Source organism: Glycine max, chromosome 18, assembly GCF_000004515.6.
Source record: "Glycine max cultivar Williams 82 chromosome 18, Glycine_max_v4.0, whole genome shotgun sequence".
Taxonomy (NCBI): Eukaryota; Viridiplantae; Streptophyta; class Magnoliopsida; order Fabales; family Fabaceae; genus Glycine; species Glycine max.
Window position 1 is genome coordinate 7,742,613 of NC_038254.2, and position 144,179 is coordinate 7,886,791.

Here is a 144,179-nt window from a genome sequence, read left to right on the forward strand (position 1 = left end):
TATTTCTGGAAATTATAAAGAATTCACTTGTACGTATATAGATGACGTACTTGTCTTTTCAAAAACTAAAGAAGAACATTATTTACATCTTAAACAAATTCTTCATTTATTTGAAAAATTTGGATTGATTATTTCAAAGTCAAAAATGGAAATTTGTAAAACCCATATTTCTTTTCTAGGAACAGAAATTGGAAATGGAAAAATAAGGCTACAGCCTCATATCTCCCAAAAAATTCTTGGTTTCCCAGATAAAATGGAAGATATAAAAACCTTGAGAACTTTTCTAGGCCTGCTTAATTATGCAAGAAATTTTATCAAAGACCTAGGAAAATATACAACTCCTCTTTACAACAAAACATCTTTGACTGGATAGAGAAAATTTAATACGGAAGATATAAAACTAGTCCAAAGGACTTGCCATATCTATCCTTACCATTAGATTCTTACTATCTAGTTATAGAATGCGATGGTTGTGAAAAAGGATGGGGAGCCATCCTAAAGAAAAAGAAAAACAAATATGAAAAAAATTCATGATGAAGAAATTTGTAGGTATGCTTCAGGAAAATACCATACAAAACCACAGGAGAAGTCCATTGTTCTATGTAATTTGGAAGTAGTTGGGGGTCTATACTTCCTATGTTTAACAAAAGAGATGACATATTGAATGTTGGTTCTATAGGAATCCTTTTTCCTTTTGATTTTATGTTTTCTCCTAGAGTTAAATCTACCAGAGTAATAACTTTTTCACAGGGGGGGAGATCCCATGTTATAGTGTTCTGTAATATAATCAAATTAGGGGTTAAAGTTTGAGCTAGAAGCATCATTCATAAGACCTTTGTGGGTTTCAGGAAACGAGAGTATTGATTCTGTTTCATCAATTCCAGAATTTGTATCTAACATTTTTTTAAGTTTATTTCATTTTCATAAAATTTATTTAAATCAATCTTTGTAAGCAAATCTTCAATGTTATATGTATCAGAATTTTCTTTATCTATTGATGAAAATAATCTTTGTCTGAAAACATATTCGTCTTCTTCATCGGTGTCATCGAAATCTGTTTCATTATTTACAAAACTTTGTCCTTGACACTTTTTATCTTCTTCCCATTTTTCAACTGCTTTAAGAAGCTTTTGGGAAAGGTGAGTTTTTTCTAAGAAAGATATTCTAGTTTGTTTATGTTCCTCGTAAGGAAGGTATGATTCGAAATATGAACAATGCCATAAATTCATCATGGACATTCTAGAGGGTTCCATTTCCTCCTGCTATGGAGGCATACATTAGGTAATCTTGGGTAAATTCTTGGTTTAGTCAAGTTGAGGTCTAAATCAAATGATTATATTAAATAAAAATCAAGTTAAGTATATAATAAGGATACCCCAAAATTCAATATAAAAATAATTTTAAATCAATAAACATTTTTTTGAAGTACTTTATTATAAATGTTGAATGCAAACCAAACAAATGGCGCGACATTAACTGTATGTTTAGGTTCCCGCAGGTTGGGGTAAAGGTGCAACGAAAGTTGGTGGAACTGATGTATGCTAAAGGTTTGACACTTTCATATCAATCAAAGGAGGTTTGTAGAACTGAGGAAATCATCAACTTGATGACTGTTGATGCAGAAAGGATTGGTGAATTTTGTTGGTACATGCATGATCCATGGATGCGTGTTTTGATATATATATATATATATATATATATATATATATATATATATATATAGGTATTAATCTAAACATGCAAATGAATTTAAATGTCATATTAAGATCAAACAGCGAAAGCTAAATAGCACAAGCGTACCTTCAGCCATTGCAAATCAAACACGAAACGACGCAAGCACGAACCTGTAGTCAACTTTGTTTTTCCAGACCTTTACTCACTCTAAATAGATGGTGTATTTTTTCTGAATAGAGAAATAGGCTTGGTGATCCAAAACTGATAACACCCTATCCTATTTATAAAGTTTACCCATCACAGAGCTCAACCAATTTGTATCAGAACGTGGGTTTGAGGATAGAGACGTGAGTTTGTTACTGAACGTGGCAAAGATAAGGGTTGAACGTGGGAGGAAAATGGACCAGATTCAGAAAACAAATTCCCGAAAAAACTGCAACGGGAAAAACAGTTGAAACAAAACATGGGCCATCTGAAAATTCCATCATTCTCCCACTTGGTCCATTTAACTCAACATCAACCGTAACAAGAAACATAGTATATGAGTCATGGCGATAGGTCATCTGATGATGAGTAATATCTTCCATGTACCACAATATATCAAGTCTCTTAACACTAGCTCTCAACTTAACGAATAAACCATATGTTTATTCTAGATCTAAACTGAATGATTTTTCTCGAAATAAATAAATGTGTGCACAAATCCATATGAGAAAATATCTAACTGAATAAGAGTTTCATTAAAAATAACAAATGTACGTACAATGAAATTACATCATGGAACCAAGTCCCATTCATACTACATGATCCTTAAAATTCTTTGGTGGCATGCCTTTAGTTAAAGGATCAACAATCATTAACTCAGTGCTGACGTGTTCAATGATCACTTTCTTTTCTTTAACACGTTCGCTTATGGTTAAGTACTTGATGTCGATGTGCTTACTTCGACTTCCACTTCTGTTGTTTTTGGCCATAAACGCTGCAGCAGAGTTGTCAAAATACAATTTTAATGGCCTGGAAATAGAGTCCACAACTCTAAGGCCTGACATGAAACTCTTCAACCATACATCATGCGAGGTAGCCTCAAAACAGGAAACGAACTCAGCCACCATAGTGGAAGTAGCAGTTAAGGTTTGCTTGGCACTTCTCCAAGATACAACTCCACCGGCTAACATAAAAATATAACCAGATGTTGATCTTCGTGAATCAACGCAACCAACAAAGTCTGAATCGGAGTAGCCAATCACTTCCAAACAATCAGTCCGTCTATACATGAGCATGTAATCCTTTGTCCCTTGAAGATATCTCATCACTTTCTTTGCAACTTTCCAGTGGTCAATGCCTGGATTACTCTGATATCTTCCCAAAACTCCAACAACATATGCCATATCAGGTCTGGTGCAAATCTGAGCATAAATAAGGCTTCCAACAACTTAAGCATATGGAGTATTCTTCATGTATTCCCGCTCAAAATCATTTTTCAGGCACTGACTCAAAGCGAGTTTTTCACCCTTCACAATGGGAGCTATACTTGGAAAACAATCTTTCATGTTAAATCTCTCTAAAACTTTATTAATATAAGTCTCTTGAGAGAAACCCAAAATGCCTCGAGATCTTTCCATATGGATCTTAATGCCAATGACATAATATGCCTCTCCCATATCCTTCATATCAAAGTTCTTCGAGAGAAATTGTTTCACCTCATATAGCAAACTCCTATCATTAGTTGCAAGCAAAATGTCATCTACGTATAGCACAAGAAAACAAATCTTACTCGCACTGACCTTTTGGTATATACATTGATCCATGATGTTTTCTTCAAAGCCAAATGAAGTGATGACATCATGAAACTTTAGATACCATTGGCAAGAGGCTTGTTTCAAGCCATAGATTGATTTATTAAGCTTGCAAACTAAGTGCTCACCTTTAGTAGAGGATAATCCTTCAGGTTGTTTCATGTAAACCTCTTCCTCTAGATGACCATTAAGGAATGTTGTTTTCACATCCATTTGATGTAACTCAAAGTCAAAATGAGCTACTAATGTCATAATTACTCATTAAGAATCTTTCTTAGATACAGGAGAGAAAGTCTCTGTGTAATCAATTCCTTCTCTTTGAGTGAACCCTTTGGCAACAAGTCTTGCCTTATGTCTCTCAATGTTGTCTTGTGAGTCTTTCTTGGTTTTAAAAACCCATCTACATCCAATGACTTTTACACCACTAGGCAACTGTACGAGATCCTAGACTTGGTTAAACGCCGTCGACTCCATCTCATCTTTCATGGCATTGTGCCACAAGTTTGATTCTTTAGAACTCATGGCCTGTGAAAACGTTTTAGGATCATTTGTAGCTCCAATGTTGTAGTCCGATTCTTGCAGATACACTACATAATCACTGGGAATTTCTGACCTTTTGACTCTAGTAGATCTTCTTAATGTTGCCTCATCACTTTCTTGAGGAACTTGTTGCTCAACCGGTTGTTCAACATTATCTTGATATTCCTCATCAATAACTTGATCTATATGATTGTTTCCAATAATTTGTGGATTTTCAATCATTGGTTGTCTAACACCTGTTTGCACTTGAGGGGTGTGAATGACAATCAATCTATCACTTGAGCTAGAGGGTTGAGCTTCATAGTGATCTTTTTCAAAAGCAATGTCCTGAAATTGATTACTCCCACTAATCAAGTCATTCTTAAGAAATTTTGCGTTTCTTGATTCCACAATCCTATTGCTATGTAATGGACAATAGAATCTATACCCTTTGGACTTTTCAACATATCCAATAAAATACCCACTAATAGTCCTTGGGTCTAGTTTCTTCTCTTGTGGGTTATAAACTCTCATTTCAAATGGGCATCCCCAAACGCGTATATGTCACAAACTCAGTTTCCAACCTTTGAATAACTCGAAAGGTGTCTTTAAGACATCCTTGGTTGGAACTCGGTTTAATATATACACAGTCGTCTTTAATTCTTCAATCCACAAGAATTGAGGAAGTTTTCTATTACTTCTCATACTTCTTACCATGTCCGTTAAAGTTTGATTTCTTCTTTCTGCCACACCATTCTGATCTGGAGAACCAGGCATAGTGTACTGGGCAACAATCCTATGTTCTTGAAGAAACTTTGCAAACAGACCAGGTGCTTGTCCATTCTCCGTGTATCTACCATAGTACTTTCTACCTCGATCAGATCTCACGATCTTAATTTGCTTTCCACATTGTTTCTCAACTTCAACCTTAAAAATTTTAAAGGCATCCAAAGCTTCATCCTTAGTACGAAGTAAGTAGAGATACATATATCGTGAATAATCGTCTATAAAGGTGATAAAATATTTTGGACTACTTGCATCCATATCTGGACAACAAATATTTGTATGTATGATTTCTAATAGGTTTGAGCTCTTCTTTGCACCCTTTTTAGACTTGTTAGTTTGTTTACTCTTAATGCAATCCACACAAGTCTCGAAATTAGCAAAATCCAAATTACTAAGTACTCCTTCATTTAAAAATCTCTTAATTCTCTCGATAGAGATGTGTCCTAATCTACGATGCCACAACATAGAGGATTCCTCATTCACCATATCGTTTAACCCCAGCGGTAACATGCATAGAATTATAAACAGCATCATTTTGCAATTCAATATAGTAAAGACCATCGAGTAATGCACCAGAACCAATAGTTCTAGATTTATTAATTAAAGTAAAACCAGAATCCAAAAAATTAAAAGAAAAACCCAATGGCGCAATTCTTGATACAGAAACCAAATTCTTAGAAAAACTTGGAACATAAAAAGTCTTTTCTAAACGTAAAATGAAACCGCTGCTTAAAACCAAATTGCATGTCCCAATGGACTCCACAAGTGAGCTCATCTTGCCTCCTGAATAGATGTGTTGCTCACTTTCCACTGGCCTCCTTAGGTTTTCCATACCCTGAAAGGTATTAGAAACATGGATTGTAGAACCAGAATCAATCTACCATGTGTTATGATTAATACTAACCATATTAGATTCATAACAAACAAAAGCAAATGGAGTACCTTTCTTGTCCATCCAACTTTTAAACTTTAAACAGTCTTTCTTCATGTGCCCTTTCTTCTTGCAAAAGAAATACTTGGACTCTTTCTTTATGAGTGGCTGAGCAGGAATCTTGCCCTTTTTTTTGGGCTGATCCCCTTTCTTCTTTCCATGAACAGTTAAGTTCACCCTTTCGCCCTCTTCCATAATTAACCTTTCCTCTTCTTGAACACACATGGTCATCAACTAATTAATTGACCATTTGTCTTTATTTGTGTTATAAAAGATTTTGAAAGGAGCATATTGCAAGGGTAGAGTACGCAAAATATAGTGTACTAGGAAAGAATCAGACATGGTAACCTCCAAGGCTTTTAGTTGAGCCATTATATCCCTCATGTGCATGATGTGATGACGTACATCCCTTATCCCTTAGAGCTTTAAGGATGAGAACTGCATTATAAAGGTGCTGGCAAGGGCCTTATCAAATGTAATAAACTAATTATCAATGGCCTTCAAAAGATCCTTGACCTTTTCATGCTGATCGATGGAACTACGGATACTAACAGATATATTAGTCTTTATGAACATTACGGACAAACATTAGATCTCTCCCACTTTTCATAAAGATCGACAGCGTCTGGAGCGCTAGTTTCAGTAATGCCTGGCGACTTGTCTTTCCTAATAGCATAGTCAATATTCATCCAGCCTAAATGAAGGAGAATTCTCTCCCTCCAAACCTTATAATTGCCCCCTTTCAATTCAGGAATGTCACACTTAATATCAGAAATGTTTGCAGATTGATTAACTGCAAAATTCAATAATACATTCTCATTATTCATAATTTGAGACTCAATAAATTGTCATGTTTTACCAATGTAAAATATGTATTAGTTCATGAACTAGTGACATACAACTTGCCTGTGGGCCAAAGTCCTACTCAATTAGATTCATACTTATGATAAAACTATCAAATTATGTTTCCTTTTCTCAATTCCTGAGGGTAAATTAAGAAATATAACCTGATATTTTGTCCTCATTAATCATACAAACATAACAAAATTTTTGTGGGTATATTTTATCATGTTAAATATGATTAATCACAACCAATGTTTTTAAAAGTGATTTTTTTATACTTAATATATAAACGTAATCAATTAAAGATGTGGTGGCTATTCTTTAATTAATTAAATCATATTAATCACTTAAAATTAATTCTTAGTAAGAGCTAAATATTTACATAATATTCCAAATAATGTAAATAAATTGAATAACATTGCATAAAAATATTCAAGATAACTTCGCATGTATAAAATCATAAAATCATACACAAAAAACTTCAAAAGTAAATAAATAATATATGCATATGATTATCCAATATTTGAAACCATATAAGCTCTTAACCATTAAATTTTAATGTGCATAAATTATTTAGCTTAATATTGCATGCTTAAATACCAAAATAAACATACAATTAATCTTAATAAATAATTCAAACACACTAAAAGCCATTGCAGATCAAACAAAAGAAGCTAAATAGCACAAGCATACCTCCAGCCATTGCAGATAACACGAAGCGGCGCAAGCACAAACCCTTAGTCAGCTTTATTTTTCCAGACCTTTACTCACTCTAAATAGATGGTGTATTTTTCTAAATAGAGAAGTAGGCTTGGTGATCCAAAACTGAGAACACCCTATTCTATTTATAGAGTCTGCTCATCACAGGGCTCTCAACCAATTTGTATTAGAAAGTGGGTTTAAGGATAGGGACGTGAGTTTGTTACTGGACATGACAAAGATAAGGGTTGAACGTGGGAGGAAAATAAACCAGATTCAGAAAACAAATTCCCCAAAAAACTGCAACTAAAAAAACAGTTGAAACACAACGTGGGCCATCCGAAAATTCCATCATGATTTGCAAGTTGCTTTGGCCTTGTTAATTCTATATAGAAGTGTAGGGGTTGCTTCAATAGCTTCTCTTGCTGCCATGCCACAGTAATTGTGATGTTACTAAACCTTCCTGTGTCGTCATTGCAAGAAAAGTTCCAAGGCAAGGTAATGGAGTTCAAAGATAAAAGAATGAAGGCTACGTTTGAGATTCTGAATAATATCAGGATTCTAAAACTGCAAGCGTGGGAGATGAAGTTCTTGTCAAAGATTATTCAGCTTAGGAAGACTGAGGAGATATGGCTAAAGAAATTTCTAGCTGGTACAGCAATTATTAAGTTTCTCTTCAATAACGCCCCGACTTTTATTACTGGTTACATTTGGTGCCTGTGCTCTTATTGGAATCCCACTTGAATCTGGGAAGGTCTTATCTGCACTTGCAACATTCAAAATTCTTCAAATGCCCATCTACGGTCTTCCTGACACAATTTCAATGATTGCACAAACTAAAGTTTCCCTTGAAAGGATTGCATCATTTCTTCGTCTAGAAGAGTTGCAGACTGATGTAGTAGAAAAGCTTCCATGGGGTAGTTCTGATAAGGCAATTGAATTAGTAGATGGATATTTCTCTTGGGACTTATCTTCCATTAATACAACAGTGAAAAACATAAATCTCGCAATTTTTCATGGTATGAGGGTTGCTGTATGTGCTACTGTTGGGTCAGACAAGTCTAGTTTACTTTCTTGTATAATAGGGGAAGTACCAAAGATATCGGGAACGCTGAAGATATGTGGAACCAAGGCTTATGTTTCTCAATCACCATGGACACAGGGTGGCAAGATAGAAGACAACATATTATTTGGTAAAGAGATGGACAGGGAAAAGCATAAGTTTTCAGATTGCAAGCAACTATTGGATGACTGTGGCAACACCTGTTTCATCAACTGCAGAACCTGATATGAGAAGTTTTACACTTATGGTTGTATATGCTGCTTTTGCAATTGGAAGTTCCATTTTCACCTTTACCAGATCATTTCTTGTTGTGATAGCTGGATAGAAGACAGCCACTGTGCTCTTCAATGAAATGCATTTGTGTTTTTTCGAGCACCAATATCATTTTTTGATGTCATCCCAAGTGGTCGAATCCTTAATAGAGTATGTTGTAGTATGTTGATAATTCTTTGTCGGTTTAATTTGAAGAGACAACTTCTTTACCTGATATATGGCTTAGTGCATTGTTTTTGAAAGTTATATTTCTCTTTTTATTTCCAAATTACCATATTGAATGTAATAATTGTCTTAATCTGAGTTTTGCTTATTTTTGCAGGCTTCAACAGACCAAAGCGCACTGGATATGAAAATTGCAAATATATTATGGGCAATTACCCTCAATCTAGTTCAACTCTTGGGAAATGTTGAGATGTCTCAAGCTGCATGGCAGGTGTTTATAGTATTGATTCCTGTCATGGCAGCATGCATATATATGGTACCAGGTAGTTTTATGGATAATGTCTAGCATATATTATTTGAAAACACTAACAGCAGATGTCAACAAATGTACGAAAAAGCTGAAATGCGCGAAAGCAATTTCGTAATATCCGCACGAAGGTACAAATGAATTTGACATTTTGACTGATATTGTGCTAACAATATCATCATTATATGGGCTAACAGTGTGATTCAATAAATGCAGCGATACTGTTCTGCATCAGCAAGAGAACTGGCTCGATTAGTTGGTACAAGCCAAGCTCCAGTTATACAACATTATTCTGAAACAATTTCCCGATCAACAACCATAAGAAGTTTTGAGCAAGAATCAAGATTTAATGACATAAATATGAAATTGATAGACAGATATTCCCAGCCCAAATTATACAGTGCTACTGCAATGGCATGACTGATTTTAAGATTGGATATTTTATCAACTCTAACATTTGCCTACTGTTTGGTTTTCTTGATATCTTTGCCAAATTCAATGACTGCTCCTGGTGAGAGTACTTCAAAGGACATACATTCACTACTCATAGTTTACTCCTTGTGACACCAAGCACAAAATTCATTTTTCATTCCAATTTTTTTCTTCTTCAAGGAATTGCAGGATTGGCTGTGACATATGGACTTAATCTAAATGCGGTACAAACTAAAGCAATCTTGTTTCTTTGCAATTTGGAGAACAAAATTATATCTGTTGAAAGAATGCTCCAGTACATGCACATCCCTCTCCTTGTAATAAAAGACAACCAACCGGATTATTCTTGGCCATCATTTGGAGAAGTTCATATCCAGGATTTAGAGGTACATTTCAAAGATTATTCATTTGTTGCATTATGAATTAAAGGTTACAGTTACATTTTCTTGTTACAAGTCTATCCTGGTTTTTATAGGGCATATATCCTTAATGAGGAAGTGTGTGATGCAGGTTCGATAAGCTCCTCACTTGCCTATTGTTTTACGAGTTACTTTTGCTGCTAGAGCGAAAACTGGTTCTTGTGCAAACACTTTTCCGACTTATTGAACCTGTTGCTGCACAAATATTGATAGTAACATTAACACTTTGTTATAAGTTAATCATTTATAAAAGATACAAAGTGATTTTAAATATTTTATTACTCTTTCTTTTCTTATTTATAAGACCCAATTAAAAAAAATAACATATAAGATAAAAAAAAATTACAGGATAAAAAATATAAGAAGCACAGTAAAAAGAAAAAGTTATAACACAAAGTAGGAAGAAAAACAACAATGAAAAAAAAAAACTTATGATCTTGTGGAAGCCAAAAAAGTATATCAAAAACTAAATATAATTGTCAAATAAAAGAAAGTAAAAAATGAATAGAATTTTGACTTTTAGAGAAAATATTGTTTATAAAAAATATTAAAATATTAAAGAGAACTTAGAATAAAAAAAGAGAAGACCATATATGGACCTTCTGGGGGATAGCCCCTATAGGTCCCCCAACTCCCTCTGCCTTTGCTTCTACCCGAGGGCTAATCTCTGTCTGATCCAAGGTAATCTTTCTACATGTCTCTTTCCTATGCCCTAGAGAAATTATCTACCTAATATCCTCCCTTGGCCTGTAGGTCTTGCCAAAGGTTAGAACTATGCATAATGCATGGTATTTCACTAATGGGTAATGGCTTCGGCCTTCCAAAAGGACCTCATTTGCCCTTCACCTAAGTTACTCAGGAAAAGCCCAAAGTCAATCCCAGAAAATAGTGAAACTTCATAGGAATTTTCATTGAGAGGTATATTAACTTTCTTAACACTAATTTGTCTCATTTCCTTCAGAGGTGCATTTCATACACTTCTATGCAACTAGCCAAAAAAATTGTCTTTCAATCATCTCAAACTACCCTTTTTTTTTATCTTTATATGTGTACTTGATTTTTTAACCACCTATTAGTCTCAATTTAAAAATAGAATTATATATTAATTTAATAATTTATTATAAATATAAAATAATTTTTATATTTAAAAATATTTCTACTATGAATTTTAATTATTATATATTATAACTTTTTAAAAAAATTACTTGTTATGAATTAAAAGTATATAGGCCATTCGTGATCATGTAAATGTAATTTTCAATACTTAAACATGACTTAATTAATTATTAGACTATTTTTTTTCTTAATAGCAGTTTTGGTCCCTCAAGTATGGTAATCGTACAATTTTAGTCCCTCAAATTTTAAGTGTGTCAATTGGGTTCCACAAATTTCCTAATCGTGTGATTTTATTCCCTAGGTTTTAATTGTGCCAATCAGATCCCTCAAGTATTGCAAATGAACACTTTTAGTCCCCCAAATATGGTAATTGTGCAATTTTTATCCCTAAAATATAGTTCCAATCATAAATTATAAAATTTAAGAGACTAAAATCATACAAATTAAGATACATAGGGAGCAATTGTCACAGTTGAAATCTAGGGAACTATAATGGCACATTTGCATTGAGGACCTAATTGACACAATTTGAACTTAAGGGACTAAAATCACATAATTATAATTCTTAAATATGTATATTAAAAATGTAATTTAGCCTGATTTTATTAGTTATTAAATTAAAAATAATTTTGAAAGTTTAAAAAATAATAAACTATTAAAATAAATTACTACTAAAAATATTAAAATGAACAACAAATCAATTTAGTTTAATTCAAATTTAATATTATACTCAATCAAATTCAAACACATTATCATTATAAATATAAAATTCAATGGTTATACACTAATAATATAAAACAACTTATCATATACAATCACAAATTATTATTAATATGACTTTTAAGTAATTATTATAAAAATTAACAAACTTATCATATATAATGAGTTATTATTAAATGATAATGTAAAATTATTTTACACAATGAATTTATAACCTAACCTATTTTTTCATAAATATATAGTCTCTTGAATAGTTCAAAAACAAAAGGTCCCTTCGATTTTGTGGGGTCCCTTAAATATAAAATGGACTCACATACAAAAACACAAATAAATCTAGTAGGATAGAAGGGAAGGACCCTTTCATCATGTGGATTGTGGCTGTTTGACATTGGATTTATACGACTTTAATTTTTAAGATATGATATTGTCCCATTAGGTGGTTTGTGTTCTCCTCTCCTAATCAAATTAAACTGTTCCACCACAAACCAACTTTTTGTGCCTTAGCCAACTTGCATGGTGCATGTTTCCATGGTCCCCAACCAACAAAATCTGAGTTTCAGAATCTCAAGGATCCAACAGTTATACAAATTCAACTGGGCCTCACTTCCTTATTTCAATTTTTCTCCCTAGAGGCACAACAAAAATCTACGTTTGTGCCATACACATGTTGCCGACCTGTGCATATGATCAAGTCCTAAATTTAGGACATTGGTGATTCCGAAATATTATCTATTTATTAATATATATAAAATTGTTTAACTTTTTTTAGAAAAATAAATAAATTGAAGGGTGTTTTGGTAACTGGGGTAGTTCAAGAAGCAGTTATGGACTACGAGAGTTAAGCAAAATAATTTGCCTGATATCTGTGATTTGTTAACAGCTGTTGTGTGACTTTCAAAAATGGGTATAAAGAAGGCCAAATATAGATAAGTCAGCACAGTGAATGAGTCACATAACTGAGAGTGTAAGTGTGCGAGTGTTGGTCACTGGCTTTAACTGCTCAGAGAGAGATAGTATAATCCATTGGGTGTTGGCCTCTATTTGGATTCTGGACTTTTTCAAAAGCATTCCCTAAGTTTATGATGATATGGCTCTCTGAATTTGATGTGAAGCTCTGGGATTTGTAGGAGAGAGAAAAAAGGTTTTGAAAAGATCTATGCCTTGAAGCACTTGCAGATTGTTAATCTCCTTCTGTTGTTTGATGGGTATGAACCTTGCTAGATTTTAATTATTAATTATTCATTATTCATATGCTTTCCTTCTTTTTCTTTTCGGGGGAGGGGTTGTTGTTGATCGGATGAGGATTCTCTGCATTGAGAGACAGGAGAATCTCAAACCTTAATTTTATTTTTTATCTTTTTACAAAATTAATATATATAAGAAAAAAAAAATTCAGCCTCTGTCATGACTTGTGACAAAACTCACTACAGGCAATCAAGGTCCTAAATCAAATTTGGAAACCTAGTATGATAGCACATGTTTTTACTTGCAAATGATATAGCTAGTTTTCAACTTTTAATAACTTTTTACCTTTTTGGGCATTTGATTGTTTCTCAAGCTATTTAATATTCATTTCCAAATTAGGAAAAAAAATCATTTATGCTCTGTATTGAAATACATTCTTTTTTTTTTGAAGAAAATCTAGAGTAGCATGAAGTTTGTCTTTCTTGTCTAAGAGGCTGCATCTATGTCATGATAGGCTGACAGTTGCTTATAACTGCATTCATGGACTAGCTAGGATAACTTTTGGTTGAAGAACATCACTATTGTTTTGTTTTATGGGATTTATTGAATCTTTGATCATCTGGTTCTTTTTTTTCATATACTTTTGCCATTTGTATCATTTATTAGATTGGATTTTTAATTTCTTCTTCTTACGTTATGACTTCTTTTATTTTTATTATTTTTAAATTATGCTCAATCTGCAATTGTGTATCTCTATGCCTATTTTCTCAACAGTGCTTGTTCATTTCTGTTAAGGTTGTTTTGACTTCTTGCAGTGACGAAAAGCTATGGATATTTCGGAGTACACGAGGATTGTTTTTGATAAACTTCAAAGATTTGAGCCTGAGCATACTACAAAGATCATAGGGTATCTCCTTCTCCAAGACCATGGTGAGCAAGAGATGGTGAAGTTGGCTTCACTGCCAGACCATTTAATTCGTGGCGTGGCTTACAAGGCGAGAACTGAGCTTCAAAGGCTGGCTGCTAGATCAGCCATTCAGCCAATTTCACTTCCCATCAACTCTCAACAATGTTTAAACCATTTGTCAGTAATCTCCCCTACTTCGGTAATCACCCCTGGCACTCCTACTTCACCAGCAAGCTTCCAGGTTCAATCTCCCTATTGGGATCCTCAATCTGCTAGCAATACTAATGCAGAATTCATGGCACTGGGTTATTTGGATTCTATCTCAGAATTTCAAAAGCAGACCCCTTTGTTCAGTTTAGATAATCATATGGATACTATGAATTCCGGGACTGCTGGGATTGCTAATGATTACTATGGCTTAGATGCTTCATCAGTTAGTAATTTGGGTGGCAAAAATGGTAGAAGGTTTGAATTTCCAGTCAAGACCTGTCACTATTTCAACAAAGGTTTTTGTAAGCATGGAAATAGTTGTAGATATTATCATGAACATGGCGTCCCTGATATGTTCTCTCACATGTATGGAAATGATACTTTTAATGATGATCCGGTGATTTCACCTGGGTCACTAGCACAATTAGAGTCAGAAATTGTTGAACTCCTGAAACTAAAAAAAGGCGGTTCAATATCAATTGCTTCCCTTCCAATGGCATACTATGAGAGGTACAAAAAAGTGCTGCAAGCAGAAGGCTACCTGACTGAGAGCCAGAGACATGGTAAGTCTGGCTACAGTTTGACAAAACTTCTTGCACGGTTGAAAAATAGTATTCGGCTAATTGACAGGTGAAGACTTTGAATTTTAATATGTATTCTTATGTTATAAATTTATTGAATATTTCTTAAATTTTCCTTTTGCAATGGTTGATTAGCAGGCCTCATGGGCAGCATTCAGTTGTTCTGGCAGAAGATGCTCCAAAGTTCAACGGAAAGGTAGATTATGGTAAATACATCAGTGCATCACGACAAATATACCTGACATTTCCGGCTGACAGCACTTTTAGCGAGGGTGATGTTTCATACTACTTTAGGTAAACGAATGTAACTATAAATGAATGACTCAAACTTCTTTGTAGTTAATTTTGAGATGAAATATTCAAATTGCTTTAACATGTTTTCCTGTGTAGCACTTTTGGGAAAGTTGAAGATGTAAGGATTCCGAGCCAAGAGAGAAGGATGTTTGGATTTGTGACATTAAATGATCCTGAAACTGTTAAAGTAATTTTGGATAAGGGAAATCCCCATTATGTTTGTGAATCTCGGGTTCTTGTGAAACCTTATAAGGAGAAGCCAAAATTTATGCCCAGGTGAATTCCTTGTCTGTTCTTCCTTTTGCCAATGAAACTTCATTGCTTGCACTGAAAGCTTGAAAAGGACTGTAAAATATCATTAGAGAAATGTTAGTTGCACAACAATTCATACAACATGTTTACAACCAAGAGAGAGAAAGAGATAGATGAGAGAGAAGAGTGAGATGTAATAAATGCTATGATGGAGAGAGATAGATACTAAATGTTGTTGTATGAGTTGTTGTATGAATAACACAACTCTTATAGTTAATCTTGACATGAAGATTTTCCATGTCTTGAGTTTAGCATCATAGTTCCTCAAAGATATTAGCCTCAAGCACAAAGCATGTGGAGTTGTGGTTAGTGGATGATTATTTGAAGTCTCACTCACCTATTCACTTTTACTGTCTATATCTTTTATGTCGTAAAATGAGACATTGACTAATGCTATTACCATGAATCAGTATTTACATCTTATGATCTTAGTAGCTGCTGAAGGCTGAAGCACCTTTTAACAAGACTCTGCCTTTACCATTAATGTTGTTTTCTTATATGATTTTCAATTCGGATGCAGGAAGCACTCAGATAGAATCGAGCACTCTGCTTATTATTCACCACACTATGTAGACATTGACACTGAACCCACCTCAAGTGAGCATGATATTCTTGGAACCTGGATTTTTCTTCTCCCAGTCATGTATCAGTTCTATGAATATGATATGCATATGCTCTTCTTTCAGTCTGTTTCCTTTTGTGTAAGAAGCCTTTGTACTAATACACAATTTTTATAGTTCCAAGAAGTTTCAGGAACCCTCGATTTCTTAGGAGGCTGCTCATTGAAAAGCAAGAGGAGGCAGCCTTTGAATTTCAGAGACGACGATTTGCAGAGCTGCAAATGGCCCAAAAATCATTGTCCACATCACCCCATTTAGGCTTCAACACAGACGGGTTTAAAGTTTCAGATGGTGGGTTGTAATATCATGGATTGCATTTTTGCATGACCAGTTTCATTACATTTGTTTGCCTATCCTCAGTTCCTCACTACTATAATCTTTTTCATCTTTCATGCAGAACATTTCAATGTCCAGTCTGCAGAATCTCACAGTCATGCACTGAATGACAAAGCAGGATATACAGATAACAATTGCACTGATGAGGACAGGTATGGATCATTATCTAATAGATTTCTCTTGAACCACAACAATCTCTAGCACACCTAATCTTCAATAAATAGATTAAATCTGATCGTTGTTACATACCTGCCACACATTCTGATATTCTTTTAATCCCTTGCTCAAACCTCCTTAAACATCTGTTCCTAAATATTATTAACTACAGAGAATTTCGTTAAACATGTCTTTCCTCTGATGATTTTGCCAAGAATTTCACATCATTCTTCTTTGTTTTACTCATTCATAGTGGATGATGTATAGTTTTCAAACAAGTCTGATGGTGGCTGCACTTTATCCCTCAACACAGTTCAATTTTTCTAACTAATCACTTCAAAAAAATATTGTATGCAGCAATCAAGGACTGAATCTCCCAGACAGCCCATTTGCATTTCCAGTAGATAGTGGATTTTGAGCAGTTATGTAGTTTCAGAAACACATAAGAAGACTAGAAGAGAAATATAGAGTTAAAAGTAGCTCCAGGCCAAAGGCAATAACTCTAGTTTCATACATAATGCACTTTCGTTGATCTCTTTTTTCAACTAGCTCACCAGTTTAGTCAAAGTGGCAAGTACATAAAAAAGCTGAAGACTACTCTTCGCAACTGAATTGGTGGAATTAACAATAACAACGTAGTGACACATGTAAGAAGTTTATAGTTTTTTTTTAATCACAGAAAGATGACGAGGTTTTGGTTTCTAGCATATGACAGTATGAGTAACCAATTACTCTCTAAGAACAATTAATAATTTATACATTACAAGTATTTGGTATTCTGTACCTGCTTTTGGATGGTTGATTCTATGTCACTGTCATGATTAAATGCTAGGAGTTCTCTAGATTTATTAAGCAGAACATTAATGCTATCCAAAAAGGACAAAACCACTTTACCTATTTTGTTCATTTCTTGATGCCCAAGAAAATATTTGTTTATTTTTATTAAGTTTATTTTGTTATATTCATAATTTAAGTAGGCAGAGCTTGTATATATTGCTGTAAGTTTGTAGTTTCAAACTTCGTTTCATCAAGGATACCTGTGTAAATTGACTGGGATCTTCCCATCAAAGGTGTTGATTTGATATACCCACCAAAAGTCATAATGAACCAAGTGACAGAGCAAAACGATGGTTAGATATGAAAGAATGATATTTTTGTTTAGACAAATACAAATATCACGACATGAATGATTATAATAAGAAATTGAAACGTGCAACTGAACTTAATTATTTAAGAATTGTAAGCATTTGTAAGAAGTGTGTACTAATATACCATGCCATGTGCTAGCTGTTACAATGTTATTACCTATTAATAGTATTATTAAAAATGGTTAAATTGAAGGGAACAAAAACTAGAAGTGTGATTTAGTGGTAGTAGAGAGTCCTTAAACCAAATCGTTTCTGCCAATCATCTTCAAGTGGTTGTAATCCTGTGCTTGAAGGAATTAACATTGAATATGATGGATATGTGTGGATTTAAAAGCAATGCACGGACAGATAGCAAATTTACGTTAAATGAAGGAATAAGTAACATAATAGTGCCAATGAATGAACAAGAATGAAGAATTTATCTAGTAATGTTACAATCTTATTGGAAAGCTGGGTGATGATTAATGAATTGTTCTAAGATACATGCTATATGGCTTGTAGTCCCAGAAACGATCAAATTAAAGCATATATTTTGTAAAATTACAAATGAAAAGGAAATAACAGATACAAGTTTACCTGCAGGGTTTTCTTGATTGATGGAATCATAGCATATATTAAATGATTGTATTGATTAGCAATCAATTATATAAGCATTTCTTGACAAATACTCCATCTCATTTTATTTGTCATTTAAGGTAATGCACGTCTTAAGAAAACAATTCATTATATCAATTCTCAGGATAAAATAATTATAGTAGACTATAATATCTTTCATAAATGAGCAACTACATTATACGGTTGTAGTTATATACTCATTTTGTTTCAAGCTATATGACGTTTTAGAAAAAAGAAATTATTCTAAAATAAATGTGGTTTTACAAATTTAAACTGCATTAAATACTTTTTTCAATATTAACTTTAATCAATACATAGTAGAGATAGTATATAGAAAAAATAAATGAGTCATTAATTAGAGAAATAAATAATATATTAAAAAATTACCAAATATTTTATATGTAAAAATCTTAAACCTCATATTTTGGAATGTCGGGAGTATCTATCGGGGCATTTATTTCTTGACACTGTTATTGGAAAGAAGTAATTAGTACTTTTTTATATTCTAAAGTCACAAATAATCTGAGACAGAAATATTCTAAAAGTGGTAAATAAAATGAGACCAAGGAAGTATTTTTAGGACCAGTCATCACTTGATAACATATAGAAGAAGGGGCAAGACTTTTAGGGCTTCATCTTCATATATCTAAGGAGATATACGTGAACCTTGAAGCATTTATCCACAGTGTGGTTCATCAAACCACAATGTGGTACAAGTAGGCCTGTCCTTTTTCTAGTTCTAGAGGCATGAATCTTTATCTGGTCTTGAATTGAAAGATTTCATAGCAAAGAAAAGTTATGATGCAGACTGAAGAAGAGGATCCTACCTCTCGGTTGTTTTCAGCATGTACTATTAGAAGAAGTGATGATTGAGAGAACTCCTTGTTCAGCTCCATTTAAGAGCATCTAACTTGGAGCATGTGAGAACTTGTTCAAGTCCATTAAAAATGCAAAAATTAGGAATGATAATAGGTAGGGTCCTATGATATTCATTTGTATTCCTGCCACGTTGGTAATAATTTTAATTTTCATTCCCATACCCGTTAGATATCTATATATTCATACTCACATCCGCTATCCGAAGTTTACTTATGCATAAGGTTAATAATAATACATTGATAAAAAAAAATAATAAAAAAATTACTACAATTAAAGTAAAAATTCATTCTTACTAATCCAAACATAACATTAAAAAGATACACACATAATATTAAAAGCAAGCAAATGTCCAAACTCGAGTCATAAATAAAAAAATTACAAAGATAATCATTCAACATAGTGATTTTTAAAGTTAATATTCTAATTGCTTAACAAAAATTCTAATTAAGGGGTTATGATTTTTTACTCTCTGACAGTGATATTGTTAGAGATTAGAGACTTAGAGAAATAATCATAAAAAATAAAATTATTTTTTAGGCTTAGGTTTATGAGTTTTTTTTTCACTTATATACTATTTAATTTTATCATTTCTATTCAATGCGAGACTCCACCCCCATTCATACTTCAATAATTATTGATAAAGGATTTGAGACAGGTGCACAGGTAATGAAATTTAACCAACTTTGTATAACTAAAAAGTTGTAACAACTAAAATTGTTAACATGTATATGACATGAATTTGTTAACATAATCTTCTCAAAACATCAAAATCCTACAAAAGATAGACTCAAAGTTATATCAAACTAGAAAGTCAAACTTGCATAAAACTAAAATAAGAGGACCAAAGAATGGAATTATTGAGTAACTATCACCTTAATTATTCCCTTTATTACAAAACTATTGAACACCAATTAAGAAACTATATGAGAGAGCTTCTCAATAAATTAAAATTAATTCTCATTAGTTGACCATTAGTTAATTTATAAATATCATCTCATCTTTTAGAGAAATTATATGAGAGAGCTTTAACAAATTAACTAATGTAAAACTTATTTTAGTTTATAAAAAAGTTCATTTAATTTTTTTTCTTATTATTTTCTCTTTTAAAAATACTTCTAAATGAACTTAGCAAAATAGAGTCTAATTATTCTTTCATTTAGTTTACGATTCAAGATTTAATTGTTAGTATTTTCATTAAGATATGAAGACGGGGTGTTGCTAGGTGCACCCAACATTATTACTGGTGCACCCAGCACTTAAGATGAAATGACAAAAATACCTTTGATCCGTAAGCCTTTTACGGATGAAGTTGATCCGTAAGGCTTCTACGGATGAAGTTGATCCGTGTTGTTCCGTAAAAAGCTTACGGATCAAGTTGATCTGTAAGTGTATGCTTAATATCAACATACGGATCAACTTGATCCGTAAGCGTATGCTTAATATCAACATACGGACCACCCTCATGCATATCTATCACAAATATGAAAAAAATACAGGGACAGTTTTGATATTTTAAAAAATTGCTGGATGCATCAGCAATAATACTAGGTGCACCTAAAATTTGATTGCATTAGCCCATGTAATAGTGGGTAGGGACCAAGCTGGGCCTCTTTGAACTGTTTGGTTTAACATAAAAGAGTGAAGATTTACTAAAAAACAATAATAACATTTTCTTGCCTACTTTATCCAATTTCATGCATAATGATCTGTGAAAGGCGTGTGGGGTTACGAATATGCTACTTATTCTAAATTGGTGTTGATGTTTTTTATAGTTGCTTTTAAAAATAAACCATAAAATTACAATTATTTACTTAACGCGATTATAATTTTAGTATAAAATTACGTTTGAGAGTATGACTTGTAGAAAAAGTTTATCTCATTTTTAATAAAGTAAAGTACGTATCAACGGATACAGTGTTTTTTTGGTTAAGAATTCGAGTATAGCAGAATAACGGGGACAAAGATAATAGTTAGGTTATCAAAGTTCAAAGATATAATTAAATAATTAATCACACACTATATAGTACAGGAACCCGTTCCAGTGGAAGTCACTGGACATATCGTAGTTGGAGCAGAAGTTATTATTATGTAATATAAAATTATAAATATCCATTGTCACCCACGTCACATCCTTTGATGATTTTCTCTTTAAATAGCTTTTTTCATTTAACTTTTATGTGACAATATTTAATATTCGTAATTATTGGAGCATCTGGGAAGGTTCTGATCAGTCAACATTTCAACGTTAAAAAAGTTTTTAAAGAATCAAAGTCTCAAGTTTGACATTTAAAAATCATTCAAATACGTATAAAATACTGAAGAGAATCTAGAAATATTAGTATTGGATTTTCGTATTTATTTTCATTGAAAAATAAAAATAATGTTAAAAATATATTTATTTGAATTTTAGAAAATATTTTCTTTAAAGATATTTTAAAAACAAGTACAAAATTAAAAACAAAATATTGATTTTCAATATTTTCTTGAAAATGGAAACGGGAATTGTTGACATGGGATGATTCATGAGTTTTTTATAATTGTCAATTTTATTTATCTTTTTTATGCTTTTTGAGGCAATTACTTACTCTTCCTTTGATTTAGAACGCTTGTTTAGTCTTTTTGATTGCAATTATTTTGATTAAGTCGGCTTAGATATAACTTACTTTTCTAAATTCTTAATAATTTATTAGCTTTTACATTTTTTTAATAGGGTAATAACTAGAAGAAGGAAGTGGCCTTTTGGGAAACCTTTTTTGAAGTCTTGCTTTTTTTTTTTTTTTGTTTATCAATAATTTAAGATGGGTTTTGTCACTGATCGCAGGTAACCCACAGAGAAATCTCCTCTATAGGAATTATGCTTCATGTTACTTAACACGTGCTTATTGTGATCAATCCAAAGAGTACCTTTTTATATATATATATATTACAAGCTAGATTGTGCTTAGCATGAGAATATTTGCGCTTAGCATGATAATGAAGACCTAACACTTAATGAGAGCAAGACAAAAGAATAATGAGCTATCGACAAGAAACATATTCTCTTAAGGTTATGAGTGGCAGCTAGAAGATCTCTCATGGCTCCTTCATCTTCCTTCTTCCTTTCATCGCCTTTTTTAGCTCTACACATGTTTATGGAGAGCTAAACTCACTATTGTTAGACTTGGATGTACTAAGCTAAATTTCTTGCACTTTTTATGAGTTATTAATCTCAGTTTATGCTTCATTAATGTTTATCTGCTATACTTAATGTTTGTTATGGTTTGGGATGGTCATCAAGTTAGTTTATATGAATTAAATTTATGAAAATAATATTAATAACACATTTTTTTGAATACATTTTCTATTATTTGTTAAAAATTATTGAAAAATATGAAATTTGGTATTCATATTTATTATTTAATAAGTCTCTCATAATCTTATAATTTTTAATAAATTTAAATCAATGATAAAATGTGTGCTAAAAAAGAATATTAAATAGTTTATTATTAACACTTATTATTTTATAATGACTCATGATATGATGAGTTATAGTAATCCAATCCACTCATTTTAGTAACTTTACTTAACTTCAAACAAAACTATAATTAGAAAGTCGAGAGACAATTGCTTGGATACTTCTACCAAAAGGAAGCGACACAACTGTGAAAACAACAATCTTTTGATCAAAAGGGAATATTTTTTTCTTCAAAATTACTAAATGGAAATAGTTTTTTTGAAAAATACACGAAAGGAGTAAATTGTAAAATCCACCATGACTTTACACCCAAAAGTCATAAAAGTCCATTGGCTACTACATTTAAATGGTCCGCTAAGAATAATTAAAAAAAATGCAAAAGTCGGAAAATATTTTACCACTTTTGGGTGTGAAGTCTATTTTTTTTTTTAACTTACACCCAATTGATCGAGTATTTTTTTTAAGAAAAAAAATTACTCATTTAGTAATTTAAAAAAAAAATTACCCCTTTAATCAAAAAGCCAAAAACAACATATCATAGTCCCAAGTTTTCATCTTGAGAATTAAATTAAAATATAAAAAAATAGACGATGAAATACAAATATATCTGAAGGATAAAACATTAGAAAATGCAAGCAAATACACCTTAACATGAAGATACATTGTAAATAAACTACTACTTTTCAGTTTTCACTTCCATATATCTGGTTTGTCCTCTTTTAAAATCTGCCGCATCATCAGTCACAATGATAAAACCAAAACCTATAACTTGACTTTGATTGAAGAGTAGAAGAGATTGAAGACTGCATATCCGGTCACTGTCTTTTAATTTGAATCTTTTGAAAACCCACTTCAATAGTAAGGCTCCATTCTAATAAGTAGAACAAATAGAATAGTTTTCATTCCCCCAACCCCTTTTTTTCCCTTAATTTTGCAGTCAAGAAGTTCCACAGTCGTGATCTAAGGGTTGATTTTTATTTTCTTAATATATTTTATTAATTAATTTTGTAAGCGATTAAAAAAAATTAAGGATACATATTATCCACTTGTCTTCGATCTGACTGGCAATCCACACATACCTTATTTTGCTATCTTCAGGTTATACTGTTCTCATCTAATAAGCATGATTAGAATTAGTCATTCTCTCATTATAATAATTTATAAATATTGAGTTACACTATATATCTGGTAGAGTAGGAAGCAAAAGACAAACTACATTGAGTTTTTATATATGTGTAAAAATTTAAAATTAATTGACACTAATTATTTTAATTCTTGATTTTAACATAATATGTTATTTAAAACGCATAAATATAAAATATTATCAAATAAGGAATGATTCAAGATATATAGTATTATAGATACCGAGAATTATATTAATAAAATATTAAAAATTATTAAATGGTGTAATTTACATATGATCATATTATTTATATTATCCTATGAATTCAATTGAAATGTAACCCTATTAATTAATACTTGTGTAATATTCTGATAGATTAAAACATAAAATAATAAGTAAAATCCATCATAATTAAGACTTAAATATTAATTTTAATTTTGTATATATATTTTTCTCTTATAACATGACATTAGGCATTTCTTGTTTATTAATTAACATCCAATTCAAAAGCATGAGAGGAATTCTCCACTTTCATGCTGAAAGGTGAACTAGTGACATCCACTATAAAAGTAATAAGGGTCTTTTTATTCTGGACCAAAACTCAAGTTTCATCGTGTAATAATCCAAGCACTCATAAGGAAAAACAGCTGTCATTTGTAAAATATCCATATAGATCAAATGCAGATTTTCAGTTCATTCTATACGTTGCAAGTTGGTGGGTACTTTTATTTATCATTTTGTGATTGACTCACGTATTGGTTACATAATTTCCCAGTGTTGAAGTCAACATCTGCTTTTCGTCAATATTTATTCTCTAGAAACCATCAATTCCTAGGACATGGACATTATAAAATACTAGTATTTTTTTTCCTATGAGTACACTCAATTAACATTTCAAATATATTTAATTTGTATTTAGTCAACTTTTAAACATTATATTAGCGTCAGAATTGCACGATTTTTTTTAACAGCAGAATAACATGATATTATAATTTTGAAGTTATAAGAATATTAAATACCAAACCCATTACACACGCAAACAAGTCAATTTGCTAAGCATAGATGATTCCTTATAAATCATGTCACTATATAATTAATGTCATATTTGAGAAACTCCATTAATTGCCATTCAACTTCAGTGCTCATCAAATCTGCATACTGAATCTGCAAACTTAAATTCTTAGTTGTTGTTTTTTCAGCTTGTTGGTGTAAGTCTTCTCATAATATTAATTGATCAGGACCCGCGCCATCACATGGAATATTTCATGTTTTTATATATGTCACTAATTAAGACAAAGTCCTTGTGAATCGAGCAGAAAAATTAGACTTTACAGACGAATTCCCATAATGATAGCGTTGTACCTATGATGGTCACTCATTGCAAATACAAAGGGATATTCATTTTTTGTTAGTTTTTAACATTATTATTTTCTTGACAATATTATCGAGAATGGGCTTATAGTTAATTTGTGATGCCTTGTTGCATTTAAGAATCCTTTGTCTTGGTATTGAATAAGTGAAAAACAGCCACAATTTTAGACTTGTACTGGTATGGAATTAAAGTATAACAAGTTTTATCACAAACATAAGGTGGAAATGGACTTATATTATCGAATATTAGAAAGAAAATTGAGACACAAATCAATCAATTAAACCATGGCACCATGCGTGACGCATGGTTGACGATAAATCAATGTCATTCTATATCAACAAATATGACATATAAATAATCATGGCGTGCATTTTGGTGTGTTGAAAACAAACAGAAAACAACAAATTGAAATTAACAAGGGAAAGTTTCAACTTTCAACTCATCTTCAACTAAACCATGTACTCTTTTTTGCATAAACTGTTTTTTTTTTCAAATCTAGGTACATGTTTTGGCCACATGGATGTGATCACAATCACATGAGTACCACACCCTTTGCCTTCATTGTCCTTTACACGACCTACTTAATTATTATTTAAGTTGCTGCGTCTTTTTCGCTCCTTTTACTTTGTAGCATGAATGGCAATACTCCTTAATGCATACTTTAGACTTTTGCCTTTGAATAAAATACAACTTTGAATTTTATGAGTCATATCAAGGGTTAATTAAATAAATCCATACATGAAATTTTGAAAAAGATAAACGTTATCTTTCCATTATGATCATCTAGGAAAATGCTGCCGTGTCTTGTACTTTAAAGTATAGTAAGGTTATTTAAAGCAATATATAAAATAACCACATGCATACTACCGAAATCTACCACTAGTTATTAAGCCGATTCTATTAAAAAAATTTCCATAATATTTAATATTATGTTGTCATATTATTTATTAATGCTTCATTGAATTACAGTTTAAAATTCAGTTTTGCATTCACTTATAAAATTGAATTCGTGTAAAATTGATCTTCTCCATTATTTTTATAATATACTCGTGCTTGTAAAATAAAAATATAAAAATATTTTAAAGTGTATATTTTACTTTATTATGAAAAAATAATATAAAATCTAAATCATTTTTCGAAGTGCATGTAAAAATTCACTAATTAAATTAATGCCTAGTTATGTCTACCAAACCAAACTGGCCAAACTAAGTTGCAAAATGATGCTTTCTGGTAACAGGAAATACTAAACAATTATCGTTCTCCCTACTTGTTTATAAACATTTTGTTTCCTTTTTATAAGATAGGATTTTTCACCTAAAACTGTACCTAAACAGGAGGCTTTACTACTATAGTCTCACTGAAGCAGGTTAAACAAATCAAAGGTTTGCTCATTTCAATCAACTTGGTAGAACTCTTGAGGCAATATATTGTTTAAAGGTACGTCATTAAAAGCATCGGAGATTGTGGGTCACATTTCAGAATAATATACAGTGTCATCGTAGGCAAATAGTGCCAGGAGAGAATGGAGTGTATCAACAGTTTCTTTTCTTTTTGATAGTTGGCGGATGAATGAAAAACAATACACATTTATATGCATGTAGTCTAGTGCAGGTATGATTGCTGAAAAAGTGGCTGATGAGAAAAAATTATTATTATTATCATTATGAAGTCAAGGGAAGTAATAATCTCTTCATATAAATAAGTTTGATATCACATTTTAACTCAAAAATCTTAAAACTTAAGTTTATGAGTTTTATACAATGGATCATGAGTAAATCACTTAGTAAAGTTGACATCATACCTTAACTCAAAACCTTAAGTAACACTCAAGTTTATGAGTTTTATTCGCACTTATATGGTATTTGAATTTCTCCTTTCTACTTGATGTGGGACTTCACCTTATACTTGTATTCCAACAATTATTATTATTATTATTATTTAGCTTTTATTTATCAATCTCAATTTTAACATTTTCTTTTCTTTTCATTTTTTAAGCATTGTAATTAGGGTCTTTGGTTTGTTGGCGGAACCTCGAGGCATCCCCACAAACTTTGACTTTTTGGACCGACTAAGACTAATTATCGACCTTAGATTTAATCATACTTAAAACTCATCATCCCTCCTCAATAGTATATATTGTGAGAATCAATCATAGGTCATCCTCCACAAATTCAATGTGTTGTCAACTGAGTTATATTCATTGCATTTTTTTCTTTTCATTTTTCTCCACATTAATTATCCATTCATAGCAAAGAATGATTGGGGGCTCTACACTTCACTCGTCTGAGGAGTTTGTGGTTCCACCATATGTAACTCTAGTTGTTTTCTTGTGCGACCTTGCCCATGATGGCTAGTTTTTTTTTATTTCGTTTTAGTTTCCTCGTTGTATAAAAAAACATTTATCTATTTCTCTTTCTTCTTTAACTTGCTATCTATATATACCATCTCTTTTCTTTATTTTATCCAAAGTTATGAATGCTAATAGATAAGGTTTGAATAAAGTATTAGAATATTTTTTTATATTTGTATTTATGAAAAAGTTTTATATTGGACTTGTATTGATGAAGTTGTATTACTAACCGTTAAAATGGTCCACCACATGGTTATTAAATTCGCAAGTTAACTCGTTTGAGTTTACGACTCTACAAGTGTGGCTTAGGTTAACTCGATAACAAATTTAGTTTTTAGCAAATGTGGGCAGACACGAGCAAACTCATGTTGAATCGGGTTAGCGAGTTTGTAGAAGTTCTACCATAGTGCAACCTTCACCATTGATGGACATGGTGTTGTGACTTTCGTTGTCGCTGGACATAGAGTTGCGACCTTTGTTGTCGCTGACAACCTTTGTCACGATGCTTGTCGACACTAACAACCTCTATTTGTGGCAGTGTTGCTAACGTAACAACACCAAATGGTGGTTAGGGTTTCAGGAAAGAAATCTCTTGTTTGGGGGCATAGAGATACTAAGGTAATAGGTAGGGTTTGAAGAAAAACACTTTCTTTTGAGTTATTGGGCATTTGTTTGAGACCAACAACTTTTTTTTTTACCTTTCTTCTATATAAAACATAACTTATAATGCTGGCATGTTTTTGTGTCTAATAACTTTTTAATGTAAAACATAACATACATTATATAATCAACTAAATAATAAAAATAAACTAAATAAACAAATATTATAGGTATTTTATATTTTTATTATTAATTTTTAATATGAAGTATATTTTTACGAGTCTATAAATTGAGTTTACGAGTTGAATTTATGGAACTCACACGAGTCTATGTAAACTCTCAAGTTTGATAACCTTAGTTTACGATGTGATATGATAAACATGCATCCATACTAAGAGGGTGAAGAATGTTACTAGGAGTCTTTAGAGACTAACTTAATAAATGTGTGGACTACACATGACCTTTGTAAAGCTTGTGGTGAGGTTTAGACAAGTATTTTATTTGCTATCAAAAATAAGATTCAAGGATGGTTTAACATTGTTGGATAATGATCAAGTCTGATGGTGAGGATGCGGGTGTAGATGATGGTATTGAAGCTAAAATTCTAATTAAATGAAAATGACAAGATTCCTAGTATGAATGCACATTTATTATATCACATCATGGATGTATCATTTTGTTTTTTAGTTATATTATTGGGACCATTTTAACATTGTTAAATATCAGGGATCATTTTGATAATTACCTGCAAACTTTAGTTTTTTTTTTGTTAACTAGTTTCATTCGAGTTTTTTTTTCATACCACCTCCATTGACAAAAACAAAAAAAGAATAAGAAGACTGAAAGAGAATCAGAGAAGAAAAAAGGATGAAGGAGATTAGAAGAAGAAGGATGAAGGATGATCAAATAACAACCTTTCTTAACGAAATGAAGAAGAAGCTTCTTCAAATTTTCTACTCAAATAATCATTACCTACATAACCTTAAAAAGCAATAGCATTTTTTCCCTAGCAATTTAATTCAAAAAATGGTACGCGCACATGGATATGGATGTTCAAAATTGATGCAAATCATTTGTAAACTATCAAACTGATCAAAAAAACTGAAAATCATTTAAACTGAATACCACAAAAACCAAAAATCTAAAAAATCACATACTTTTTTTAGTTTGGTTCAATTTTTGGATCTTGTTATAAAATTTGTACCAAAGCAAACCAAAGCACACATTATAATTATATTGATTTTATTTGATGGATGTTTAACATTATGCTTTTCTTTTGTTTTTGCACATATTTAACATTATGTAGCTAGTATTATTTTAATTTTTTAATGGTCATAGTATGTGATTTATATAATGTACTTCTTTCTATATAATATGTGATTTTTGTTTGATAATTAAAAATAAACATTAAATAATTTTACTTTATTTTATAATTAAGATACATATTTTATTTCATATGTTCAAAAATACTAATATTATTAAAGAACAATATTAAATATCAATGCATAAATTATCGATATATTACAAAAAGAGCTTATGATATTATTTTATAATAATGTTAAATAAAAATAAAAACAATAATTTTCCACTAAAATATGTTTTTGAAATTGTAAGACTGAATTGATGGTTTTGAAAATGTAGAAACTAAACTAAATTGATATTAGATAAATCTTTCAAAGATGTAAGTCCTATATATAATACCTCGTGCATTAACTACTGGTAGTAGAGAGATTGACTAATTTAGTTAAAAAAACTTTAAATTTATCTTAAATTTATAAAATTTCTAAAATTAGCCTTAACATTAATGAGGCATACTACGAATGATAAAGATCTAAGAAGTAATAAATTAATATATTTTTCTATATGTAGAAATTAAAGCCATATATTAAAAGATATTGAAAAGTTTATAATAATTTATACATTTTATTCAATTAATTTCCTTGTCTAATAAATTGATATTAATAACTGTAATTTAATTTTTATTAATAAATATGAGCATATACTAATATTCCTATACAGAAATATAAAAATATTTGATATGGTATAAATGTATTAGAAGAAGGATAATTGTAAATATATGTTATAAATATATATAATTTTTAGTGACAGAAGAAAAAAAATACTTTGTTGGTTTTTTTTAATCTTTATTTTAGGTTATATTTTGATTCTTTATTTTTTAAAAGTTAGAAAAATGATCCCTTATTTAATAGAAGTTTTAAAATGATCCTCGAGTAATTTTTATAGCATATTTATCCATGAAGTAATGTCTTTTTCAATTTATTGGGATAAACATGATATAAAAAAAAATTACTTAAGGGGTTATTTTTTAACTATTAATAAAGAAGGGAATATTTTCTAACTTTTAAGAAACTAAAGAATCAGATTACAATCTAAAATAAAGATAAGGGACCCTATCAATAATTTAGCCTAAAAGATTCTATAAAATTGTATAACATTTGTGTTTAGTGATTTGTAGGGAAAAAATTCAAATTATTATAGCCTATGCATAAAATAAAATTCAAAAGTATAAAAAAATAATTTAAATATAAAAAATATGTTAAAAATGTATTTCTTATTATTTATAGTTTATTATAGATAATATTTTGAGTATAATATGTGTATTTTTTTTATTAAGATCTATAAGACGAATTACTTTATTTTGTAGTGAACGTATAAATGAAATATATGAAAGATAATTACAATTAAGTATATCATTAAATAATTTATTATACACATTAAGGGTAAATTATTAATATGTTTTTAAGTTTTGATTAGAAAATGTAAAATTATTAAGATTAATTAAATTTTACATTAATTAAAACTTTTACTCGTGTTTGTTTTATTTATATATATTTTGGTGAATGTTATATATATATATATATATATATATATATATATATATATATATATATATAATTATTAAAAAAATGTCACCATAAATTAATTTGTTAGAACGATAATATTAAAATCAAAATGAAAGGATGCCAAAAAAAGTAATAAAAGCATATGAAAATGAAGAGTTTTAAGTCAAAAGATAAAGTGGATGCATATTGGGCATTGAATTTTTATCACTAAGGTTTAGGTGATTTAAATGCAAAGTAAAAGATTACATTTAATTAAATGAATCTTAGTTGAATGGATGCATTGGAAGTTGTTTTTTGTCTCAACTTCCAAGAGAACTTATTTATTAAGTTGGTCACAATCTTCACTATAAATAGAGAAGAGAAATAGTAGAGAAATAGAACACATAAAGAGAGTGTGTGAGAAAAAAGATTGTGAAACAAAGTCACTTTGTTGAGAGAAAAATGTTTTTGTGTGAGAGTGTTGTCATTTCTTGTAACTATTGAGTGGGATAGTCGGGTTTGTAAAGTGATACACTATATGGGGTGGGTTACAATTTTGTAATTATTCTTGTGATAGTGAAATATTTTTAAGACGATTTCGTGAACATAGGCAAGAGGTGCCGAATCACATTAAATTATTGTGTTTGTTATTATTTTTCCAATGGTATAAGTTTTGTATGTGTTCTCACGATCCTTTGTGGGTGTGGGTAATTTTATTTGTGAAAGCGTTGATTACCCAATAGTGGTATCAAAGCTATGGTCGGGAACACACAAATGAGATACCATTGTTTGATGAAAAAATAAATTTTATGATTTGACAAAGTACTATTCAAGACCTTTTGGTGCTATAAGATATTGATCAGGAGTTAAAAGATGAAAGACTGACTTCTATAAATGAAACCGAGTGGACTAAGATCCAAAGGAGGGCTGCGAGCACAATTCGGTTAACCCTTGCTCCTAAGATAAAACACAACGTGTTGAATAAGACAACACCGAAGGCCTTGTGGGAGAAGCTCGAGAATATCTATGCATCAAAGTTGTTAACCAATCACCTCTGTTTGAAGATGGAGTTGTATTAACATAAAATGGAGATGGGAGGAGATTTCCATGACCACATCAACAAGTTCAATCAATTAGTAAGCCAACTGTTGAATGCAAAAGATAAACTCTCTAATGAGGAGTAGACGTTGTTGTTGTTTGTCTCACTACCAAGGTCCTTCAAAGCTTTGGTTCAAACGTTGCTTGTGGGAAGATCAACTTTGAATTTGGATGAGCTGACTACCACTCTTAGAGAAAATGAGAGAATGATGAGAAGTGAAAATGTTGATGATGAACACATTCAATAGCTGTGGTGAACTCTGAGTGGGGGAGAAATTATTCAAGGAGACAAGATTGGCCAAGAGGAAGATCAAAATCGTCATTGCGTCCACAACGAGATATGAGTAACATACAATGTTACTATTACGGAGAGAAAGGTCATGTGCAAGTGAGGTACAAACAAATGAAGGAGGACTTGAAGAAATTAAGATATATGAACAAAGATGATGCCAACTCCCAAACTAATGTAGTAAAAAGTGTTAAAGATGAAGATGATGTGTTTTTGGCAACAAACGATGAGGTTGCTAAAACAAAATGGGTGATGAATTTTGCTACCTCAAAGCACATTTGTAGAGATCGAGAAATGTTTGATACTTTGAAAAATGATGGAGAATTCAGCCATTTCAAGTTAGGGAATGGTGGAAAAATGAAGGTTGTGTAGAAGCAAGCTTCATGATGAATCAAGATTGATTCAAAGAAGTTTTGATGATAACAAAGATGATGACAAAAAGCTCAAAAGTCAAGAACACTTCATGATAACAAAGATGATGACTTCAAGAATCAAAGTATGAGTTCAAGATTGAATCAAGAACACTTCAAGGTTCAAAGAGGAAATTTGATTTCAAGAATCAAGTTTCAAGATTCAAGTTCCAAGAATCAAGATCAAGATTCAAGACTCAAGATTCAAGAATCAAGAGAAAACTTAATCAAGATAAGTATTAAAAAGTTTTTTCAAAAACTGAGTAGCACATGAATTTTTCTCAAAACCTTTTACCAAAGAGTTTTTACTCTCTGGTAATCGATTACCAGATTATTGTAATCGATTACCAGTAGCAAAATGATTTTCAAAAAGCTTTCAACTGAATTTACAACGTTCCAATTGATTTCAAAATGTTGTAATCGATTACCAGTGTCTTTGAACGTTGAAATTCAAATTCAAATGTGAAGAGTCACATCCTTTCACAAAAAAACTTTGTGTAATCGATTACACTGATTTGGTAATCGATTACCAGTGATAGTTTCTGAACAAATCAAAAGATGTAACTCTTCAAATAGTTTTTGACTTTTTCAAATTGGTTTTAAGTTTTTCTAAAGGTCATAACTCTTCTAATGGTTCTCTTGACCAGACATGAAGAGTCTATAAAAGAAACGTTTTGTTTTGCATTTAAAACATCTATCTATCTTTTCCAATTCATTCTTTACACAAGAAATTTTTTCACATTGATTTCTGAGTCTCTTTGAACTTCTTATTCTTTTTCCTTTGTCAAAAGCTTTCTAAAGTTTTCTGGTTTTCTAAACCTTGCAAACTTGTGTTATTCATTCTTTTCATCTCTTCTCCCTTTACCAAGGACTAACCGCCTGAATTTTTTTTGTGTCTCTCTTCTCCCTTTTCCAAAAGAACAAAGGACTAACTGCCTAAATTCTTTTGTGTCTCCCTTCTCCCTTGTCAAAGAATTCAAAACGACATAGTCTGAGAATTCTTTTGATTTTTCCCTTTCCCATATACAAAAGATTTCAAAGGACTAACCGTCTGAGAATTCTTTTGTATCCCCATTCACAAAGTTTCAAAGGTTTAACCGCCTGAGAACTTTGTCTTAACACATTGAAGGGTACATCATTTGTAGTACAAGTAGAGGATACATCTACTTGGGTTTGACTGAGAACAAGAGAGGGTACATCTCTTGTGCATCAGTTCTAGTGGAGGGTACATCCACTACCCTCCACTAGGTTGTTCAAAGAGAATAGGGGAGGGTACATCCCTTGTGGATCTTTGCTTGTAAAAGGATTTTTACAAGGTTGGACAAGAAATCTCAAAGACCGCAGGTCGCTTGGGGACTGGATGTAGGCACGGGTTGTTGCCGAACCAATATAAAAACTCTTGTGTGTTTGTCTCCTTCTTCCCTATTCTTTTAATTTCCGCTGTGCATTTTAATTCCCACTTTTACTTTTGGTTAAGTTTCTTTTCTACTCTTTATTTACTTGACAACATAGTAAAAGCCTTAGAAGAGTAAATTTTTAATTAGTAAAGGATTAGAAATAATTAATTCAACCCCCCTTCTTAATTATTCCGAGGTCACTTGATCCAACAGGTTGAAGGCATATGGAGCGTGAGGATGAAGCTCCATGATGATGTTATTTGAACTTTCTCAAATGTGAGGTTTGTACCTTTTACTGTTGTCAATATGATTTCTATGGAAGAGATGATATCACAAGGGTACAAATATATTGGTTCAAATTGGAGATGCAAAGTGTACAAGAGGGGACACTTGGTGTTGCGAGGACAAAAAAATAAAGATAACATTTGCTATTTGGATGGTCAAGTCTTGAAGAGGAACCATGATAGTAAAGTGAAGAAGAAAGTGAAGTTTTCTAATATTGTGGAAGTGTTGGGAGATACTTCCGTTGGAGGGATAATTTGTTCACTCTTAAATTAATTGAATGATATTTCTCTTTTGACTTAAGGGGGAGAATTATAGAGTTCCAAGCCAAAAGATAAGGTGTATGCACATTGGGAATTGAATTTTTATCACTAAGGTTTAGGTGACTTAAATGTATAGTAGAAGATTGCATTTTACTATATGAACCTTAGTTGAGTGGAAGCATTAAAAGTTTTTTTTTTGTTTCAAGTTCCAATAGAGCTTATTTATTATAGTTGGTAACAATCTTCACTATAATTAGAGAAGAGAATTGGTAAAGAAACAAAACACATGAAGAGAGTGTCTCAGAAGAGAGATTGTGAAACAAAGTCACTTTAATTTGTTAAGAGAAAAATGTCTTTGTTTGAGAGTGTTATCATTTTTTGTAATCATTAAGTAAGGTACTCGGGTTTGTAGAATGATACACTATATGAGGTGTGCTACAATCTTGTTATCATTCTTGTGATAGTGAAATATTTTTTAGACGATTTCATGGACGTAGACAAAAGATGTCGAATCATGTCAAATTCTTGTTTTTGTTATTATTTTTTACAATGTAATTCTTATGTGTGTTCTCATAATTTTTGTGTGGATATAAATAATTTTATTTGTGAGAGTATTCGTTATTGTTATTGTATCTTCAAATAAGAAAATACAACAAACTACTTTTACACTAGTTTATATAACCCTCTCCCACTGCATGTAACTTAGATTTCAATATTTTTTTGTGCTTATAAATAAATTAGCTTTTACTTTTTGTTTTAATTTTTTTTGTGATTCATAAAACCGTTAAGTCATCCATTTTTTTCTTTCAGATTTCCATCCGTCTCTCTTTTACAATTTTTTTTTCAGATACAACTTTTACAAAAATACTCATGTGGCTGACAAAGCTTCATCTCGCATTACCACATATTCATTTGTATTTTTTAAAAAATAAAAATAAACATATTCATTCAGTGTTGAAGTTCTTACGCGTTTTCATTTTGAATGTTTTAAACGTCATAAAAATTATTGAAGAAAATCAGAAGAACTAGACAAGAAAATGATACATTTGCTTGAAAAAAACACATTTAAACTTTTTTTAGCATATAAAGTACTTATTTAATTATTTTTATTTTTTAGCAAAAATTGGAACTAAAACGAGTGAAAGAGGCTGAAACCGCGTGGAGCCCGTTCCATGGAGACGCCAGCACATGCATCATTACGATGTTTACCGTTCAATTCCATGACGTGTCCATGTCACCAATTCCATTTTTCGGTTTCTTGCCCTTGTAATTGTAAAGAAACAAATAAAATTGGAGTAAGTCCCAACTAAATTTTATTTGTGTTTCCCTAACCCCCTAACCTTGTCTTGTCTTCAGGGCATTAATTAGTTTTTGTAATTTAATTTAATATAAGTCTTGTTAATTAGTATTTTTAAGGTATTGATTAAAAATTTTAAAAAATATTTTATTAAAAATTATGTAAAATATATTTTAAAATCGTAAAAATTGTATTTTTCTGTATCTTAATAATAATATTTTTTTTTATTTTTTTTAATAGAATACTGATTAGTATTTGTCTTCTAATTATTTAAGAGTTTTATAGTAATTACTTTTAAATTATTACCCCTACACTTTTTTCCATCAAAGTAACAAGTTTTATTGTTTAAAATTAAGAAGATGCTTCATATAAATTGATTTTCCAGCTTATACACAATTCTTTAATTAAGGACTAAGGAGTTAATTTGTGTTAATAAAAACTTTCAAGAACTAAATCAATATACTTGTCATTTTTAAGGATTAAATATATCAATTCCTTGAAAATTGTCCCCCTTTACATTATTTTTAAATTCTTCTTTACATTTTTTTAAATGTATGTGATTAAATGATGAGCAACGAGTGAGAAGGAACAAAACTATAAAAGAATGTTTTCTTCTTAATAAAAAAGAAAGGAATTTAAAAAGAAAAACAAAAATTGGAAATAATCGGGATTGTGTATCCATTTAGAACCCATTAACTATGTTATGATCTGTTGTAGCAGTAACACGTTGATCTTGTTTATCGAACTCTCTGGCTGGGTTGAAAAAAACACTTTCTCATGACCATGAATTTGGAGACAAATTTGTTATTAGGTTATTCTATGCTTATATACTTTTTCATTGTAAAAGGAATTTAAGTAAAAATAACTTAATAAAAGTTATATACCAAAACGTTATACTTTAACGTGATAAATAGTAAATTGCATACTTTTTTTTTCATCTTTTGAAAAAAAAAAGTAAGAATTGAGAAATGTTTTTTCACCTTCTTATAGGGTACAATTTTTTTCTTTAAAAAAAATTACAAATGATAAAACTTATACTAAAAGCACTTAATATATGTATTTATATATTTAGTACGATAACTCTTAATTGCAGACTTTAATAGAGTTGTTATAACTCTATTAAAAAAACAAAAATAAAAAAACAAGAAAAAAATAAAGTTGATATAACTCTAATGACTTTTTTTTATTCGTATATAACTCCAATGATGCAGAAATATATTGCAAAATTAAAAATTAAATAAAATTTACGCATATGTTTCTTTCTTATCTTAAAAGATAGATCATCATAGCTTTCTTTAATTAATATATAAAATCTCAATGTAACGATGACCGTCTTCGTTACAAAACGTTTGAAAACGTTAATCAAGTAATTTAATATATAAATAAATATAAGATTACAAAGCCAAAGATATTTCAGAATAATTGAAGCGAATAAAAACAAATTGTCAGATCCGTAATGAAAAAGTTAACAAAGCTTAAATTAAGTGACAATGTAATCAAAGTCTATGTAAATTAAGTGCGATGGTAGAGTCAAAAAAGTAATTTCACACAAGAGGAGACTTTCTATGTTGGCGTCCATATAAAATGGCAAAAATGCAATTCACAAGGGACCAAAGCTCCCAACAACCTTTGTGACTTGCCATGTGTTCCAAGATATAATCTCCAACTCCAAACAAACCTCTTTACATGACACATGTGTATGTTTGTGCATGATAAATTCTCATTCATTTTTGGGCTGCAAATCCAACTGGGTCATTATTACTGGTTCTGAGTGGTCTTGCTTCAGATCAGGTTTTTTGCTAAGGTGAGAGCCTCAAACTTTTGAACTGCTCCCTTTTTCCTGATTTGTGTGATTGATTGATATCATGAGGTGTCTGTGCCTGCTAAGTTGATGATGGTACTCCATCTTTTTTCAAGTATCAGAGAAAAATAATATTATTTTCCTTTCTTTGGTTGTTCTGATTGAGTTTGTGAAAAAAGATTGCTATTGTAGTTGATAATCATGACATATTTAACTTTGAGAAGTTATTTTTACCTATTTCTGGTTTACATTTGCCTTTTTCTTTTTATGTTTTGCCTTTGATTTTCAATTGTTGTTGGGGGAAAAGATTATAATCTGTATTTTTCCAGTGTGTTTGAATGCATGCATACCTTCAAGTGGTAGTTTCTAACCAAGGGAAGTGATGGTTAAATGTTTAAGGTTTAGAACTGTTTCATATAAACTTTTTTCTTTGTGTTAATTGAGTTAAAGGTTTATAGTATGTTCTCAGAATTGAGTTCAACCCAGAATACTAATGGATTTTCCTAATTGCCAGTTTGATGCTTTACAGTATAGTTAATCCTTTGTATGTCCCTTTAATTGAAAGTTATGTATAGCATGTGGGAGCCATTTCTGAATAACTTCATATTTTTACTTTTTCCATTAAGGATAAATCAATAAAGAAGAAAAAGAAAAGGGTCTTGCTTCAAGTAGCAGTAGGTGTACCCAATTCATTATGTAGTCTAAAGTTTTATCTTATTAATTTTTTTTATTGCTTAAATTTGAAAGCACCGAAGCAGAAACTGGCTGGTGATTGCCTTGAGTAACCAAAGGGCTTGCTGACAAATTTAAATATTCTAATAGACTTTTAAAATTGCATTTGAGTGTGGAGCTTGAGAACTATTATATTCTGCTCATTTGGATACTGAAAATCATGCACTGTCTCTTTTGGTGTGCTGTTTATTTTAATAACATATTATGAATCTGGGAAATATAGACTGTGATGTCAAGAAGCTTACTCTTCTGGTTTTGAAATGCAACCAATCATTTAATAAAAACTTCATCTCAATTCTTACTATTTTTTTACCTTTATGTGAATAATACATCTCATACGCCTTTACACCTAACCTCAAGGAATAACACATTTGGGCAACAACCACTACATTACATTTTTCAATCAGTATCAATGGACTGTGTCTTTGTTTTCCTTTTTTACAGTTTCAGTTATCTTTGTTAACATTCATGTTTGCCTAAATTGTTTTCTTAACCTTCTGCAGAACAACTCAGATTTTCAGTACAGTGTTACTGCCAAGCAGAAGTTGAATTAACGTGGATAATGATTACCGCGCTTGAAGAGTAGAAGCAATAATTCAGCAGTGTTTGTGTGAAAATATTTTGCAGCTCGAGTATATCAAAGAACTGGCTAGTTCTCAATGCAAACATCTCAGAATCATAAAATTTCTTATGGCTCTGGCGGGTTCTATGTTGAGCCTGTGCAAAATTTGGAGTCATATTGCATGCCATCAAGTGAGAACATAGACAATTACTCTTCCTCTGATAACAGCAGCCAAACAACCTACCCTTCAGTCCAAACTTTAGAACAATATTGCACCCTTGAATCTGCTTCCACAGGCAACAGTTTCCCTAACCAAAATTCTCCACCTGCTCTCAGTTTCTCATCTAACAATAGTCCATTGTCAAAGCTAGAGTCAAACTCATATGTGTTAAGGCCACAGCATTCTCTTGAAATTGCTAGTGGCTCGCCTGAGGATGATTCTTATTTGACGCATGACCTTGATGACCTGACACATAAGATAAGAGAGCTGGAAACTGCTATGCTAGGACCTAATGCAGATATGCTAGATATCTATGGTACTGTAATTCCAGAACCTGATTCATTTTTGTTAGAGGCAGAGAAGTGGAAGAAATTGATGGAGATGTCATCTAGAGGGGATTTGAAAGAGATGCTTTATACTTGTGCAGAAGCAATGGCTAGGAATGATATGGAGACAACTGATTGGCTGGTGTCTGAGTTACGTAAGATGGTGTCCATTTCGGGCAATCCGATTCAGCGATTGGGAGCATACATATTGGAGTCATTTGTTGCAAGGATGGCTGCTTCAGGAAGCACAATCTACAAGTCCTTAAAATGTAGTGAGCCTACTGGTAATGAACTACTTTCATACATGCATGTGCTTTATGAAATTTGTCCATACTTCAAGTTTGGGTACATGTCGGCAAATGGAGCAATTGCTGAAGCTCTGAAGGAGGAAAGTGAAGTCCACATAGTTGACTTTCAGATTGGCCAGGGAACCCAGTGGGTGAGCTTGATTCAGGCTCTAGCTCACCGCCCTGGAGGGCCCCCGAAGATCCGAATATCCGGTGTTGATGACTCCTATTCGGCTTATGCCAGGGGAGGAGGGCTTGATATTGTTGGGAAAAGGTTATCTGCACATGCACAGTCATGTCATGTGCCTTTTGAGTTCAATGCTGTAAGAGTACCTGCTTCTCAGGTGCAACTTGAAGACCTTGAACTTCTCCCTTATGAAGCTGTGGCAGTGAACTTCGCCATAAGTCTGCACCATGTGCCAGATGAAAGTGTGAACAGTCACAATCATCGTGACCGATTGTTGAGATTGGCAAAGCGATTATCTCCTAAAGTGGTGACTCTGGTTGAGCAGGAATTTAACACCAACAATGCGCCATTCTTGCAGCGCTTTGATGAGACAATGAAGTACTACTTGGCTGTTTTTGAATCGATTGATACTGTTCTTCCAAGGGAGCACAAAGAGAGGATTAATGTGGAGCAGCATTGTTTGGCTCGCGAAGTTGTCAACTTAATAGCATGTGAAGGAGAAGAAAGAGTTGAACGCCACGAGCTTCTGAATAAGTGGAAAATGCGTTTCACAAAGGCTGGATTTACACCTTATCCATTGAGCTCCGTTATTAACTCTTCAATCAAGGATCTTCTGCAGAGCTACCATGGACACTACACTCTAGAAGAGAGAGATGGTGCACTATTTCTTGGTTGGATGAATCAAGTTCTTATTGCATCTTGTGCTTGGAGCTAACAGTTCATTTTTTGTTACTCCAGGCTTCTAGTTAGGTTATGTATCATCCTTAACTTCTTTATACAATTTCTCCTCACTTCATAGTCAAATTACTGTTTTGTAAGAGAGCTTCCTTAATCATTATGTCAGCAATGCAAGTAATATCAAGAAAGACTATATATCCTGAAATTTTCTGAGGTGTATTTTAGAACATGTAATGCTTGCCAAAGATCAGAATGATGCCAATTTATAACAGCAAAGTATGTAAGATGAAATCTATAGCAAAACAATGAGTATGAAACTGGCACTTCTTGGTTCTTACTACTATAGTTTCATTTTCTAAGCTTAATTGCATTTCTCCTAAACTTTGTTGGGTCAGAGCCTTCATATTCACCAGTACCACTGCAGCTCTAGGCCTCTAGCAAATATCCTACATACCCTCACTGTTCCTTATATTATTCACTCATTGTGGTGATTTTATACACTAATCTCCTTTCTACTTTAATTGAATTGAACGTGGGTATATTATATTCTAAGTTGAAAATGAATTGAATTATTTGGCACTGGCAACTACAAGATGGATCTCCACAGGATTTATAAGCTTTCTTCGTAGATTTCCTTTGGCAGCATCAATTTTTTCCATAGAACCATTTGATGTGGGGTCTCCAATACTGACCGCTGTCAAAGTTTTGCAATTACAAGGAACTAGTAAGCAACACAGATAGTGAAGACAAGGATAAAAACTGTTTCAAGGATGTGTACATGACCTGGACTTTCTGATTTAAGTTAAACTACCACACTCATGTTTCACAACTCACTCAATATCTTGAAACGTTGAGGTGTGTTGTTAGATAGCCTCATTAGTTAGCCTTATAGGATACTACACGTATAAGGAGATGTAGATCTTCGAAATTTTATAGTAGCCATGTTATTTTGTAAATGGGAGAAACCTACTATTTTCTAATAAAGATACATGGTATTCTTTAACTAACAGTCTGAGGGGTGTGATCACATACTTCCCATGGTCCTGCTTGTTTACGAGTCTCCAAGGTGAGTCTTTGAGCTCCATAACAATGAGGGTGTCACCTACAAGAATTCTTATGCTCAAGTCAGCAAGGGTATGAGTCAAAAGGTGAGGGATGAAGAGATGCATGATACTTTTTCTAGTGATGGGGAGTATTTTATTCTTCCAAAGCCATATCTAAATCAAGACACAGCATACCAACTCTTACCGTCTGCTGTGCACCGCTTGGTCTGAAAAGTTGCCCCACTAATCAAAGACACTGAAACATTGTTGTGACCTTTCTGACCTTAGGATAGGAGTTATGTCACTAAGCATTGTTTTTTACATTTACATATATTTGTAGCAAACGAAAAAATTCAAATAATCAAACAATTTTTTTAAGTAAAAGAAGAAAAGAAAAGTTGGAGTTGCAGTGGCTTTTCCGCAAATTGTGCTGTCTGAACCTGTAGATTCAAGTTTTATTTAATCTACTGTAACTTTTAAGCGTGTTTAGGCAAGCATTTATGAAATTCATTTTGCAAAATTAATTTTAAAGTAAATCAGAAGTGATTTGTGTTTGAATTCTTTATTTTAATAACAAATTAGCATGAAACTGAAAAGAAATTGTATCCAATATAAACCAAACTATCCTAAGTTACTTCAAGTACAAATCAATGTTAAATCTAAAAAATCAATTCATCAACATGAATTCATGAAACTAATCATGTAAACATTTATCTAAACTTACATTAACAGGATCCAAACATGTACTATACGCATGTTTTAATCTACATTTTCAAACAACCAATCCACTTCTGGCCAAAAGTTGGTGAGACTGAGAGAATAGCTTCTGCGTCTCTTTTGGATTTGACTTGAGTTCAAAACATCTATCCAAACATACTACAAGTATTTGTTTCACATTAAATAGTATGCACAAAATAGTCCGAGGAAATCAAACGTGTACAATTTCAGTTATAGCTCGTGCTTTCCATCGAATTTCACTAATATCAAACACAATAAATAACACCAACTTCTTTAGTCATGCGGGGTATATATGACCTTTTAACAAGGGCTGAGCAACTCTGGCTACCATGAATTTACAGTAATCCTATGGAATAAAATCCAAGAGTTCGAGAACAGGCTAGAAACTACTTATAAATAGTTGAATCCACCAAACACTTTTACAAGGTTTTTTGTTGAAGCAACTTTGGTATAAGCTTCATATTTGTACAGAAGAATCTGTATATAATTATACAAACAGCAATTAGAATTAAGAGTCAACCTGAAGGGGCACAGCTACAGCTAATTCTGCTAAAGAGCAGCTCTCATCATATAAGGATATGAACATAAAAGAACTATCAGCATTTCCAAAGAGAAAATGAGGAGCTATGCTTTTAAAGCTTTACCCGCCAAAAAAGAAAAAGCAAAATGGAACTCAGAATTTCATTTTATTTAGTTTTTTGTTGTACAAACAATTTTAAGGACCCATTAGTATTCTCCCTATGTTCTGAGGGCAAGGATAAGCAGAATGGTTTAAAGATGGACCATCACTTGGATTTTCTCTAGAACCATATGGGTTAGAGTTGTTATTTAGCACACCAAAGTACCCTGGCACTGTCGTAGTATGAACAAAATTGAAATTGGAATTGCTGGTGTGAGTTTGACTATCCCCAAATTCAGAAAGCATCATTCTCCCTTGACTGTTTGGTGTGTTTTCAGCAGCTGGGCTAATTCCCATCCCAAGGTCAAGGCTGATGGTATCACTTTCTTCGGGCCTAATTCTTGTCTGTCCACTTGCACTTGCTGGTCCTGCCATGTCATGGCAACTATTCCTTGCAGTTGGAACATCATGATTGTGCTTCCCCTCATATGTGGTAATCACAGCTTTTGGATCATGAGATGCCCTCTCCACATGTTTTCTAACAGGGCAACCAGTGTTCGTGCATTTGTAATAACTCCTGAATAATAAAGTTAGTGTTATATGAAACAAGCTTATTTAAAAATATGTAGCACCTCATTGTTGTCAAATATCAAAAATTCTCAGACCAGCCAACCTCATCAAGGTCCAAGGACACACATTTCATTTATATTCCATGTTTTGAAGTTTGCCCAAAAAACCAACATACGATTACATTAAAGTGGAAACACAAGATTATACACACTATAGTATTGACAGCCATATTAATTCTTCTCATAAAATAGAAGGTATGAGATTTGAGATGCACAAAAGGAGTAGCACTAGCACCCAGTTTGCAACTGCAATCTTACAGGTCATTCCTAAGACAAGTGTTACACCACCAAAACTGGCAGAACATAATATAGTTCAATATATAAATACTTCCTCCGAAGTGCTAGACAGCTTCAGAAAATTATATCAACATTAACAACAGACCTTATTGTAAAATTGGGGTCAACTATACCAATCCTTAATAAAAACTAACTGGAAGTCCAGACCGTTGGGTAGAGATAATCACTACTTGTTTTGCTGAGAAATGTTAACCTGGGAAACCATGTAGTGCACAAGTAAAATTGAAATTGACAGTAGACTACATCTCTAAAAGTCTAGTTGACTTGGTGCTTATGACAAGGGATTACAGGAAAAGTATAAATTTTCCTTGCCATTGAGGATCCGTTTGTGCTTTTCTCTAAAGGAAAAAAAAATCTAAAATTAAAAATGTTCATCGAATCACTTATTTTAAGCCTTAAGCAAATAATGAGATTCTTAGTTAGACTTGCATATTATTTTCGACTTATAATAGAGAATGTGAAGCATAACACATTACACCTAACAAAGTATTTCCAAGATATACATTTATAGATCAGCAGGCTTATAATCTATGATTTTGGAGCAACCCCAATTGTTTGAATCCTTGTGGAATACGAAAATATGATCAAATTGAGTTTTGTGTAAACAAGATCAAGCATCTTTCAGTTCAAACAGAAAGTTCTCTTAAGTCAAAATTCTGTTTGTATATCATAGTTTTGGGTCAGCAAAGGAACTAAACACTAGTGGGAAATCCTCAAGTGCAACGGGGGCACATGCTTATAAGGAATGCAGGTTTTCAGACAACAAAAAAACTACAGCTAATATTTCATTTCCAATAGCATGACCTAGAAAACAACTACAATATTTGGCAAACATGATGGCATACAGTGAAGGAAAAAACTCTATTAATGCATAAATCCTAAAATCTTGACAATCATTAATTAGTATAAAACCTTCAATTATGCAAACCAGGGGATATCATACCGCCTTTACTTTTTCGCAAAATCGCCTTATTACTATTAGTCTACAACCATGAGTTCATGACCATACTAACATTGGTATATTTTTCTCTGGGAGCATAGGAGCATAGTAATATTAGCCTTAGATAAAGAACATTTTTTCAAATTTAAAATGGATATCATCAATTTTCCTTATGCTGTATAGTCGTCAATGAGAGGACATACCTAGGGTTAGGATTGCCTCTCACCACCTTCTGCCCATACTTGCGCCAGCGGTAGCCATCATCCAAGATATCAACCTCACTCAGAGTTTGTACAACAACCCGTGGCTCCCGGATAGGCTTAACTACAGGAGTGATGTCAGCAATTCCAAGGTCCATTTTTCTGCTCAAAAAAACTTGTGATCATCAGCAATTATACATAAGCAGCAGAAAGAAACTTTGAGCTTTGGGAGAAATTGTCAAACCTTCGCTTTGAGAAGGGATCATCATCATCAACCTCATCATTATTCCGGTTTGACAAAACCCCCAAACCATCTAGATCACCATCATTTGTTGCTACAGGCGATAGCTCTGGTTGACTGTCAGGCTCAGCCAGGTGAGACCCCTGGCCACACATATAGGATCCATTGCCTACAATTCAAGAATTAGAAGAGAAAGAAAGCCATGTTATTTGGTTTACATTAAATAGGAACAAAATGGAATCAATAAGAAGCATCTAGCAGGTATTACCATCTCGGCTGGTCAAAGAAACTTTATCAGATCTCTCTTCTTGCACAGACATAATAGTTCCAGCAGAGTAACGGCGGTTTGGTTGAGGTTTAGGATGATCATGTGTTCCCTTGTAAATTATCTCAGTGATCTGCCCATCATGAGAGCGTTCAAATAGTTTCTTGACTTCACAATTAGGATGTGTACATTTGTAATAACTGCGTGGAAATTCACTTCCTTTAACATGTTTTTGCCCATATTTTCTCCAGTTGTATCCATCATCAGATACTCTATCAGCTGCAACGGAAAGTCCACTACCTCTATTGTCAACTTGTGATGCTTGAAGCCCAGTTGTTATGTTGCTTCTAGGGTTCAATTCATCCAAATCACCTTCAACACGGGCACTACCTCCTGAGCAATCCATTTGAACAGGTGATGATAGACTTAATTCATTTGAAGGGGATGCTGACTCATTTTTTACTAATGGTGATGAATCAAAAGCTTGAGCTTTTCCTTGACCATCTATTTGAGTAGATTTTTCACTTGCATGGTTGTCAAAGTCTGCGGGAACCTTAAATAAGTGAATAGCATTGAGTAAGTACCATGCAACCAGTAATCTTCAAAACAACATTAATCAAAGCATGAAACATGACAACCAAAATCTGTTTCCAGTTAACACTTTAAACCCCTGTGAACCCCCCAGCCCCAAAGTGAAAAGATTACTTAGGGACTGATTTAGTCTGGTATGACAATGACAAAGTGATGAGTAACAGCAATATATTTAACTACTTATCCTATCTTTTTGACATAGTACACAGGTTATGATAAGATATAATTAAGGAAAAAAACCATCAAAGCCAAGTTCATATGTCCACCTTACTTGAAGGTTTATATTCATCAGTTTTACTAGCTGTAACATCAAGTAATTCATTACCATATTTGATCTATTGTGTGGTTTAAACTCAAAGAAGCTAGGTTTTCTGTCATCAACAGTATTGGTATTGAAGCATACAGTGGTTACAGGAAATGTAGAAGATGCGGCAGAAGTCACGGAACCATGTGCTGTTTGATGAAGCAAAGAAAGGGATCCTGTAGTCGGTGAAGGTTCCACCTGCAGGGTATAGGAGAAAGTAATATATAATCTACAGCCCTCTAAAAATTGCTGAAGCAAAAGAACAATCATAAAATCAAATATATAAACATATACACTTAAAAAAAAATTCTCAGAGCAACAAAATGAAAAAAAAAGAAAAAATAACAGGAAGTTTCAGAAAAAAACAGTAGCCAATGGACCATGAATACTAGCAACAGACAGAAAGTACATACGCAAAAATGAGCAGATTTATCAGCTATTTGTGCAGAAAGACCCAATTACAGTTGAGCAAATTCGAAGTTCATGATTTTCTCTTCACAACAACATCACACGCTGTTCATTTAGAGTCTATTCAACATGATACCAGTGCATCTTGATGCATTTTTGTACTTTCATAAAAAAACAAATCTTGACCCACAATCTTTCTGACATTCCTCATACTATTCCCATGTCAAGCCGTACTAAAATAGATCCATTAATCCTTGGCAATGCATTTATTCTTTTGTTCCACACATATAAATAAGGAAAAGGAAACGTAATTTCCTGTAAAACCTGCAATGCAACACCGTTGAAAACAAAAAGGGAAAGCATCGACACAAAAGGAAGATTCAGTATGTGAAAAAACAACACTGACGCAAAAGAAAATGAGAATGTTGAGCGATCCTAAGAGAAAGCCATATTCCAACACAACACCGTATTGAGCATAAAGCAAAGAATACAGAATTCAATAAGAGCAAGAATCAGAATCTCACAGTCCCAACACAAACCAGTAACCACCCATATAATAAAATCCATAAAGTGAAAAAGATCAAACACAAAATATGGGCCAACCCTAATTACAAAAAATTAAATTAAACAACAAAAAAGAACAAAATTAGACTTAGCCACCAGATTAAATAATAAGCACATATACTCACTCTGTCACTCACTCGCATCGAATTTTCCATGAAACAAACAGCATCTTTAATTCATCAATATTTAAATCACGTCATTTAATATATATATATATATATATATATATATATATATATATATATATATATATATATATATATATATATATATATATATATATATATATATTCCTTCCAAAGCATTATACTGCCCCATATGCCCCATTTGGATGCCCTTGGCATTTACATCAAAATCACACCGAAAAGAACACATTTTTTATACGCCACTCACACTGGGTGGACTTCAACTCACTCGGGTCATGTAAAAACATTTAAACACACCTTTGACCAAGTTCAACCCTAAAAAACAAAACAAAAAAAACAAAAAGAAGATATAAAATTCACCAAAAACACAAAATCACATTTTGCCAACGAATTCGCTTACCCATTTCTCTCTTTATTCTTTTTCTGAGCAATTTAACGGATCAATCCCGAACATTGAACCTAGCCCCAAAAAATAAGAAGCCCTAGAAATTTAAAAAATTAAGGCATTCATTCACTACTAAGTACTAACCTTCATGTTGGAGAGCAGCACCGGCGACTCGAGAAACGACGTCGGACTGAGCCCCGGCGGAATCGTGACGCACGGAGAGCGCGAGATCGGGAGCTTGGCCGGTGACATGAGCTTGTACCTTGCTCCGGCGGTGGCCGGAGCTGCGTCGGCGGCGGAATTGGGCCGATTCGGATCGTCAGAGAGGGCTTCGCCGGCGTCCATTACGGTGTAGAGAGAGAAAGTGTCTCTCTGTGAGAGAGAGGGGGGGTTGTTGAGTCAAAGGAGAAGAAGATGGAGGCAAAGAGGGAAGAGCAAAAGGGTCATTTCATGGGGAAGGTGTGTGTGAAATGAATGTGGAGAGTGAGACTTAGTTGACTTGTAAGAGTGGATCTCTCTCTCTCTCTCTCTCTCTGAAACTGAATTGTGAATCTGTGTTGGGTCATTGGGTTTTCATTTTAAACGTTTTCTCTGCCATTCTCTCTTGTCTTCCTTTCTCTCTCTTTCAATCTCGTCGTGTGTGTGCTGCTATGTATACTACTCAACTCCACCCCCTAAGTTATACAAACTGTGATAGTAACATATTTCTTAGTAATATATTAAGGTTTAATAACATTTTTTAACTATATTTTTCTTTGTTTTTGACTAATCTTATCCTTCGCCGTTTGTTCATAATAAACACAAAAGTTATAGATAAAGTTTGTAAAAAAAATAAAAATAAAAATCACCAAAAAATTAAAAAAAGTTATATGTAAAATTTGTAAAAAAAAAAAAAGTTAGACTTAAAAATACAATTATACTAATAAAAGTAAAAGGATAAAGGATAAAATTTATAGATTTCTTAAAAGTTTAAGATAAAATGCATTAAATTATTTTATTGAAAATAAAAAGTACCGTGTTATCAAAAAAATTCCTTGTGATTCTTTCTGCAATTAAATCAATATATTTTTTTAGAACAATTAAGTCAATATATTACTACATGGAAAAGGATACACAGTTTGATGCATCTTATTTTTTATTTAATGAAACTCACGTGTGATTCGGTTAGTTTTAATGATTTTCAATTAATAAAAAAAACCTTTTGAAAGAGTATTTTTTATTACCAATTTGAAATAATATATTAGTAATGTTTTTCTTTTCACAATAGAGTTTATAATATTCCATTAATATATAATATTAACAAAAACTAATAAATTAACAATTAATATTTATCATGAGTTTAATTTTGCATATAGAAAAACATCTTTAGAGAACATCTTAGTATTTTACTTTCTTTTAAAGGTTTTTGCACAGTAAATTAATTATTATAAAATTAATAAATAATAAGTCATATTATAATACATGACAATTTATGATCTAACCATAATATAAAAAAACATTTATATTGTCAATGCGCATATATCATTTATTTAATAATAGAGTTTAATAAGTATATATTGGTAGTGTAGCATTTTTACAATCAATGAAAATTTATTCTTATTAGTTATTGTATCTTACTGTTAAAAAAAAATAATTAACTAAGCTCGATCTATCCATTAAAGTTGTTAAATTGGTTCATTTTAATTAATAATGTCCAAAATTTAAATCTTATTTTAAAAATATCCATATAATTAAAGAATTTAATAGTCATTCATCAATGATATAAAATTATTTTATTATTTAATTACAAATTATAATTGATATAACTGTTAACATAATTTTGTAAAAGTTAATAAATTTATTATATACGATAAGTTGTAATCAATGATAGTTACTAGGGTTGTGATCGGATATAATAATGTGAAATTATTTTATACCTAGTATATAATTTTTTTCTCATAATTAAATGGTGCAAGTGGTAATTATATTTAGTGATGTTTATTTTACTGCAAATTATATTTAATGATGTTACTCGTATTTTAGAAGATATTTTTTAAGAGTGTAATAAAATATATTAGCAATTAATATATTTAAAAAATAATCTATATTTCTAATATATTTGGATACAAAGATACACTCATTGTTTCGTATCAAAAGGGCATAAAGTAGAAATTAATGTGCATTAATTATACGATTTAGTTTATTGTAAAAATAAAAATGATGGAAGTAAATTTTGTCTCTCTTTTATTTGTCTATTTTGGAAGATAGAACATAAATTGATAAATATAATTAATGTTATTGTTTATATTAGGCATGTTAAAGATATAACTAACGTAATCTAATATATATATATATATATATATATATATATATATATATATATATATATATATATATATATATATATAATTACCTGAATATGATTTTTATAACTATTTTTTCATTTATTGGTATGTGTATGAAGTATTCAAGAATTATGAAATTAGAGTATAATTAAAATGATGATAATTAATATTGCTTGAACTTTTAAATGAACGGATAAATAGAAAAAATATTTTTCTTCCAAAAATAGACGAATAAAACTAAAAAGAAAATAGAAATTTAGATTTTTTTCCAAAATTTTTTTTTAAAAAAGATTGTGTGATTCATTAGTGCTTCGTACAAGTCATGCCTTATATTAATGAATAAAATATTTTAAACCAGAATTAATTTAAATTGAGTTGAACAATCTATTCAAGAAGATATATAAAGTTTTCTTCAGAAATTAAAACTTAATTTAAGAAAAATGAATTTCTTATTAGTCCATACTTAGTTCAAAGATATAGTTGCGGCGGAAAACTATATCTATACAATATTTTAAAAACATTATCCATACTTAATTGATAAAAAAAATCATAAAAGTTTAAATATGAAAATGTAGGACTTTTGTAATGATAGTTTGATATGAGAGAGAAGGGGAAATGGTTTGTGTGGATTGAACTTTTAGACTTTTTAAAAAGGCAATGTGGTAGATGATTTTGTCAAGGAATGGTTTCACTATTGGACAAAGATTTGATAACAAAATGATTCTTTATCTTTTCTTTTCTCTTTTGTTTTGTTGTTGTTAACTTGTTATTAGCTCTTCTTAATATCTGTCGAGAAATAAAAAATTGTTCTTTTGATTATCTGATTTTCTGGGGCTAGATAAGATTTGAAAGGGAAAAGTGGTGTGCCAAGCACCAACTCTATGTTACTCTTTACCACACAAAAAAGAGTTTGAGTGATTGGTGCAGAACAGCAAATCAAATCCCTTTCTGCAAGTTGGAAGTTATAAGGCCACACCAAAATTGGTTCCACAAAGGGATAGATTCAAATAATTTATCACCATGCGTAGGAGGGTCAAGCTCAAGCAATCAGATCTTAATGCATGATTGTTTTCTCTGTTATTTATTTATTCATTTTATATTCTTTTTTAATAAAACACCCTCAATTTCATCGCTAAAGTATTACTCTTCCTCCTTAATAGTTTCAAAAATAATATATATATAATCTTTCAAGTATTAAAAATAATGTTAAGTAATTCTTTAAATATTGAAATATCTTTTAAATCAGTCCCTGAACTTTAGTAAAATATATTAATTTAGGCACTAAACTAACGAATATTAAAATACTTCAAGGATTATTAATATAATTTGATTACTGCATGCAGGGACTATTAAGAAGATCAGAAAATATTATTTAAAGGATTGGTGGTTTGTTCATAATTTTTTTTTATATATATTTGTTGTCTATGTTATTTGAACTATGGTGTCTAGACTACAAATCAAATCAACCAAGCTATATTATCGTCGGCACTACCTTGTGTGATAAGTGTTACAAACAAGTGACCCAAGTTACAAGTTGATTAAATGAATTGAACCAAAACTAGTTCACTATTGTAATTCAGGAGGCTTTTGGTGGGGTTGAGAAAGAAACAATGAAGTTGCGACTGTGGACATTGACTATAATTTTTATTGCGTCTAAATGGGGTAATTTTTTAGTGTGTCATCATTTTCTCTTATTTTTTAACTCTTTTTATCACCATTTTAATTATTGATTAGTCTTAATTGTTAAATTAATTATGCAGTTTTATCATTTGGGCCTATTAGATTAAAATTATAAGGAATTGGGCTTGAATACGGAATTGAGCTTGGACTTAAAAAGAGAGCAAACAATTTTATTTTACCAAATCTCATCTTATTCAGATTTTATCTCATCTAGATATTATTTTATCTTATCTTATCTAGATTTTATTTCATCTAGATTTTATTTTATCAAATTTTATCTTATCTTGTTCACATCTTATTTTATTAATGAGCTTGTACTTAAAACAGATTTGTAAGTTTTGGGGCTGAGAACCTATATAACAACACAAGTTTTAGTTTTAGGAGCCCTTTTTTCGTTTTGGGAGAAAGAATAATTTTAGGTTTTGCAATTCCAATTTTTACTATTCACGTAGCAATAAAATTTCGTTTTCTGCTTCAATCTCCAATTTCGTTTTCTACTAATTAATGGAAGGCTAAGTCTCCAACGTTGTTTTCTCTTGAGGATCAAGTACAGCTCTCTTTCAGGTTTTATTATTACTATTGAATTCTGATCAGTTTTTCCTCTTCATAGATTACTTTGTATTTGTTGCTATTAATCCATCCATGCTTAGTGCTTGATTAATTGTCTCTGCGCTTAATTTACATTCATGTTTAATGATAGTTTCGTTCATGATTAATTGATGTATATGTTGCTTAATCACATAATGATTATGTTAAATTTCGCTTAGTAATTTAAGTTAGGATTGGATGAAGTGGTTGTACTGATAAAGGATAAATTCTCGTAACCTAGGATAAGAGACTTGCTTGTGAATCAAGGAAAAACAACGTGTTTTAATTCTAATATTTTTTAGTTAAAATTTGTTCGCTGTTTAATTTACAAAAATAAACAACCTCCAATTCGTTACTGTTTTATTACTATCTGTTGTGAAGATTTGGTTGATCATTGCTGGTTGTGAAACGACCTAGGATCACTCCTTAAATACTACATTTTTAATGTTTATTTAATTCGGTACGGCCTCGATCACCCCTCCTTTCAAATTTGGATATTACTTCGGTCACAATAAATGATGGATTGTTGTCAGTTTCCATGAACATGTCATAAAAAAAAATCGGAAAAAATAAGTTAATATGTGTGTCTTGGATTTAAGTTGGAAACATAATGTGCGTGATTCTATATAAATTCAACCGATAAATGTAAGTTAAAAGTAAAAATAATGGTGGTGATGCTTGTGGACATATACGTTTGCAATCTTCTACTCAAACAGATACGCCTCATTACCCTTTTGAATAACTTATTTATTATTGATCAGGAAGAAAATAGCAAGTTGTTAAAAAGTGGTTAAGAAGATAATTTTTGGTCCACATATATAATGGTTTGTAGGCTTTAATAAAACATGGTCTAGGAAAGGGTAAGCTAAGCTATGTATTACCTGAGAGAGAAAATGAAAAAGAAGGGTGTACTTATGCCTATGATTAGGCGAAGATAAAGGAAAACAACCGAAAATCAAGGCCTTTAACGGCTTGAGAAGTGGTTATTAGAGTATAGTTTTGCTTTCTTTTCTAATTCTTTACCATTTTTTTAATAGATTATGAGGGTATCTCTTTTCTTCCTTGGTTAATTGTACTAATATTAAAACATGTCACATTCAGTGCAATTGCATATGTATATTATTATTATTATTATTATTATTATTATTATTATATATCTCCAGAGTTGCCTCCATTCTCCCTCCGGTCTTCTCTATATTACTATTTAATTAACTTAAAGCAAAAATCACTCATGTATCATAATGTGCTAAAGTACCCGCAATTTGTCTTGTTATAAAAGCTTATGTGCACTGAATTATAGGATCAATAAAATTATCATATTAATGGATTTTTTATTGCAGGAATTTGATGTCAAATTATAAAGAAATGTTGTAACCAAAAAAATTATAAGGAAATGTGATCTGCTAAAAGCATTACATATTGCAATTCCATAGCGGTAAATTCAACCGTGACGTGATAGATAGAGAGCCTGACTCAAAATAAACATATGATATGAAATTATATCTCACTATAATTTGAAGTTTGAGCATACTGAAACCCAAATTATATATGATCAAATTGGATTTAACTCTTATAGTAAGAGATTTGTCGTAGATATAGTAAAGTAAAAAGTTATTGTCTAATTGTTAGGAGTTAAGTTAGTTTGCATGAGGTTGTAAAATCAAATTTCATTGTCATCATTATACACCAAAATAGAAAGTTATAGTCCTATATTATGAAATTGAGTTTCTATTTTTTCAACAAATGTATTTTAGGATTTATTTTCATTATTATTTAGTCATGTAGCTGATCCATCTAGTGGGATAAGGCATTGTTGTTGTATTATTTAGTCATGTAACTTCTTTTACCTCTTGAACAATTAATTTTATCTGAAATTTAATTAAAATACATTGACAATGTATAATTTTTTTAAACTATCATTTAATCGCATCTTATCATGTATAAAAAGTATCTAAAAAATGGAAGCGACTCAGGGTTTCTCTTTCTCCAGTGATTATTTGAATGGTTTAGGCTCAGGTAAAGATCCTTCGGACGACGGAGGTGGTGGTGGTCCACCAAATCAAAAATCCTTTCGAGATTTGGTGGTAAGTCAGAGACAACTTCTTAGTCCACATCCTAATGTGGATCTTATTCAGCAAAAACTGGCAAGGATTAAGTACGAGGGAGGCAATCCAATGAAACCAATGGTTTTCATTGATGATTCTATTTACGAAGGGTTGTGTGCTCCTTGGGAGGACACATTGCTCATCAAATTGTTAGGGAAAACTGTAGGGTATCATTTTTTGAAGGAGAAGCTTGTCAGGCTATGGAAATTGTCATCATATTTTGACATTTTCGACATTGGGAATGGTTATTACATGTTAAAGTTCAGCGATGAAGATGATAAGAAGAAGGTGATGGAAGAAAGGGACATGGACGATCTTCAATCACTACTTAATGGTGTGCACTTGGTCACAAGACTTCATTTCTCCAGATGCCAAGATAGACAAAACGTTGGTTTGGATAAGGTTCCTATGGTTGAATTCGTTGTATTATGATGAAATCATCCTTCTTGCCCTAACAATAGTTGTTGGTAGACCTACCAAGGTGGATAGCAATGTGAAAGATGATAGGAGGGGGAGATTGGCTCGAGTGTGTATAGAGGTTGATCTGACCAAACAAGTTGTGGGGAAGGTTTGGTTAAGAGGTTTTTGATATCATGTTGAGTACGAGGGCCTTCACAAAATTTGCTCACATTGTGGGTGCTATATATGGCCATTTGAGTAGGGAGTGTCCTATCTGTCTTCTCATTTAGACATGTATAAGAATTCCAGCAAGGGGGTGGAGAGCTCTTCTACTGCAATCAATGTGGAGTCAGCATTTACAATTACTAATAAAAAGGATACAATAATTGAGGAATTTGATTTCTCTGTTGTCTCTATTGTCCCATGAAAATAATACTTCATCACAATTATATTAATATTTAATGATAATATTTAATTTTAAAAATCATTAAAACTGTATAATTTTAAAGGGACAGCACAAGAGGAGGTCGGTACAAAGTCTAATGATGAGTTGCATGGTGATTGGTTAGTTGTTAAAAGGAGATTGCAGAAGAATAATGACATAAAAAAAAAACAGAAAAATGGAGTATTTGGGTCAGATAAAAAAATCTTTGATTAAGGGAGGAAAAAAGATTACAAATGGCCATGCAAATAAAAGTGACCAGCCTGATTCTAAGGAACATATATGCAACCAGTGAGGCCACTTCTACAAGACATGTGACCAAGGCAAAGAACAAAAGGCAGTGATGCTCAACAACGTCCATATTCGAGACTCCTACGTGGAAGTTAATTGAAAACAGTATCAAGACATATTAAATGATTGGAGGATCTTCAAATCAAAATATTTTGAAAACAAATATTACTAGGGACCCATCATCGAAAGATAAGGAAGTGAGCAAGGATAGCAACCATCCTTTTATTCCGCAAGCTCCTTCTCACTTGTAGAATGCAATGCCTTCGAATGAGGAAGCTTTTCATCAAGGTATGTATGTTAAGATCAGTCATGCCTCCACAAGTTCTGACATTGCCCATATCCTTCAAAGTGGAGATGTTCCCCCAGATAGTAACAACATGCAAGCTTAAAGGCCTTGCCCCCTTTCTAACACTTTTGTTATCCATGAATAGTTTTCATAATTTTTCTATTATATCATGGGACATTACGGGTGCCATGGGTCGTGATACAAAGTGATATGTTAAATAGTTAGTTAATTTCCATAAACCATCACTCATTCTTTGTTTGAGACCCACATTCCTTTTGACAGAGTGAAGGCGGTTTGGAAAACTCTTGATTATTCTATGATTTTTTTCCCAGCAAGAAGCAAGAGGTCATGTAGAGGGATATGGATCCTCTCAAACAGATTTGATATCAATTTTACCTTGGTGGATTCCATGCCTCAAGCTATCACTTTTTCTCTTAATTAACAAGTTGTTTGTTCAGTGATGGTGCATGACTATTTATGCTTCTCCTACTCCAACAGTTCAAAACAATCTTTGGAATCACCTTACAAGCATGTCTAATAGTATTGATGGACCTTGGATTCTCTTGGGAGATTTCAACAAGATTCTTCATCCTTTTGAGGTCACTGGAGGTAATTTTAGTGTTTCTCGCTCTCTCCTTTTGGCTCAAGTTGCTAATGATTGTGGCATCAGTGATCTTGATACTCAAAGTGGACATTCTTTACTTGGAGGAAGAACATTCAAAATGAAGGTCATATCCGCAAAAAGTTGGACAAGAGTATGGCTAATTCTTACTGGTGTCTTCTTTTTCCTCATGTCTTTGTAGAGTTATTAGTTCCTAATAATTCAGATCATAGTCCCTTTCTTATTCATTGCTGGAAGTTGCCTAGTAAAAAGCATAACTCTTTTCATTTTCAAGAAGCTTGGATGTCTCACCCTGATTACAATCCTCTGGTCCATCAAACTTGGTGTAATACTATAGGTGATGTTGTCAGAAAATTAGAAGGGATCAAAGAGTCTTCTATTATTTTTAATAAAAATGTGTTTGGCAATATTTTCAACAAAAAAGAAAGAAAAAGAGATAGTTGGAGGCAAGGATTAGGGGGGCTCATCAATAACTTGACTCTTTAGTGACATATGATCTCATAAGGATGGAAAAATTGCTTCGGAAGGAATATATTGATATTCTTGCTCAGGAAGAGTTTCTTTGGTTCCAAAAATCCCAAGAAAATTAGATAAAATTTGGTAATAAAAATACTAAAGTTTTTCATACTCAAATGGTTATCAGGCACAAAAAGAATAGCATTATTGATCTCTTCATTGATGGAGTTTGGTGTACTAAGCCCAATATTCTTCAAAGGGAAGGTCTTTCTTTCTTTCAAAATCTTTTCACTTCAACTGATAGAGTTTTTCCTTCATCCTTAGATATTACTTGAATTCTATAATGATCTCTTAAGACCAGTGGGATTGGAGGAGGTGAAAAAGCAGTTCTATGAACCTTTATAAAGCTCCAGGTCTAGATGGCTTCCAACCAATCTTCTATAGATCTTATTGGGATATTATGAGGGACAAAATTTGGCAATTGGTGGCTAAGGCTTTGATTACTAGTGACTTACCTCAGACTCTAACTAATACTCGTATTGTCTGAATTCCAAAACAATGACAATACAATTTCTCTGGAAGATTTTAGGCCTATCAGCTTGTGCAATGTCTTGTTTAAAGGTATCTCAAAGATGTTTGTCAATAGAATGCCTCACTTGGATTCCATCATTAGTCCTCTCCAGAGCAGTTTTATTCCAAATAGAGGAACATCAGATAATGTCATTATAGCTCAAGAGATTGTCCACCACATGCATAAGAAGCGTAACTCAGACAATCTGCTTTTTAAAATTGACTTTGAAAAAAGCTTATGATAGAGTTGATTGGGAATTTCTGCTATCACTTTACAAGATTTGGCTTCCCTTCTAATATTATCCATCTTATTATGAGTTGCATCTCCTCCATTATGTACTATCTCAAATGGAACAATTTGTTCTTAATAGTTTTGTTCCTCAAAGAGGGTTGCGCCAACGAGACCCAATGTCCCCGTATTTGTTCTTTATGTGTATGGAAAAATTGGCCCTTCTAATCCAACAAAAAGTTGACTCTAGGTTATGGCAGCCTATTCAAATTAAAGGTCTGATCCATTAATTTCTTATTTATTCTTTGTTGATTGCCTCTTATTTGTGAAAGCTAAATGTAATCAAGTGAGGTTAGTCAAAGAGGTGCTGGATCATTTTTGCAAAGCATTTGGGTTAAAGATTAATATTCATAAATCTATTATTATGCCTTCAAAGAATATTTCAAGGAGGAAGGTGAGCAAACTTTCATCTATCATTTAATTTGCTCATACTACCAATTTGGGAAGATATCTGGGCTTTCCTCTTCTTACAGGGAGAGTGAAGAAAGATGATTTTGCTCATATTATTAACAATATCACTCGTGTAATGCCTTAAAATTTCGCTAACTGTAAATCGATGTTTAATGTATTTCCTATGTTATTTTATTATTTAATTGATTTGGATGAGTTGAGGTCTTATGTGAACAAGCCATGTGTGATTTTCTTGATGTGGATGTCGAGTTATATGGAGTTTTATAGACCTAGGTTGAAATTGCGATTTTAAGTTTAGCGTAAACCTATTCCAGTAAAACTATAGTATTGAATTCGTTAAACCATTGGATCACCATCAGATTTGGATTGTACATTTTTAACCCAAGCCCACATAGTTTGACCATTGGGATTTACAAAATAACACTCTTTGACATCTCGATTAGTGCAAGAAGCACGCCAAGTGAAATTCCAACCTGAGAGGAACTGTGCTCAACACAAAATGTTGCGTTCAGCATAAGAGGATTAGCACTCAGCACGAAATGTTACGCTCAACGCAAATCCCAACCTGACAGATATTGCGCTTAAGCAAGATCTACAGATTATAAATACGTTCTTCAGCGTGAAAAACACGATTTCACACCCCTCTTTCTCAAAACTCTGCCCAAAACACACTAGAAAATCCTTCTCCACCACCCACGACCACTGGTGGTCACCATAAGTCATTGTTGCTTGCCGCTGAACCACCGCACGGAGAAGAAAACTTTAATTAGAGCGAAATCCCCAAAATCCACCTCGAGGATTCGGTGGAGAACTTTCTTTCGTAGTTTCTCTGAGATAATCTTGACTTGTATGTCTTTCTCTTAGATGGTTTGAACTTCTCTTAGTGTCTCTTATGTTTTAGGTACCATAATAGGATATTTTTACACTTCTTTGAAAAACCCTTGAAAATGAAACATTGTAAAAGTTATCATTTTTATGAATTGAGGTTGTTTCATGACCTTTGTTGAACCCCAGTCACATTGGTGTGATCAAAATTTCAAAATGACACCTCCTTGTAGTAGGACCCGAAACACCCCTTAGTCTCTATTATTTTGAAAGGGGTATTTGACCCCAAATGTTATTATTAATCTTGATTTTGAAAACTATACTAAATTGTCTTTGATTTGGTATATAGAACTTTGCGTTTGGACCGACAAACGTGATCGAGAGAGGTCTCTAAGTGACGCAGAAAGGAGCTGACGGAGAGCTCATGATAGGTGAGTGAAGTTTATTTTAGTTTACCGCTTTGATAACGTAGTTGGGGGTCAGGGAATCCAACTTTGGGGATGTATGAATGTCCCTATTGCATGTTGGTTTTCAAGAAAAACTATGTTTTTAACTAATGGGATGTGATATATTTGTTATTGATGGTTGAAATTGTGAATGATGTTGTTGTTGTAACATTTGGAATTTTTGGGAAAAATCTTAATTACAAAAGAGACTCTGCCCAAAATTTTATATTTGTTCTTCTATTTACTCCCTTATTAAATTTTAAATGGGCATACGAGTTTGTTTTGTAAACCATAGTTCTCCTCTTTAATTTAGAATTTTTCCCTAAAATACCAGTCTCATGGTATTATGGATTGTTGTTGTATTAGATTTATGTTGTTTGAAGACCTAGAAAGTGATTACTAATAAAGAATGATGATGTTTGTAAACATTTATATGTTTGCATTTGTGGGATGTGATTACTGATGATGTTTTTATCGATAATAATGTTTATATGAGGTGATGTTGTTATTGATGATAATATTGATAAAGAATGATGTTGTTATTGGTGATAATATTGATATGAAAATGTTGTTGTTATTGATGATAATGTGACATGAGGTGATGTTATTATTGATGATAATATTGAAATGAGATGATGTTGATATTGGTAATGTTATTGAGATCAGATGATGTTGATGATGATAATGTCATTGAGATGAGATAATGTTGATGTTGATAATGACATTGAGATGAGATGATGTTGATGTTGTTGATAATGACATTGAGATAATGTATGTTGTGTGTGTACATGAGGGGTGCAGTGGCCATGATGGATATGTCTGGTGGGGGAAATAGAGTGGTTAAAAAGTTTTAAACATCTCTGGAGGGAAATGACTTAGAATCTTTAATTATCCACGGTCAGTGCATAGATGGTGCCTATGTTTCATACTTCATATTGCATGGAAACATGGTTATCAAACTCTCGAGTTAACTTGCTAACTCTTACGAGTTTACGAGTTCACTTACTCTCTGTGAGTTGACTCATGTGTAAACTCTTTTTTTAGTAGACTCTGGATAGACTCGATAAACTCTAAGTAAACTCGTTAGACTCTCGAGTTTACCACCGATTCAACGAGTCAATATTTAAAAAAATTAGATCACAACGTAAGTCATTTTGGGTTGTTTTTTGTTTGTTTAGTGTTCAACATATCTTCATTTAGTGTGTATTTTCCAAATTGAAAAATTCTCACCTCTAATAACATCAAACCATTGTTCTCTAATAACATCTGCAAATTATTATTTAGTAGTGATGCATTACTAGATTTGGTTATTTAAGTATTGTGAAATTTATGATTTACTATTTTGCTTTATTATATTGTTGAAATGTTTAATTGATATGTTATTTATAGATATTTTATTATTTTATATGAAGTGGACTCTTACGAGTCTACGAGTTGAGTCCACGAGTCGAATCTATGGAACTCTCACGAGTCTACGTAAACTCTCGACTTTGATAACCTTGCATGGAAATAGTATAAACTTTATCACTAAGTACTTGTAGTTTCTCATGAGGGGAAATGCTTGTACCTGGGTGCATGTCACTCGGTTTGAAACTCCTTTGAGACTCAAGCTGATCACCATGGGGGGAGTTGCCTGTGCACGACAAGGTGATCTCAACACTTGTTGTCTAGTTTTTCTAAGTGAGAGTGTCGAGTGGACACACAAATGGTACCACATTGTATTTAAGAGTTGAGGTCAAGTACATGCATCATACCGAACATGATTGATTGGAATTGTGGAAAAGTTGATAAATACTTATTAACTGTATGTTGTATTGGTTGGTAATTGTGTATGAGCATGGTACTTGTCATTGTTTCTCTTGCTAATTATGGTTATTTGATAATTGTTGGGTTTTTTTGTAATAAACTCACCCTTGCAATTTTTGTACCGTGTGGTTGGTACCTGTGATGATTGCAAACCTTCATTTGTAGGAGCATATGGACAACAATAGATTACATGGAAATAGATTCTTTTGTTGGAGCCACCAAGCCGGCATGATGACGTTGAGATTATTTTGGGAGAGAGTTGTATATTGTTAATCAACTCCTCTTTTGCTGGTTTTATAGTTCTTTTGAATTGAGGATGTAAATCACTTATTTAATTATATGTATGAACTAATTTACTTTTCATCATGTGGATGATGTGTACTGAGTTAATATATATATATATATATATATATATTCATTTAAGTATTTGTGCATTGTTTGGTGAAAGTATATCGTGAAAAATTTACACTCATTTTTCATAACCAAATTCACAGAGTTTTCATTTAAAAATTAAAATTCTAAGTGGTTTAGAGTAGTGATATCGTATTAACGAGGCGTGTCATTACAACTCACAGATTGGCTGGTTGGGAAGGCAAAGTTCTTAACTAGGGGTGTTTGTGAGCTGGTTCAGATCGATTTTGACCAAATTCAAGGCCCAATCCATCAAATTTGATCAGTTTGGTTCGATTCGATTTTCACAATTTTTTTTGAAACTCAACCCAACTCATTCATGAAAGGTTTGGTTCGGTTCGAGCCAATGTGTTACCCATTTAAATTTAATTTTTTTCTTAGAACTATTATTTTATATCATGATTCATTCAAATATTTAATACAATATTATCAAAATATCTGAAAGTGGTAAAATTAATTCATTTAATATCATCAACATAATATTCTAAATTAGACTAATACAAATTAAAACAAAATATTCTTCAACTAGATTTATTATAATAGTCCGAATCACAATTATTTCTTATAAACTACTCTCTTGCCATAAGCTTTACTACAACCAGATTTGCTACCATTATAATATCATAAGAAGTTCTAACACTACTAGTCTCAATACTTCTAGTTCTAATACCTGGAGTTTCAATATTAACAGTATTTAAAGCCAAACAAACAACTTCAAAAATTTTAATCGGTTTTAATTGGTTCGTTTTAGTTTTAATCGAATCTATAAATCTTAAACTCGTGGTCCAACCCGTACAAGAACGAGTTTAATTTGTTCGGTTCGGTTTTGATCCAAATACATAAATGATTCAACCTAAACTATTGGGATTAATTTGGATCAATTTGAATTCACAAGTAACACCCCTATTCTTAACCAAGCTGGTAGAGTCACTCTTGTCAAATTCGGTGCTTGCAGCGATTCCTACTTATTCTATGCAAAACATCTGACTACAGAAAGGAAAGGAATTTGTGTCAAGATTGATGGCCTTGTTAGGAGCTTTATTTGGGTGGTGCTCACTCTCACTGAGTCACATGGGATGATATCACTAGACCGAAATTCAGAGGTGGTCTAGGCATCATCAGGAAAACAAGGGCAGTCAATGTGGCTTTGCTTGGAAAAAAGGTTTGGTCTATTATCAAGGACCCATATAAATTATGGGTCAGATTATTCAGTGATAAATATTTGTGTCACTCCCCTTATGGACATCACTGAATCTAAGGACGACTCTTATTCCTGGACTTCTATTGTCATTTGTCAATGCTCTGCAGATTTTGAAGCCCGATTATAGAGTAAGAATTGACAAAGGGGAGGTTTCGTTATTTTATGATTCATTCCTGGATGAGGGACCTCTGTACAGCAAGGTGGACTTTGCTCACTATGCTGACATGAACTTGATCACTAAAGACATTTTGGGGAATGATCAGTGGCATTGGAATTTAATTGCGACACCTCTATCCGCGGATATAAAGAATCAGCTTCTTCATATTATTCTGAATGAGTCTGTTGATGATGTTTTCCCCGCGTTTGCAGTTTGAAATTGAGGCTCAACATTAATCCACCGAAAAGCAGACTTTCCAGAATAAATACCTTCAGTTGCATACCGGTTGGTCATCCGCCGAAAGTTTCGAGTTTAATACTGATATTTTTAGCAACAAATCCCATAAAATGATGATTTGCAAAATAATTATTTTTTTATTTATATTTTTTTGTTCCTTTTAAATACTACTTCTTAATTTAATTTTAATTTGAGTTAAATTTTAAATATTGATTCATGTCTTATCTTTCTTTTCTAGATGAACTGAATTTTGAAAATATTATAATATCAATCAAATATAATTTGAAGTTGTTTTTAATTTCAAATTTTGAAACTTAGAACAATTCTTCTTATAGAAATACATGGTGTAATATATTTTTTGGATAACAGAAAATGTCGATGTAATTATATAGGAATGTTAGAGTAATATATTTCAAATAATTAAAGAAGATCAGTGTAAAGATAAAAGTAAAGAAACAACACGTCAATATAATTTATTCTATAATATAATCTATATTTACTTAAGAAAATTAGCGTGTTAGATATAATTGATTGAATTGAAATCTAGTTCTTCTAACTACATAAACTTTAAAGAAAAATAGCATTGACCTACCTTCTTTAATTTATGAGCATGATCTAACCTAGACTTAGGTGAACTAAACTATAAACTCCCATCAAATGAACTAATTATATTTAAAATTTTAAATCTAATTATAAACATACTAAACCTTTTTCATAATACTTTAATCATCTTCAACCAGTTAGGTAAAACTGAATTTCAATAATTCAAGAATGCTGTCGATGAATATATATAGGCCCATCTTTTCTTATATAATAAATTTTGGAAAGACTCAACTTTCTTCCTTTATCTAAGATGAGTTTTAGATGTGATCTGATCCATTAAAATGTCAGTACATTATTAAGAGATTGAATCATTTTAGATAAGTCGTCATAACTAATTTTCTTTCATAATTGTATGCCGCAATATATTGAGTGCAAAGGAAGATTGTCGCCATGAGTGCATACTCGGTCCCAATACATTCTTAAGAAATGCATAGTAGTTTATATAATAATTTAAGATATGCATAATTTATAGTATCTTGTCATGGTCATTGTAGGGAAATGTCTAATCACGTCAAATACATAAATAGCAGTGACTTTATAATGTCGTGAAGCAATCCATTCCCAATTACTACAAGTTGGTGGTAAGCCATTCATTTTTTTTTCATAGATAACTTGTCTATTTTCTGTTGAATGAATGAAGTTCTCAGCTCTCACTAGCAAATTAAGTGGAACACACTGAGAATATGTCACAATAATCAACGTGGAATAAGCATTTCCACACAAAGAAAACAAGGTCTCTCACAGGTTACACTACTGAGGCATCATAGGAAAAAAGTTATGGGCATTTTGGAAAGGTGAGAGGCACAATCTATACAACAAGAAGCAGTAATACACACAAATCCTTTCATAGGTAGAACAGTAACATGTTTCTCCAATACATTAACTTTTGTTAAGTAGTGTAAAACTCGAGCCATGTCTTTTAATATATCTACTAGTAACTTCCTCTAGTTAGAAGCACCTCAAATGATTATAGCTTCATCATAGGACTAACACAAACAATTTGTGCTGAAATTGATAAGAACACCGCACTAGTAGTACATTCGTCTACAAAAAAGTAAATAGCTTATGCACTGATATTATAAAGAATTTTCATACTATCATTCAATTACAAACTGACATGTATGATAAGTTTGTTACTTTAATAATAACTATTTTAAAAATCATACCCAAGATTTTTGATTGATTTAGTCTAAAAAATTTTACATTGACGACAGTGTATAAAAAAACAAACTCTATCAAAAATTAGTACCAAATACACACTTTCTAAACAAAGAAACAAGAGACGAGAATCCGCACTACATGTTAGTCTTGCAAGAGAATTCTAATAAATAAGACTGATGATGAAAAGGAAAAAGAAAAGGCTTGAGTAGAAAGATAAAATTAATGGAATCTGCCTCTAGCCTTTGCCATCCAATATGGATAGTGCATTGTAATTTATGAATCAATATAATTCCCCATAGCCTATTGTTAGAGCTGAAATGTTTTTGGATTAAAACCTTTCACATTAAAAAAGTGAGATTTTGGGATAGTAGAGTACTTTCATCCAATTTTATTTTGTGGCAAGATTAAACAATAAAAGCCTCTAGATATGATGGCCTTCATGCAATTTTTCAGACTGGGACATTAAAAAAGTGCCTGTTTTTATCAAACTTCACATGGGTTGTAATAGGCAGCTGCCAACAGCCAATGTAAAACTTTTTTGAATCTTTTATGATATGGAAACAGAAAATCAATTACAATTGTAGAACACTAGAGACCATATGATGAAAATCCTTTAATATAGACTTGTTATATATGGTTTTATTGAAAATTTGATAGTTAATAAAAACCAATGATGACTGATCCATGTAACAGACCCACCTATAATCACATGAAAAACAGTAGACTTGTTAAGTAACTCATCATTCACACTTGAAACTACAACTTTGTAAAGACTCATGACCATGATTAACCTAGAAATAATTTTATAAATACAATTACAAAGTGATTCAAGTAATTAAAATTGTAACAGTAAACATTACCTCACAATTCTTATTTACAGAATCTACTTCTTGTCCTAGGATCATGGTCAATGACGCAAAATTGCAAACTAGCTTTTGATAACATAACAGTCAGAGTGTAAAGTCAGGGAGAAACTAGTATATCAACCCTCCAGTTCAGTACTGGCAAATTAAGTGATTTATTGATCTATTGAGGATAATAAGATGCTTGGTAATAATGTTGCAGCCCAATCCCACCATAAGTAGAGGCTCTATCATAATAACCACCAGTTTGCACATGTGGCTCTGACAAGCTAAGATGAGAACCACCAAGATTGGGGTTGCCACTGGGACCCATTGGGACACCATCATGACCATAAGGCCCAGCTGAAGGACCTGCATAAGGAGGAACATTTGGGGTAGGAGCCACCATGCCAAATGGCATGGCTGGCGAGCTCATGTATGGATTTGGATGCTCTGGAAACAAACCTGATTGATGGGCAAGAGATTGCTGGTAGTGGTGAATAGTTGAATTGACATTCTTGAGGACAGCTGCAGGGCCAACTGGTGCTGATGCTCGAGGACGCTTGATCCCAGTCTGCTGCTGTTGGTTCTGCATATTTCTCTTTTGCTGTTGTTGTTGCTGTTGATGCTGAGGAGGCTTTGCAGCAGGAGCTGGTGCAGCACGTTTATTATTTGTCTTCTGCCTCTTTAATTGCTCTATATGCTGTTCCAGGCTAGCTAGTGGGTATTCAGATTCAAGCTTATAACTCTCAATAGTCTTGATCACCGATCTCAGTGTATTAATTTCTCTAGACATACTCTCATTCTGCAAAAATACCTAAATAAATATAGGGTTTAGGGCACCATTCATTGGGCTTATTAATCAAGGTGACACTTACCAATGACTTTCCTTCCTGGAAAAGTCTTTTACCAAGTTTCTTAGCTTCATCCACACAAGCTTTCAAAATAGGAACAGGTGAAATCCTGTCAGCAAGATTAAACTCAAGAATATACTTGACAGCCAGAATATGTTTGTCCTTATCTATAAGTTTTTGAACAATATCTGCAAACCACAACAAGCCTTGCGTTACCAAGAAAACTACTTTAAGAGAGTGACACTAAATTAAGCATCATTTTTCTATATATATATATATATATATATATATATATATAGAGAGAGAGAGAGAGAGAGAGAGAGAGAGAGAGAGAGAGAGGGGAAGGATCATCTTACTCCAAGAGTAACTCTTCCTCATCTTCACCATTCATTTTCTTGAAATCTAATAGTTGTAATAAGTCACTAATCTTATCTATTAGATTCAAAGAAAATGAATGGTGAAGATAAGGGGTAACTCTAGAAGAATTAATCTTGGAATAAGTGGATCCCTCCTCATATATATATATATATAATCAGAGAAACATAAAAGTGATAAAACTCTTACATCATCATAAATTAACAAAAATTCATTCTTATTCCTATTACCTACACGGCTACACCACTAATGCCTCTTCTTGCATGCATGCACACATGCTCATGTGTGACTATGTATATACTAACCTCCTTACTTGTATATACAGTTTAGCATCCTCTAAATAGACAACAAGGGGAGAATCAAGGAAAATGGCCTGTCCGATTGCAGATTGTCCGACCGAGCAAGTGCTCGCAACTTTCAGGCTTATCAATTGAGGGACCGTGGATCGTCTGATTAAGAAATGGTGGGCCTCTGATCCTTAGGCCCAATACAATGGTTTCTAAAGGGCACACTTAATAAGTGTGATTCCTCTCTGGTCATGCATAGTAGAGCTTACTGAGGTTTCTTGAGTTTTTAATAGGCTTTAGGACTCCACAGAGAATGTGTTCTCAGATGTGACAAAAGACTTCCATTGGATCAACATTTTAACATTGCTAATACTGCAAACTGGCAGTGGAAGGCAATGAAAAGGTCATATCAGTAGCTGAATTTTTTTCTCTATGCCAATAGGATAAAGGAGTTTGGTTTTTAAAAGGAATCTCATGGTGAATAATACTCACGAGAATTTGGTTTTTGACTGAGCTCAATGACATTGTGTTTTCCAAGTTACTGACCCCATCTTATAGGATAAGGCTGTTGTTAATAGGATAAAAGGGTCTAATTCATCCATAAAACCATGACGGTTTCATCAATCATATAAAATTACTAATTGCACCAGGGGTTTGTTTCATTGAGTTTTGAGTGAAAAAAAAGGATATGATTGAAACAGTAAATAGCAACATCCTATGATCTGCTATAGTCACACATGCCATAAGATTACATTTAAGATGACAAAACTTGAATTGGTAGGAGGATGTTTATAGGGCAAGCCATGGCTCCATAATTTCAGAAGAAACAATCTGTATGATTGACAGGAAGAGGGGTTGAGAAGGTGTAACGAAAAGGGCTCATACACTATTCAATTTTTTTTGTCTTAACATAAAACTATGATTTTACCTGTGAAACTTGCGTTGTTTCCAATTAAAAGAATGAAATTTTTGTCCTTTTTTAAAACATGGAGGATGGTAACATCCACATTAAAAGAGGAGGTACACTACACACCATCTCTCTTGCCAAATATTTTAATGGTTATAAACAAAATTTCACACGTACGTAACATTACTGAATTATTGAATTTTACCAAAGGGAATTTTACTAGCTCTTCCAAGACAAGAAGCCCCTTTAAAAACTTCACTTTGCTCACTATAAAAGTAATATCTTTAGGCTGCATTTAGTTATTTATTTATTTATTTTTCATTTTCATCATTTACGAACCATATTTTTTGTTTTCACATTGTTTCCTATTTTCATCATTTCTTATGGACAATCTATAAAACAGAAAACAAAGTTGAAACAAGAGCCACATTCAATTTAAGTTATGTTACTTGCACATCCAGAGCAAGTGGATAACTCACATTACCATTCATTTGTTCCCTTCTCTCTTTCTTATTCTCATTCATCAATACCAACGGTTATAATAACCCTGAGTCGGAATATGGGCACAAAAGTCAGGTCCAAGAATCATTTTTCTTTCAAACTATATCCTTATATTTCGAAATACTAAACTCCAACAAAACAGCAATGGTATCATCCCCCAATCAATCAAAATGTCAAACACCATCAATTCATAAAAAAAAATGTCAACATCCTTACCAGGAACTCTCTCCGTCAACCCAACCGCCCGGCACAGCTCTGGGAAGTCCTCCTCATTAGTCGGGGCCGCAACCGAAAAGCCAACAAGCTCATCCAAGCTGAATTCAGAGACAAAACCAAATGCACAAACCAAATGCAAAAGCCCCAAAGCTCCAAACATATTGTCATCATCACCCACCAACCTCTCTTTCCATGCCAAAGCCAACTTCCTGGCTCTCACACTTGCCTCAGCACTCACACTCAGAGCAGCAACCCTGAACTGCTTCAACATCACAATGCAAGTCTTCCTAATCCTCCTCAATTCCCATTCCTTCAATTCATTACCACTACCCTCCCCGTGAAACCTCTCCAAAGCTCCCAGAACCATCGCGCCGGCGTCCGGCGCGTGTCGAAACGCGCCGGGAAGCTCCGCCTGAATCCTTGCCCTATCCTGAAAGTTGTCATTGACGTAATTCATCAATCCTACACCGTCCATTTTCTCGCAGAAAGCGACCAATTCGTTCCTGGGCGTGACCGAGCCCTTAACGGCGTCGTTTTGGGGGGACACCCCAGGTGAAGATTCGTCGTGATTCGATGATGGGTCGGTAGGGTTTGACGAAAAGTTCGCGTTTTGGGGGGTTTGGGGTGGTGGGTCGGAATTTGGGGTTAGGGTTAGGGTTTCGGATTGGGATTGGAGGAGGTGGAAGCGGTGGGTGAGGGAGTGGTGGACGGTGGTGAAGTGGGAATCGAGGTCGGACCATGAGAGAGGGAGGGGAGAGAAAAGGGATTGGAGATCGTCGAAGGCTTTCTTGAGATTCTCTTTCTTGGAATCGACCAGGTTCAGTGCTGCAGAGATCGTCTTCAGTGTAGCCATTGTTAGAGCTTTGTGAATTCAGAGATGAAGTTGAACGTTAATCGAGTGGGAGGTTGGCACTTAAAAACTCATTACTTCTTTCTCAAAATTTAAGTTAAGAATATGATTTGTTAACAAGTGTTGTTGTTTAAGGAGTTAAAACAAATATTTATTCTGCTACAGGAGAATCTAAATAAAATTATGATAATATAATTTTTTTCTCTCAATAATAATATTTATATTTTAAGTTTCTTAATTAATATCTTTAAAATAAATATTTAAAATTTGTTTAAAAATATATCATACTTTATCATTTAAAATATTAAAAATTCAAATATAATATAACAATCAAATCTTTACAAAATTCAAGAAACAGAAATCAAATCTAGAAATAACATAATAATTAATTCTTAAAATATCTCTACTAATCCATAATCATTAAAAAAAAATAACATAACTACTTATACCATCATCAGTGTCACCATCAAGCTAATATATGTCCTTTTATAAGTGTTTATCTAAGCTATTCTTTCAAAAAAAAATTAAAAATGTACTTTTCTATTTTTTAAGTAACCATAAAAACTAACAACTCCTGTACTGTATGCATTTTTTTTAGGAATTATTCTTTTTAAACATTACTTTTAAACTAACCTATTATTTACATGAAAAATATGCTTTCAATTCCAATATTTGCATTCAAGATCAATGTCTCTATTTTCATTTTTATGTTGAAGAATTTAATTTTCAAATTTTAAAAATTATGTGAATTTAATTTTTTTTCTCTTTAAGAATTTATTATATTTTTTAACGTTTCAGAATTAAATTCATTAATATGAAAATACATAATCATGTTTGATCAAAAACTACAGAAATTAAAAGCACATTTTTTCAAATGTTATTTACAAAGCTAGTGTCATTTTTGAACTAAACACTCTTTAATTTTTCATAACTAAATGAATAGGTGATTAGATTTGTTGTTGTCCCCCTCTTCTATTTTCTTCTGAAATTAGGAAGGGAGACATTATAAAATAAATAAATAAATCTTCATAGTTTTTTCCCTTATAATAAATAAATAAACCTTCACACGGGAGATTTTGAGAGTCTATCTAAAGAGAGATTTGACGAAAAATGAATCTTGAGTTCAAAATCTTTAATTAAAAATACTCTTAGATTCTCTACAATCCTACATGAGCATATTAGTGATGCAGGCTCCATAGTGAGTCCATAACAAGTCCACCGAAAATGTTATTTTATTATTTGAATTATTAAATCACGCGTATTTTTAAGTTGTCAAATAATGATTATTTTAATTTTTTTAATAAGAATATTATTATTTTAATGTTTAAAGTTATTATAAAAATAAAGTTTAGGGTGTATTTAATTGGAAATTTTGAAAGATTTTAAAAATATTTTTTATGTAAAAAAGTTTTATCATATTTAATCATTATTTTTAATTAAAAAAAATCTTATTATATTCGATCAAGATTTTTAGGATTATTTTGTAATAATAATAAAATTTGATAATATTTAATTAAAACTGTTTACAATTTAAAAAATATTTTAAAATTCAAAATTATAAAGATTTCAATAAATTATTTTTAGGATGAATTTTGATGAATTTCATATTGATATAATTTTTTAGTAAAAGAAAATATCTATCCAAAAATCTCAGTCATACTCTAAAATTTTTCAGATTTTTTTTTCTATCTGTTATCATACTTTTACTTTTGTTTCTCTCACTACCTATAATTCATTTCATTGTTTTTCATAACTTTCTTCTCAAAGAATGCAATTTCATCAATTTTCAATTCTTGAACTAATATTATTCATATTACCATACAACAACTTTGTTTTTTTTACCGTAGTAATCATGATTTCAGGGGATGCACGTCAAGTTGCTTGTGTGTAGGAGGGATACACATCTTGTATAATGTCTCTGGACTGGAAGTTGACATCAAATTCCAAGCTCTAAGATGTTACAATTACAAGTGAATTTGAGGGAAATTAGAAGCTATATGCTGCTTCTATGGCCCGGACATTTGTTCGTATAATGTGATGGAGAAGTCAATTCATGGTTATTATTATTATTTTTTTATTGATTTTTATAATTTTGAATATTTTTTTAAAATTTATGAAATTCTTTTAAATATGATAAATTTATATAAAAAAAAAAGTTTCAATTTTTACAATATAAATTCATTAAAATTTAAATTATAAAATCTTAATCATAATTTTTTAACACAATCTGATGGGTTATAATATTTTTATAAATTATTTTAAAATTCACGTAATTTTTTATACTAGAATAATTTTTTAAAATCCTAATCAAATAGATGTGATGTTAACAAACTTTGGCAGCGAAAAATGTTTTCTTTCTTTTCATTGATAACCACTGGGCCAAAATATATAATACCAGAGAGAGTCTATTTACAATAACAATATACCGGAGAACCTATTTACGGTACAACACACTAATGTCAACAAAATCTGCTAAAAATCAACTCTATCTCGATTATCTCTATTCGCTCTAATATAATTGATATTAATTTGTTTCCCTCCCAATATTTTCTCCACCATTTACTCACATGTACATGTATATTAAATTGGGGGATGAAGATTGTGAATTCCAACCTTGTTTAGTAGAAAAAGAAAGCAAGGATTGCATCTCCAACAAATTGGCAGTCCACTTCGATATGCTTGGTGTGTTCATTGGAAAAGATAAGATTCTTAACAATGTGCAATGCTGTTTGACCGTCACAATAAAGTTGCATGGCTTACGGGTGAGAAATGTCAAGACAACTCAGTATTTATGAAGTACCGACACAGACATAAACACATGGACATCTATTAAACACATCAAACTCAACTCCGACATGAACACGAACATGTAGACACCTGTCAAACACATCAAACTCAATCAGGACATGGTGTTGTCTCGGACATCGGACATGACAAGGGATTGGAGTATTTTTCAACCATTTTAGTTCACAAGTTGTACGTGGCATTACATGCAGTCCATGTTTGATTATTTTCAACGCACAAATTTCACTTTGCTTCAGTGTAGCTTACTGGCTCATTTTCCTATTCAAGAGCTGCAAGAAACGCACGATGTGCCAAAGAAAAGTGATCACAATTCAAATGATGTGAAAGAGGATAGACACCCAAATGTTCTGAGATGTTTGAGTGAAGGAGGCTGCACATGAAGCTTTTAATTAATAAGGTGTTTTCCCAATATCCAATATCACAGATGGAAATTTACCTGTCACCTTCTTCTCAATATCTGGTTTTTTCAACAGTTATCGATCTACGAGTCTTTGCCATTGATGATCAGCATTTGGGTCATGCACCTATTCCTTTTCCTCCTCCTGTACTGCCCCCCGTGGTTGCCACTTGCCTTTTCCACCGAGCTTTCCTTCTCCTCTAGGTCTGTTCTGTTAGAAAAATTAAATAAAAATGAAGGAAAATAAATATGAAGAAGATGCACAGTCTTGAATTAAATAATAAAATAACAGTAGCAAATTAAATTTAATTGACAGCACATGAATAATGCATTATAACATACAATAAGCACTAGAAAAAAATAAATTAGGAGAAAAAAGATATAGTCTGGGATGAAGCGCGTAAACGCTATCCTTAGAGAGAAAACGCCCCCACTGCACGGGTAAGAAATTCTGATTGCGCTCCTCTCCCAAGATACGACAACCTGTTGGTTCCGATCGTGTGTAGCGAAAGGATCCCTTAACCTTATGAACACCAATGCTCTTACTCTCAAGAAATAAATTATTTTATAAGAAAAGAAATAGAAAATTTTGGGAGAAAGAGATGAGACTGTAGCTCTGTTATGTTTTTAGAAAGGAGGAAAGAGAATATATAGGCACAAGTCACCTTAAGCAACAAACAAAATATGACCATTGAAAATATGACCGTTGGAAACTAATCTACAGTTGTCAAAACAAATCTAACAAACTAGTTGACTCATTAAAACAAAATCTTAAGAAAATCTAAAATAAATATTTTATTTTATAAAATGGAATTAATATATATTTGTAAATTTTAAATTAAAACACAAATATTTACCAACATTCCCCCACATAATTTAAAATTTTAAAATATATTTTCTAAAAGATAATTTGTATAAAAACATAAGAGAAAGAGCATGTGATATTGTATTTCGGTATAAGGAATCTTCCGGGTTTGAGCCTACCTAGTGTTTATGAACTTCCACCCGAGAAAAATGTAGTGACTTGATTGTCTTGAACTACATATTCTTTAACCGGACTTTAGTACACAACCCCTACAATATTGGTGTTCAATTAGGTTCTAATCAGTAGTAGCGCGTTACACGACCTTGCGCTTATATCTTGTTTCGTGAGTGTCCCTTAGAGATTAGCCCATATCTCACAGTGGCGGCCCCACCACCACACTCACTAGGTGAATCCTTAAAGAGTGGGTTGTGACCCCCACCCCTACAATAATTGTCATCAGATTCATTAAGAAGTATTTTTTTTTTACCAAAAATACACATATATAAATACCTCAACCTTAATATTGTCACAATTTATAATACACCTCGTCATAGGAATGAGAAACGGAATAGCTCCGCCAAATTTCATTTTGGTGTACTTTAGTCAACAAACAATTTCGTTGTTACCCGTTGAACTCCATTCATGGGATCACTAATCACACGGAGACGGGTGTCCATTGTTGTAACTAAATAATGAGTTTTAATCTCATTCCCCTCGACGACTCAAATACTTGTTGACATGTCAATCTTTTTGTAAGCGGATCCACAATATTATTTACTGACCTGACAAAGTCAAGAGAAATGACACCATGAGAAATCAAATTTCTTATAGACTTATGTCTCACTCTTAAGTGTCTTCTTTTTTTCATTAAAATTTTGCTAGTCCCTTTAGATATAGCTATTTGATTATCACAATGCATTGGAATTGGAGGTATAGACTTATTCAACAATGACAAATCACATAATATATTTTAAGAAATTTGGTCTCACTAGTAGCAGTATTTAAAGCAATAATTTTTGCTTTCATGTGAAATAATAATTTGTCTAGTAGATTATCATGATACTACACAACTAGCTAAAGCAAAGACATAACCACTTGTCATTTTTATATCATCAAAATCAGAACTTCAATTTTGTATCACTAAATCCCTCAATTACTTTTCAATCTACCAACTGCATGTACAATATCAACAGGCCTAGAGAAGTTTGTCAAATGCAACAAAGAACCGATACTTTGAGAATATTTATGTGAAGAAATTCCTTTACTCAATTTTTTTTTAACTTGATGGATGAGTCATAAGGAGTAAAAGCATGTTTCACATCAAAATAATTAAACTTCTTCAATAGCTTTTCAAGGTACTAAGATTGGGTAAAAGTCATGTCATCATTTTTCTTTATAAGCTTAATACCCAAAATCACATCTACACAACCAAGGTCTTTCATATCAAAATTTCTAAACAAGAAAAACTTCACATCATTTATGAAATTCATATTACTACCAAATATCAATATGTCATCCAGATACAAACATAAAATGACGCATTCATTATCATCAAATTATTTCACATACACACATTTATCACTATTATTAATTTGAAAATCATACAAAAGAATAACTTAATCAAATTTTTGTGTCAATGCTTTAGAGCTTGTTTCAAACCATACAAAGATTTAAAAATTTATTTTTCAAGAAAAAATATTTTTAAGGAAAGTCACATCTCTAGACTCCATAATAGTACCATTAGAAATTTCAGATACTTCTGAATTAATAACTAAGAATCTATAAGTAGTATTATGTAAAAAATATCCAACAAAATATAATTATTTTTTTTTTCAATTTTCCTTTTCTTATTAATAGGGATATTAACCTTTACTAGACACTCCCACACTTTAAGATATTTCAAATTTGGTTCTCTTTTTCTTCATAGCTCATAAAGATTTTATTTTTTTGTTTATAAGGTACTCTTTTAAGAATACGACATGCAAAATATAAAGTTTCACCAAAGTGTTTATTTTATTATTTTTGTGTGTTATATTTTCACAGGCTTATCTTTTATCAATGAGTTATAAATAAAGAGACAATCAGTCAACATGTAACAACAAAATACTTGCAGTAGTAATAATAACATTAAACAATAAAAATTAAAAATCAAACAACAAATGTCCTGATTTTAAAGACTTGTGTTCACAGGATTATTTGACCAAGTAAAAGATAGTTTTCTAATCATATAGGAATGAAATTAGAAGTATGCTTTTAGTTTTTCACATAAACTAATTCTAAAAGCATTTTCTCTTCAAAACCATCATTAATAAAGAAAATATATTTTAAATTTCAAATTATAAGAAAATATTTTTCAACAATCTCTCACTAATGTAAAATTTAAGGAAATGAAATAATATAATAAAACATTTTTAATAAAGCATAATACATTGTGTCTTCATCCATTAATTTTTCAGACTTACTAAAAGGGGAGTCAATCATATTCATGATAGATATTTTGGTAAAATAGAATGCTACTGTAGTAAAGACTGTGCAAGAAGAAAGTGATAACGATTTTCTCTCTAAGACTGTTAGAAAAATTAAATAAAAATGAAGGAAAATAAATATGAAGAAGATGCACAATCTTGAATTAAATAACAAAATAACAGTAGCAAATTAAATTTAATTGACAGCACATGAATAATGCATTATAACATATAATAAACACAAGGAAAAAATAAATTAGGAGAAAAAAAATATAGCCTGGGTTGAAGCGCGTAAACGCTATCCTTAAAGAGAAAACGCCCTCACTGCACGGGTAAGAAATTCTGATTGCGCTCCTCTCCCAAGATACGCCAACCCGTTGGTTCCGATCGTGTGCAGCCCCGAACCTTATGAACACCAATGTTCTTACTCTCAAGAAATAAATTATTTTATAAGAAAAGAAATAGAAAATTTTGGGAGAAAGGGACGAGACTATAGGTCTATCAGAGAATATATAGGTACAGGTCACCTTAAGTAACAAACAAAATATAAATATGAGTTGAAGATATGACCGTTGGAAACTAACCTACAGTTGTCAAAACAAATCTAACAAACTAGTTAACTCATTAAAACAAAATCTTAAGAAAATCTAAAATAAATATTTTATTTTATAAAATGGAATTAATATATATTTATAAATTTTAAATTAAAACACAAATATTTACCAACATGTTCCCCCACCAACTAGGGTTCCCAATCAATAGGAAACAACCTCTAGCAACGTTCCCAATTTGGGTACTAGGCCAAAATTATTTTAAATTTTTTTGTTATATTTATTATATATCATATTATTTATTTAATATTTTCTAAAATAAACAAAACCAAATATCAATCAAATCCAAACCACTTTAAATTGGATTGGATCCGGATGAATTAATGTTTTAAACAAAACCTTTTGAATAATGAATTAAATAAATTAGAATGATTAGATTGAATTAGTTTTTCATTCGATATCAGTTCAATCTAATCTACAAACATAGACTCACGGTGTGTTTAAAAACTTGTCACAAATGTTAAAAACCACATTCACATGACTTAAGCCATCTGAAGTATCTTCCGTGGTTATTTTAGGCTATTTTGTTTTAAGAGAGAAATAATTTGTGAGATGGAAATAATGAGAGTTGTTTGTTATAGGTGAGAAATAATTTTAAAAGAATAAATAGTAAAATTTATCCTCAATACGTGAGACGTAGTTGACAGATTGATTATTTTGGAATAATAATAAAATTAGAAAAACGGGTTAATTCAACCCGCCGGGACGCCCGTTTGTCATCCTTAAAACATTTTTCTTTCATTAGAAAAATATATAAAGAAATTAATAATTAAATTTAATTATTAGGAATAATAATAAAATTTAATTTAATATTTTCCCGTTAAAATAAGAATATTTCCATCTACCGATATTATGAGATTCACGTTATAGCCAGAATATATATGATTCATACCCCTTTTTCTTTCCCTTTTCAACAGTTTTTATTGAAAAGCAAATTAACAACCTATTAGCTCCGATGACCATGTAATTCAGGGTACACCAAGGTTAAAAACTTGAAGAAAAAAATAAGATAACGAAAATTCAAAATTTAGATAAATAAATATTTTTGTTACAATAATTTAAAATGAATTTTTTAAACAACGATAGTTTGAATTTGAACAACAATATATAATTAATTTCTTAAAGATAATGTAGACTTTTTTATTTGAGTTGCTCATTTAAATTGATGAAAGGGATAATGAGAAGTTGAATAAGATATAAGATATAAATGCATTTTTTGTTTACCAATCAGGAAAAGATTTTGTAAAGCGGTTCCAATATCTATCCTACTCCTAATCTAACGACACATTTAACTGACATATTCTCCTTGATTTTCTGTATGTATAGTTGCCACCAACGGCTCCTCTTTTCTTGTTTATGTGTCTCATTCGATTCTACTGCTTCTCACATAGTGGTGGTGTTTCTTCAGCTTCTCTTTTCTTCATAAGGCAATTGATTTTTCCTCATGGTAATGATCTCTACCTTTCTCTCTATGCTGCATTATAATTTTATTCTTCTGCTGAATGTGCTAAATAATACCAATAGTTACCAACAAGGTTCAACACAGTTAGTAAATAACTAGGTTTGTTAAGCATGCTGACAAGGATTCCATTCTTTGACCTTGCTTATAGAAATAAATTTGTTGAAAAAGGCAACCTATTTCGATGATCTTTTTGTCTCAAGGGTTAGTCCCACAACTTTCAGTTATGAGAATCCCTTGCTTTGAAAAAAAAAATAGCCATAAGATTTGATTTCTTTTTTCTTATTTGCCCCCTGGATTAATTTTGATCAGAACTTCATTCATACTAACATCCCAGATTTTTGTTTCTTTAATTTCCTGTGTAGAAACAGAATCTTTATATGAATTTTTATGATGGGTTGCTTACTTTCTTCCTTTTTTCTCCCACAAATTATAGTACCATGATGATTTTGTTCTCTGAAAATTAGACCTAAGAAGCAAATTTTTTATTTATTCATTTATTTAATTATATGCACAATATTTTGATGGTGTTGTGATCAATGTTTTGGTTCTAGATGCCGAGTGTTAAGTCTGATGCATCTGACAAAGACTCAGAACCATTTGTTGAAGTTGATCCAACAAGAAGATATGGCAGATACAGTGAACTATTAGGATCTGGTGCTGTGAAAAAGGTGTATAGGGCATTTGATCAAGAAGAGGGAATAGAGGTGGCTTGGAACCAAGTGAAGCTGAGGAACTTCAGTGATGACCCTGCCATGCTGGATAGGCTTTACTCTGAAGTGAGGTTGCTAAGAAGCTTGACCAACAAAAACATCATTTCCCTCTACAGTGTTTGGAGGGATGAGAAGCACAACACCTTGAACTTCATCACTGAGGTCTGCACCAGTGGGAATCTGAGGAAGTACAGGAAGAAGCACAGACATGTGTCCATGAGGGCCTTGAAAAAGTGGTCCAAGCAGATATTGGAAGGATTGAATTACTTGCATTTGCATGACCCTTGTATCATCCACAGAGACCTCAACTGCAGCAATGTGTTTGTGAATGGGAATACTGGCCAGGTAACATTTTCTTTTCCCAAATGAAATGTTTTTTCTAATCCATGTTTTCTTGATTGTCAAGATGAAAATTAACCAAAAGAGAAAAAAAAAAATTAATGGGAATTATCAAGGTTTTAAAAAATGTCTGCGGCCGTGTTTTTTTTTTGCCGAATGTCAAGGTTTTGGGAGTGTCTCGACTACAACGAGGTTGCAATTGTGATCACATCATACCCCAAAACTGTCTGACTGTTTTTTAAAGCCTTAAAAATTATTGATGCTTATGATTTTATGAAATTTGCTTTCATTTGATACATGTTTAATGTATAATCATTAAACTTTAGCAAGCCAATAGGTCATTCCTCAAATGGATCTCAATATAGAGGATTTCCTGAATTCAACAAAAAAAGAAATTAGTAAATCATGGTCAAATTAGTATAGTTATGATTTATTTTTTCATTGGTGTTTATTGCAAGATGTCACGAGTGTTATTTTTGTTTTCATGTGTATTAGGTTAAGATTGGCGACTTGGGTTTGGCAGCAATAGTGGGGAAGAGCCACTCTGCACATTCAATTCTTGGGACACCAGAATTCATGGCGCCTGAGTTATATGATGAGGACTACACTGAAATGGTTGACATATACTCATTTGGAATGTGTGTCTTAGAGATGGTGACACTAGAGATTCCATATAGCGAGTGTGACAGTGTTGCCAAGATATACAAGAAAGTGTCATCAGGTGTGAGACCACAGGCCTTGAACAAGATCAAAGATGCTGAGGTGAAGGCTTTCATTGAGAGGTGCCTTGCTCAACCAAGGGCTAGACCTTCTGCTGCTGAGTTGCTCAAGGACCCCTTCTTTGATGTGCTTGATGGTGACGAAAATGACGATTTTAATGCTCCATGACTAAAATTATCTTATCTTTAGTTTATAAGATAATAATGCCACTATATTGATATATTGATGTGTTTTTTATAAATGATTTATCCCTTTTTTGAGTTGATAAGTCAATTGGGGTAGGCTTGATAATGACTATGGTATTAGGTTTATTTTTATCTTTGTTTAGGGTGTGTAATTGGATAAGGGTTGAGCATGGGGTGAAGAATGAAGATATAACAGGGTAAGTGTTTGTTTTGAGATGTTTTTCATTCTTCCCCTTTGTGGGGCTGTGAAATTGGACAAGTGTTGAAGGGTGTTCTTGATTGGCGATATTGTCATATTGTACATTAAAAATTCTACCAAAGTTTAATATTTTTCAGTAAATGTTATAAGTGGTCCAGCTTAGTATCTGTGATGACAACAACTAAGAAAACGAGTGGCAAATAAATTCAGTTTTAGGCTTTTCTATGTACTACTACAGATTGTCAACTCTGCTATTGTAGTTTAAGATTTGCTAATCATTTATGAAATTCTCAGTGATGAAACATTTGCATTTTGAAATAGTATGTATTCTTAATATTTTAGTTTGTATCAAAATATTTGCTATTTAAAAAAAAATATGAGTATTAAATGCTATTTTTGAATAATATTCTCATTTGTTCGTATATCACAAATTCTTATAGTTTTCCTCATTTATTTCATTTGTTATTGGTATATCTTAAAACAAATAATATAACAAAAATTAACATTCCTTCTGTTCCTTTCCATTATAATTATGTATAAGATGATTTTTTTAAAAAAAATTATTATTATTTTAATTTTTTAATATAATAATAAGTACATTTTTTTATATTTCTGATAATATTAACACTAAACAATAAAATCTATAAATAAATTTATAAGATTGATTTTTTAAAATTATTATTCATCTTTTTTCTTATATCATTCTCTATTTAACTAATATTTCATTGTCCCTCTTGATCATGATAATAAGATCTTGGAAGTTGGAACAATCAAGAGCATTGGAAATTTGAAATATGTACTTCATTTGATTTGAAGTCAAACATAAAGTGTAGTCAAAAGTTTGAATAAGCCTTTGATCTTGGAGGCCAGCCCAGAGATGATGATAACTTGATTAACTTCAACAAGCAAATGGTTTGTTTAAATTTTGAAAATTGGCCTAATGACTTTTGAAGAAGGGGAAAGGATTATGATAAAGGGAAGTGGGTATGACGAAAAGAGCCTTTAGGTAAATTATGGATTGTCATGCAATGCAATCCCAACCAAATTTGTTGGCAAATTATGGTAGTTACCAGTCTGATTTCTTTTTATTAACAAGCAATGACGGTGTTAGACTTTGACTTTAAAATTTAATTTGATTGCCAAAACAGAGAATAGAAAAATTTAATTGGTAGGTTTTGAAAAGAAGGTTGCCGCCAATGGCCGGAAAATTGTATATTCAATTCATCCAATAACATAAATCCATGGTTTTTTTTAATTAATAATGGGGTTTTAATGGGTCAGTTTAATGGTAAAGATATGGAAGTGAAGATAAATAAATGATAAACTTTATTTATTCTAGTCATTATTTGGTGAGATGAACTATCTTATTAATTTGCAGTAAAAAAAGTTATCTTATTAATTTATTTATCCCTCTTGATTAAGTTAAAATCAGAAATGATAAAGAAAACTTTTTTTACGCTCTTTTAAATATATTTTTATGGATATCACTCTTTATTTAACTAATATTTTATAAATAAAAATTATAATAAATAATTTTTTAAACATAAAAAATTTACTACTTTTAAATATATAAATTATATTTTGGATATGAAATAAATATTTTAAATTGTGATACATATTGTTTTAAACTATTGACAATTTATTTAAAAGAAAACTATTAAACTTCAATTTAAAAATAAAAATAAAAGAAAATAAATTGAAAGAGATAGTAAATTAAGAACATCATGTATACATATAAAAATAAAATTAAAATAATTTGAAATGGTTGAAAGATAATTTCTGTTTTACTAGTTTGAGAATAATATATGTGAAATGCAAATTTTTGGGTGAGAAGAGAGAGAAGATTAAATAAATAATTAGCATTTTAGTCGTATAGTGCATATAATAAATATTTATTTTATATAACTAAAATTTATAATAATAAATACTTTTGAATTTATAAATTACATTATAATTAAAATTTGTAATAAATAGATATTTTTGAATATATATATATATATATATATATATATATATATTATATTTTAGATTTATGATAAAATTCTTATTGAGATACATTATTATTATTATTATTATTGATAATTTTTTTAAAATATTGAAATTCAATTTAGGGAAAAAAAAGATGAAAATAGTTCTAAAAAAATATTTTACATGTATATTTTTTCAAAATGATAAAATATATTTCAAAATTAAAAGAACATTAAAGTTAAGCCACATTTAAATATTGCTTTTAACTGCAAAATTGTCAAATTGATAAGAAGAAAACGTTGGCAAAGTCTCTTGATCTTAAAGCATTAACTTTAATGAGTGGCTGTCCCACTAGTTAGATTTTAGATTTGCTCATTTTCTGGTAAAATACGATGATAACAGTCATATTGCTTTAAACAAGACGACAACACTCTTCTCTGAAAGTGCTTCTCTGCAAATTGCGATAACTTTTTATTTTGCGTTCTCCTCTTCAATGTAAATATGCATTGACCGTTTGTCAATATTGGTCTCCATGTGATTTCAGTAATGTAAATTAAATCTTGTAAAAAAAAAGTAATGTAATTTAAATGAATATTGTTTGAGTTGAAATTTATAACAACTTAGTAAAATTAACTATCTACATTTCAAAAATAAAAAAAAAAATTTAAATTGATCTTCTAAATATATTGTGGTGTATCACCGCTTTAATTTTTTTTAAGATTTTTTTATTAAATGTAGTTTTTTAAGATTTTTTTATTAAATTTATCTTAAGAATCTAAGATATTTTTATATTTATTTTCATATACGATATCAAAGTGTTCATTGACAAATAACACTACAAAAAAAAAAAGATTTAGCGACCCAAAACATCAATCGCTAAATAATCAAATTCGGTTGCTAAAAGATTTAGTGACCAAAATAGAGACCGACTTACTTGCATCGCAAAAACTCTCATCACTAAATCCTTAGTCACTAAATTTACATTCGGTCGCTATTTTGTGACTGAATTAATCATTTGCAAGACAATAAATTCGGTCATTGCATATTTGATTGCTATTTTACTTGGAACCAATTCACCAACCGAAACTCTTAGTTGCTAACTCGGTCGCTCATAAATAATAAAAATTTAAATATTACATAAATTAAAATAACAGTCGGTCACTATTTCCATCGCTATTGAATAACTAATTTTAAATTAAAATTTTATTAAATTATTGTCTGTCACTAATTTGGTAGCTATGTTTATAATAAGGTACATAAAAAATATAATTCGGTCGCTAATCATTTCAGATTAAAATGCAGTTTTGTTGGTATTCGGTCGCTATTTATTTCGGTCGCATATTTGATGGCTAAACGAAAAAATGTTGTATTTTTTGTTTTTCCATTTATTACATTTTTTACCTGCTTAATAATTATTGACTGTAGATATAATTTTTAATTAAATTGTATAATCAAAGTAACGAGCATAATTAAAGTAAAATAAAGTTTCATCTGCTAATTTTTAATAAAGTTCAAATTCATAATTAACATGCATAATCAAAGTAAAATAAACAATAACCAGGAGTAAATGATCCTTTCACATGTCCTGAGTATCATCAACATGGCGCTCAGTTCCATCCGCTATGGTAGTCGATGGACTAGGAGCTGGCATGATAGACTGAATATGAAAGTGTGTAATATATGTTGCATTTGTTCATTTTGTTGACGAATTTGCTCATTTTGTTCTTGCATTTGTTGTCGCATCTTCTAACTTTGGGGGTCACGATTCTCCATCAGCTGCAACATCTTTTCCTCAAGTGTCTTCTCCTTATTTGCCTTTGCCAAGAGCTCAACATTCAATTTATTAATTGTCTCATGCATTTCCTTTATTTGGTCTTCCACAGGAGCCATAGAAGTAGATGGAGCTAATTTTGAGCAACTAAACCTTTTGCTCAAAGTACCTAGCCCATACACATTTCCCTTATAATTTGGACCTCCAACAACATTCAAATATATTTCATTATCATTAACATAAGTAACAATGTTAGGGAAATCCTATGTAGATGTGCCTTCCTCTGTCGAATGTTGAAAGATTTCCTCTCAACGATGTTGATATTTCTCCTTCAATATAAAGTGAGGTATGAAGATAAATGGTTAAATTTGTAGACATATAAGGATTAATATTCAAGAAAATCACCACTAATACAAGAAAAAATAAATTCAAGAGATATTAACCAAAGGTAAGAGTTCATTTATAATACCAGTCACTATATATCAAATAAAGTGATAGAATTAGCAAAAAAACAACTTACCGCCAATTCGCAAGACTTATCATTAATCCATTCTCCTGACTTCAATTTCTTAGTTTTCTCCATCACCTCCCAAGCAGTTGTTGGTCTTTGAAACTCCTTTGGCTACATAAGTTTAAAGGGTTAAAATTGTAAAACATTGAATTGAAAATCAGTGAAGTGTGTGTGTAAAGTGAAATTACTAGCTTTTCAAAATGAGCTGCAGTAGATATGAAACCACCACAATATGCTGAGGCTCCTCTGTTAATAGATCGATTTGCCTTAGTAGTGGAGCTCTTGTTTAGGAAATCTATAGAACCCTAATGTTCATCCAAGGCTGCTTGAACATTGGTTGTTATCCACTTTCTTTTATCTTGGCCATTTATGATCTTGTTTTTGCACTTTTCAAAATGCGTGAACCTTTTGTCTCAAAAATAGTTCTAATGGCTCGCACTTCTGTTGGGTACCACCTATACTATTTTTGCATCAAATAGGAAATAAGAACTAAATTAGAAATGATACAAGAAACAATCCATTTTAAATTAGACCATAATTCAAATTACCTTAAACTCTCTAAACCACCTATCGCAAAGGTCAACTGATACCTTCAACCAACTTGGAGTTGGTTCATCGAACTTTGCTCTAATGATATCTGATATTATATTAAAGCATCCATATGTTGGTTGAAACCAATGTATAAAGACATTGTCAATATCACATTTAAAAAACATTTTAAGAAAAAAATAATAGTTGAATAAAATGCATTTACTCTCCTTTATATGCACGAATGAAAGGCCTCTGATCAACAATATATTCACAATTTGAATCAGGTGGGTACTCAGGTGTAAGAGAATCATCTGGCGTAAAAGGTGAAGCATCTCTAATAAGGGTAGTGGGAATTGACTCCCTTACAAAGGTCAAATTTGGTTGGTCTTGAGCTGTAAGAAGTGTGTTTGGTGTCGGCACAATGACATGAATCATCGACTCTTAGGTTGATACATGAATGAAAGAGGTGGAAGGGTTGGTGGTAATTGGATCTCCTAAACTAACACCATGTCTTCTACCACGATTAAATGTTTTGTGACCATCACCTCTACCTTTGTCTGCCATCTACATGAATCATCGACTCTTAGGTTGATACGTGAATGGAAGAGGTGGAAGGGTTGGTGGTAATTGGATCTCCTAAACTAACACCATGTCTTCTACCACGATTAAATGTTTTGCGACCACCACCTCTACCTTTGTCTGTCATCTAAACAAATAAATTCATCTTGTTAATGAAACCTCACATAAACATGTTTTCTACACAAAAATAGGTCATTTATCTTCTCTTTCATATTCACTACAAGAGCAAAAGTAATAATTATTACAAACCACAATCATACAAATATATATATATATATATATATATATATATATACACACACACACACACAATGAACATAAGACATGAAATCAACTTTAATGTATGAATTACCTAAGAAGTATCTATATCATCAAAGCCACTCTCAATCTCATTCTCACTTAATATGCATTCATCTTCGTCTGGTTCAACCAAGTCTAGTTGTTTAAGTAAGTCTGCATCTATCTCTTCTCCACCTCCATCAACATCCACAAGAGATTCATTAATGACATCAGAGTCAACTTCCAACACTTCTTGAAGCCCTACAAGCTCATCATCTTGGTATGGAAATTCTTGCTCAGTTTCACTTACTATATTGTCAGTGATTTTGTTGTGAGCTTTTGTCTTCATTACGACTAACCATCCTCGATTTCCCTCGGGATATGTTGCGAAATAAACTTGTTTTGCTTGTTGTGCTAATATGAATGGGTCATATGCTTTAGTATATCTTTTTGATTGCATTACTTCAACAATCTCATATTTTTTTATCTACTTGTGTCCCTATATAAGGAGTATTATCAAACCAATCACACTTGAATAGAACTAACTTCATCAATGGGATGCCAATATATTCCAATTGAATAATATCAGACAACATTCCATAAAAATTAGATTCTGGTTGACCATCAGTTCCCCGTACGTAAACACCATTTATAATGTAGATAGGCCATGATTCAACTTTTCTCTTAGGTCCTCATGCCAAATTATCCAATATTGAATCTTAAATATTATTTTCTGGATTTAGAACCTAAAAAATTTGACAATTAACGTCGTATATAAAACCATATCATTATGGAATAAATATTATTTGAATAATATATAAGATGTTAACCTACATATTGCTTGAACCATGTAGGAAAGTTGAATGAAATGTCTTGGTTAAGTTGAGCATCTAAAGCAGTGGGATTCAGCTCCCTCAAAAAATTCTCATAAATACTAGAAATGATAAAACAAATTACGCAAAGTACACGACATAACATCATTAAATTATTAATTAGAGTTATACAAGTATTAAAATCATCTTACTCTAAATATGGCTCAACCTCTGGACAATTTTGAAGAATGTACAAGTAAGCAACATGAAGATCAACTTGGTCCAACAAATACGTTTTGGATTTACCACTCACTCTTCCTGGGTAATTGATATATGAGGAGAAGATGAAAAACCTTCATCTGCATCAACATTTCGAGGCATCCTAGTCCTTCTCGTTGCAATTTGATCAAGATAGTAAAACGAGGCAAAGGTAGATGTCTCCTCCACTAAGTACGCTTCACAAATCGATCCCTTGACTCTAGCCTTATTCTTGACTTTATTTTTGAGGGAGTGTAAAAACCTAAAATTAATATGAATAAGTATTTTTTTAAAAAATGATTATATAATACAATGTTGTATAAATGATTACTCATTTTATACCTCTTGAAACGATACATCCAACGATATTGGACTGAACCACCAAGTCTTGCCTCATAAGGTAAATAAACTGGAAGGTGCTTCATTGAATCAAAGAAGCTTGGTGGGAATATTTATTCTAACTTACACAACAACATACGTATGTTATTTTCCATAACTCTTAGTTGTTCAACATTTAATGTTGTCAAAGTTAGTTCTCTGAAAAATTGGTTAAGTTCAACAAGGGGCTTCCAAATAGGTTTTGGTGATGCAATCCTACCCCCCAAGGGTATTGGATAGAAGTCTCCAATAAGATTGGACTAGAGATGTAAGAGAATGCTTTGGGGTTCTTATGATCCTTAGGGTAGATTTTGGGCCCATGGGCTAAGTATGAGCCCACTTATCTTTGTACATATCAGATTAGGATTTCATTATTTTTGGGCCTTGTATTTAGGGCTCCATAGTGTTGGAAGAGTACCCAAGTAATGTAGGATTTTTCAGCCCTTGCATTTTAGGGCACCTAAACTAGTTTTTGTATTAAGGGTAGTTTTATAATTTCATATGCATTAAGTGCACTATTTGATGTATGTGTTGGGAGAGAAATTTAATTGAATTGGGAGAAGTCCAATCCAATTAAATTTTGGACCAGCCTAAGGGGGAAGTGAGCATTTGCTTGCTATACCTCATTGTCACATCATATAGTCATACTCTTTGCATGTCCTTCATGCTTTACATGTTTCATGACACATAAGCACACTTAGTGGAGAATCTTGGACTTGATCTTGGATTAGTGAGCTGAACCATAGCTAAAATTCATTAATCATAATTAGTGAAATTTTGACTCCAAATTTGGCTCCACAAATTCAAATTCAAATTCAAATTCAAGTGAAATTTGAATAGAAATTCAAATTTTCCTCCAATTTTGTGTGACACTTAGGCTATAAATAGAGACATTGTGTGTGTATTTTTTAAACTTTGATCATTTGAGAAATTAGACTTCAAAGTTCAGACCTCATTTGAGGCATAAATTGGAGGCATAGCCATCTGGTAACTTTAGTTCTTTGACCCATTTAAGAACGACGAGTCTCTGGGATTTGGTCATTGCATAAGCTGCCTTTTGTTTAAAGAACTTGCCACGACCAACATCTACCAACTCAAGCTCCTTTTGATTACATATTTCTGCTAAATCTATTCGAGCATTATGTGTATCCTTACTTTTTCTATTGATGTCCATCACAATGTTAAAGACATTCATAAACACATTTCTCTCTGTGTGCATGACATCAATGCTATGACGCATAAATGTGTTTTCCAATACTGTAACAACCAAAATATACTTTGCTTCTTCCAATTATGTTCAACACCATAATCAGGAAAATCTTTTTCTTCTTGTGACACAAGACAGAACAATAAATGTGCAACTCTATTCCAAATGTCAAGACTAGACAAACATGGAGGAGGGGTGAGGTCTCAACCCGAACCTTGAATGATTTTTTATTCCTCCTATATGCATGATTAAGTAGAAGAAATTGGCGATGACAATCAAAATAGCATACCTTGTGAAAATTTAAAGTTGTGAATGTCTTCGATCGTTCCATACATATAGGACAACCAAGTCTGCCAGCAGTTGTCCAACCTGACAACATCCCATAAGTTGGGAAGTCATTGATTGTCCACATCAAATCAGCCTTCATAAAAAAATTTGCCTCAATGACACATCAAAAGTTGGTATGCCATCATTCCACAAAGTGCACAAGTCATCTATAAGTGGTTGTAAGTACACATCAATCTTGTGCCTTGGGTCTGATGGACCTGGAATTAAGATAGTTAAAAACATAAATTCTCTCTTTATGCACATGCAAGGAAGAAGATTATATGGAGTTAAGATAATCGGACAAGGGCAAGTCTTCCCAAATTGACCAAAAAGGACTAAACGCATCTGAACATAACGCTAATCTGACATTCCTTTAGTCCCGACTAAATTCTGGATGCATTCTATCAAAATGCTTCCACGCTTCACCATCAGATGGATGACACATGACATTCGGGTCCCTCTGATTTTCACTGTGTCATCTCATGTGAAATGCAGCGGCCATTGAAGAGTACGATCTTTTTAGTCTTGGAATGAGTGGAAAGTACCACATTTTAATAGGAAACTTCTTTTCAATCCCTCTCCTATTAATTGTCAAGTACCGATCACTTTTACAAAAAAAGAAATTAGTTATACTCTTATCTGAATTTTCTTTGTAACACAACATGCATCCATTTGGGCAACAATCAATTTTCAAACAACCGAGACCCAATTTCTGCACCAACCTTTTAGCTTGATAAAAATTACCCACCATAGTATTGTTTTTTGGCATGGGGTTGCCCATAAATTGAACCATACGATTAAAACACCCTTCTGACATATTATAATCAAATTTAAAGTTAAGATAGGCCAAAAAAGATGACAATTCTAAATGATGCTCGCATCCTTCCCACAACGGTGCTTGCGTAGTTGCAAGCATATCAAAGAACTTTTGAGCTTCAGGATTAGGATTTTCCTCTTTGCATTTGTCTCAATTACATTCAATAACATTTAACGGATAAAAGAAGGAGAAAGAATTTAATAGATAATTTTACTAAAGTGTAACTCAAGCTTACTCTTAAATCATTCAATAACATTTTGTTAAATAATTCATTCTAAAACTTACCATTTACTTGATTAAAAACTCTTATATATAGATTATATATATCTACAAAATTTTAAATTGATCTAAAATTAATTTGTGGAAGACCTGTCCCAATCTACTCCCAAATGATCATTTTACTCTTATTGTTAATGGGTTAGTGCATGTAAATGATCATGAGTACTCAAATCACTCAATACTTCTAACTTCTAAGGAACAAATTAAAAGCTTGAGAATGAATCAATGAACACTAAGAAATAACTTTAACCTCTCCTTAACGAATGGCATTAAAATCTTATCGACACACATTACGTAATTATTAGTTATTATCATAATAAAAATGTTACCAGCTACCACTGCTAGAATTTGAAGCATATAATTAATTATCCTATATACTATGTCTCGTCAATTAACCTAACAAAATATATACAATATATATGATAGATCAATCACATTCAAATTGTATATATGACTTATTTAAAATGCAACCTTCAAATACAAACGAATAGGAAAAAAATAGGACAATATATATATATATATATATATATATATATATATATATATATATATGACACATCGAATGCCTATAAGATAAAAAGTAGCATTAGTCAACTCTATACAGTCACCTAAGCCAAAATTAAACCTGTTGGAAAAATAACAACTTGACACTTCAACTACATTACTACCAATTAAAATCTGAGTCTAGCATATCTTCAAATGTGAACAAAACCCCTCTCTCTCTCTCTCTTAAAGACTCAAATGCAGAATTAGTGCTGAAGAGGAAACTAAATCTGCAGTAATCAAGGAGAAAAATTAAAAAATAACTGGACAACCACGAATATTTAGTTTCTAACCTTACTCCTGTGAAGGTGTCCTTCTTTGGTTACAAAGGTGTCCCCCATGGACAGTGAAACATCTACCCATTTTGAAATAGTCTATCACCTATGATCATAATTAAGATTTTATTCAAATATGGTTATGAATGGATTTATTACAATATAAAATCAAGACATTAATTAAGAAATGATTGCTAGAAAATTATGGACAAAATTGCAACAATAACAATGTTGTGAATTGTTAGTTGTTTGGCAAGTGTACCAAATCGCTCGTAGTAATAATCTCTCGGTAAGCCGAGTGTCGTACCACAGGAATTTTGTTGCACTTATGTGAAGTACTTTTCAGTTTGCAAATTGTAAATTTAGTGTATGCAATTTAAATCTAGTAAGACATAAGAAATTTAAATAAAAGATAAAGAAAGATAATAGATAAGATAAAGAAAAGATAAAAGATTTAAAGATAAGGATAAAGAAAAATAATTTAAATCTAAGCAGCTACTTCTAATTTAAAGGAAACTAAAGCAATAAATAAAGAATAAAGTCTATAAAATATTACTAAATCTAATAAGCCTAAATACCTACTCCTAAACAGGGGATAACTACTTTTAATAAAACCCGACAGTAAAATAAGGAATAACTACTTCTAATAAAACCCAATAGTAAAATAAGGAATAACTACTTCTAAGAAAACCCAATAATAAAATAAGGAATAACAACTTCTAAGAAAAGCCAACAATAAGGAATAACTACTTCTAAGAAAAGCCAACAATAAAATAAGAAACTTCAAACAATAAAATAGGGAATACAATTGCTAAAACCTAACAAGTCTAATCGGCCTAGACATATGGATTCAGGATTTGTCTGTTATCAATACCAGTGAACTGATTCTGCCCCACATCTATCCATTTATTTGTCCCTGATGCCTCATGATGACAAGCCTACCTTAATTACCTATCTTCCAAATGCCCATTTGCGAAGACTCAATAACTAAGATGCATTAAGATTACATTCTAGATGTTTGCTAAAGCATGGGCATTGGGTCAATGCGAACCCTATGATTTCTATCTTTTATTGTTCTATTAAGCGTTACCCTCTCCCGAGTGGACTAACCCTTAAAACAGATTCACGTATTCATTCCTTACCCCTAATTAGGCTTTACCCTCTCCCGAGTGGACTAAATCCTAACAGAAAATAAGGTCCGAGATACAGTAGGATAAATAAGAAAGAACGGTAAATAAAAGAACCTGGAAGGAAATCCTTTTTTTTATTGATAACTCTTGAAATGCTCCATACATCATTGGCTTTTTAGGCCTGCCAGACCCTAGCTAGGGGTTTAGCCACTCATAGTCATGAAGGCTTTACAATGAAGAGGGGGGGTGAAAGAAAGGTAATAAGAATATAAGAAAAGGGAAGGAAAAGGAGAGAACTGAGGGCCAGAAGTCTGAAAACTGAGCTCTAAGGAAGTGTGTTCGTTTTCCTAGGCTGACCCTTTTATTTATAGGTGCAAACTTGGACTTGAGCCTTCATAAGCTCGTTGGGCGTGAAGCCTCGCGCTCAGCGCGTGTCGTGCGCTTAGCGTCTTGCCTTCTTGCCCACTGGACGCGTCCTGCGCTTAGCGCCTTGCTGGACTTGGGCTTCTTCTGATTTTCTTATTTTTTTTCTTTATTTTTGCTCCTTTTTGCTTGTTGTACCTCCCTTTTTCACATCTGCAATCAAAATTCGAAATTCATTAAATCTTCCCAAATTAAAGCATAAATAATTGCTAAATAATTAATTCTAAGTTAATTTTAGACCGATTTTCCACTATTAATTCACTATTATTTAGCAGTTATAAAAATCCCCCAAATTAAACTTTGCTTGTCCCCAAGCAAATAAAAAGAATCAAATTATTCCATTCTTAAGCAAAAATTTTCTCAAGTAAGTTCAAATCATTCCAACACTCTCCATGACTTCAATTCCTTGATCATTTGACTGGTCTCTTTGCATCTGTCATGGTCTTGAAATAAAAGCATAAACACAAGAGTAGAAACAAGTCAATTATCTGGAATTCCAACAGGTCCGGCTTGCCTTACTTCCTTACAAAGCTGGTGTTTCTCTCTGCTCACAAGTGTCTGGTCAAGTGTTTGCAATTTTAACAACTTGTAAATAAAACTCAAGAGTTTTGTACTTCATCTTGGTTAAGGTTAGCCTTAATTACCTTCGTTGGATCACTAAGGACTTTTATGGCTTGTAATGGGGCCTGGCTAACAAAGAATCATGGTTTTTCTTGGAAATTCAAAATATAAGATTATAAGAGAGCATGCATTCCAAAAATTTAAATTCTTGCCAAGACCTATTTCCCACTTTAGCCCCTTTTGCCTTTAGCACTTTCCACTGACACCTCTCTTTTTCATTTTTGCGCTTTTTCTTCTTCTTATTTATTTCTTCTCTTTTCTTCTTTTTATTTTATTTTAATAATAACAATAATAATGATAGTAATGGGCTCACAATTATTTGGAGGTGTTCTAGTGTGTGCTATTACCTTGGCTACTTTACCCATTTGTCAAAATCCCCCAAATTAAGGCCTTATTAGCATTTGGAACCCTTATGCTCTCTTAGAATCCTACACAAGGTCAGGAATATCAATTTCTTGGCTTAGGGTTCTACTCAAAATAAATCATTATAATTCTTTGGCCCAATATGGGTGCAAGGGATAAAATTATGTTGGGTTGGCTTTTTGGCTGAGTGGGTAAAATAAAACAAACATGGCCTTGATCATATCTACCTTAAGTAACTAATTTTAACAATCCAAGAATGATGCAAAACTAAGAGCTTAAAAACAGGCGTTTTCTCTCACAATTAAGGTCACACTCTCACCGGGATTAATTCAGTATTAGCGTACCAGATGTGTCTTCATTCCATCAAGCTAACCTTTCCTTTTCCGTGAATCATGTTTTATTCCTTGATTTGACTTTTGCTTCCAAGACCAATGTTTTCCAATGACTAGTATCCTTTCAAGTGTTGGACCTTTCAGAACAAACTCAGAATTGTCATTTCTCAAGTTATCATGCAATTTATTTATTCACGCATATGCTCAAATCTAATATTATTACCATTGCTTTTCATTTTGAACATAAGCTACAAATATGACAAAATAACTTAAACTAGAAACCTAATAAAACATAAGAACATAAAACAAAAACATAAAATAAAACTAGTGTCCTGCGCCGCCTCCCAAATCTGCCCATGGGCCCCAATCAGTGCTAGCCAAGTCGGCCATGAGGTCCTCATCAACTGCAGGATCCTCCATAGCGGCGGCTCCAGAAGGCCCTCCCCCCTTGTCAGTGGAGGGCTGGTCTCTTGGCCAGGCGACCTACTGACGATAGGCCTTCAGAGTCGTGAGCGGCGAATCCATCTGCAAGTGGAGGGACAAGCGATGCAGGTCCTGAATGATGATCTGTTGTCCCTAGTACAAGGATCTGAGCATCTGTCCCTGCATGTCTAGAGGTGCAGCAGTGGATGGAAGTGGAGGCTGTGGTCGCTGAGAGGAAGGCTGAGAAGTAGGGGGTGCCTCGGATGTGGACGTTGGTGCTCTGGTGCGAGTACGTCGGGCCCCTGGAAATGTAATGGATGGATCGGCGGGGTTCCAGCAGTTCTTCTTCACATATGCAAGGTTGATCGCAGGGCTGAGTGACTCAAAGATCAGGGTATCAGAAACCACCCCCTGAATGTCACACAACGCTGTGATCAACGTCGGGAACCCGAGCCTCGAGGCACTGGACTGGGCAATCTGACTGATCTGCTGAGATATAAAGCTGCCCACGTCCATATCCATCCAGCTCACCAAGTCGTAGATCAAGCGTGCCCTGTCAAGATTAACATCAGATGTGTGAGAAGTGGGTGCAAGATCATAATAAGAGAGGACGCTCCATGTCTGAGCGAGTGTCGTCATGTCCTTCCTCAGCAGCTTCCAGGGAAGACCATCGGCGTTTAGAACAAAACGCCCCCCTGGAGTACATAAGGTGGCGGCGATGGTGTCGGGATCGGGATGAGTGCTGAGGTATCTGGTGTAGGCTGGGTACTCTTCCCCATCCTCTAAGATGATTGGGGTTTCGAGGAAGTCGTTAATCGTGTCCGCGTCAAAGCGAACGACCTGTCCTCGCACCCGGCAGAATCGGAGACTGTGGTCCTCTGGATCATAAAGGTTCGAGTAGAACTCCTTCACCAGAGCCACATCGATCCTCTTCTCCGGTAGTCGTGTAAGCACCTGGTCCCATCGGCGCCTCCTGAGTTCCTGGAGGAACTCATCAAACATCCTGGGTCCAAGCTCAACATTCCTCTCCGGAAGGATGTTCTAGAGCTGAATGTTATCCTGGTACCTGTGCTAGGCAATCTCTGAAGTCAAGCGGGAAGAGTCCCAGTTGGACGCTTCCCCGGGTGTGGGCACTGCTCGGCGTTTACGGGAGGCCATCTGAAAAAAAAACAGAAGAATAGATTGTAGTTAGTAAACAGGGGGTGTAAAAAGTAATCAAAATAGGGGTGCAGTTAGTAAAGAAAGGGGTGCAGAAAGTAAGCAGAAGGGAGGTACAGTTAGTAAAAAAAGGGTGCAGAAAGTAGCCAGAAGGGGTTGTGGAGAGTAGAAGTGGGGGTGCAAAGAGTAAAGCGCGAGGGCTGATGGGCCCTAAGGCCCAGCCCCGGGCTTGGCGCCCCTGCACGCTGCTGCTGGCACGTGCTTAGCGTGCTCACTGAGGTTCATGAGCGCGCTTGTGCGTCATTCCCACTGTACTGCAGCAGCTTGCGAAGTGGCGCTTAGCGCGTCTGTGGGGCGTCTATCTTCTCCCCTTGGGCCCTTCCTGGGGCTCAACGCGCTAATACCTGTTTAGAATTAAACAATAAAGTCCAGACCTCAAGCTTACCTTTTTCCGTGAGAAATGCGTGAAAAATCACAAGAAATATGTGGGTAAGAAGAGAAACAAGAAGTTTCTCAAATTAAAAAGCCCCCTGGAGGCAACTGTGGGGTTGGGGAGTTTCGAAAACTCCCCAGGAATGTAAGACTTGCGCATCTAGCACGCATGTGGCCGCTAAGCGCACCAAGGGAAGCATCCCTTGGTTGCCCCTCGCATTTAAAATTCAAAAATTCAAAACTTACCTGGGCGCTTAGCGCGAGGTCGCGCGCTAAGCGCGTGACTTCATGCAGCCCACTCCAGTGTTGCTATTGGTACCCTCCTGTTGCTATCTTCACCTGCTGGGCCTTTGCTTTTCGTACCCCCTGTTTGTTGTTCGCACCTGTTGGGCCCCTGTTTTTTTTTTAAAAAAATATAGAAAATAAAAAATGCAAAATATAATAAAGACAAAATATCTATAAATACCCGAAATAAAATGTTGGGTTGCCTCCCAACCAGCGCTTAGTTTAATGTCTTTAGCTAGACATAGGGCTTCTTTCAAGGATCTTTTAAATGCATGACAGTCGTCAACTTCTCTAGTTGTCCTCCATTGTAAATCTTTAAGCGCTGTCTGTTGACGACCCATTTCTTCTCATAATTTTCTACTCGAGGGTCCACCAATTCTACCGCTTCGTGAGGTCTGATTTCTTTAATAATGAACGGTCCTGACCACTTTGACTTCAGCTTTCCTAGGAATAGTCTCAACCTAGAGTTGAAGAGTAGCACTTGCTGCCCTGGTTGGAATTCTTTCTTTTGTAACTTCTTATCGTGATATGCCTTAGTCTTCTGCTTGTAAATCCTAGATGATTCATAGGCGTTCAACCTCATTTCTTCCCATTCCAGTAACTGCAGCTTCCTCTTCTCTCCGCATGCACTATTATCAAAGTTGAGGAATTTAAGAGCCCAATATGCTTTGTGCTCCAGCTCTACTGGTAGCTGGCATGCCTTCCCATATACTAGCTAAAAGGGTGATAAGCCAATGGGAGTCTTAAATGCTGTCCTGTAGGCCCAGAGTGTGTCATCGAGCTTCAAAGCCCAATCCTTCCTTGATGATGCTACTGTCTTTTCGAGGATTCGCTTTAGCTCTCTATTAGAGATCTCTGCTTGGCCATTTGTTTGCGGATGATAAGGTGTAGCTACCTTATGTCGCACATTGTATTGCTCCAGAACTTTTCTCAGATGATGGTTACAAAAATGCGTGCCCCCATCGCTAATAAGAGCTCTTGGGACTCCAAAACGGGAAAAGATGTTCTTCTTCAAGAACTTGATCACTACCCTGGCGTCATCTTTTGGTGTGGCTATGGCCTCCACCCATTTGGAGACGTAATCCACAGCTACCAAGATGTAGACATTCCCATATGAAGAAGGAAGAGGCCCCATGAAATCTATGCCCCAGCAGTCGAAAATCTCAACTTCCATTACATTTTGTAATGGCATTTCATTCCTTCGTGAGATTCCCCCTGTTCTTTGGCATCTATCACAATACCGCACGAACTCGTGGGCGTCTTTAAAAATGGAGGGCCAGAAAAAACCCGATTGTAGCACTTTTGCCGCCGTTCTGTCCCCATTGTGATGACCACCATAGGGTGAACTGTGGCAGTGCCAAAGAATATTCCGTGCTTCTTCCTTCGTAACACATCGTCTTAACAAATTATAAGCCCCTGCCTTGAATAAATGAGGATCATCCCAAACATAGAAGCGTGAATCATGCAAGAATTTCTTCTTTTGATTCCAATCAAATTCTTCTGGAATGATCCCGGTGGCTTTATAGTTGGTCATGTCCGCAAACCAAGGTCGAGTGTCGGCCTGTAAGAGGAATTCGTTAGGGAATTCGCCTTTTACCTCTTGTTCCTCCTTGGTGATCTCCTCATTCTTCAATCTGGACAAATGGTCAGCCACTATGTTTTCGGATCCTCTCTTATCCTTGATGGTGATATCAAATTCTTGTAGCAACAGGACCCATCTAACTAATCTCGGCTTTGAATCCGCCTTAGCTAGCAAATGCTTGATGGCGGCATGGTCAGTGAAGATGATGACCCTTGATCCTATCAAGTAAGACCGAAACTTTTCTAAGGCAAAAACAATGGTCAGCATCTCCTTCTCTGTAGTAGCGTAATTTAATTGCGCCTCGTTTAGGACTTTGCTGGCATAATATATGGCGTGATAAACCCTGTCATGCCTTTGTCACAGAACTGCACCTACTGCATAATCGCTAGCATCACACATCAATTCAAAATCCTTGCTCCAATCTGGGGCAATCATTACTGGTGCCGTGGTGAGCCTATGCTTTAGTGTCTAGAACGCTGCTGAACAATCTTTATCAAACTTAAAGGCTACATCTTTGTTCAGCAGATTACTTAGGGGCTTGGCGATTTTTGAGAAGTCCTTAATGAACCTTCTATAAAAGCCAACATGCCCCAAGAAACTTCTGACACCTTTGACATTCAGTGGTGGTGGCAACCTCTCGATGACGTCTATTTTTGTTGGGTCAACTTCTATTCCTTTACATGAGATCTTGTGACCCAAAACAATACCCTCTCGAACCATAAATTGGCACTTTTCCCAATTCAATACCAAATTGGCTTCGACGCACCTTTGTAATACCTTTTCTAAATTATCCAAACAAGTGTCGAACGAGGGTCCAAAAACCGAGAAGTCGTCCATGAAAACTTCGATACTCTTCTCCACCATATTTAAGAATATGGCCAACATGCACCTTTGAAATGTAGTTGGTGCATTACACAATCCGAATGGCATTCGCCTATAAGCAAAAAAACCATAAGGGCATGTAAAGGCCGTCTTTTCCTGATCCTTGGGATCCACCGTGATTTGATTATAACCTGACTATCCGTCCAAGAAATAGTAGTATGCTTGCCCTGCAAGTCTTTCCAACATTTGATCCATGAAGGGCAATGGAAAATGGTGTTGGTATTAGGTCATGACAGTTCGTGTTGGTATTAGGTCATTCTTTTCATTCTTCACGACTGTCATTCCACCTTTCTTGGGGACCACTTGTACCGGACTGACCCAACCGCTATCAGAGATATGGTATATGAGTCCAGCCTCTAACAACTTAAGCACCTCCTTCCTTACTTCTTCTTTCATAGTTGGATTCAGACGTCTCTAAGGTTGTCGAATAGGCTTGTAAACGTCCTCCATCATTATTTTATGCATGCAGTATGAAGGAATGATTCGCTTCAAGTCAGATATATGCCATCCGATTGCCTCCTTATGCTTCCTCAGGATGTCCACCAACCTGTTCTCTTCTTCCTGTGTTAGTGCATTACTAATTACTACAGGTTTGGTGTCACCCTCCAGGAACACATACTTTAAATGCTTAGGCAATACCTTTAATTCAACCTTCTTTTTCTCTGGCAGAGCCTCATTCTCTAATATCTCAAAACAGGCTTCTTTCTCAGGAATGATTTCTTGCCGATCCAAGTCTTCCAAGCAAGCCTTGAGATCCTCTTCTTCTTCACTGGTGAGACAGTCCATCTTATTTACTATTGCCTTCTCCAGTGAAGTGTGTGGTGTATCCAGAATATTGACATTATTGTCCTTGTCAATCTCTTCTATCTTGAAGCACTTCCAACCTTCCCGTGGATATTTCATTGCTTTAAAGAGGTCGAAAGTTATCTTCTGACTGTCAATACTCAGTTCCAAGCTTTCGTTCCCTAGATCTACCACACAGTTGGCAGTCAACATGAAGGGTCTGCCTAAGATAAGGGGAATTTTTGTGTCCTCATCGATGTCCATGATAACAAAGTCCACCGGAAAAGTGAAGTGGCGAACCTTGACCAGGACATCTTCTACCACCCCGTATGGTCTCGTAATTGAGTGGTCTACCAATTGAAGTGTCATCTTAGTGGAATCAATTTTTAGATTCCCAATTCGTCTACACATTGATAAAGGCATCAAATTGATGCTTGCCCCTAGATCAATGAGGGCTTTATCAACCGTTTCTTTCCCTATAGTGCATGGGATGGTAACACTTCTGGGGTCCTTGAACTTTTTAGGTAGCTTCCTTTGAATGATCGTGCTACAGTTTCCTCCTACTACAATGTTCTCGCTATCTATATATTTCCCTCTCTTAGTGATGATGTCTTTCATGAACTTAGAGTAGAGGGGCATCTGTTGCAAGGCTTCCCGAATGGCATGGTGATCTCCATTCCTTTAAATATTTCTAAGAAACGCTTGAAGTATTGCTCTTTATTCTTCTTGGTTGGCACCTTAGGATACGGAAGATCCTGCGGCAAGACTGGCGATTCTTCCTTCTTAGCTTCTCTTGCCTTTTGACTCTTGGTTTTAGGTGGTGAGACCACCTTCTGTTCTTCCTCTAGCTTCTCTTCCTCTTTTGTTTCTTCTTTCTTATCCTCAGTTCCCTCGTCTTCTGTCATCGTTCTTACTTCTTGAGCGTTCTTTTGTGCTCGAGTCATTACTCATTTACACTCTTCTCTTGGGTTCTTTTCTGTATTAGCCCCAAAAGTTCTTGTGGGCCTTTCAGCCCTTTCATGGGCTAGCTGACCCAGTTGTGTCTTCAGGTTTCTGATAGCTGCATCTGTGCTCTTTTGGTGTGATCTCGTCTCCTGGATGAATGCCTTTGTCTCCTGAGTGCTTGCCCTTGTTTCTTGGATGAATGCCTTTGTCTCCTGAGTGTTTGCCCTTGTTTCTTGGATGAAACTTAAGAGCATTTCCTCTATACTGAGAGACGACTTCTCTTGCTGACTCGGACCTTGACTAGGGTGCTAGTACGGTGGTTGAGGCCTAGGCTCCTTGTATTGATTTCCTTGATTTCTCCAGCCGGAGCCTTGGTTAAAGTTTCTTCCCTGGTTAAATCCGGGTGGTCCGTTATTGTATCCGAATGGGTTTCCTTGGTTGTAGCCTTGGAAACCGTGGAGATTAGGATTGCCCATGTAATTTATTTCTTGAGAGGGCTCATGTTGGATTGTGCATTGTCCAGGCCCATGTGTCCCTCCACATGTGGGACATCCCTCTACTTGCAAAACAGGGGAATGAGAAGTATTCACTGCTTGCAGTTGTTGGGGCAATTTGTTGAGTGTCTTCATAAGAGCTTTTAGTTGTCTAGACAACATCTTATGTTGTGCCAGAGTTGCGTCTTGTGTACTAAGCTCTAGGAGGCTTCTCTTTGTTGGGACATAGGAACGGTCACGAAGGATAGCCTGATCGCTAGCTGCCATGTTCTCAATGAGTTCCATCGCTTCCTCGGGTGTCTTTAACTTGATCTTTCCTTCCGCGGATGCGTCCAGTAATTGCTTCGATTCAGGTCGTAATCCATCAATGAAGATGTTTAATTGTGCTGGCTCACTATATCCATGAGTGGGCGTTTTCCTTAACAATCCGTGGAAACGATCTAAGGCTTCGCTAAGGGATTCATCTGGGACTTGATGGAAAGATGAGATTTCCAGTTTCCCTTCAGCTGTCTTGGATTCAGGGAAGTACTTTTTCAGAAATTTCTCTACAACTTCTTCCCAAGTCCTAAAGGTGTTGCCCTTAAAAGAATGCAACCATCTTTTTGCCTCTCCTGCTAACGAGAAAGAAAAGAGGTTGAGGCGTACTGCTTGTGCTGGAACTCCCGCTATCTTAACCGTGTTGCATATTTCTATAAATGAAGCTAGATGCGTATAAGGATCCTCACTTGGGAGACCATGGAAGAGGTTCCCCTGAATCAACTGAATGAGAGAATGAGGGTACAAAATATTAGGCGCTTGAACCTCCGGCGGTGTGATACTTGTGAAGAATTCAGGAGTAGTAGTATGAGAGAAGTCCTCTAATGTAACCCTACGTGCTGGTTCTCCGTCCATTTGAACGTGATTTGGAGAAAAAGGAGGCGAAGTATCTATGTCTTGCTCTCTTTGTCTTCTTGCGACGTTGTTACGTCGACAGGTAGCTTCGATTTCTAAGTCTATGGGAACGATAGTAGATTTACCTCGCATAAAAACACAAGGTTCTACCCGTGTAAATTATGGAGAAGGAACGAATGCGGAAAGAGGAGTGGTGATAAAAAGAATGGCCAAGGGATAAATGAGGGGTGAGAGAAAGAATGGCCAAGAGTGATAGAAAGAATGGCCAAGAGGGAAACAAATTACAAACTAGTAGTATGGCACTTAAATGCAAAAACAAAATCCCCAGCAACGGCGCCAAAAACTTGTTAGCTCTTTGGCAAGTGTACCAAATCGCTCGTAGTAATAATCTCTCGGTAAGCCGAGTGTCGTATCACAGGGATTTTGTTGCACTTATGTGAAGTACTTTTCAGTTTGCAAATTGTAAATTTAGTGTATGCAATTTAAATCTAGCAAGGGATAAGAAATTTAAATAAAAGATAAAGAAAGATAATAGATAAGATAAAGAAAAGAAAAGATTTAAAGATAAGGATAAAGAAAAATAATTTAAATCTAAGCAGCTACTTCTAATTTAAAGGAAACTAAAGCAATAAATAAAGAATAAAGTCTATAAAATATTACTAAATCTAATAAGCCTAAATACCTACTCCTAAACAGGGGATAACTACTTTTAATAAAACCCGACAGTAAAATAAGGAATAACTACTTCTAATAAAAACAACATTACAAAATGAACACGTAAATGGGTGTCATACCCTAATTTCGTCTGGGGACTATTGTTTGATGGCATGCAACCTTTAGAAACTTCAAACAATAAAATAGGAAATAAAATCTATATAATAAAATTGCTAAAACCTAACAAGTCTAATTGGCCTAGACATATGGATTCAGGATTTGTCTGTTATCAATACCAGTGAATTGATTCTGCCCCACATCTATCCATTTACTTGCCCCTGATGCCTCATGATGACAAGCCTACCTTAATTACCTATCTTCCAAATGCCCTTTGCGAAGACTCAATAACTAAGATGCATTAAGATTACATTCTAGATGTTTGCCAAAGCATGGGCATTAGGTCAATGCGAACCCTATGATTTCTTTCTTTTATTGTTCTATTAAGCGTTACCCTCTCCTGAGTGGACTAACCCTTAAAACAGATTCACGTATTCATTCCTTACCCCTAATTAGGCTTTACCCTCTCTCGAGTGGCCTAACCCTTAAAACAGATTCAAGTATTCATTCCTTACCCCTAATTAGGCTTTACCCTCTCCCGAGTGGATTAAACCCTAACAGAAAATAAGGTCCGAGATACAGCAGGATAAATAAGAAAGAACGGTAAATAAAAGAACCTGGAAGGAAATCCTCTTTTTTATTGATAACTCTTGAAATGCTCCATACATCATTGGCTTTTTAGGCCTGCCAGACACTAGCTAGGGGTTTAGCCACTCATAGTCATGAGGGCTTTACAATGAGGAGGGGGGTGAAAGAAAGGTAATAAGAATATAAGAAAAGGGAAGGAAAAGGAGAGAACTGAGTGCCAGAAGTCTGAAAATTGAGCTCTAAGGAAGTGTGTTCGTTTTCCTAGGCTGACCCTCTTATTTATAGGTGCAAACTTGGGCTTGCGCCTTCGTAAGCTCGTTGGGCGTGAAGCCTCGCGCTCAGCGCGTGTCGTGCGCTTAGCGCCTTGCCTTCATGCGCGCTGGGCACGTCCTGCACTTAGCTCCTTGCTGAACTTGAGCTTCTTCTGATTTTCTTCTTTTTTTTCTTTATTTTTGCTCCTTTTTGCTTGTTGTACCTCCCTTTTTTCACATCTACAATCAAAATTCGAAATTCATTAAATCTTCCCAAATTAAAGCATAAATAACTGCTAAATAATTAATTCTAAGTTAATTTTAGACTGATTTTCCACTATTAATTCATTATTATTTAGCAGTTATCATGAACATTTATATGCAAAGTTGCTAAGAAGGTAATATAAAATAGTCAAATATGTGGTGCAGAACTAATAACAATGTATCAAGCATGGTTCATGTATTTCATGGAGTGTAAATTCAACATCGCACCATCTATGTACAAAAAAAGCATTGCAAACGTGGCGAAGTGGATGAAAAATGGAACAAAGTTGTGAAAAGGCAGAGATAGAGAGTTCAAAGTATGGTCTTCCTCCGGGACCAATTAGAGCATAAAAGGCTTGCCCTTGGGTTGGGTCAATTAAGAACAACAAACAATGTTAGTTATTTATTCAATAAGAAAATAAACAGGTTAGTACTATCCTTATCCTTAGATTGAATCAAACGCCTAACTCTTAAACACTTGTGGTATTCCTTAAGAAAATTAACGCATTGGAGAAGGAGAGCAAAATATAAAATATTTATGGATGAGAAACTTGCATGGATGGAAAAGAAAGACAAGAGCAGAATAGAGAAAGAGAAAGAGGAAGAGAAAAGAAATGAATAGCAGCAGAACAAGTTGCTTAAATTAAATGTAATTTAATATTCTTATTCTTATGGTATGTTATGGTATGTATGGCGGTCAAGTTCAATGAATTGCTTTGTATCAAAGAGAAGCTTACAAAATATGATGGAGACAGATCTTTGCAAGTCTCAAACAGTCAAGCCTCGCTCGCCTCTTACAAAATTTGGAAGAAGTGTTTCTATTTTCAAACCCTATAATCCATCAATCCACAAGATCTACTACAAGTAAGAACTAGCTGGCACAGAACACTGCTTGGTCCATGAATTAGTGCATGGAATTGGTGTTAATGAGTGACAATGAAGCTAGATCTGAGGATTACTTGACCAATGTGAAACCTCTTTACCTCAAATCTACCATTCCTATGAAGCAGAACCAAACAATGAATTAGAAAATTAAAATCACAAGCTGAAAGGAATACACTTTAGGGGTAAAAATGATTCCACACCATCTGCTTCAATTAGAAAGCAAAATGACAAAGTCATGAAATAAAAAAAACGTGGAACTTCTAAAGCATCACAAAAAAAAGTGACAAATGGGAGACACAGAAACTCACCGATAAGAAAAACGAGGACTTGGGCAAGAATCCTCCTTGAGCTGAGAACAAACAACCAATGGAAATGGTAACAATGGGATGAGAGAGAGGGAAGTATATGGAAGAAGTTGTGCAGTGAAAGGAAAAGAATATGAAGTTGCAAAGAAAGTGAGCATGTGGCATTATTTATCTATATTGCCATGTTTACTGTTCACACGTGCTCATAATTATTTATTTTTATGTATATTACTATTTTTTTAGTATAATATAATAAATATTGCTTCTAAAAAATGTAGGATTTACTAACATCATATTTATTATTAAAATATTAAATTCTTTGAATTAAAAATTAATGTATAAAATTTGAGATGATAAATATGTTTAAATATAAATTATCTTTTAGATTTATGCAAAATACTTCATATTGTGATAGAAAATTATTTTAACTATTGATAAGTTATTTTAAAATATATTCAAATGTAATTTAGAAATAAAAAAGTAAATAACATATTAAAGAAGATAAGAAGTTGAAAAAATCTCTAACAACACTCTTGTTAAAGAAAAATAGTTAAAAACACTCTCGCACGAGATAACTATTTTAATTTATATATACAATTTTGGCTAAATTACAAAATAGTCCCCATATTTTGCTTATTTTACCAAATCAGTTCCTCTATTTTTAATTCACTATCTGAGTCTCTCTATATTTTAAAATTCACTATCTAAGATAAATATAATAAATAAAATAAAATAATATTTATATAAGTATAAATATTCTAATTTATGTGAAAATAGAATTTAATCTTATATATTATATTTTAAAAAATAATATATAAGATTATAAAAATATAATAAATTAAAAAGAATAAAGTTTGAATTTTGAACTGCTTTATTATAAAACTTGTATTATACTATATTTTACACCAAAAATGATTGAGTTTAATAACCAAAAGGTAAATTAAGCATTTTGCTAATTAATTTTTAGCTCAATTTAAATATATTAAAATATGAAAAAGAATACAATTTTTTTAAAAAAATTATTTTATTTTTGTATTTTTTTTTCATTTTTTATAAAATGAATGAGCCCATGGGCCGTCCCATTTGGCCTATAGAGGGTTTGGTTGGACCATGAAAATAGCAGCTCATCTCAAAATTGGTCTAGCTTGACTGGCCCAAAAATTCACTAGCTCGTATTGGATTGACACACCTCTATTTGTAGGTAATATCCGTAAGTAAAATTTACATTTTTCAAGCATGCATATTCCATGGGTAATATGTGTGGCTAAAATTTAATTATTTTAATTAATTTTCCTAACTTAATTATCACTCAATTATCTCTATTGATTTATCTTAAATTATTTTATAACTTTATTAATATAATATTTAATAGTTATTTTTTTAGAAGATAATTAAAAATGGAGGCTAACATAAAATATATGAAATTAAAAAAAAATAAAAACTTGAGCTTGAATCTTTTACATAATCAAGTGAGAGTGGTATCTCAAAAAAATGGTATCTTAAAAAAAGTGAGAGTATAATATACATTTATATATGTTAGTGCATGACTTTTTTTCATAATATAATTAATTTTACTATTTTTTAAAATATATTTAATCTTAAATTAATTTTTATAAAATGATAAAAATTATTAATTTATCAATCTATGCATCACATGGGAACACACTAGTAACTTTTAATTAGTTAGTGTATATGTTATACTAAAGTGATATAGAGCCTTGATTAAGTCTTATTAGGTTTCAATCAATCATATGTAAACATATATAATATATAAGATTAAATTCTATTTAAATAAAACTTATTTAAATATACATATTCTAATTTATGTGAAAATAAAATTTAATCTTATATATTATATTTTAAAAGATAATATATAAGATTATAAAATATAATATATTAAAAAAGAATAAATTTTGAATTTTGAACTATTTTTGCATAAAACTTATATTAATACTATATTTTACACCAAATATTCAAATGAGTTCATGGTTGTAGTGGTGAAGGAGTGTGCTTTTCACTCTAAGAACCATAGTTCTAGTCCTTTTTCAAGTATTTTTAAAGTTTTTATTTTTTAAGAAAATGTTGGTCAACATAGTGAATTAAAAAATAGGGAGATCAATTTGATGAAATAGGCAAAATAATGGGACGAATTTTGCAATTAAGCCTTAAATTAAAGTCAATTTGAGATTTTACTTAATGCATAAGTTACACATTGCATCTTAGTGGGTCTTGCTTAGTGCACATGTTGTACTAAAGTTAAATATATATGGTCTTGTATAAATTTCACTTACACCATGTTGAACCTTAATGAATCATTAGTGTTACACTTATGCCTCATATTTTAAAATACTTAATTTTACAAAATTTGGTTATCAGATATTTTCAGGATATAAATGGTATTTATTTATTATAATTTTTCAATAATTATATAAAATAAACAATTATTTTTTACAAAACACAAATTAAAAGACTAATGATAAGCATGATTTATTTATCATAATCAAATAATGTAAATATTGGTTTGTTAATTTAAAAATATTACTAAAATATTAATTTCAATAATTTTCAAGCGTAAAGTGTATTTAAGTTTATTAAATATTTATTATAATTTATAATAAATTAAAATTTTAGTTTCATAATTTATTTTACAAAAATACGCATGCGGTCGCTGATTCAGTCACTAATCCCAAAATATTGGTCTTATAGCGACCGATATATATCCTGTTGCTAATATCATAACACTTTCTAATATTCGGTCGCTAATTGCGGTCGCTAAAATGCATTTTATAGTAGTGTAAATATTTAATAAACACTTTCCAATTTTAAAGAAATGATTTTACAGTAAAAATATTTTAAAAAATTAATATAATGACGAGCTAATATTTAAAAGACAAATCTAAAAGCTTATTTACAACATATTTTATATATTGAAATCTACTTTTTTAGCACATTTATCATCATTTCAACATATAAGTAACTTATAAGTATTTTATGCACTATACAAGTATTTAATAAGGTATAGAATACTTAAGATACTATTAATTTAATCAATAAAATATTATTGTATTGATACTCAAAATTTAAACTCAAAATATAAATAAGTAAATGTTTAAATTTTTAATTTTAGAATTTTTAAAAATTATCTACAAAATTTCATGGAGGATGCACATTCTAGTTTCTCAATAAATATTATTAACTAAAATAAATATATAATTATAAATATTTCAAGTTAAGCTTATATTTATTTATCATGTCTTTCTAAATTCGTATAATCTTCAAGACAATAATTAAATATAAATATCATACATGCATGGATATATACGAATTGTTACAACTTAATCAATAATTTTAAGTTTGAGTCTTGAATATGTAACTTTGAAATATTTAGAGAAAATTTTTTATCATTAATAATCATTTTATATGACTTGATTAAGATTGTATCCCATAAAAATAACTGTAATTTATAAAAATAATTATACCAAATAAACTATTTTATCTTAAAAAAAATACAAAACACTTATCATATTGGTGATGTGCATGAAACTTCTAACCGTTAATAAAGAATTGCATCAATAAATTAATATTTGCAAGTTAAAATCCCTATTTTATACGCATAAAATTGATATTTATTTTTTTTTTTTAAAAAAAAACCTGCCATTTCTTCAACATACTGAAGCTCCACCAAACAACAGAAGCTTCTCTTTATTGTATATATATTGAGGATCTATCACATCCCATTGCCAATACCATTAGAATCAACTTTGCCTTTTATGGGAATGCCTCTTTAACGTGGAGACATTGAGTAATTTGAAAGGCCAAAAGAGAAAGAAAAAGCAAAAGTAAAATGTAAATTCTTTATCATTATTTTCAAGAGGAAGAATTTACATTATACTTGAACATAAGTCAACATGTGACTTGGGACTAGTTCACTTATTTGACTCACCGAGAAATAGATTGGAGAAATATCTCAATATTTTTGTTCCCAGCTGTAATCAGTGACTTCTTTAAATTGTGTCAAATCAATTTCTTAATTATGAGCATCTTTTTCGACCTTAACTTATGTCACAGTTACCTTTTTTTTATAAAAAAAAATGCACTTTTTTTTTACCATTCAGAAATATATAAAAAAAGCTGAGATTTTATTATTGTTCTATGGAATGAACATTGCATTTTGAATGTTGTTTTAAGATGGGTGATTATAAACATTTTTTTCATTTTATTTCTGTTTTATTTTATTCTTATTTTTCTCTTCATTTCCTATCACATTACTTATTACATTTCATTTTATCTTTTTATTTTTTTCTATGTCTTTCTTCTTTCATTCTCAATTTATCCAAAAATTGGAATGACGTTTATTATTTTCCATTTAAGTGTGATCAATGAGTAATAATTTTTAAGTTTCTTAAATATGTTAACTCAAAATTCTTTTTTGGCCGTTTATATAAAAATTGTTTCATTAGGAGAGAGGTAAAATCCACTTTCTAGTTTCTAATCTTTAGACATCCGATAGATTAATTTTTAAACTCGATTAAAAGACATTTTTTGACGAAGGAGACGCACACACATTTCATTACAAAAAGGAATGCAAACTAGAAAAAGGCTATTCTCCACTCAAGTGGTTAGTGATAAAGACACGATAGATTCCAAGCCATAAGAGAGAACTATCAAAAACAGAATAAAGGCTTATATATTATATTATTTATACTATAACAAAAAGATTGATCGCTAAGTTTTAACTGAGAAAAAGTAGTTAGTACCAGTCATGATTTTTTCAAGAGAGGAGGGGGCAAAATGTGACACTGACTGGAAAAAAAACAAAAACCAAATTATAGATGCTTCTTCCAAGAGATTCTTGTAAGATTGTAAATTGCTGGGCACAAGATTCGATAAACCAGTATGATTTTATCAACAGAGGAGGGGGCAATAAATTAAGCACGTGCTTTAGCCAAGTGAACTAGTTAGTGACAAATGATGTTATTGATTTAGCTAGGTTTTGGACCACTCGTTGAGAATTTAGGCTTAAAGCATTTTCAAAAGAAAATTTTATTGAGTTTTTGGGTTTTTTTTTATTTCGGGGTATCATATCATTTTCAATATTTCTTTTATTTTTTATTTCAATAGTATATCTTATTTTAAAATCTTAAATCATTTTTATAAATTTTATAAGAATGAAATACAAATCAATTTTATGAAGAAAAAAATAACTTTTTTTAAATGAAAACAAATCTTGATAATTGCTTTATAAGAACTGAATCTCTCCGTGAAAATTCAAAATGTTATTCTAATAATAAATCTTAACAAAATTAAATCTTAATGCTAAATTCTCCTTCTAAGAGTCTAGTATAAAGTAAGCCAATGTGCCACGGTTCTATAACCAGTACTCTTCAGTTGAGACTTAAACAGGTATAGACATCCAGAAGTTTTGGATGAATCATGACAAATGAATACAAAGTACTGAAAATGATAGTCAATTATCTATTAGAGGTAGCGATTCTGGTAAGATTTATCGAATGTGACATTTCTCATGTCACTTCACATAAGAAACGCCAAGATAACCAATTCAAAAATGATATACATAAATCCTATTGGGTCTAATTAAGTTATATAACTCTATAACCTTATCTTCCATAAAATAATTTGAGCATCAAAGTCCTTATAAGTATATCATTGAAGTTTAGCTCTCGAGAATTTTCAGATATTTCGTACGGATGTGTGTATAAAAATTTAATATGAATGTCTGCATGCATATTTAAGACCAATATTAATATATTGTGAACATTACGAGTTAACATAGAGTGCTGAACAATTTAGATTGAGAATTGGAAAATGATTGCTCCTTTTTTGAAGCCCCTGTCCAGAAAAATGATTGGCATGTGTTTTTGGGGTGTAATCATGCATGCAAGACTTGTATGGAGAAATTCTGGAATTTGGCACTAGCTACATGGAAGACATGTGTTTTGTGTTTTTTAAAACGGTTCTCGCGCGTATAAGTGATCTAAAAAACTTATTTTAAATATGTTTTTTGCACTGGTGGTTGAAACCGCAGAAGGTTAATTTGAAGGAGTGTTTATTTTTATTGTTAACAAATCTCTCAAATGAAGAAACAAGAACAAGTAGCTAGCTGCGGTATATATTATTATGGTGCTTATGCCTGTTCACATCTCTCTCCATTTGGCCACACAAGCTCTTCGTGATTGGCAGCATATATATGTACGTAATGTGCAACAAATTCACTCATGGATCAAATTAATCATGTCACATGCTGGATATTTTAAATGTATCATTGATGGTGCATTGTTTAAGGAGAATAGGACTAGTTTATGGAGTTGCAGCATGCATTAGGAATCAGTCGGGTAATTTTGTTACAGCAATGTCATCTTGGTTTTACAGTGATCCTCCCCCAAATGAAGCTGAAGCCATGACTTTACTGGCTGCTGTTAAATATGCTGAAAATTTAAACATGCAAACTATATATCATTTGAGCTTGACTGCAAGATGGTAGTTGACAGATTGGTCTCAACCAAAACCGGGAACTCTGAGTTTGATGCCATTCTTTCAAAGTGCAACGAGTTGTTCCCCAAATTCCATAACTCCATAGCTATTTGCATTCGGAGACAAGCTAATCAAATGGTTCATTGCCTTAAAAGGGAGTTTAGATTTTATGCATTGACAACAAGTTTTTTTTTATTCGATTCTAGCTTGTATTTAGTCTCTTATTCTTATGAAATAAAATAAGTATCTTACAATAAAAAATAAAATAAGTGAAGCAACGATATTCTCTTTACTTAAAATTAAACAAGCAATATCAATATTGAACTTTATTTAAAAAATTGGTCTTTTTTTTAATTTTCAGATACATTAATTACTTATATCCAATTATTTGGTTTAAAAAATTGGTCTCTTTCAAAAAATATGTTTTTCAATATAAATGAATTTGAGATCAAAAATATGATTAAGAGAAAAAATTGTTTACCAACTATATTATACTATATTATCCTTAATTACATTAGGAATAAAGTACAATAATAATCATTAATTAAAAAGTAATAATTTAATAATTGAAATTGTGATAAAAACATAAGTATTTATAAAATAAATAATAAAATTTAACTATTAATTTTCTATTTAACAATATTTTATTTTTATTATGATAAGTTGCTTCAATATTCAATTAAAAATATTTAATTAAATGTGATAATTTTCTCAGTAATATCTCCCTTTTATCCGTAACGAATTTTGTATAATTTTTTTCCGAAATAAGGTATAAACTATTTGTAAGTATCTTTTCAACCTTGGGGTGGGGGTCTCTCCTAATTTTGGTAATTTCGTTAATTAAGCCTTCTTTTCTCTTCATATGCGAAATGAATTACGCAACATGGAATGATTCATAATTACCCACTTTCTAATAGATTCTTTGGTATTTAGGCTACCTGCTTCTTGCACAAAGTTTTTGTCTACGGGGAATTGCATTTGCTTCTCAGAGAAAAATTGATCATAAAAGGGCTTCTCGCATGTTGCTAACTAGCACAATCTAGGATATATAATTATCCATCTGTTTAAATTTATTTATTAAATAAGCGTTTATTTTCTATTATTTAATATATTTATCTAAATTATTTCTGTTTTAAAAAAAATTCTATTTATTTTAAGAAACTAATCTTAATTTTTTAAAGAAAAACATTTATATAAAAAATATTTATTTTAAAATTATTCTTTTTAAGTTAAATAAACCCACCCACAATTTTAGGCATTAAATTCTTCTCTCTTTTTTTTGTTAATTCCATCTAGATACTAGAACCAATACACTACCTGATAGACGACACATATCAAATAAATCAATAAATAGCTGATAGATCTCAACTCCATCCATTTGTGATTCTCTTGGATCTTGACTCCCACTTTAATTTCTAATAAATTTTTTCTTAACTTTTAATTAGTTTCTGTTTTGTTTTTTATATTTTATCGCCATTATTATGTTGAGTTTATTATAAAAAGAAACACCACGTGGAATCAACCGTTAACATCAAAGATAAAAAAAAAAAAGTCATTAACAGGTATGTGTGTGCAACACGATATTGGTCGAGTGGACTGAGTTTTATATTACACACCTGACCAGTAATGTGTGCATAATAAAAGTTAAATATTGTGTGCAGGCTGGGGGTGTATTAAGTGATAATAGTATTGAAAGCTGCGCTAAAGATCACAAACAATAGTTTTCTAAGATGTGTGAGAACATTGGGCTAAAGGATTTATTCATAATATTTCACACAAATTTCCTGGGATATAACATAACTTCTCCATCAAGCTGAGGCCACAGAAAAGGGCAAGGGTGAAAAATTTAAATTAAAAAAACAAAGAAAGAAAATAAGAAAGAAAGAAGAGGTTAATTATAATGGCGTGTCTAGAATAAGGTATGAAGTGTGGTATATATATGTAGGGTGAGAAGGGAGCACCAAAATGAAAAAAAAGGAATTAGAGAAATAAACTGACAATAAAAACATTTATAAAAAAATGGTAATATAATGTGAAATTACCATGGTAATTATAACACAAATTTAAAATGATAAAAAGAAATTAATGGTAAAATCTCATGATTCGTGTAATGGAGTCAAATCAATTTCTATCTTATTGAAATCAAGATATTTTAAATATTTTTTCAAAAAAATTTAATTAAATAATACTATAAAACTGTAGAATCCATTATTGCAAGTGTAGGGGGGAATTGGTGGATTTGCATTACGACCAGCCCCTACATGGCTCAAGCTTAAGCATGTAAGACTTCTATCTCTTGCTAGCAACTTTAAAGTCCATATCACAAAATTATATATATATATATATATATATATATAAACATGAGCCAAAGTTATGTCAAGCGATGTGAGATTTGACCTTTTATGATATCTTTTAAACTATAACAATCCCCCACATATTACCAGAGACTAAATAAATTTTTTGAGAAAATCTTTTAAGAATAGAAGAAAAGAGTTCGAGGGTTCACATGGAATATAATACATCGAACCTGGTGTAGCAAGCTATTGAACTAAACCTAGATCGGTAAGACATGACACACAGTGTAGTAAGTATAGCAAGCTATTAAACCTAAAACACTTGGCTTGTGCTAGTGGTTTACCAATCATAATATACCCCCACAATTTGTGTCGTTGTCGTTGTGTTATGCTACTAGGCCATATGCGTGCCCAATATTCATGAGTGCTCTAAAGATCTGTCTTGGATCTCATGCAAGTGGCTTCACTTGATACTCATATAGGTGATTTCATTGAGTGTATGTTGCAAATCATACACCACCCATAAGAGATATGAGAATCATTAAAAGCTTTATAAGTTGTTAAGTTTTCTCATAACCTCATAAAACTTAACTATAAGACTTAACCTCTCAATAATGCAACATTTAGCACTTTCTTGCAACATAAGAAGGGGGTAATAATGAAAATTGATTGAATCAATTTTAGTACTACCAGAACTAACAAATGACTTTTTTTTTCATTGAACCTTCTTCATAGGATCTCCAACAACAAAGGTTGGATTAACATCATTTTTTTTTCAATTGGCTTAAAATTTTCACTCCCATTAATGTTTCTAATATCAAATTTTTCTCCAAAGGTTTTGTCAAAGAATCTACTAAGTTTCTTTCTAACGTCACATAATCTATGGAAATTGTTTCGTTCTTTAATAATTTTTTGTCACATTATGTCTCAATTGTATATGTCTATTTTTCCCATTGTAAGTTTTGTTTTTAGCCACAACTACTATTGATTGAGAATCACAATGCATAGACATTGATATTGTTGGTTTCATTCCCAAAGGAATATTAACCAAGAAGTTTTTCAACCACTAAATCTCGTTACTAGCCATTTCTAGAGCAACAAATTCATACTCCATTGTTGATCTAGCTACAATAGTTTATCTAGTTGATCTTAATGCAAATCGTACCACCACCAACTATAAATACATAACCAGTAGTGAATTTTGTCTTATCTTAATTAGAGATCTAGTTAGCATCGCTATACCCTTCTAGCACAACGAGAAATCCACTATATTCAATACCATAATCCATGATAACTCTCAAATATCTCAGGAGTCTTGCAATTGTATCCCAATGATCCTAATTAGGACTATGGGTGTATTTACTCAATCTGCCTACTACATATGCAATATCGAGTCTAGAGAATTCATTAAATGAAGTAAACTCCCAATGATTTGGACTTATTGAGTTTGATCAATTGGTTCTCCTCTATTCTCTTTAATTGAGAATTAACATCATAAGGGGTACTTACTGGCTTAAAGTCATAATAGCCAAACTTCATAATAAGTTTCTCAAGATAATGGCCTTAGGATATTAATATACTATCTCCCTTCCTTATGATTTTAATTCCCAAAATTACATTTTCTTCACTCATATCTTTCATGTCAAATTTAAATGCCAAGAAAGATTTGGTTATTAAAACTATACCAATGCATGCACCAAAGATAAGCATGTCATTCACATATAAGCATATAACGACGCAATCACCATTCATAGACTTTTCGTACATCTATCAGCATCACTAGAGGAAAAACCATCATTAAGTAAATAAAGTCTCATTAAAATTTTCATGCCATTGATGCTAGTTTTAAAATCATATAAGAATTTTAAAAGTTTGCACACTTTATTTTCTTGACTAGGAACCTGACACCCTTCAGGTTGAGTCATATATATATATATATATGTGTGTGTGTGTGTGTGTGTGTGTGTGTGTGTGTGTGTGTGTGTGTGTGTGTGTGTGTGTGTGTGTGTGTGTGTGTGTGTGTATTCCTCTAAATCACCATTTAGGAAAGTTTTCTTCACTTCCATCTGATGAATCATTAACTTATGGATGGCAGCTAAAGCTATCAAAACTCAAATAGAGGAAATCTTGGTAACAAGCACAAAGGTATCAAAGTAATCTATGTCTAGTTTTTGAAAAAACCCTTTGGCTACCAATCTAGCCTTATACTTGTCTATTGATCCATCAGGATTATACTTCCTCTTAAAGATCCACTTGCATCCAATTGGCCTTGCTCCTTTGGGTAAGTCAACTAAAGTCCATGTATTGTTCTTGATAGAATCAATTTCAATCTTAATGTCTTGTTCTCAAATGTTTGCATATGAAGAACTAATTACTTCAGAAAAGCTCACAGTGTCATCCTCAACAAGATATGTATAAATTCATCTCTAAAATAAATTTTCTACCTTTTATCTTTTGCTCCTTCTTAAGTTTTCACACATAGGTTCACTACAAGTTTCAACAGGTTGCTCAGGACTAGTACTAGCACTAGACCTTAAGGGAAATATGTCCTTAAAGAAATCAACATTCATAGTTTCTATGATGGTATTGCAATCAAGCACACTACTCTTGAGGACAAGAAACCTTTAGGCCACACTATGTCTCGTATAACCAAGAAACAGGAAATCAAAAGTCTTAGGTCTTATTTTTCCTTTTCTTAGGATCTGGAAACATCACTTTAGCTAAGCATCCCTGCACTCCCAAATATTTCAAATTTGGTTTGTAGCCTTTCCATAACTCATAAGGTATTTTTCCTGTTTTCCTATGTGGGATCCTATTTTGTAAGATGCAAGCTACTAACATGGCTTCTCCCCAATGGTTATCAACTGTAGAGGAACTTGTAAGCAAAGCATCCATCATCTCCTTAAGGGTTCTATTTTTTCTCTCAACTACTTTGTTTGACTCAAGTGAATATGGTGGGGTTACCTTATGGATTATACCTTCCTTTTCACAAAAGTCATTAAACAAAGTGTAACCCCTATTGGATCTTATTCTTTTTATTTTTCTACTTAATTGGTTTTCAACTTCAGCTTTATAAAGACAAAAGCATGTTAAATGCTTCATTTTTATATCTAATAAAAAAAACTTTAGTATATCGAGAGATGTCATCTACAAAGGTTACAAAATAAATCTTACCTCCTCTAGCTATAGCTTATTTTAAATCAACAAGATCATAATGAATTAAGCCAATAAAATTAGTTTCATATTGGACAAGGGATTTTAGTTAACTTTGATTCAATGCATACATCACATTTTTTAGTTTGATTATCATGCATGTTGATTAAGCCTAGTCGTTGCAATTTAAAAACATACATAGAATTCGTATGTCCTAATCTAGCATGCCATATATCACAGTAATCAAACAGATAAGTAGAAGTAGATGCATTTCCATAAATCACTTTAGAAACATTCAATACAAAAGGTCTCTAATCACAAAATCGCTTTCCTAGATGTGAGCTTGAGAAGAACTTTTTCTTTGCATAGAACTAGAGTAGTCCTCGAATCACCAAGATAGACATGTTCTTCTCTATCCCCCACAACAATGTAGGAGGTAAAAGCATTTCTATCAGCACAAATGTACTTGGTAATCCCAAAGTCTTCCACCCATTTGCTCACATTGGTCACAACATTGACCTAAGAAATAACCGCAACAATTATGTCATCTCCTTTAGCCAGGTTAGCCCTAGACTTATGAGGATTGTCATTTCTCATCAATCTATTTCTACATTGTGGTTCATAATGTCCTAAATCTCCACAAACAAAATAGTTTCCTTTTTTCTTAAAGGTGGGGTTAGAAGAAGGAGCACATGAGAAATTATTTTTATTTTTATTCTTATTGTGAATGTACCTTTTTTTAGTAGGTTTGTCTTGCACCATATTTGCCTTGGTATATAAAGTTTTGTCTATTGTAATAGTACATTCCTTGTTGTTGGTATCCTCAATGATGATGTGAGTGATAAGGTCTGATAGGGACATTTGTTTGTGCATGTGCTTTAATTGTTGTTTGTAATCAATCCAAGATTCAGGCAATTTCTCAATATAGAGCTTGGAAACAAATTCATCTTGTATGCTTGTGTTTTCTACCTATTGGTATTACAATAGCTTGTAGTACTCATTGATTTGCACCTTGATGTTCTTATCCTCAATCATTGTCCAAAGATAATAATTGTCAATGATGAATCGTTGTTTGACCACATCCCTAACAATGTATTTTAGAACAAAAGAGTCACATATCTACTTTGCTTGCTTATAGGAATAGTAGAAATCAAACAACTTGTTAGATAATGTATCCAGAAGGGTGAGACAACTTACCTTATTCGCATGATTCCATTGTTCAAGCTCTTTGGTAGGTGTTGCAGAGTTTGGCTTCTTGGTGGTAAGGGCAAAGGCTACCCCATGCATATCAAGTAGTGTGCCAACATGTTCCTACCAACGTCGAAAATGTTGGCCAACTAAACCTTAAACTTTGACATGTCTCGGAGTGGCTTGGCAAAGGTAGCATTTGACATTGCAGAAGTTTGCATCGAGGTTAGGGTGATAGCATCGATGTTCATGTCTTCAGCCATGATAAATCCTTTAGATTGTTGGAAACAGTGCTGAAGGTCATGAATAATGTTGTCTTCCCGAGGGATGCGAGAACACTGCCCTAAAGGATTTATCTATGGTATCCCACTCAAATCCCCTAGGATACAACAATAATCTCTCAGTCAAGATGAGACCACAAAAACTGGCAAGAGAGAAAATTCAAAACTCAAGAACAGAGAAAGAAAACGAGAAAGAAAAGAGAAGAGGTTGTAGTGGTGTGTCATAAACAAGGTCTGAAGTGTAGCATAGATAGGGTGAGAAGGGAGCATGAAAATGGAAAAAGGAATAAGAATTAAATCAATAATAAAATACATTTATGAAAAAATAGTTATATAATTTTGTTGGACCTTGTGGCCTCAATAATCTTAATAGGGATAGGCTTAGAATGCAGAAGAAGCAACAACAATCAATTTAATAATGTTCTTTAAACATGAAAGGCAAAATTGATTGCAATAACATAAATGAGATAAGGGAAGAGAAAATACAAACACAGTTTTATACTGGTTCGGCCACAACCCGTGCCTACGTCCAGTACTCAAGCAACCCACTTGAGTTTTCCACTATCTTTGTAAAATCCATTACAAAGTCTGAACCACACAGGGACAACCCATCCCTTGTGTTCAGATGCTTTACAACAAGAGACTCACAGTCTCTTAGCCAATCTCATTGAATAAGAAGAATGGAAGAAGAATTTTCTCTTCAAGAGAAGAATATTACAATGAAGATCATGTAAGAATCCTTATAAATTTTGCAAGTGTTTGATCAAGGATTTCTTGAGAGAGCATTTGACAATGAAGTTCTTTTGGAATCTCTCTTATTGTCTTTTGAGAGGATAAGACATTTTTGCCAAGCAAAACTCTCTGCATAAAATTCGTGCCCAAGTCACCTATTTATAGGCCTTTGATGACCATTCACAAATCTAATGGAAAGATATGACTGTTGGCGATATTCCTTGAAAATCCTCTCTGGTAATCGATTACAGAATTAGTGTAATCGATTACACAGTTGTTTTTCTTGAACAGTTGTGACCCTTCATTTAAAATTTGAATTCCCAACATTCAGAGTCTCTGGTAATCGATTACATATGATGTGTAATCGATTACACACTTTCAAACCATTGGTAATCGATTACATGTATTGGTAATCGATTACATGTGCCTTGAATGACTTGAAACCTTTCATTGTGAGGCAAGGCTTGATCTTGAAGAAATCTTGAATCAAGACTTTATTTGTTGAAACAATCTTGTATTAATCTTGAAGCAAAATGAGCCTTGTTTGATTCTTCTTTTGACATCATCAAAATCATGTATACATACATTCACAAATTTGAAATTAACACGACAATTGATTTGGTAATTATAACACAGATTTAAAATAGTAAAAATAAATTAATGGTAAAACCCCATGATTTCTGTAGTGGAGTCAAATCAATTTCCATCTCACTGAAATCAAGATATTTCGAATAAGCTCATAACATTTTTCTCAAAATAATTTAATTAAATAATAGCATAAAACTTTCCACAGTCAACTTTTGCACGCGCAAGGTGAGAAGGGGGGATCAGTGGATTTGCACTACGATAAGTCCATGCAGCCCAAACTCATGCACACGAAATTTGCATTTCTTACTAACCACTTTGAAAGCCCATATCACAAAATAATATATAAAAATAGGAGCCAAAACTATCATGAACAATGTAGGACTTAATCTTTTGCGATGTCCTTCAAACTACAACGAATAGTTCTTAGTTTAAGAATATGAAAATTATAAATTTAGGTTATACGGGCCTATGCCTTGCATGAGTTTTTAGAAAATCAAATTGAGAAAAACAAAATAAAAGTGAGAAGTAAAAAATTTAAGAAAGAAAACAACTTTGCACTGTCAGCAACTGATATGTGGTAGCAAGCTGGGCATTTTTTCAATATATATATATATATATATATATATATATATATATATATATATATATATATATATAAATTAAAATTAAAATTATTTAATCACAAAACCACTTAACAAAATTATGTGTGATTTTCTAATATATATATGTGTGCATTTCAAATGAAAAATATCTTATGAATAAGAATTGTCATTGGATCACCATTTAAAAAAATACGACAAATATTAAAAAAAAATCTTAAAACTAGTCACATTTGTTATCATCGTTTCATCACTATTCCCAATAAGAGTGTAAATGAACTATTCAACCTTAACTCGTTACATGCTCGATCACATTCATTTGTTTAATTATATAAATAAATAAATCCAAGCTTGGTTGTTTAAATGAATCAAGCTCAAACTATACAAGCTCGACATTAATAGTTTCTTAATAACTCATTTGCTCATTTATAAATGTGCGAGTAAGAGACACTACAACAAATCTGTTAAATAATGGAGGTTATTTTTTCGTTTAGTGGAGGTTTTTACCGCAAAATAAATTACAGAGGTTTTCAAAAACCTCTGTAGTTATATTCGCCACAAGCAATTAGTGGCGGTTTTCGAAAACCTCTTGTATCGAGAATATTTTACAGAGGTTGTTTGTAGAGGTTTTAAACCTACGCTAACTGTGGAGGTTTTTTAAAGGAGGTTTTAAACCTACGCTAACTATGGAGGTTTATTGGCAGGGGTTTTTATACCTACACTAAATATGGAGGTTTTTTGTAGGAGGTTTTAAACCTATGCTAAATGCGAAGGTTTATTAAAAGAGGTTTTAAAACTATACTATGGAGGGGTTTTTTGTAAATCATGCTAGCAATAGATGTTTTACAATTGATTTTCTAATTCTCCTTATTTTCTTGTATATAATGATTTTGTATACTCATTTTAGTTTCATAATCTACATGTATTACAATTTTTCATTTTCTTATGATATCGATAAAAAAATGTAATAAAAAAACTCATAATGAGGACGTAGAAATTATATTTCAATAACCAAAATAATAGCATATAGTTCAAAGATTTATAATTCAAATTTCCATTGTAAATCAAAGTATGACATAAAATCCATAACAAAATAATATTAGTCTTGTACTAAACTTTAAATCCAAAATACATTATAAGCAAACTAAGGGTTGCTAGCACCAAAAGATCCTCTTGCATCCAAAGGTGTGTTAGGAACACTTGAAGCATCATTTGGCTGAAATAAGAAAAGAAAAAACACTTAGTCACATATACTATATACAAGGGTGTATCACACATACTAAATCATAATGACCATCAATGAAAATAATCAATTATAAACAATTGTTTTAATATTCTAAACTTATGCATGGTTATTACCTTGGTCATGTATGTTTACTTAAAGACCTAACTTGAGCTAAAGAGTATTAAGAGCTAGCCAAAATGAATAAAATTCTACCTTAATATTGTTGATTAACTGTAAAATCTACCTACAAAATTGTAAATTAATTAGCTTAATAAACACACGTACCAATTACAAAATATATTTCCTTACTAATATGCGTGAATAAATTAATAAACTATAGACATATGTAAAACAGTTTTAAGAGTACATTGTGTATTATACTAACAAGTTTTAGGATACCTCACATATACATAATGATGTATGCATATTAATTACTTACATGTGTTTGATCAGGAGTGAAATAACTAGTTAATTCTTCAGGGATCCTTCCTTCCTTCATTATCATGTAGGCCTTAAAAGCTGATTATAAATTGTTGTATTTCTCTTGCCATTGGTTTGAAGATGGAAAGGCAACACCAGATGAAGAAGAGCTCAGACTAGAAGCTCGAAGTCTTGTGTTCCTGAATGTATTAGAAGGAACAACTCCTAATCCCATGCATCGCACTCTCCCAGAGTGCTCTAACCCTAACACTCTACCAACAGCATCAAGAGGAGAAACTTCAAATTCATCAACTATGCTTTGAGTCAATCCTACTTCAATTTGTTCCTGCAAACATGTAATAAAATGAAATATAAAAGTTTTAAGATTAAGCACAATCCTTGAAAACAATGTTACTAAAGAAAAACATACCACTATAGTCTTTGCTGCTTCATTTACAAATGATTCATCTTTCCTTTTATGAGTTTCAATATATAATTGTCCACGACTTGGTAGCTTCCCAATTTCTAACAACTAAGATAAATGAAGAGTAAGTAAACATTGAACTTCTTTAATTAGTAAAAGTTAACATTTAGTGTCATTACCAACTCATTTCTTCTTTTAGGATTAGCTTTGGATCCACTAGTGTGTGGAATAACTTGCTTGCTTCGAATTTCTTTATTTCTCCTACAAAGTTCCTATATGCAAAGCAATTTCAAGTTTACAACTTGTAATAGTAATCATATAATTAGCTATAAAAACAATTCAATAATTAAAACAATCTAATTGTACCAATGTTGATGGTTTATGACGATAATGAACAAAACGAGCTCATTGATCTTTATCTATGCCTATCGGCACAATTTAACATCAATTTCACAACAATTTCTCATTGGGACATCAACTGATTCATCAAACATATAAAATTTACTGTAATAATTATAAGGATAAAATGAAAATTGCGAAAACACCCCAAAACTCATTCCAATTGATATCTCTAAGGATCCCTACACATGTTCTCACTAATCCCCAATTGTGAATAACTCATCCCTTACCTCTAAGCGGACTCACGTGTCTTCCGACAGTGATAGTAATATCTCTAGCGGTTCCCTAAGATTCCTCCAGTTTTTACTCCGACTACTCTGATAGAGTTCCCAAACGTCAGAGAAACGGAGAAGGGATCAAAGCCTCCATTTGGACTATCTTCATGTGATTCCTTGTTCTCCCTCCACGAACATTATATCACAAATACCAACGGTCAAAGAGTGCGGAATTAAATTTAGAACAACATATCAAAATTTCACGAGAATCCAACGGTTAACGAAACCAGGATCGTAGTTTTACCAAGACAGCTATGGGTTTCTATGGGAAAGAAAAAGGTTACAATGCGAAGGATATTTCTCTCAGCTCAGACATGATATCAAAATTCCCAACGGTGGGAATTCTCGGAACTGGGTTTCGAACATGGTGTTTAAATTTCATGACGATCCAACGGTGAATGAGTCTGAGATCATTATTTTTCTGAGACAAGTTTGGTGGCCTGCGGGAAGAAGAGAGAGTTTTAGGAGAAGAAGAGAGAAAAAACGAAATTGGTAGGCAAATGAGGCTGAGAAGTCAGTTTGAAAACTGACCTAGTATGTTGCTATTTATAACTAGGGGTATTCATGACCTATTATTTACTCTATTTATTTATTTTTATTATTTTGTAAAAAAAGAAACTTTATTTTATTCTCCATCAAACGAATAATAAAATACTCTTTTTATTTTCTCTCAAACCATTATTTTATTATAACTATTTTTTTATTTATTTAATTACAAAACATCATTATTCTCTAAAATTTTATTTACGAAAAAAAATGGAATGTTACATTACCTATTAAGAGTGGCAGCAACAAACACGAAGCACGTAGAGTGAAGGGAAGCCGTGAGTTTCTTGACTTTTTTAGGAGGGGAAGTCGTAGTTGGAGACGGAAGCCGTGAGTTTTTTCATGTTTTTAGGAGGGGAAGCCGTAGTTGGAGAGTCTGTGTGGGGTTTGGAGAGGGTAGTCGTAGAGTTGGAGAGGGAAATTTGGATTTTGTGATTTTTTTGAGAGAGAATTCTTTTTTTTGCCGGGAAAAAACATGATTTATTTTATTTTAAAGAGAAAATAGTGGAAAAATAATATTTAATTAGCAGAGATTATAAACCTTCGCAAATTAAGCACAAAAAATTGTAGTTTTTAATAAATTAAGGAGGCTTCTAAAACCTCCGCAAAATAACCTCCATTATTTAACTTTTTTTTTGTAGTGAGAGAAGAAAGATCAAGTTACTAAGATCAAACAATTTTTTCAACTAATATAAAAAACCTAGCAACTAACAAAAATGGTGTGCCAAACATACCATTAAAATTTATGGAGATGATCGTGATGATGATGGAGGTGGAGGCATTGATAATTATAGTCTTATAAGAGACATTTTAAATTAAGTTTTAATTTCAGTTGCATTTAAAAAAATTATGTCCAAGGACTATCATTTGAAAGTTTGTATTTTCTCTTTGTAAGAGTTTCTCATTTGAATCGCTCTCATGTATAAAGTGTATCAAATAAGAACTTTTAGTTATTATAATAAATAAAAATTATAAATTTGATTCATATAAATCATACATGAATAATCAATATTAATAGTTAGTCGATAGTCACCCGATCCTTTAAAAAACATGTGTATTTATCTTTTAATTTTGACTATTTACATAAAATTTAATGGTTAAATTTGTAATTCTCATTTCTTATATAAAATAATTTACCGTATTAAATAATTTACAATAAATAATTTACCGTATTAAATAAAATACAATAAAGTGCAATTTTACCAAACTCATTAAATGTATGGTGATGGTGGTCACTGGTCAAATACTCACAGCATTTTTGTTATCGTGTCTATGGGTATGCGTTAAAATTGGATTGCCTTGGGTCAGATTCTAGATATATTGAGTTTTTGTCTATCTGAGTAGCTTAGTGCATTATTAATTACATGTTTACATATGAAGTGATGAGCCTTTTCCAACAACAAATTTTTATCTAAATAAAGAATAAGAATGCAATGAATATGACATTAACTTGTATAGATTCATGAAATAAAGTAATTTTTAATTGATTAATAGCTTAACTTTTACAATACATATAGTGCATGAAATTATTATTATTATTTTGTCTTTTCTTATGAAAATAATTACAAGTATAAAACTTTTCTAAAAAAATCTCCATAATTTGGAATGAAATGGAGTTAAAAGTGATTCCATTATCTAGTACATAAGATGAGAATGGGTAGATTCTAGGTATGATATTATTGTACATGTTTCATGCCCACATTTAAAAAAAATATCTAGACTTTTATATCTATACGAGTAATAACTTTAAGACTCGTATTCATACCAGTTGAATACCTAATTACTCATACACGTATTTGTTATTCACATTTTAGTTAATCATGAAAATCAATGGAAAATTATAAATTAAAAATGAATGTCATTTAATTTAAATCCAGTCATCAATTTTTTTTTAAAAAAAAAACTTCTAATGGTTACAGTTGTGTCCCATAATAGAAGACATGAGAAGGTCTCCCACACCAACCTCTATCATTAATTAATAGCTTAATTTTTTATACTATATAGTATATGAAAATTAATTTTTTCTTCTTCTTATCTTCTGCTTAAGAGTTTAATAAGCATGTAATGTCACAATAAATTGTAAAAAAATTTCACAGTATCGATCAATTAAAAATCATTTTTAATATAATTTTTAAATAATTATTTTAAAAATTAACAAAAATATCATACATGACACAAACATAATGTGGTATGATTCATAAATAATCATATTCCTTAATCATGTTAAAAGAAGTCACTTAAATAAATCTTGATATTTCGAAAGATTTATTTGAGTCCCTAACTAAGGAATACTCAAATTTCCAAAAATAATACCATTGTGACTATTTGTAATTTAACGACTGCAAATGCAAAAAGTCACAAGAAATGAGGTTGAATTAAAATTTAAAATTTTTTGCAATTTTTTTTCTAAAGAAGGCCATTGTCTAGTAGTCGAAGACTTAGACTATGCTGAGTAAGGCATTCCTCCTAATATTTAACTTTTATTATTAACTAAAAACTTGTTTGAGTATTTAGTAAATAAACTTTTTTTTAGTAGCTTCTTATTATCTTTTAGTGTTAGTTTGAAATGCTACTTCAAGTAATATTTTTTTTAAAATATTAACTTCTAAATTTTTATATTTTCTTCTATTTTTATCTCAATATATTTATCGATCTATTTTTCTAATTATCATTTTCAAAAAAATCACGATTTTTTTTCCTGTCATTTTACATTTTTCAGCTTTAACAGTTAATTTTACCAAAAATTTATAATTTCATTAGCTATAACTTTTTAGTTTCCAGCCACCAGCTATCCAACTTTTAGCTAGCTTTTCAATTTTCAATTAACTTTTTAGCCAATTTTGTCAAAGATAGCCTTAAAAATAAGTTTTGATACAAACTATGTTCGATAAAGCTAGCTGAAAGCCGGAAAGCTAGCTAGCAGCTAATTATGATTGACAAAATTAGCTAAAGAGTTGGAAAATTAACTGGTAGCTGGAAGTTGAAAAACTAATTTATTAAATCATAAGTTTTCAATAAAACTAACTATTGAAATAGCTTAAAAGTGTAAAATGTTACAAAAATAATAAAATCATGATTTATTTAAAAAGGGTAACTAGGAAATTGAATAAATATATTGAGGATAAAAATAAAAGAAAATATAAAAAGTTAAAAGATAACGTTTCAAAAACACTGGAAGTTACTGAAAAGTGTTTATTTACAAAACAATCAAACATGTTTTTCAGCTAGTAAAAAAAGATAAAAGCTAGCTGAAATACATTGTTGAACATAGTCGAAAGCTAACTTATTAAATCATAAGTGTTTGATAAAAATTAACTCTTGAAGTAACTGAAAAATATAAAATGACATATTTAAAAGGTAATAAGAAAATTGAATAAATATTTTAAATATAAAAAGGAAATAAAATATAAAAGCTAGTGTTTTAAAAAACGTTAGAAGGTTCTTTAAAAAACTTGTTTACGGAATAGTCAAACAAGTTTTTCAGCTACTAAAAAAACTAGAAACTAACTAAAATGACTTGCTCAGCATAACCAAAAATGTGTCAGACAAAGAACTTAAATTTCAAAAAGAAACTTTTCACATAAACAAAATCACAACTTGTGTTAATAAACAGAAAAGGCGAAAGAATTAAGACACAAATTTTTATACTGATTTGTCTCTACCACCAAGAGTACATCTAATTCTTGGTAACCCACTAAGTTCTCATTATCTTTCACACAAAAATAAAAGTATTGTTCACTATCATTCCTAACTCTACTCAAGTAGATTTACAATAGCTTATCACTATCTTTCATATCTAGCCACTTTTGGTTCTAAAACAAATCAACAAAGTTGTTTAAGATTGAGTATACACAGACTAGACTATCGTCTTACAAACAGATTTACAACGGAAGAGAATTCAAAACCAGAAAGTTTGAAAGCTAGAAAGATTGGTTTGTTTGAAGTTCATAACTTCAACACTTCAACTTTTCTAGTATTTATCTTCACGAAAGAAGAAATTTTTGTCTCTAAATAGTCTTCATTTTGCATCTTGGGCATCTTTTGAAGCTAAGTGTCCGTTTGAGCATTAATGCTTCTTAACTTCCAATCACTCCTAGTTAATAAGACACTCTATTTATCTTAGTGAGTAGCATTTCTTCCAAATTTGACTTAAGATGTCAAATCATCTTTTGCTTAGTGAAATACATTACACACTATTATTGCACATTTTTTTATGTAAAAAGATATTTTATACTTTAACTTCTCTCTAATTCCTTTACTTCAATATATCCTATGAAAAATATGTTAATATTTCTCGCACAAAAGATCAAGTAAACAAAACATTAAGTCAATGTTGAATGCTTAAAAAAACCAAAGTTTGTATGCTATTGTCTAATAATTAACAAAGATGTAACACTATCATTTGTTAGCATTTTAGATACAATTTTTGAAAGTTAATATTTATTTATATCAAATCAAAATGTTTGAAAATCTTGATCTGTCTTATAACTCAAAAATGCAATAATAAAAAATTTTCAAAGTAACTTTAAGTCAATAAGCGTATATGTTATTTATTCTTCTCTTAATTATAAAAAATAGTTACAAAAATAAAACCTTTTCTAAAATAACAGCCTACCTGAGTAAATTCATCTTCATTTTTAAAACGAATTTTAATAAATTATTCATTCACATTTTTCTAAAAGAAAAAAGAAAAAAGAATCTATTGTCATCTCTTGCACCTCCAAATTTTCTTGCACCAGAGGATTTGCAGTCTCTCTCTCTATTTATATATAATGTCTCTCCACATATTAGCTACAAATTCCTTTTCCTTACATTTAGATCAAGGAAGTGGAATAACCAAGAACAAGAGATTTAAAAAAAGAAAAAATAAACAAAAAAACAAGAGAGAGAATAGATAGAGGATGATGGTGAGCACATCCTCTGTTTCCATTCCCAGTTTTTTCCTTTCCTCTTCCTCCCATTGAAGCATTTTTCACAAGCCCGTGATTTTTCCGCCATCTCCATCATCGAATGGTAAATTTTTCTCATCTGGGTTGCTCCTACTTTCACCGATCTCTCGTAAAGTTTTTGAATTTTGTTGTCTGATCTAGTTCCTTGCTCTTTTTCCTTGATGGGGTGCTGAGATTAGATTTTCTGGTTCGGGTTTTGATTGATGCTCGGAAGATCCGATGCTGCTAGATCGAATTTGACAAAACCCACTTCGTGTCTGATCGAAGCAACAACTGGGTTCTGTCTGAATTTTGAGATAAGGTGTGTTTTTTCTTCTCATCTGCATTTCTGATCGGTTTTTGCTTTGGTAGAAAGGTTGGATTTGTCTGTTTATATAGAAAACTGTGCATTTAGATTCATTCCCATGCTTGAATTTTGGCTATCATTGAGTGATTTGGATATGGATTATTGAGTTGTGAGATTTTGTGCCTTGGTGTGTTTTTTGAGATGAGAATTTTGACTCAAAATGTGTGTTTTTTTTTTTAAATTTTGTTCAATCTCAATATTGGAAATTTGCAATTAGTGATTGATGGTCTATTGGTCATGGTTGGTGTTGGAACAGATGGAATCGGATCTTGGCAAGCTCTTCATTGGGGGAATATCTTGGGACACTGATGAGGAACGTCTAAAGGATTACTTTGGGAAATATGGGGAGGTGATAGAGGCTGTGATCATGAGGGATCGTGTAACCGGTCGCGCTCGCGGCTTTGGTTTCGTTGTCTTTGCTGATCCTTCTGTTGCAGAAAGAGTCATTATGGATAAACACATAATTGATGGCCGCACAGTAAGTTATTCTTTATAGATACTTGGCATTGTGTCAATACTTTGTGTTTAGCTGATCTGTAATGGAATCTAGCTAAACTTCTGTTTGAAATAGAGATCATTGTCTCCCATGCTTAGATTTTCTACTTTGTTGGTGATCAAAGAATCATTTTCGCTTTTGTTGCTATTTACTTTCATATGTACATTGGATCTAACTTGACCGTACTTAGTGTTTAAAAAAAAGAAAGTGAAAATGGCTTGCAGATTTTGATCTGTGTGCTGTTCTCTTAAATTTCAGGTTGAAGCAAAGAAAGCTGTTCCTAGGGATGATCAGCAAAATATAAATAGGCAATCTGGTAGTGCACATGCGTCTCCTGGTCCTGGACGCACAAAAAAGATTTTTGTTGGTGGTTTACCATCAACTATCACTGAAAGTGATTTTAAGATGTATTTTGATCAGTTTGGTACAATTACTGATGTTGTAGTTATGTATGATCATAATACACAGAGGCCAAGAGGTTTTGGCTTCATCACTTATGATTCTGAAGAAGCTGTGGATAGAGTTCTTTACAAAACTTTTCATGAACTCAATGGAAAGATGGTTGAGGTGAAGAGGGCAGTTCCCAAAGAACTTTCCCCTGGTCCCAGCCGAAGCCCGTTGATAGGATATAACTATGGTTTGACTAGGGCCAGTAACTACCTAAACAGTTTTGCCCAGGGTTATAATATGAGTCCAATAGGAGGATATGGAATCAGGATGGACGGTAGGTTTAGTCCTCTTACTAGTGGTAGAAGTGGGTTTACTCCTCTTGGCAACACTGGTTATGGAATGGGAGTGAATATGGATTCAGGATTGAGCCCAAACTTTGGAGGGACTTCAAACTATGGGAGCAATGTAGGATATGGTCGAATATTTAGTCCTTTCTACAGTGGCAACTCCGGCCGATATACCACTCCTATAGGCTATAGTGGGGGTAATGGGAGAAGCGATTCTCTTATGAATTCACCTTCTCGGAATGTATGGGGAAATGGGGGCCTCAATAATGCCAATAACCCCATCAGCCCCAGTCCTTTCTTAGGATCTGGAAGTGGGGCTTTTGGTGTTTCAATTGGAAATAGTGGCACAGGTTGGGGTCCATCACTTCCAGCCCAGGGTAGAGGGGATGCTTCTGGCTATGGTACTGGGAATAATGTTTATGAAGGTGGAGATAGCAGCTTTGGATTAGGTGGGGGAGGGTACGGAAGAAACAACAGTACTAGTGTGACACCATCCTCTTCATTTAATGTGTCAACTGGTGGTTATGAAGGATCCTATGGGGACTTATACCGCAGTGGCAGTGGTTCGGTTTACAACAACTCTGCTTGGCGTTCTTCTGCGTCCGATATTGATGGTTCTGGCTCATTTGGTTATGGTCTTGGTGGTATAGCTTCAGATGACCCAGTGAAGAGTTCTGAGGGTTATATTGGAAACTACAATGTTACTAGTAGACAACCTAATAGAGGTAAGATTTTAAGCTACATAATTGTTTCCAAAAGAAAATCAGATTATTGTTTACAATATTTTTTTGCTTTTGATTTCCAATGATGTGTTTCTATACTTTAGAAGATGAATTTTTCTTAAGGAACTTGGAGAGGAGATCTTTATTTACTCATTTTCTTTTACCTTTATTTTTAAGCTTAAGACCAATAGATTTTTAATTGTGATATATTGATAAAGATATCATGGCTGCTTTGTTAATGTCTTCTTTCAGTTATGCTGAATACTTGGTTTCTGACTTTTGTTATGCATGTCTTCTAATTTTATATCTTCAGATTCTTGAGCTCACCAGTGAGTGTTTACTGCAATCCAAGTAGAAATATTCCTTGCAACTTCCTGTACTTATGTGTAGGTTTCGTTATCATTTCATTTAAATTTATTGGAATTTGATTCTATTTGTAAGTTATATTGGGTTAGTTTTGGATAAATTTCTCAATAAACACTTATATAGAAATTAAAAAAAAAGAATCAAACTTGTGAGTTCTTCTCCTATAAGTACTTTTCGAGAAGTTTATCCAAATTGGACCATTATATCAACTTGAAAGATGCTTAGATGTGGATTGAGACCATGCTTAGAGATTTTATAAAAGTTGAAGTGCAGGAGTTAATTTTAACTTATGTGAAAAGATTCATTTTATCTTATTTTATTCTTCTATTAGTATTTATTGAGAGGTTTATCCAAACTAGTTATTAGACTGTTTATATTAACTTGAAACTGTTAGGTGTTTTTTAGCTTGTAGTTGGGTCTCATGCGACTTGGTGTATCTTAAATGCTTTGGTGTCTTGAGTTGGACATAACTTGTGCTTAATTTAAGCATCTTTTATAATGAAATGTTTCACATAAAAAAAAAAAAAGAGTCCACACTCTCTCAAGTTGAATATTGATGACTATATTGTCATGAAATAGGCACAGAAAGGATTACATTTCTGTGCTATTAGATACTTATTCTCTTAAAGTATTTCAATTTATAATGATCAAAGACCAAAAACTTAAATAATTATACTTCTACTGATTTATATGTTCTCATATAGAATCAGTACACCTTTGATTATTGTCAAGAACAAGTTTGTTATTGATTATCCTCTGGCTATTATTTCCTTTTTAAGTGATTGACTATTTAGCACGTTCTTTACATTTTTATGTTCATAGTTAATTTTATTGTAAGTTACTCATTTTCTTTTACTGAATCCCCTTGCTTTCAGGAATCGCTACCTAGGAGATATGATAGTTGGAAATGTCATGGTAGCAGTAGATCAAGGAAAACTGGTCAAAGGTTAATGAGGTATTGTGAATTCATACATCTCAATCACCTAAGAGATACAGCTCATAAGGAAATTCGTCATATATAGCTAACGGTGTTCTTTCTTCTTTCTTCTTTCATTTGAAGTATACATATTCAAAGACAAAGCAGTTACAAGTGATTTTGTGTAAGGCTTGTTTTTTTTCTTTTTTTTTCCTCCTTGTTTTGGTCCTCTTCATTTTTCAAGACTTAGGTTCCTTTCTTGGAATTGGATTGAGGTGTAAAATCAGATTTGCGGGATATACTCAGGAAGATTTGTTCCATGATAGTGTAATAGTACATCTCTGGAGAGGGTCCTCGTCGTTAGTTGGTTTAATGTTAGATTATTAATTTTTGAATTCTTGTTTCTTTTGCCGCTGTAATGCTTGGCATGCAAAAGTGTTGGTTCTTGTCACCATCTTTTTTTTTCTTTTCTATGGTATATGTAACTCTGATCAAATTGTAAGTGAGGTTCAGTTTGATTTATCAAGTGTGAAACTTGAGTGGGATGCCTATGTAGGATCCCCATCAAATAATTAAGCTGCTGAACAGTTTTATTAGTTTTTTTTTCACACTTTTGTCTACAACTTTGCATTTGGTCTATTATTGAAGTCAATTGTATGCTCTTGATTTTCAAGATTAGTCAATGCTTACTTCCTATGTGTGGTTGTGACAACAGTTTGGTGAAAATAACATAACTGTTGTTTAATTGCATAGAACAAAGTTGATTGGTTGCATGCAACTAGTCGGTATGACTCAATATAGAAACTTTTTTTTTTGTTTATATAATTGTTTATGTTTATGTAGCTTATTATGCTTATCACTAGCAACTTTTATGGCTATTTAGCATTCTGGTTGTTACTTTCATGGGATTCCATCCTAATAAGAATTGAGATTTGGATCTTCAAATGAAACATGTGTGGCCATGCTTTTACCTTATCCTATGGATTAGGGTTTGTCTTAACGCTTTTATCTTCAACTGAATTTGGACATCATAATCATCAATCACAACTTATGCATAACAACGTTACTTTTTGTGGATACGGAAAATGATATTGGCCTAGGTTTGATTTCTTGTTTTCTTGATTAAATAAACTCAAATGTTTCTATTTTCAAAGCTTAAATCTTTTTATAATTTTCGTGGAGAGTGCTAATCATTCAAAATTTTCTTTTCTAAGTTATGTTTTGTGCTTGATAATTTTCCCAAAAGAGGATTAAGAGAGATATTTTAGGATATATATTTGTCAGGATTGATTGAAACAAAATAAGAACAAATTTTTTTCAACGGAGAAGAAAGTGACGAGTTATTAGTTTATTATAACTTCCTAGTTTTATTTTTTATATAAAAAAGGCTATTTAAAAACACTAAAAAGGTTAAAATCTAGTGTACACAAAATTTCAAACTTCTGATTGGTTTATTGTGCACAAAAAAAAAAGTAATACTGGGTGCATAGAAATTAAACTAAAACAAATTGGAAAAGTGCATTTGCAAATCTCCTAAATAGAAACTATTTTCAACTTCAAAGTTAGACTTGTTAGGTTTTAAAATAAAACTTTCTTACAGAGAAAGTTAGACCAAATAAAGTTGAAATAGCTTTTTATTATAAATTTTCTCTATTTATTCGTTAATAAGTTTCGTCCACAATCTTAATTAGAACTTTATTCTAGTATAATGCTTATGCTAGTGTTATGCAATTGGGATGGGACCATGTTAAGACAAGTTGAGAGAACATAAGGATACCCAAAATTAAATAAGTGAAAATAGAATTCATACCAACCTATATTTGCGGTGGTAATAACTCTTTTTTGGGTCAATATGTTAGCAACGAAATTGCAGGTTGGGATTCCTTAGATTGTGACTGTTCGAAAAGCATTTTCTTTTTCATTGTAAGACATGTTTGAATAAAAAATGTGTAATTAAAAAATAATTGTGATAGATATTTTAATTATATTTAGCGATTCAAAATCAATTCATTTTTAAAAATAAAAAAAAAATAATTATCCGTTTAAATTATTATGATTTTAATTAAAATTTGTTTTTTTTTATCATTTTGAAATGTAAAATTATTATTTATTAAAGTATTATAAGTAATTTCGTTTAATTTTTCATCAACAATAAACCCAATTGTTTATTATTTACAGTTTATAATTGAGATATCATTAATATTAAATAATTTTTTTAAATTCTAGTTTATAAATATTCTATGGTAAAAAAATTAAAAAATATATAATTTATATGTTTAAAATATTTATTTATTATAAATTTTAACTATATAAATTTTTATTTATTTTGTACATAAGATACTAATTTTTTTCTGGTATAGAAATAAGACACTAAATTTATATTAAAATATATATTATGAAATGGAAATAATTAAATTGACAGCATATGTAACGACTAGTTCCCTACCAAAAAAAATACAACGACTAGTAGCCGCAATTTGCAATTTGCATTTTGCAGCCCCATTTTTGTATTAAAAAAGAAAGTATCTGGAAATTGCAAAATTGGAAGGACCCAGCAAAGCACAGTGACAGAACATGGCTGTAGGGTGTGATGTGACTGCCACTAAGATCGAAACATTCAACAAACATAGCGAAGAGGGCCCAATCTTTACATAGCAAAGGATTTTTTGTTTTTGAAGAAAGAGACAGCCATCAAAACTTGTGCAATCCAACGTTATGCCAGTTACGGATGTCAACAATAACATAACTGCAGGAATTTTAATCTTATGTCATACAATTTCTTTTTCTTTTTCTTTTTTTTTTCTGTTAACATTAGGATCTGGATCCTCTCCGACGCTTTTCCCTCTCTGCTCTCTCCAGCCAATACCTGAACCATTGGATCAATTTAAAGGATAAGATTTTAAAAGGAAAAAAGACACACATGAGTAAAGGTGAATTCTCTGATGGACCATATTATGGTCCAAGCCGTGAGCCACCAAAAATATACCGGCTATAGCAAGTTTAAAACACGGGAAGAACTGGTGAGTTACAGTGTTTAAAATGTAAAAATATACATATACTAATCTAAACATGCAAATCAATTTAAATGACATATTCAGATCAAACAGTGGAAATTAAAAATATTACAAGCGTACCTCCAGTCATTGCAAAATGAACGTGAAGCAGCACACACACGAACTTGAAAGACAATTTTGTTCTTCCAGACCCTTACTCACTCTGAATAGATGGTGTATTTTTTTTAATAGAGAAGTGAATTTGGTGGTACAAAATTGAGAGCACCCCATCCTATTTATAGAGTCTGTCCATCATAGAGCTCAACTTGTTATCAAAACGTGATATAGGAAGTTATCAGTACGTGAGATAAAGATAAAGATGGGTACGTGATTTATTACTGAAGGTGGTTGCAAATATATTTGCAAAGATATGGGTTGAATATGGATGAAAAATGGACCAGATTCAGAAATAACTAAATTTTTCAAAATAATAAAATATAAAAAAAACGTGCAACGTGAACGTACGTGCGCTTCCAACATAAAAATGTTTTTAAAATTGCAAAATCGAAGTAAAGTAACATGGGGCTATAATTTTAACCTCTTCAAGCTTCTGTATTAGTGTCGATAGCTGTTGTTAATGGTGGTTATGTAGTATTTCTATCTGGTTATGATTGAAATACACCATAACCTCGTTAAAATTTTTTGTTTTTTGTACCTTGCCCCTAATAATATATATTTAATTTTGCTGACAAAAAAAAACGTTATATGTTTAGTTGGAAAGTGAGCTACCTCATAATTGTCTAGCTGCAAAAGTGAGTTACCTCTAAAATTATGCCCGTGTAAAATATTTAGACCAACATAGTACTACTTTATTATGCCCCTCCTCTCAAATGCTAATATGTAATAAGATGTGAAACAATGTTAGGAACTACACCTCAAATACTCAATTATTATTTTTTCTCTTATGTATATGTTTTTACACATAAAAATACAATCAACTAACCATTATATTGAATTTCAAACTTAAGCTTGTCAAACATAAAAAATCATTTGATGCATTAGAAAATTAACTTAAGAAAATTAACCAAAAGCTTGGAACTGAAAAGAAAATATTCACTGCAATGTAAAAATCGATACACTTTACTTACAGTATTATGAGTAATTATTTTTTGGTGTCTCTGTCTTAAAAACTTAACTCACAATTAACCAATCAACTTTAATAATCTAAACTGGAAAATTCCCAAAATATATAAAAAAAAAAACAAAAACTAAAACAGTCACCAATCCCTTTAATTATCTCAAGAACAGGCAAATATCCCAAAGTTACAAAAAAATTAAAATAGCCTAACAATTCCATGAAAAGCAAAGCATAATATATTAACTAACCATGTACAAATCAATAATATACTTGAATGCAAACGGAATTTAAGTATTTCTCAATGTCTTTTTCTTTTTCACCATATTATAGGCCAAAACTTACCTTGTTAACAAACTAAATACATGGTTGCTGGATTCTGCAAAAATCAACAATTAATAAATAATGAATTAGAATGTCCATTAAAACTCAAAATTAATCAAACCTTTGGACTCGATTGTGATGTGTGATCCAATTGAGTAGATTGAGAAAATAGGCCATTGGCGCTTGTATATGTTTGATAAAAAAATAAAACATTAAAAAGGATATATAATAAGTTGACAACTTAATAAAATATAAAATAAACACACCTGCTAAAGTTAAATCAACTAAATGAAAGTTCAAGAAGTACTAATGTAAGAACATTATCATTACACGAAATTTGTTTCCACTATTGTTTCTACCTTGTTCTATTTTCCATCTCCAGAGACTTGCCTATCCAAAACTTAAGAAGCAACAGTTAAACCGTGAAGCCCTAACAGAAGAGAAGAATGGGGTTTTCTTCTAACCTCAAAGAGAGAAATAGGGGGAACCTTTTTTTTTTGTCCTGGTCTGCACCTTCGAAAGAACAACTCGATGGAGACCAGAGCAAGCACAACCATGTCGTTCTGTCTCTCTGCTACCGCCACTACATGAGTCTGAAACTGAAACTTCTACTCTGAAACATCAAGAAATCCATTAAAGAAAATTGAGGGAAATTAAAAACAAATATGAAATACATGTAATAATAAGAAATATGTAAATGACAAAAAAGATGAGAAAATAAACATACCAATGAATATCGATGCAGTGGTGAAGGAACTCACTGTGCAAGAAAACGACCTAGAGATGTATATTACTATGAAAAAAATTTATTTAACCACACTGTCTCCCAAACAAACCCCACTAGAAACTGATTCAAAGACAAAGATACAAAAAACCCAATCATGCATTCACAAAAAGCCAAAAATCTTAAGAAAGCATCAACAAAAAAATACCAAAAAAAAAATACTTAAGCTAAAGAAGCTATAGCAAACGTCAAGTCCTTCAAATGTTAGGAGGAAAAAAAAACAACCAAATGTTACAAAAAAAATAGAATATTTTTTTTAGAAAAGGGATTAAGCCAAAGAAGTCTTACCAAACATGTATTCCTTTAGAACTTGCAAGATGAGAAAAGAAAGAAAGTAAGAAATTTCCTAAAAAAACATCATAAAACTTTGTCATTAGAATCAGAAAAGTTAAAATGAAAAGGAAAAAAAAGATGAATGAGAACCACCACATACCCACAACTTTTAGTTTTTGGACGAAAGACATTTGATTCATCATATGGAAAACATCAAGAAATCCATTAATCAGAAGTAACACATGAAAAGAAAAAAAAAAAGAAAGATGAGAACCACCACATACCCGTTGTTGGACGAAAACCATTTGATTTCTCATATGGAAAACATCAAGAAATCCATTAAAGAAAATTGAGGGGAGAAACAAAAAGAATAAAAGAAAAAGAGGAGAAGATTGAGGAAGAGAAGAAGAAAGACGGAGAAAGAGTAAAGTTGGGGAGGAGAAAGAGACGATAGTTCCTATTATTAAGTGAAATTAACTGGGGATTTGAAATCCACCAATCAGGGAGAGTAATGTGGAGGAGAGAAAGGACAATTCCTACTATTAAGTGAAATTAAATGGAGAATTGAAATCCATCAATCAGGGAGTGACATATGTAAGGATAATATACCAAATTACATCTGCAGTGCGACACGTGGCAGTCGAGCTGAACAAAAAAGTACAAAAAAATGGAGAAGCAAAAAGACCAAAAAACCAAGAAAAGTGACACATGTCAGAGCCTTAGATAGGAGCATTTTTTATTTTTCTAAGTACTTCTCTTTTATTAGATAGTATACAAATATTTTTACTTTTTAATTGAAACAAATTTAAAAATATTTCAAAGAATGATAAGTAGTTACCATACATTTTTTATGGGAATAATATAGTAATCCCGAGAATATCATTTTTTGGAATATAATTTAGTCCGTGAAATAAATGCTATATAGGCAAAGGAAAAATATATATTAACGGTTGAGATTCATGGTGTTAAAACTTACTTCAAAGTTAAAGCTTTAAATAAAAGCTCTAAAATAAATAAAAATGATTTGATAGGTTTAAATGATAAGTATATGATTAAGCTGAAACAATTAACCTTGATTAACGTGCTTGGTAGTTGATAAAATTCTCATTTTATTATTAATGACATATCTATTAGTTCAAGATTAGAGATAGACAAAAATTTGGATATGTAATTTATTTCTAAAGAGATTAATTTCTATAACTAATAATGTAAAAGATTATCATATATAATAATTTTTTATTAGATGACAGTCTAAAATAAAATCTTTACACAATATTTTTTCATTTTTAAAACTTATTTCAGTTAATTTTTTTTTAAAAAGACTACCTTTTCCCCTATTTTATTTTATAAAAGTTAAAACTGTTTTTGGCAATGATGTAAATTTTAGGTTGATGATTCTCATTTTGTTAGGGAGGTTGTCTTGATTAGCAACCGTTCAAAATGGGTGGGCTCAAATAAACAAGGGGCCCATGATCAGTAAGCATGTCATTAGAGTGGTCACTGTTTCTTTCTACACTCCATGAAATGCTTCCCGCACCTCCTTTAACTTTTTTTTTTAAAGAAAAAACAAAATCCTGAAACTAACTTGCGTCGCATAATTATTATTTTGTAATTTTCCAGAACGAGGAATCTGGAACACAAAATATTTGGTGGAGCCTTCTGCAAATGCAAATCTAAAATTACTTTTTGATAATTTCAAATTGGATTGTTTTGTGATATGATCAATGGGTAAGACTATTGGGTATTTTGTATATTTTGGATTAGCCAATCCGGAAGTAGTTTTTTTGTTCTCCAAATCAAATGTTTCGAAATAGCACACATATTCCAAAAGGTATTCTGAAATACAAATAAAATATTATTATCAATTACCTATTTTGTAACTATTTTATTTGTATTTTGAAATAAATATTCTAGAGTACACATCTATTCCACAATTCTGAAAATAGATTCCAGATTTGCTTATCGGTAACTTAATCTCTAATGACAGGAAACAACAGCTGAAATGAAGCATAAAAATTGGAGTTTAGTGAACAAATGGAGTTTATAGGCTTTGAGTACGAACTCGTGTAAGGGAGGGATGTGTGGGTCTGATAAGACTATTACTTTGTATCCCTGTATGATTCTTTTACCTCCTTTAAACACGTCCTGTGTGAAGGCTGGCCATTTTCTAGTGACAATAAATATGCCTTTTGCCTTTCAAAAAAACTTAATGTGTGTTGTTACTTTGTGCTTGCAATTGTAGATCGTGTCCAAAGATTATAGGGGAGTGAGTATTCATTCAAGAAATTGACTAGGGCACTTGATGTTGATGGGGGCACTTATGAAAAAAGAGAGACAGGAAAATGTAGGGGGGGTAAGAGAATAACTGAATAAGTTATAGAGTAAGAAGAAGGATAAATTTGGAATTTTAGAAAATATAAAATTGAAAAGAAGTGTAGGAAGTATTTGATGGGGTGCAGGAAGCAATTGGATAGAGTGATTTATTTCCCCATTCAGGAGAGAGATGACTTTGTGGTTTCAAGTTTCAACAAGTACAAATTACTTGATTTTTGAAAAAAAAACACCTTGTTCATACACATACTTTTTGTACAAGGCATAACTTGAGGAGCTTATGAAGGAAACCTTTGCATAAAGAGGGTGCACAAATCCTTAATCACTTGTTTTAATCTGCATTAGCATTAGCATATGAAATTTAATTAGAATGTATTCACAATATAAAAAATTATTCCACTGCCATTTAATTATAAATTTTAAGGTATAATAATTTTTTTTATTTTCTGTAGAAAGGTAACACTGATTTTTTTTTTTTTGATAATGATAACAATCATCTTTAAAATTTTGAACCTATGATTTCATACATATTATTTTAATTTTTATTATTAGGTCAATCTTAGTGGGTTAAAATACAGTAAGATTACTAATCATTTATAATAATTATTTTAAAAATTATATCTAAAGTTAATTTGTAATTGATTATCTGTGTAATACAGTAATAAGGTATCAAAATTAAACAAAACAAAAGTAAAATCTGGATAACCGAACACAAGGGTTAATTAGTTGTACTTTAAAACTTGAAGAGGTTAATTAGTCGGCATAAAATATATGAACTTTTAAATGTCATTGTAAACCATCACATCATTTGCTGCTGGGATCCACCATAACGTAGACAACATGACACGGTAAGGCACATCGCTCCACAATATCCGTTTAACATAAGACCAAAGTCCAAAACAGTTTACTTATTTTTGTTTTTTCCCACTATACCATATGATTGTCAACTTTGTTTTACGAGATTAATTTATAGAGCTTAATGGTCATATGAATAGTGTAAGAGTTTTTACTCATTCAATTAAAATTTATTATTAATATAACTTTTAAAATAATTATCATAAAAGTTAATAAATTATAATTAAATAAGGTGTGAAATTTTTTACTTTTGGTGTATACCAACATTTTTTCTGTTAGTTTTATGTTAGCTACATAATAATGGACCACCCGTGGGTAATCCAAAAAGCAAGCTTAATTAGACAAAGACAAACACAGGATTTCTTCACTGTTAGGATCCTTGAAAAGTATTTAAACTTGCCCATAACTCACCTTCTCTTCTTCCTTACTTTATAGGATTCTACCATTATCTGTTTATTCTAATGGGAATGAGGAAGAAAAGAAGAAATCATAAACTTTACACCGTGCCAAAAGGTCAAAAAGCAGAAACCCCACAATCACCAGTGGGCCCCGCATTCACCCACAGTTGATTTATGGTAGAATTCAATAAAGTGAATCCTTTTAGGTAAAGAAGTTCCTTTTTCTTCTTATTGAAAAATGATGTCAGGGTTAGACTTCTTTGTTAATTACATGTGTTAGAAACTACAAGCAATACTTTTTCCATAATAATGGGGTAATCCATATGTACAATTACATAAAGAGGCTTTTCACATTGGCAAGTGTTGAAATCTTGACCAGGTTGCGATGCACCATGGTGCAAAGGATGGAAACTTAACATGAAAAGGAAATAGCTAGGATACGTGAAGAATCAATGCCAGTGAGAACATTTCTTGCTAAAGAAACACCATCTAGGCAAGTTAAGAATCAATCTCAAACGGTTCTTATATTTTTAACATATTTTTATATATTAAAATTATAAAATCAAATAAAAAGAAAAGAAAGCTTTTCCATTAACACTAATGTGAGAAGAAAATAAGAAGATAACATGAATTGAACTTATATATTGCATAAGATAAAATAAACTTACGTACTTGTATAGAAGTTCTTTTTATTTAACTTCTCCAAAAGTTAAGGTTATGAGTTGATTTTAACTTTGGAAAAATTCAATGCATTTTACCTTATTTTCTTTTCCTATAAGTCTTTGTGGATTAAACAAACAGCACCCTAGTCCCTTTGAAGGACTACATTGTCAAACATTTGGGCATTGTCTTCCAAAGAAGCATTTGAGTTTAACATTATTATTGATGCTCTGGTAAGGAAACCAGTTCATGCAACTTTGAAAGAGTTTCTGAGTGATGGCATCAAACCAGATCCTGAAAGAGCTACAATGGGCTCAGCAAGCTATCAAATCTGAGGGCCTAAATCTGCACAGTATTTCCTTCTACCTGTCCCAACCAACCTCAGGCTGCTATCAAGAAACAGACAACTCCATAAGCATAAACATTTCCAAGGAAAACCTTCCATTCTTTTCCCACCTCTTGACAACTCTAGCAGCACCTAGGAGCACCAACTCTTCTTCCTTGAGAAACTTGGAGTTCCACAGAGTTGAATGGGACTCACAAAAGGTAAGAAATCTTGGCACCTTGCTTGGGAATAACCAAAATGTACAACAAGTGGTTTTTAGAAGAAACAGGTTCAATGGAAAAAGCCTGTCAGAGCTTTCTGACATTCTTAAGGCTAATAAAGTGATCAAAGAGATCATGCTTTCAGAATCAGGTATCGGGTCTGTTGGAGCTGGGCTCATTGCTTCTGCTCTTGTGGTGAATGATAGTTTGGAGGAGCTGCAGATATGGGAAGATTCAATAGGGTCAAGAGGTGCTGAGGAGCTCTCCAAGATGATTGAAGTTAACTCAACTCTTAAGCTTTTGACAATTTTTGACTCAAATGCCATCACAGCTACCCCTCTTATATCAGCAGTTTTGGCAAGGAACAGAACGATGGAAGTTCATGTTTGGAGTGGGGAAAATGGGGACAAAAGTTTCAAGGTGGTTGAGTTTGTACCGGAGAACAACACACTTAGAATTTACAAGCTTAACCTCTCAGGTGCATGTAGGGTTATTTGCTCTTTAGGGATGAACTTCACTGTGAAGTCGCTTGACTTGACCGGCGTCAAGCTAAAGTCACAGTGTGCTAAGGAATTTAGGTGGGTTTTGGAACAAAACCAGACCCTCAAAGAGGTAAACTTGTCCAGAACATGCCTTAAAGACAAGGGCATTGTGTATGTTGCAGCTGGCCTCTTTAAGAACAGAAGTCTGCAAACCTTACATCTTAGCGGTAATTGGTTCAATGGAGTAGGTGTGGAGCATCTACTATGCCCTTTGAGTAGATTTTCAGCACTGCAAATGCAAGCCAACACTACTTTGACATGTGTTACTTTTGGAGGAGGGAGGACAAGAATAGGAAGGGATGGTCTAGCTGCTATTATACAGTTTCTAATTAGCAATGAAACAGTGAGGAAGTTGGGGATTCATGATGATGAGAGTTTGAGATCGGATGACTTTGTGAAAATCTTCAAGAGTTTGGAGAAGAATGCTAGCTTGAAATGTTTGTCTGTACAAGGCTGCAAACGTGTGGAGGGAGAGACATTGCTGCATACAATTATGGAGACAATACAGATAAATCCTTGGATTGAAGATATTGATCTCTCAAGAACACCTTTACACAACTCTGGAAAGACTCGGGGAATTTATCAGAGATTAGGCCAGAATGAGAAGACTGAACCAGAAATGGATTTGGTCAAGGACATGCCACTAACAGAACCCAAGAGTTGCAGAGTTTTTTTTTGTGGTCAAGAAAGTGCAGGTAGGCTTGAGTATATTTATTTATCTTCAACTAGTTATAGACCTGTGCATTGCAGGGGTGTAGTAAAGTTGTATAAATCATATAACTTTAGAGACTTCAAAGGATATAAATTCTTAAAAGTGAAATCATTCCATATTTCTTCAAATAATAAAAATAATGGAAAACATTAATCATCTTAGAATAAATTTTGATACGACTAGAGAGAAACATAATAAATTAGTAATTGTGAGCTCCTTGTGCATTCCCAAGAATAGGTCATAACTAGGTCATCAAGTTAATGGTGCTTCATAGATTTCTTTGCAGAAATTTGCTTTGAAGTTCAATTTACTAAAAAAGGAAAAGATCAATAAGATCAACATTGACATATCCAAGTGTAGTTTTTGTG

General features: G+C 32.3%; 9 protein-coding genes, 3 long non-coding RNA genes and 1 pseudogene across 21 annotated transcripts in view; 7 read left to right on the forward strand and 6 right to left on the reverse strand.

The window, feature by feature from the left end:
- Nucleotides 1–1,480: 1,480 nt before the first annotated feature.
- LOC106796854 (ABC transporter C family member 3-like) lies at nt 1,481–10,094 on the forward strand (annotated as a pseudogene).
- Nucleotides 10,095–12,679: 2,585 nt separating this feature from the next.
- LOC100780955 (zinc finger CCCH domain-containing protein 18) lies at nt 12,680–16,969 on the forward strand. Of its 2 annotated transcripts, none has more exons than XM_014770386.3 (8): nt 12,680–12,948; nt 13,744–14,675; nt 14,765–14,920; nt 15,017–15,196; nt 15,753–15,829; nt 15,970–16,143; nt 16,250–16,340; nt 16,702–16,969. In XM_014770386.3, the coding sequence occupies exons 2-8, from the start codon at nt 13,756–13,758 to the stop codon at nt 16,760–16,762; spliced, it is 1,659 nt and encodes a 552-aa protein (XP_014625872.1). In that variant the 5' UTR covers nt 12,680–12,948; nt 13,744–13,755; the 3' UTR covers nt 16,763–16,969. The 2 variants fall into 2 exon arrangements, with proteins under 2 accessions (XP_014625872.1, XP_040868043.1); XM_041012109.1 differs by lacking the exon at nt 12,680–12,948 and adding an exon at nt 13,406–13,550.
- Nucleotides 16,970–37,319: 20,350 nt separating this feature from the next.
- Nucleotides 37,320–40,894, forward strand: LOC100785400 (scarecrow-like protein 21). Its single transcript, XM_003551459.5, has 2 exons — nt 37,320–37,568; nt 38,801–40,894. Exon 2 carries the CDS (start codon nt 38,957–38,959, stop codon nt 40,592–40,594), a length of 1,638 nt encoding a protein of 545 aa, XP_003551507.1. The 5' UTR covers nt 37,320–37,568; nt 38,801–38,956; the 3' UTR covers nt 40,595–40,894.
- Nucleotides 40,895–42,672: 1,778 nt separating this feature from the next.
- On the reverse strand, nt 42,673–48,725 carry LOC100781491 (probable WRKY transcription factor 20). Of its 5 annotated transcripts, none has more exons than XM_003552967.4 (6): nt 48,072–48,725; nt 46,446–46,622; nt 45,533–46,082; nt 45,268–45,433; nt 45,027–45,185; nt 42,673–43,534 (listed from the first exon to the last, which is right to left on the reverse strand). In XM_003552967.4, the coding sequence occupies exons 1-6, from the start codon at nt 48,270–48,272 to the stop codon at nt 43,054–43,056; spliced, it is 1,734 nt and encodes a 577-aa protein (XP_003553015.1). In that variant the 5' UTR covers nt 48,273–48,725; the 3' UTR covers nt 42,673–43,053. The 5 variants fall into 5 exon arrangements, with proteins under 5 accessions (XP_003553015.1, XP_006602159.1, XP_040868045.1 ...); XM_006602096.3 differs by having other exon boundaries at nt 46,524–46,622; nt 48,072–48,724; XM_041012111.1 differs by lacking the exon at nt 48,072–48,725 and adding an exon at nt 47,522–47,554 and having other exon boundaries at nt 46,524–46,622.
- Nucleotides 48,726–55,863: 7,138 nt separating this feature from the next.
- LOC121174034 (uncharacterized) lies at nt 55,864–61,827 on the forward strand. Its single transcript, XR_005889721.1, has 3 exons — nt 55,864–56,044; nt 59,565–59,646; nt 61,633–61,827. It is a non-coding gene; the product is annotated as an uncharacterized lncRNA (long non-coding RNA).
- Nucleotides 61,828–66,020: 4,193 nt separating this feature from the next.
- LOC102669439 (FRIGIDA-like protein 1) lies at nt 66,021–70,177 on the reverse strand. Its single transcript, XM_006602097.4, has 3 exons — nt 69,220–70,177; nt 66,958–67,121; nt 66,021–66,884 (listed from the first exon to the last, which is right to left on the reverse strand). The coding sequence occupies exons 1-3, from the start codon at nt 70,070–70,072 to the stop codon at nt 66,264–66,266; spliced, it is 1,638 nt and encodes a 545-aa protein (XP_006602160.1). The 5' UTR covers nt 70,073–70,177; the 3' UTR covers nt 66,021–66,263.
- An 8,222-nt stretch (nt 70,178–78,399) lies between these two features.
- Nucleotides 78,400–80,979, forward strand: LOC100782039 (probable serine/threonine-protein kinase WNK11). The gene is made up of 3 exons (XM_003552968.5): nt 78,400–78,599; nt 79,166–79,669; nt 80,159–80,979. Exons 1-3 carry the CDS (start codon nt 78,597–78,599, stop codon nt 80,549–80,551), a joined length of 900 nt encoding a protein of 299 aa, XP_003553016.2. The 5' UTR covers nt 78,400–78,596; the 3' UTR covers nt 80,552–80,979.
- An 18,368-nt stretch (nt 80,980–99,347) lies between these two features.
- On the reverse strand, nt 99,348–100,334 carry LOC102663875 (uncharacterized). The gene has a single exon (XM_006603090.1). It carries the CDS (start codon nt 100,332–100,334, stop codon nt 99,348–99,350), a length of 987 nt encoding a protein of 328 aa, XP_006603153.1.
- Nucleotides 100,335–100,969: 635 nt separating this feature from the next.
- Nucleotides 100,970–102,046, reverse strand: LOC102664011 (uncharacterized). The gene has a single exon (XM_006603091.1). It carries the CDS (start codon nt 102,044–102,046, stop codon nt 100,970–100,972), a length of 1,077 nt encoding a protein of 358 aa, XP_006603154.1.
- Nucleotides 102,047–103,850: 1,804 nt separating this feature from the next.
- LOC102669710 (uncharacterized) lies at nt 103,851–105,253 on the reverse strand. Its single transcript, XR_419368.3, has 3 exons — nt 105,114–105,253; nt 104,658–104,919; nt 103,851–103,896 (listed from the first exon to the last, which is right to left on the reverse strand). It is a non-coding gene; the product is annotated as an uncharacterized lncRNA (long non-coding RNA).
- A 23,144-nt stretch (nt 105,254–128,397) lies between these two features.
- On the forward strand, nt 128,398–132,854 carry LOC100794390 (heterogeneous nuclear ribonucleoprotein 1). 5 transcript variants are annotated; one of them, XR_001386272.3, is made up of 7 exons: nt 128,495–128,739; nt 128,855–128,976; nt 129,278–129,499; nt 129,776–130,979; nt 131,290–131,362; nt 132,218–132,297; nt 132,403–132,854. XR_001386272.3 is itself a non-coding variant. In XM_003551466.5 (5 exons), the coding sequence occupies exons 3-5, from the start codon at nt 129,278–129,280 to the stop codon at nt 132,229–132,231; spliced, it is 1,440 nt and encodes a 479-aa protein (XP_003551514.1). In that variant the 5' UTR covers nt 128,398–128,739; nt 128,855–128,976; the 3' UTR covers nt 132,232–132,854. The 5 variants fall into 5 exon arrangements, 2 of the variants coding, with proteins under 2 accessions (XP_003551514.1, XP_014626546.1); XR_419369.4 differs by lacking the exon at nt 131,290–131,362 and having other exon boundaries at nt 128,493–128,739; XR_419370.4 differs by lacking the exon at nt 132,403–132,854 and having other exon boundaries at nt 128,496–128,739; nt 132,218–132,357.
- A 1,832-nt stretch (nt 132,855–134,686) lies between these two features.
- On the reverse strand, nt 134,687–138,356 carry LOC121174035 (uncharacterized). Its single transcript, XR_005889722.1, has 4 exons — nt 138,052–138,356; nt 137,928–137,933; nt 137,783–137,840; nt 134,687–137,323 (listed from the first exon to the last, which is right to left on the reverse strand). It is a non-coding gene; the product is annotated as an uncharacterized lncRNA (long non-coding RNA).
- Nucleotides 138,357–142,086: 3,730 nt separating this feature from the next.
- LOC100784182 (protein TORNADO 1) overlaps nt 142,087–144,179 on the forward strand; it is a 6,023-nt gene continuing 3,930 nt past the window's right edge. Inside the window, exon 1 of the mRNA XM_003552970.5 lies at nt 142,087–143,794. Coding sequence (XP_003553018.1) covers nt 142,288–143,794 — 1,507 coding nt within the window. The 5' untranslated portion in view covers nt 142,087–142,287. The remainder of the gene's footprint in view (nt 143,795–144,179) is intronic.

What these genes read in the sequence shown, in the direction of transcription:
- LOC100780955 (XM_014770386.3), top strand. Translation starts at nt 13,756, where the DNA reads ATGGATATTTCGGAGTACACGAGGATTGTTTTTGATAAACTTCAAAGA. An exon ending in AGTATTCGGCTAATTGACAG is followed by an intron (nt 14,676 to 14,764) that starts GTGAAGACTTTG and finishes GTTGATTAGCAG; the next exon opens with GCCTCATGGGCAGCATTCAG. An exon ending in AATTGCACTGATGAGGACAG is followed by an intron (nt 16,341 to 16,701) that starts GTATGGATCATT and finishes TATTGTATGCAG; the next exon opens with CAATCAAGGACTGAATCTCC.
- LOC100785400 (XM_003551459.5), top strand. Translation starts at nt 38,957, where the DNA reads ATGCAAACATCTCAGAATCATAAAATTTCTTATGGCTCTGGCGGGTTC.
- LOC100781491 (XM_003552967.4), bottom strand. Translation starts at nt 48,272, where the DNA reads ATGGACGCCGGCGAAGCCCTCTCTGACGATCCGAATCGGCCCAATTCC. An exon ending in GATCCCTTCTCAAAGCGAAG is followed by an intron (nt 45,186 to 45,267) that starts GTTTGACAATTT and finishes TTTTTTGAGCAG; the next exon opens with AAAAATGGACCTTGGAATTG. An exon ending in AGAGGCAATCCTAACCCTAG is followed by an intron (nt 43,535 to 45,026) that starts GTATGTCCTCTC and finishes TTTATTATTCAG; the next exon opens with GAGTTATTACAAATGCACGA.
- LOC102669439 (XM_006602097.4), bottom strand. Translation starts at nt 70,072, where the DNA reads ATGGCTACACTGAAGACGATCTCTGCAGCACTGAACCTGGTCGATTCC. An exon ending in GTTGACGGAGAGAGTTCCTG is followed by an intron (nt 67,122 to 69,219) that starts GTAAGGATGTTG and finishes TGTGGTTTGCAG; the next exon opens with ATATTGTTCAAAAACTTATA. An exon ending in TCCAGGAAGGAAAGTCATTG is followed by an intron (nt 66,885 to 66,957) that starts GTAAGTGTCACC and finishes GTATTTTTGCAG; the next exon opens with AATGAGAGTATGTCTAGAGA.
- LOC100782039 (XM_003552968.5), top strand. An exon ending in TGAATGGGAATACTGGCCAG is followed by an intron (nt 79,670 to 80,158) that starts GTAACATTTTCT and finishes CATGTGTATTAG; the next exon opens with GTTAAGATTGGCGACTTGGG.
- LOC102663875 (XM_006603090.1), bottom strand. Translation starts at nt 100,334, where the DNA reads ATGAAAGACATCATCACTAAGAGAGGGAAATATATAGATAGCGAGAAC.
- LOC102664011 (XM_006603091.1), bottom strand. Translation starts at nt 102,046, where the DNA reads ATGGACGGAGAACCAGCACGTAGGGTTACATTAGAGGACTTCTCTCAT.
- LOC100794390 (XM_003551466.5), top strand. Translation starts at nt 129,278, where the DNA reads ATGGAATCGGATCTTGGCAAGCTCTTCATTGGGGGAATATCTTGGGAC. An exon ending in ACATAATTGATGGCCGCACA is followed by an intron (nt 129,500 to 129,775) that starts GTAAGTTATTCT and finishes CTTAAATTTCAG; the next exon opens with GTTGAAGCAAAGAAAGCTGT.